Below are 144,179 nucleotides of genomic sequence, written 5' to 3' on the forward strand. Positions count from 1 at the left end.
ATCTGAGGTGTCATCGGCCTCCTTTTGTTCCAGTCTCTGACTCCTGGCTGACAGCAGTCAGGAGCCTCACACCTGACGCAAATGCAGCAGAGGGGAAACAAAGGCTCACACCTTGTTAGCACTTCACACGTACTTTAAAGAGGCAGCTCTGAGCCCATAACAAAGGCCGAATCTGAGGGGTCATCAGGCCTCCTTTTGTTCCAGTGTCCTGGCAGGCAGCAGTCAGGAGCCTCACACCTGATGCAAATGCAGCAGAGGGGAGCAAAGGCTCACACCTTGTTAGCACTTCACACGTACATTAAAGAGGCAGCGCTGAGCCCATAACAAAGGCTGAATCTGAGCTGTCATCAGCCTCCTTTTGGTCCAGTCTCCTGGCTGGCAGCAGTCAGAAGCCTCACACCTGATGCAAATGCAGCAGAGGGGAAGCCAAGGTTCACACCTTGTTAGCACTTCCCACGTACTTTAAAGAGGCAGCACTGAGCCCATAATAAAGGCCGAATCTGAGGTGTCATCAGCCTCCTTTTGTTGGAGTCTCCTGGCTGGCAGCAGTCAGGAGCCTCACACCTCATGCAAATGCAGCAGAGGGGAGCCAAGACTCACACCTTGTTAGCTCTTCACACGTACTTTAAAGAGGTAGCGCTAAGCCCATAACAAAGGCTGAATCTGAGGGGTCATCAGCCTCCTTTTGTTGGAGTCTCCTGGCTGGCAGGAGTCAGGAGCCTCACACCTGATGCAAATGCAGCAGAGGGGAGCAAAGGCTCACACCTTGTTAGCTCTTCACACATACTTTAAAGAGGCAGCGCTGAGCCCATAACAAAGGCTGAATCTGAGGAGTCATCGGCCTCCATTTGTTCCAGTGTCCTGGCTGGCAGCAGTCAGGAGCCTCACACCTGATGCAAATGCAGCAGAGGGGAGCAAAGGCTCACACCTTGTTAGCTCTTAACGCGTACTTTAAAGAGGCAGCGCTGAGCCCATAACAAAGGCTGAATCTGAGGGGTCATCAGCCTCCTTTTGTTCCAGTGTCCTGGCTGGCAGCAGTCAGGAGCCTCACACCTGATGCAAATGCAGCAGAGGGGAGCAAAGGCTCACACCTTGTTAGCACTTCACACGTACATTGAGAGGCAGCGCTGAGCCCATAACAAAGGCCGCATCTGAGGTGTCATCAGCCTCCTTTTGTTGGAGTCTCCTGGCTGGCAGCGGTCAGGAGCCTCACACCTGATGCAAATGCAGCAGAAGGGAGCAAAGGCTCACACCTTGTTAGCACTTCACACTTACTTTAAAGAGGCAGCGTTGAGCCCATAACAAAGGCCGAATCTGAGGTGTCATCAGCCTCCTTTTGGTCCAGTCTCCTGGCTGGCAGCAGTCAGGAGCCTCACACCTGATACAAATGAAGCAGGGGGGAAGCCAAGGCTCACACCTTGTTAGCACGTCACACGTACTTTAAAGAGGCAGCGCTGAGCCCATAACAAAGGCTGAATCTGAGGTGTCATCGGCCTCCTTTTGTTCCAGTCTCCTGGCTGGCAGCAGTCAGGAGCCTCACACCTGATGCAAATGCAGCAGAGGGGAGCAAAGGCTCACACCTTGTTAGCACTTCACACTTACTTTAAAGAGGCAGCGCTGAGCCCATAACAAAGGCTGAATCTGAGGTGTCATCAGCCTCCTTTTGTTCCAGTGTCCTGGCTGGCAGCAGTCAGGAGCCTCACACCTGATGCAAATGCAGCAGAGGGGAAGCCAAGGCTCACACCTTGTTAGCACTTCCCACGTACTTTAAAGAGGCAGCGCTGAGCCCATAACAAAGGCTGAATCTGAGGTGTCATCGGCCTCCTTTTGTTCCAGTCTCTGACTCCTGGCTGACAGCAGTCAGGAGCCTCACACCTGACGCAAATGCAGCAGAGGGGAAACAAAGGCTCACACCTTGTTAGCACTTCACACGTACTTTAAAGAGGCAGCTCTGAGCCCATAACAAAGGCCGAATCTGAGGGGTCATCAGGCCTCCTTTTGTTCCAGTGTCCTGGCAGGCAGCAGTCAGGAGCCTCACACCTGATGCAAATGCAGCAGAGGGGAGCAAAGGCTCACACCTTGTTAGCACTTCACACGTACATTAAGAGGCAGCGCTGAGCCCATAACAAAGGCCGAATCTGAGGTGTCATCAGCCTCCTTTTGTTGGAGTCTCCTGGCTGGCAGCGGTCAGGAGCTTCACACCTGATGCAAATGCAGCAGAAGGGAGCAAAGGCTCACACCTTGTTAGCACTTCACACTTACTTTAAAGAGGGAGCGCTGAGCCCATAACAAAGGCCGAATCTGAGGTGTCATCAGCCTCCTTTTGTTGGAGTCTCCTGGCTGCCAGCAGTCAGGAGCCTCACACCTGATACAAATGAAGCAGGGGGCAAGCCAAGGCTCACACCTTGTTAGCACTTCACACGTACTTTAAAGAGGCAGCGCTGAGCCCATAACAAAGGCTGAATCTGAGGTGTCATCGGCCTCCTTTTGTTCCAGTCTCCTGGCTGGCAGCAGTCAGGAGCCTCACACCTGATGCAAATGCAGCAGAGGGGAAACAAAGGCTCACACCTTGTTAGCACTTCACACGTACTTTAAAGAGGTAGCTCTGAGCCCATAACAAAGGCCGAATCTGAGGGGTCATCAGGCCTCCATTTGTTCCAGTGTCCTGGCAGGCAGCAGTCAGGAGCCTCACACCTGATGCAAATGCAGCAGAGGGGAGCAAAGGCTCACACCTTGTTAGCTCTTCACACGTACTTTAAAGAGGCAGCGCTGAGCCCATAACAAAGGCTAAATCTGAGGTGTCATCAGACTCCTTTTGTTGGAGTCTCCTGGCTGGCAGCAGTCAGGAGCCTCACATCTGATGCAAATGCAGCAGAGGGGAAGTCAAGGTTCACACTTTGTTAGCACTTCACACATACTTTAAAGAGGCAGCGCTAAGCCCATAACAAAGGCTAAATCTGAGGTGTCATCAGCCTCCTTTTGTTGGAGTCTCCTGGTTGGCAGCAGTCAGGAGCCTCACATCTGATGCAAATGCAGCAGAGGGGAAGTCAAGGTTCACACTTTGTTAGCACTTCCCACGTACTTTAAAGAGGCAGCGCTGAGCCCATAACAAAGGCTGAATCTGAGGTGTCATCGGCCTCCTTTTGTTCCAGTCTCTGACTCCTGGCTGGCAGCAGTCAGGAGCCTCACATCTGATGCAAATGCAGCAGAGGGGAAGTCAAGGCTCACACCTTGTTAGCACTTCACACTTACTTTAAAGAGGCAGCGCTGAGCCCATAACAAAGGCTGAATCTGAGGTGTCATCGGCCTCCTTTTGTTCCAGTGTCCTGGCAGGCAGCAGTCAGGAGCCTCACACCTGATGCAGATGCAGCAGAGGGGAGCAAAGGCTCACACCTTGTTAGCTCTTCACACGTACTTTAAAGAGGCAGCGCTGAGCCCATAACAAAGACTGAATCTGAGGTGTCATCAGCCTCCTTTTGTTCGAGTGTCCTGGCTGGCAGCAGTCACGAGCCTCACACCTGATGCAAATGCAGCAGAGGGGAAACAAAGGCTCACACCTTGTTAGCTCTTCACACATACTTTAAAGAGGCAGCACTGAGCCCATAACAAAGGCTGAATCTGAGCTGTCATCAGCCTCCTTTTGGTCCAGTCTCCTGGCTGGCAGCAGTCAGAAGCCTCACACCTGATGCAAGTGCAGCAGAGGGGAAGCCAAGGTTCACACCTTGTTAGCACTTCCCACGTACTTTAAAGAGGCAGCGCTGAGCCCATAACAAAGGCTGAATCTGAGGTGTCATCGGTCTCCTTTTGTTCCAGTCTCTGACTCCTGGCTGGCAGCAGTCAGGAGCCTCACACCTGATGCAAATGCAGCAGAAGGGAGCAAAGGCTCACACCTTGTTAGCACTTCACACTTACTTTAAAGAGGCAGCGCTTAGCCCATAACAAAGGCCGAATCTGAGGTGTCATCAGCCTCCTTTTGGTCCAGTCTTCTGGCTGGCAGCAGTCAGGAGCCACACACCTGATACAAATGAAGCAGGGGGGAAGCCAAGGCTCACACCTTGTTAGCACTTCACACGTACTTTAAAGAGGCAGCGCTGAGCCCATAACAAAGGCTGAATCTGAGGTGTCATCGGCCTCCTTTTGTTCCAGTCTCCTGGCTGGCAGCAGTCAGGAGCCTCACACCTGATGCAAATGCAGCAGAGGGGAGCAAAGGCTCACACCTTGTTAGCACTTCACACTTACTTTAAAGAGGCAGCGCTTAGCCCATAACAAAGGCTGAATCTGAGGTGTCATCAGCCTCCTTTTGTTCCAGTGTCCTGGCTGGCAGCAGTCAGGATCCTCACACCTGATGCAAATGCAGCAGAGGGGAAGCCAAGGCTCACACCTTGTTAGCACTTCCCACGTACTTTAAAGAGGCAGCGCTGAGCCCATAACAAAGGCTGAATCTGAGGTGTCATCGGCCTCCTTTTGTTCCAGTCTCTGACTCCTGGCTGGCAGCAGTCAGGAGCCTCACACCTGATGCAAATGCAGCAGAGGGGAAACAAAGGCTCACACCTTGTTAGCACTTCACACGTACTTTAAAGAGGCAGCTCTGAGCCCATAACAAAGGCCGAATCTGAGGTGTCATCAGCCTCCTTTTGGTCCAGTCTCCTGGCTGGCAGCAGTCAGGAGCCTCACACCTGATACAAATGAAGCAGGGAGGAAGCCAAGGCTCACACCTTGTTAGCACTTCACACGTACTTTAAAGAGGCAGCGCTGAGCCCATAACAAAGGCCGAATCTGAGGTGTCATTGGCCTCCTTTTGTTCCAGTGTCCTGGCTGGCAGCAGTCACGGGCCTCACACCTGATGCAAATGCAGCAGAGGGGAAACAAAGGCTCACACCTTGTTAGCTCTTCACACATACTTTAAAGAGGCAGCGTTGAGCCCATAACAAAGGCTGAATCTGAGGTGTCATCGGCCTCCTTTTGTTCCAGTGTCCTGGCTGGCAGCAGTCAGGAGCCTCACACCTGATGCAAATGTAGCAGAGGGGAGCAAAGGCTCACACCTTGTTAGCTCTTAACACGTACTTTAAAGAGGCAGCGCTGAGCCCATAACAAAGGCTGAATCTGAGGGGTCATCAGCCTCCTTTTGTTCCAGTGTCCTGGCTGGCAGCAGTCAGGAGCCTCACACCTGATGCAAATGCAGCAGAGTGGAGCAAAGGCTCACACCTTGTTAGCACTTCACACGTACATTAAGAGGCAGCGCTGAGCCCATAACAAAGGCCGAATCTGAGGTGTCATCAGCCTCCTTTTGTTGGAGTCTCCTGGCTGGCAGCGGTCAGGAGCCTCACACCTGATGCAAATGCAGCAGAAGGGAGCAAAGGCTCACACCTTGTTAGCACTTCACACGTACTTTAAAGAGGCAGCGCTGAGCCCATAACAAAGGCTGAATCTGAGGTGTCATCGGCCTCCTTTTGTTCCAGTCTCTGACTCCTGGCTGGCAGCAGTCAGGAGCCTCACATCTGATGCAAATGCAGCAGAGGGGAAGTCAAGGCTCACACCTTGTTAGCACTTCACACTTACTTTAAAGAGGCAGCGCTGAGCCCATAACAAAGGCTGAATCTGAGGTGTCATCGGCCTCCTTTTGTTCCAGTGTCCTGGCAGGCAGCAGTCAGGAGCCTCACACCTGATGCAGATGCAGCAGAGGGGAGCAAAGGCTCACACCTTGTTAGCTCTTCACACGTACTTTAAAGAGGCAGCGCTGAGCCCATAACAAAGACTGAATCTGAGGTGTCATCAGCCTCCTTTTGTTCCAGTGTCCTGGCTGGCAGCAGTCACGAGCCTCACACCTGATGCAAATGCAGCAGAGGGGAAACAAAGGCTCACACCTTGTTAGCTCTTCACACATACTTTAAAGAGGTAGCGCTGAGCCCATAACAAAGGCTGAATCTGAGCTGTCATCAGCCTCCTTTTGGTCCAGTCTCCTGGCTGGCAGCAGTCAGAAGCCTCACACCTGATGCAAGTGCAGCAGAGGGGAAGCCAAGGTTCACACCTTGTTAGCACTTCCCACGTACTTTAAAGAGGCAGCGCTGAGCCCATAACAAAGGCTGAATCTGAGGTGTCATCGGTCTCCTTTTGTTCCAGTCTCTGCCTCCTGGCTGGCAGCAGTCAGGAGCCTCACACCTGATGCAAATGCAGCAGAGGGGAAGCAAAGGCTCACACCTTGTTAGCACTTCACACTTACTTTAAAGAGGCAGTACTGAGCCCATAACAAAGGCTGAATCTGAGGTGTCATCGGCCTCCTTTTGTTCCAGTGTCCTGGCAGGCAGCAGTCAGGAGCCTCACACCTGATGCAAATGCAGCAGAGGGGAAACAAAGGCTCACACCTTGTTAGCTCTTCACACATACTTTAAAGAGGCAGCGCTGAGCCCATAACAAAGGCTGAATCTGAGCTGTCATCAGCCTCCTTTTGGTCCAGTCTCCTGGCTGGCAGCAGTCAGAAGCCTCACACCTGATGCAAATGCAGCAGAGGGGAAACAAAGGCTCACACCTTGTTAGCACTTCACACGTACTTTAAAGAGGCAGCTCTGAGCCCATAACAAAGGCCGAATCTGAGGTGTCATCAGCCTCCTTTTGGTCCAGTCTCCTGGCTGGCAGCAGTCAGGAGCCTCACACCTGATACAAATGAAGCAGGGAGGAAGCCAAGGCTCACACCTTGTTAGCACTTCACACGTACTTTAAAGAGGCAGCGCTGAGCCCATAACAAAGGCCGAATCTGAGGTGTCATTGGCCTCCTTTTGTTCCAGTCTCTGACTCCTGGCTGGCAGCAGTCAGGAGCCTCACATCTGATGCAAATGCAGCAGAGGGGAAGTCAAGGCTCACACCTTGTTAGCACTTCACACTTACTTTAAAGAGGCAGCGCTGAGCCCATAACAAAGGCTGAATCTGAGGTGTCATCGGCCTCCTTTTGTTCCAGTGTCCTGGCTGGCAGCAGTCAGGAGCCTCACACCTGATGCAAATGTAGCAGAGGGGAGCAAAGGCTCACACCTTGTTAGCTCTTAACACGTACTTTAAAGAGGCAGCGCTGAGCCCATAACAAAGGCTGAATCTGAGGGGTCATCAGCCTCCTTTTGTTCCAGTGTCCTGGCTGGCAGCAGTCAGGAGCCTCACACCTGATGCAAATGCAGCAGAGTGGAGCAAAGGCTCACACCTTGTTAGCACTTCACACGTACATTAAGAGGCAGCGTTGAGCCCATAACAAAGGCCGAATCTGAGGTGTCATCAGCCTCCTTTTGTTGGAGTCTCCTGGCTGGCAGCGGTCAGGAGCCTCACACCTGATGCAAATGCAGCAGAAGGGAGCAAAGGCTCACACCTTGTTAGCACTTCACACGTACTTTAAAGAGGCAGCGCTGAGCCCATAACAAAGGCTGAATCTGAGGTGTCATCGGCCTCCTTTTGTTCCAGTCTCTGACTCCTAGCTGGCAGCAGTCAGGAGCCTCACATCTGATGCAAATGCAGCAGAGGGGAAGTCAAGGCTCACACCTTGTTAGCACTTCACACTTACTTTAAAGAGGCAGCGCTGAGCCCATAACAAAGGCTGAATCTGAGGTGTCATCGGCCTCCTTTTGTTCCAGTGTCCTGGCAGGCAGCAGTCAGGAGCCTCACACCTGATGCAGATGCAGCAGAGGGGAGCAAAGGCTCACACCTTGTTAGCTCTTCACACGTACTTTAAAGAGGCAGCGCTGAGCCCATAACAAAGACTGAATCTGAGGTGTCATCAGCCTCCTTTTGTTCCAGTGTCCTGGCTGGCAGCAGTCACGAGCCTCACACCTGATGCAAATGCAGCAGAGGGGAGCAAAGGCTCACACCTTGTTAGCTCTTAACACGTACTTTAAAGAGGCAGCGCTGAGCCCATAACAAAGGCTGAATCTGAGGGGTCATCAGCCTCCTTTTGTTCCAGTGTCCTGGCTGGCAGCAGTCAGGAGCCTCACACCTGATGCAAATGCAGCAGAGTGGAGCAAAGGCTCACACCTTGTTAGCACTTCACACGTACATTAAGAGGCAGCGCTGAGCCCATAACAAAGGCCGAATCTGAGGTGTCATCAGCCTCCTTTTGTTGGAGTCTCCTGGCTGGCAGCGGTCAGGAGCCTCACACCTGATGCAAATGCAGCAGAAGAGAGCAAAGGCTCACACCTTGTTAGCACTTCACACGTACTTTAAAGAGGCAGCGCTGAGCCCATAACAAAGGCTGAATCTGCGCTGTCATCGGCCTCCTTTTGTTCCAGTCTCTGACTCCTGGCTGGCAGCAGTCAGGAGCCTCACATCTGATGCAAATGCAGCAGAGGGGAAGTCAAGGCTCACACCTTGTTAGCACTTCACACTTACTTTAAAGAGGCAGCGCTGAGCCCATAACAAAGGCTGAATCTGAGGTGTCATCGGCCTCCTTTTGTTCCAGTGTCCTGGCAGGCAGCAGTCAGGAGCCTCACACCTGATGCAGATGCAGCAGAGGGGAGCAAAGGCTCACACCTTGTTAGCTCTTCACACGTACTTTAAAGAGGCAGCGCTGAGCCCATAACAAAGACTGAATCTGAGGTGTCATCAGCCTCCTTTTGTTCCAGTGTCCTGGCTGGCAGCAGTCACGAGCCTCACACCTGATGCAAATGCAGCAGAGGGGAAACAAAGACTCACACCTTGTTAGCTCTTCACACATACTTTAAAGAGGTAGCGCTGAGCCCATAACAAAGGCTGAATCTGAGCTGTCATCAGCCTCCTTTTGGTCCAGTCTCCTGGCTGGCAGCAGTCAGAAGCCTCACACCTGATGCAAGTGCAGCAGAGGGGAAGCCAAGGTTCACACCTTGTTAGCACTTCCCACGTACTTTAAAGAGGCAGCGCTGAGCCCATAACAAAGGCTGAATCTGAGGTGTCATCGGTCTCCTTTTGTTCCAGTCTCTGCCTCCTGGCTGGCAGCAGTCAGGAGCCTCACACCTGATGCAAATGCAGCAGAGGGGAAGCAAAGGCTCACACCTTGTTAGCACTTCACACTTACTTTAAAGAGGCAGTACTGAGCCCATAACAAAGGCTGAATCTGAGGTGTCATCGGCCTCCTTTTGTTCCAGTGTCCTGGCAGGCAGCAGTCAGGAGCCTCACACCTGATGCAAATGCAGCAGAGGGGAAACAAAGGCTCACACCTTGTTAGCTCTTCACACATACTTTAAAGAGGCAGCGCTGAGCCCATAACAAAGGCTGAATCTGAGCTGTCATCAGCCTCCTTTTGGTCCAGTCTCCTGGCTGGCAGCAGTCAGAAGCCTCACACCTGATGCAAATGCAGCAGAGGGGAAGCCAAGGTTCACACCTTGTTAGCACTTCCCACGTACTTTAAAGAGGCAGCGCTGAGCCCATAACAAAGGCCGAATCTGAGGTGTCATCAGCCTCCTTTTGTTGGAGTCTCCTGGCTGGCAGCAGTCAGGAGCCTCACACCTCATGCAAATGCAGCAGAGGGAAGCAAAGACTCACACCTTGTTAGCTCTTCACACGTACTTTAAAGAGGTAGCGCTAAGCCCATTACAAAGGCTGAATCTGAGGTGTCATCAGCCTCCTTTTGTTGGAGTCTCCTGGCTGGCAGCGGTCAGGAGCCTCACACCTGATGCAAATGCAGCAGAAGGGAGCAAAGGCTCACACCTTGTTAGCACTTCACACTTACTTTAAAGAGGAAGCGCTGAGCCCATAACAAAGGCCGAATCTGAGGTGTCATCAGCCTCCTTTTGGTCCAGTCTCCTGGCTGGCAGCAGTCAGGAGCCTCACACCTGATACAAATGAAGCAGGGGGGAAGCCAAGGCTCACACCTTGTTAGCACTTCACACGTACTTTAAAGAGGCAGCGCTGAGCCCATAACAAAGGCTGAATCTGAGGTGTCATCGGCCTCCTTTTGTTCCAGTCTCCTGGCTGGCAGCAGTCAGGAGCCTCACACCTGATGCAAATGCAGCAGAGGGGAGCAAAGGCTCACACCGTGTTAGCACTTCACACTTACTTTAAAGAGGCAGCGCTGAGCCCATAACAAAGGCTGAATCTGAGGTGTCATCAGCCTCCTTTTGTTCCAGTGTCCTGGCTGGCAGCAGTCAGGAGCCTCACACCTGATGCAAATGCAGCAGAGGGGAAGCCAAGGTTCACACCTTGTTAGCACTTCACACGTACTTTAAAGAGGCAGCGCTGAGCCCATAACAAAGGCTGAATCTGAGGTGTCATCGGCCTCCTTTTGTTCCAGTGTCCTGGCTGGCAGCAGTCAGGATCCTCACACCTGATGCAAATGCAGCAGAGGGGAAGCCAAGGCTCACACCTTGTTAGCACTTCCCACGTACTTTAAAGAGGCAGCGCTGAGCCCATAACAAAGGCTGAATCTGAGGTGTCATCGGCCTCCTTTTGTTCCAGTCTCTGACTCCTGGCTGGCAGCAGTCAGGAGCCTCACACCTGATGCAAATGCAGCAGAGGGGAAACAAAGGCTCACACCTTGTTAGCACTTCACACGTACTTTAAAGAGGCAGCTCTGAGCCCATAACAAAGGCCGAATCTGAGGTGTCATCAGCCTCCTTTTGGTCCAGTCTCCTGGCTGGCAGCAGTCAGGAGCCTCACACCTGATACAAATGAAGCAGGGAGGAAGCCAAGGCTCACACCTTGTTAGCACTTCACACGTACTTTAAAGAGGCAGCGCTGAGCCCATAACAAAGGCCGAATCTGAGGTGTCATTGGCCTCCTTTTGTTCCAGTGTCCTGGCTGGCAGCAGTCACGGGCCTCACACCTGATGCAAATGCAGCAGAGGGGAAACAAAGGCTCACACCTTGTTAGCTCTTCACACATACTTTAAAGAGGCAGCGCTGAGCCCATAACAAAGGCTGAATCTGAGGGGTCATCAGCCTCCTTTTGTTCCAGTGTCCTGGCTGGCAGCAGTCAGGAGCCTCACACCTGATGCAAATGCAGCAGAGTGGAGCAAAGGCTCACACCTTGTTAGCACTTCACACGTACATTAAGAGGCAGCGCTGAGCCCATAACAAAGGCCGAATCTGAGGTGTCATCAGCCTCCTTTTGTTGGAGTCTCCTGGCTGGCAGCGGTCAGGAGCCTCACACCTGATGCAAATGCAGCAGAAGGGAGCAAAGGCTCACACCTTGTTAGCACTTCACACGTACTTTAAAGAGGCAGCGCTGAGCCCATAACAAAGGCTGAATCTGAGGTGTCATCGGCCTCCTTTTGTTCCAGTCTCTGACTCCTGGCTGGCAGCAGTCAGGAGCCTCACATCTGATGCAAATGCAGCAGAGGGGAAGTCAAGGCTCACACCTTGTTAGCACTTCACACTTACTTTAAAGAGGCAGCGCTGAGCCCATAACAAAGGCTGAATCTGAGGTGTCATCGGCCTCCTTTTGTTCCAGTGTCCTGGCAGGCAGCAGTCAGGAGCCTCACACCTGATGCAGATGCAGCAGAGGGGAGCAAAGGCTCACACCTTGTTAGCTCTTCACACGTACTTTAAAGAGGCAGCGCTGAGCCCATAACAAAGACTGAATCTGAGGTGTCATCAGCCTCCTTTTGTTCCAGTGTCCTGGCTGGCAGCAGTCACGAGCCTCACACCTGATGCAAATGCAGCAGAGGGGAGCAAAGGCTCACACCTTGTTAGCTCTTAACACGTACTTTAAAGAGGCAGCGCTGAGCCCATAACAAAGGCTGAATCTGAGGGGTCATCAGCCTCCTTTTGTTCCAGTGTCCTGGCTGGCAGCAGTCAGGAGCCTCACACCTGATGCAAATGCAGCAGAGTGGAGCAAAGGCTCACACCTTGTTAGCACTTCACACGTACATTAAGAGGCAGCGCTGAGCCCATAACAAAGGCCGAATCTGAGGTGTCATCAGCCTCCTTTTGTTGGAGTCTCCTGGCTGGCAGCGGTCAGGAGCCTCACACCTGATGCAAATGCAGCAGAAGGGAGCAAAGGCTCACACCTTGTTAGCACTTCACACGTACTTTAAAGAGGCAGCGCTGAGCCCATAACAAAGGCTGAATCTGAGGTGTCATCGGCCTCCTTTTGTTCCAGTCTCTGACTCCTGGCTGGCAGCAGTCAGGAGCCTCACATCTGATGCAAATGCAGCAGAGGGGAAGTCAAGGCTCACACCTTGTTAGCACTTCACACTTACTTTAAAGAGGCAGCGCTGAGCCCATAACAAAGGCTGAATCTGAGGTGTCATCGGCCTCCTTTTGTTCCAGTGTCCTGGCAGGCAGCAGTCAGGAGCCTCACACCTGATGCAGATGCAGCAGAGGGGAGCAAAGGCTCACACCTTGTTAGCTCTTCACACGTACTTTAAAGAGGCAGCGCTGAGCCCATAACAAAGACTGAATCTGAGGTGTCATCAGCCTCCTTTTGTTCCAGTGTCCTGGCTGGCAGCAGTCACGAGCCTCACACCTGATGCAAATGCAGCAGAGGGGAAACAAAGGCTCACACCTTGTTAGCTCTTCACACATACTTTAAAGAGGTAGCGCTGAGCCCATAACAAAGGCTGAATCTGAGCTGTCATCAGCCTCCTTTTGGTCCAGTCTCCTGGCTGGCAGCAGTCAGAAGCCTCACACCTGATGCAAGTGCAGCAGAGGGGAAGCCAAGGTTCACACCTTGTTAGCACTTCCCACGTACTTTAAAGAGGCAGCGCTGAGCCCATAACAAAGGCTGAATATGAGGTGTCATCGGTCTCCTTTTGTTCCAGTCTCTGACTCCTGGCTGGCAGCAGTCAGGAGCCTCACACCTGATGCAAATGCAGCAGAGGGGAAGCAAAGGCTCACACCTTGTTAGCACTTCACACTTACTTTAAAGAGGCAGTACTGAGCCCATAACAAAGGCTGAATCTGAGGTGTCATCGGCCTCCTTTTGTTCCAGTGTCCTGGCAGGCAGCAGTCAGGAGCCTCACACCTGATGCAAATGCAGCAGAGGGGAAACAAAGGCTCACACCTTGTTAGCTCTTCACACATACTTTAAAGAGGCAGCGCTGAGCCCATAACAAAGGCTGAATCTGAGCTGTCATCAGCCTCCTTTTGGTCCAGTCTCCTGGCTGGCAGCAGTCAGAAGCCTCACACCTGATGCAAATGCAGCAGAGGGGAAGCCAAGGTTCACACCTTGTTAGCACTTCCCACGTACTTTAAAGAGGCAGCACTGAGCCCATAATAAAGGCCGAATCTGAGGTGTCATCAGCCTCCTTTTGTTGGAGTCTCATGGCTGGCAGCAGTCAGGAGCCTCACACCTCATGCAAATGTAGCAGAGGGGAGCCAAGACTCACACCTTGTTAGCTCTTCACACGTACTTTAAAGAGGCAGCGTTGAGCCCATAACAAAGGCCGAATCTGAGGTGTCATCAGCCTCCTTTTGGTCCAGTCTCCTGGCTGGCAGCAGTCAGGAGCCTCACACCTGATACAAATGAAGCAGGGGGGAAGCCAAGGCTCACACCTTGTTAGCACTTCACACGTACTTTAAAGAGGCAGCGCTGAGCCCATAACAAAGGCTGAATCTGAGGTGTCATCGGCCTCCTTTTGTTCCAGTCTCCTGGCTGGCAGCAGTCAGGAGCCTCACACCTGATGCAAATGCAGCAGAGGGGAGCAGAGGCTCACACCTTGTTAGCACTTCACACTTACTTTAAAGAGGCAGCGCTGAGCCCATAACAAAGGCTGAATCTGAGGTGTCATCAGCCTCCTTTTGTTCCAGTGTCCTGGCTGGCAGCAGTCAGGAGCCTCACACCTGATGCAAATGCAGCAGAGGGGAAGCCAAGGCTCACACCTTGTTAGCACTTCCCACGTACTTTAAAGAGGCAGCGCTGAGCCCATAACAAAGGCTGAATCTGAGGTGTCATCGGCCTCCTTTTGTTCCAGTCTCTGACTCCTGGCTGACAGCAGTCAGGAGCCTCACACCTGACGCAAATGCAGCAGAGGGGAAACAAAGGCTCACACCTTGTTAGCACTTCACACGTACTTTAAAGAGGCAGCTCTGAGCCCATAACAAAGGCCGAATCTGAGGGGTCATCAGGCCTCCTTTTGTTCCAGTGTCCTGGCAGGCAGCAGTCAGGAGCCTCACACCTGATGCAAATGCAGCAGAGGGGAGCAAAGGCTCACACCTTGTTAGCACTTCACACGTACATTAAAGAGGCAGCGCTGAGCCCATAACAAAGGCTGAATCTGAGCTGTCATCAGCCTCCTTTTGGTCCAGTCTCCTGGCTGGCAGCAGTCAGAAGCCTCACACCTGATGCAAATGCAGCAGAGGGGAAGCCAAGGTTCACACCTTGTTAGCACTTCCCACGTACTTTAAAGAGGCAGCACTGAGCCCATAATAAAGGCCGAATCTGAGGTGTCATCAGCCTCCTTTTGTTGGAGTCTCCTGGCTGGCAGCAGTCAGGAGCCTCACACCTCATGCAAATGCAGCAGAGGGGAGCCAAGACTCACACCTTGTTAGCTCTTCACACGTACTTTAAAGAGGTAGCGCTAAGCCCATAACAAAGGCTGAATCTGAGGGGTCATCAGCCTCCTTTTGTTGGAGTCTCCTGGCTGGCAGGAGTCAGGAGCCTCACACCTGATGCAAATGCAGCAGAGGGGAGCAAAGGCTCACACCTTGTTAGCTCTTCACACATACTTTAAAGAGGCAGCGCTGAGCCCATAACAAAGGCTGAATCTGAGGAGTCATCGGCCTCCATTTGTTCCAGTGTCCTGGCTGGCAGCAGTCAGGAGCCTCACACCTGATGCAAATGCAGCAGAGGGGAGCAAAGGCTCACACCTTGTTAGCTCTTAACGCGTACTTTAAAGAGGCAGCGCTGAGCCCATAACAAAGGCTGAATCTGAGGGGTCATCAGCCTCCTTTTGTTCCAGTGTCCTGGCTGGCAGCAGTCAGGAGCCTCACACCTGATGCAAATGCAGCAGAGGGGAGCAAAGGCTCACACCTTGTTAGCACTTCACACGTACATTGAGAGGCAGCGCTGAGCCCATAACAAAGGCCGCATCTGAGGTGTCATCAGCCTCCTTTTGTTGGAGTCTCCTGGCTGGCAGCGGTCAGGAGCCTCACACCTGATGCAAATGCAGCAGAAGGGAGCAAAGGCTCACACCTTGTTAGCACTTCACACTTACTTTAAAGAGGCAGCGTTGAGCCCATAACAAAGGCCGAATCTGAGGTGTCATCAGCCTCCTTTTGGTCCAGTCTCCTGGCTGGCAGCAGTCAGGAGCCTCACACCTGATACAAATGAAGCAGGGGGGAAGCCAAGGCTCACACCTTGTTAGCACGTCACACGTACTTTAAAGAGGCAGCGCTGAGCCCATAACAAAGGCTGAATCTGAGGTGTCATCGGCCTCCTTTTGTTCCAGTCTCCTGGCTGGCAGCAGTCAGGAGCCTCACACCTGATGCAAATGCAGCAGAGGGGAGCAAAGGCTCACACCTTGTTAGCACTTCACACTTACTTTAAAGAGGCAGCGCTGAGCCCATAACAAAGGCTGAATCTGAGGTGTCATCAGCCTCCTTTTGTTCCAGTGTCCTGGCTGGCAGCAGTCAGGAGCCTCACACCTGATGCAAATGCAGCAGAGGGGAAGCCAAGGCTCACACCTTGTTAGCACTTCCCACGTACTTTAAAGAGGCAGCGCTGAGCCCATAACAAAGGCTGAATCTGAGGTGTCATCGGCCTCCTTTTGTTCCAGTCTCTGACTCCTGGCTGACAGCAGTCAGGAGCCTCACACCTGACGCAAATGCAGCAGAGGGGAAACAAAGGCTCACACCTTGTTAGCACTTCACACGTACTTTAAAGAGGCAGCTCTGAGCCCATAACAAAGGCCGAATCTGAGGGGTCATCAGGCCTCCTTTTGTTCCAGTGTCCTGGCAGGCAGCAGTCAGGAGCCTCACACCTGATGCAAATGCAGCAGAGGGGAGCAAAGGCTCACACCTTGTTAGCACTTCACACGTACATTAAGAGGCAGCGCTGAGCCCATAACAAAGGCCGAATCTGAGGTGTCATCAGCCTCCTTTTGTTGGAGTCTCCTGGCTGGCAGCGGTCAGGAGCTTCACACCTGATGCAAATGCAGCAGAAGGGAGCAAAGGCTCACACCTTGTTAGCACTTCACACTTACTTTAAAGAGGGAGCGCTGAGCCCATAACAAAGGCCGAATCTGAGGTGTCATCAGCCTCCTTTTGTTGGAGTCTCCTGGCTGCCAGCAGTCAGGAGCCTCACACCTGATACAAATGAAGCAGGGGGCAAGCCAAGGCTCACACCTTGTTAGCACTTCACACGTACTTTAAAGAGGCAGCGCTGAGCCCATAACAAAGGCTGAATCTGAGGTGTCATCGGCCTCCTTTTGTTCCAGTCTCCTGGCTGGCAGCAGTCAGGAGCCTCACACCTGATGCAAATGCAGCAGAGGGGAAACAAAGGCTCACACCTTGTTAGCACTTCACACGTACTTTAAAGAGGTAGCTCTGAGCCCATAACAAAGGCCGAATCTGAGGGGTCATCAGGCCTCCATTTGTTCCAGTGTCCTGGCAGGCAGCAGTCAGGAGCCTCACACCTGATGCAAATGCAGCAGAGGGGAGCAAAGGCTCACACCTTGTTAGCTCTTCACACGTACTTTAAAGAGGCAGCGCTGAGCCCATAACAAAGGCTAAATCTGAGGTGTCATCAGACTCCTTTTGTTGGAGTCTCCTGGCTGGCAGCAGTCAGGAGCCTCACATCTGATGCAAATGCAGCAGAGGGGAAGTCAAGGTTCACACTTTGTTAGCACTTCACACATACTTTAAAGAGGCAGCGCTAAGCCCATAACAAAGGCTAAATCTGAGGTGTCATCAGCCTCCTTTTGTTGGAGTCTCCTGGTTGGCAGCAGTCAGGAGCCTCACATCTGATGCAAATGCAGCAGAGGGGAAGTCAAGGTTCACACTTTGTTAGCACTTCCCACGTACTTTAAAGAGGCAGCGCTGAGCCCATAACAAAGGCTGAATCTGAGGTGTCATCGGCCTCCTTTTGTTCCAGTCTCTGACTCCTGGCTGGCAGCAGTCAGGAGCCTCACATCTGATGCAAATGCAGCAGAGGGGAAGTCAAGGCTCACACCTTGTTAGCACTTCACACTTACTTTAAAGAGGCAGCGCTGAGCCCATAACAAAGGCTGAATCTGAGGTGTCATCGGCCTCCTTTTGTTCCAGTGTCCTGGCAGGCAGCAGTCAGGAGCCTCACACCTGATGCAGATGCAGCAGAGGGGAGCAAAGGCTCACACCTTGTTAGCTCTTCACACGTACTTTAAAGAGGCAGCGCTGAGCCCATAACAAAGACTGAATCTGAGGTGTCATCAGCCTCCTTTTGTTCGAGTGTCCTGGCTGGCAGCAGTCACGAGCCTCACACCTGATGCAAATGCAGCAGAGGGGAAACAAAGGCTCACACCTTGTTAGCTCTTCACACATACTTTAAAGAGGCAGCACTGAGCCCATAACAAAGGCTGAATCTGAGCTGTCATCAGCCTCCTTTTGGTCCAGTCTCCTGGCTGGCAGCAGTCAGAAGCCTCACACCTGATGCAAGTGCAGCAGAGGGGAAGCCAAGGTTCACACCTTGTTAGCACTTCCCACGTACTTTAAAGAGGCAGCGCTGAGCCCATAACAAAGGCTGAATCTGAGGTGTCATCGGTCTCCTTTTGTTCCAGTCTCTGACTCCTGGCTGGCAGCAGTCAGGAGCCTCACACCTGATGCAAATGCAGCAGAAGGGAGCAAAGGCTCACACCTTGTTAGCACTTCACACTTACTTTAAAGAGGCAGCGCTTAGCCCATAACAAAGGCCGAATCTGAGGTGTCATCAGCCTCCTTTTGGTCCAGTCTTCTGGCTGGCAGCAGTCAGGAGCCACACACCTGATACAAATGAAGCAGGGGGGAAGCCAAGGCTCACACCTTGTTAGCACTTCACACGTACTTTAAAGAGGCAGCGCTGAGCCCATAACAAAGGCTGAATCTGAGGTGTCATCGGCCTCCTTTTGTTCCAGTCTCCTGGCTGGCAGCAGTCAGGAGCCTCACACCTGATGCAAATGCAGCAGAGGGGAGCAAAGGCTCACACCTTGTTAGCACTTCACACTTACTTTAAAGAGGCAGCGCTTAGCCCATAACAAAGGCTGAATCTGAGGTGTCATCAGCCTCCTTTTGTTCCAGTGTCCTGGCTGGCAGCAGTCAGGATCCTCACACCTGATGCAAATGCAGCAGAGGGGAAGCCAAGGCTCACACCTTGTTAGCACTTCCCACGTACTTTAAAGAGGCAGCGCTGAGCCCATAACAAAGGCTGAATCTGAGGTGTCATCGGCCTCCTTTTGTTCCAGTCTCTGACTCCTGGCTGGCAGCAGTCAGGAGCCTCACACCTGATGCAAATGCAGCAGAGGGGAAACAAAGGCTCACACCTTGTTAGCACTTCACACGTACTTTAAAGAGGCAGCTCTGAGCCCATAACAAAGGCCGAATCTGAGGTGTCATCAGCCTCCTTTTGGTCCAGTCTCCTGGCTGGCAGCAGTCAGGAGCCTCACACCTGATACAAATGAAGCAGGGAGGAAGCCAAGGCTCACACCTTGTTAGCACTTCACACGTACTTTAAAGAGGCAGCGCTGAGCCCATAACAAAGGCCGAATCTGAGGTGTCATTGGCCTCCTTTTGTTCCAGTGTCCTGGCTGGCAGCAGTCACGGGCCTCACACCTGATGCAAATGCAGCAGAGGGGAAACAAAGGCTCACACCTTGTTAGCTCTTCACACATACTTTAAAGAGGCAGCGTTGAGCCCATAACAAAGGCTGAATCTGAGGTGTCATCGGCCTCCTTTTGTTCCAGTGTCCTGGCTGGCAGCAGTCAGGAGCCTCACACCTGATGCAAATGTAGCAGAGGGGAGCAAAGGCTCACACCTTGTTAGCTCTTAACACGTACTTTAAAGAGGCAGCGCTGAGCCCATAACAAAGGCTGAATCTGAGGGGTCATCAGCCTCCTTTTGTTCCAGTGTCCTGGCTGGCAGCAGTCAGGAGCCTCACACCTGATGCAAATGCAGCAGAGTGGAGCAAAGGCTCACACCTTGTTAGCACTTCACACGTACATTAAGAGGCAGCGCTGAGCCCATAACAAAGGCCGAATCTGAGGTGTCATCAGCCTCCTTTTGTTGGAGTCTCCTGGCTGGCAGCGGTCAGGAGCCTCACACCTGATGCAAATGCAGCAGAAGGGAGCAAAGGCTCACACCTTGTTAGCACTTCACACGTACTTTAAAGAGGCAGCGCTGAGCCCATAACAAAGGCTGAATCTGAGGTGTCATCGGCCTCCTTTTGTTCCAGTCTCTGACTCCTGGCTGGCAGCAGTCAGGAGCCTCACATCTGATGCAAATGCAGCAGAGGGGAAGTCAAGGCTCACACCTTGTTAGCACTTCACACTTACTTTAAAGAGGCAGCGCTGAGCCCATAACAAAGGCTGAATCTGAGGTGTCATCGGCCTCCTTTTGTTCCAGTGTCCTGGCAGGCAGCAGTCAGGAGCCTCACACCTGATGCAGATGCAGCAGAGGGGAGCAAAGGCTCACACCTTGTTAGCTCTTCACACGTACTTTAAAGAGGCAGCGCTGAGCCCATAACAAAGACTGAATCTGAGGTGTCATCAGCCTCCTTTTGTTCCAGTGTCCTGGCTGGCAGCAGTCACGAGCCTCACACCTGATGCAAATGCAGCAGAGGGGAAACAAAGGCTCACACCTTGTTAGCTCTTCACACATACTTTAAAGAGGTAGCGCTGAGCCCATAACAAAGGCTGAATCTGAGCTGTCATCAGCCTCCTTTTGGTCCAGTCTCCTGGCTGGCAGCAGTCAGAAGCCTCACACCTGATGCAAGTGCAGCAGAGGGGAAGCCAAGGTTCACACCTTGTTAGCACTTCCCACGTACTTTAAAGAGGCAGCGCTGAGCCCATAACAAAGGCTGAATCTGAGGTGTCATCGGTCTCCTTTTGTTCCAGTCTCTGCCTCCTGGCTGGCAGCAGTCAGGAGCCTCACACCTGATGCAAATGCAGCAGAGGGGAAGCAAAGGCTCACACCTTGTTAGCACTTCACACTTACTTTAAAGAGGCAGTACTGAGCCCATAACAAAGGCTGAATCTGAGGTGTCATCGGCCTCCTTTTGTTCCAGTGTCCTGGCAGGCAGCAGTCAGGAGCCTCACACCTGATGCAAATGCAGCAGAGGGGAAACAAAGGCTCACACCTTGTTAGCTCTTCACACATACTTTAAAGAGGCAGCGCTGAGCCCATAACAAAGGCTGAATCTGAGCTGTCATCAGCCTCCTTTTGGTCCAGTCTCCTGGCTGGCAGCAGTCAGAAGCCTCACACCTGATGCAAATGCAGCAGAGGGGAAACAAAGGCTCACACCTTGTTAGCACTTCACACGTACTTTAAAGAGGCAGCTCTGAGCCCATAACAAAGGCCGAATCTGAGGTGTCATCAGCCTCCTTTTGGTCCAGTCTCCTGGCTGGCAGCAGTCAGGAGCCTCACACCTGATACAAATGAAGCAGGGAGGAAGCCAAGGCTCACACCTTGTTAGCACTTCACACGTACTTTAAAGAGGCAGCGCTGAGCCCATAACAAAGGCCGAATCTGAGGTGTCATTGGCCTCCTTTTGTTCCAGTCTCTGACTCCTGGCTGGCAGCAGTCAGGAGCCTCACATCTGATGCAAATGCAGCAGAGGGGAAGTCAAGGCTCACACCTTGTTAGCACTTCACACTTACTTTAAAGAGGCAGCGCTGAGCCCATAACAAAGGCTGAATCTGAGGTGTCATCGGCCTCCTTTTGTTCCAGTGTCCTGGCTGGCAGCAGTCAGGAGCCTCACACCTGATGCAAATGTAGCAGAGGGGAGCAAAGGCTCACACCTTGTTAGCTCTTAACACGTACTTTAAAGAGGCAGCGCTGAGCCCATAACAAAGGCTGAATCTGAGGGGTCATCAGCCTCCTTTTGTTCCAGTGTCCTGGCTGGCAGCAGTCAGGAGCCTCACACCTGATGCAAATGCAGCAGAGTGGAGCAAAGGCTCACACCTTGTTAGCACTTCACACGTACATTAAGAGGCAGCGTTGAGCCCATAACAAAGGCCGAATCTGAGGTGTCATCAGCCTCCTTTTGTTGGAGTCTCCTGGCTGGCAGCGGTCAGGAGCCTCACACCTGATGCAAATGCAGCAGAAGGGAGCAAAGGCTCACACCTTGTTAGCACTTCACACGTACTTTAAAGAGGCAGCGCTGAGCCCATAACAAAGGCTGAATCTGAGGTGTCATCGGCCTCCTTTTGTTCCAGTCTCTGACTCCTAGCTGGCAGCAGTCAGGAGCCTCACATCTGATGCAAATGCAGCAGAGGGGAAGTCAAGGCTCACACCTTGTTAGCACTTCACACTTACTTTAAAGAGGCAGCGCTGAGCCCATAACAAAGGCTGAATCTGAGGTGTCATCGGCCTCCTTTTGTTCCAGTGTCCTGGCAGGCAGCAGTCAGGAGCCTCACACCTGATGCAGATGCAGCAGAGGGGAGCAAAGGCTCACACCTTGTTAGCTCTTCACACGTACTTTAAAGAGGCAGCGCTGAGCCCATAACAAAGACTGAATCTGAGGTGTCATCAGCCTCCTTTTGTTCCAGTGTCCTGGCTGGCAGCAGTCACGAGCCTCACACCTGATGCAAATGCAGCAGAGGGGAGCAAAGGCTCACACCTTGTTAGCTCTTAACACGTACTTTAAAGAGGCAGCGCTGAGCCCATAACAAAGGCTGAATCTGAGGGGTCATCAGCCTCCTTTTGTTCCAGTGTCCTGGCTGGCAGCAGTCAGGAGCCTCACACCTGATGCAAATGCAGCAGAGTGGAGCAAAGGCTCACACCTTGTTAGCACTTCACACGTACATTAAGAGGCAGCGCTGAGCCCATAACAAAGGCCGAATCTGAGGTGTCATCAGCCTCCTTTTGTTGGAGTCTCCTGGCTGGCAGCGGTCAGGAGCCTCACACCTGATGCAAATGCAGCAGAAGAGAGCAAAGGCTCACACCTTGTTAGCACTTCACACGTACTTTAAAGAGGCAGCGCTGAGCCCATAACAAAGGCTGAATCTGCGCTGTCATCGGCCTCCTTTTGTTCCAGTCTCTGACTCCTGGCTGGCAGCAGTCAGGAGCCTCACATCTGATGCAAATGCAGCAGAGGGGAAGTCAAGGCTCACACCTTGTTAGCACTTCACACTTACTTTAAAGAGGCAGCGCTGAGCCCATAACAAAGGCTGAATCTGAGGTGTCATCGGCCTCCTTTTGTTCCAGTGTCCTGGCAGGCAGCAGTCAGGAGCCTCACACCTGATGCAGATGCAGCAGAGGGGAGCAAAGGCTCACACCTTGTTAGCTCTTCACACGTACTTTAAAGAGGCAGCGCTGAGCCCATAACAAAGACTGAATCTGAGGTGTCATCAGCCTCCTTTTGTTCCAGTGTCCTGGCTGGCAGCAGTCACGAGCCTCACACCTGATGCAAATGCAGCAGAGGGGAAACAAAGACTCACACCTTGTTAGCTCTTCACACATACTTTAAAGAGGTAGCGCTGAGCCCATAACAAAGGCTGAATCTGAGCTGTCATCAGCCTCCTTTTGGTCCAGTCTCCTGGCTGGCAGCAGTCAGAAGCCTCACACCTGATGCAAGTGCAGCAGAGGGGAAGCCAAGGTTCACACCTTGTTAGCACTTCCCACGTACTTTAAAGAGGCAGCGCTGAGCCCATAACAAAGGCTGAATCTGAGGTGTCATCGGTCTCCTTTTGTTCCAGTCTCTGCCTCCTGGCTGGCAGCAGTCAGGAGCCTCACACCTGATGCAAATGCAGCAGAGGGGAAGCAAAGGCTCACACCTTGTTAGCACTTCACACTTACTTTAAAGAGGCAGTACTGAGCCCATAACAAAGGCTGAATCTGAGGTGTCATCGGCCTCCTTTTGTTCCAGTGTCCTGGCAGGCAGCAGTCAGGAGCCTCACACCTGATGCAAATGCAGCAGAGGGGAAACAAAGGCTCACACCTTGTTAGCTCTTCACACATACTTTAAAGAGGCAGCGCTGAGCCCATAACAAAGGCTGAATCTGAGCTGTCATCAGCCTCCTTTTGGTCCAGTCTCCTGGCTGGCAGCAGTCAGAAGCCTCACACCTGATGCAAATGCAGCAGAGGGGAAGCCAAGGTTCACACCTTGTTAGCACTTCCCACGTACTTTAAAGAGGCAGCGCTGAGCCCATAACAAAGGCCGAATCTGAGGTGTCATCAGCCTCCTTTTGTTGGAGTCTCCTGGCTGGCAGCAGTCAGGAGCCTCACACCTCATGCAAATGCAGCAGAGGGAAGCAAAGACTCACACCTTGTTAGCTCTTCACACGTACTTTAAAGAGGTAGCGCTAAGCCCATTACAAAGGCTGAATCTGAGGTGTCATCAGCCTCCTTTTGTTGGAGTCTCCTGGCTGGCAGCGGTCAGGAGCCTCACACCTGATGCAAATGCAGCAGAAGGGAGCAAAGGCTCACACCTTGTTAGCACTTCACACTTACTTTAAAGAGGAAGCGCTGAGCCCATAACAAAGGCCGAATCTGAGGTGTCATCAGCCTCCTTTTGGTCCAGTCTCCTGGCTGGCAGCAGTCAGGAGCCTCACACCTGATACAAATGAAGCAGGGGGGAAGCCAAGGCTCACACCTTGTTAGCACTTCACACGTACTTTAAAGAGGCAGCGCTGAGCCCATAACAAAGGCTGAATCTGAGGTGTCATCGGCCTCCTTTTGTTCCAGTCTCCTGGCTGGCAGCAGTCAGGAGCCTCACACCTGATGCAAATGCAGCAGAGGGGAGCAAAGGCTCACACCGTGTTAGCACTTCACACTTACTTTAAAGAGGCAGCGCTGAGCCCATAACAAAGGCTGAATCTGAGGTGTCATCAGCCTCCTTTTGTTCCAGTGTCCTGGCTGGCAGCAGTCAGGAGCCTCACACCTGATGCAAATGCAGCAGAGGGGAAGCCAAGGTTCACACCTTGTTAGCACTTCACACGTACTTTAAAGAGGCAGCGCTGAGCCCATAACAAAGGCTGAATCTGAGGTGTCATCGGCCTCCTTTTGTTCCAGTGTCCTGGCTGGCAGCAGTCAGGATCCTCACACCTGATGCAAATGCAGCAGAGGGGAAGCCAAGGCTCACACCTTGTTAGCACTTCCCACGTACTTTAAAGAGGCAGCGCTGAGCCCATAACAAAGGCTGAATCTGAGGTGTCATCGGCCTCCTTTTGTTCCAGTCTCTGACTCCTGGCTGGCAGCAGTCAGGAGCCTCACACCTGATGCAAATGCAGCAGAGGGGAAACAAAGGCTCACACCTTGTTAGCACTTCACACGTACTTTAAAGAGGCAGCTCTGAGCCCATAACAAAGGCCGAATCTGAGGTGTCATCAGCCTCCTTTTGGTCCAGTCTCCTGGCTGGCAGCAGTCAGGAGCCTCACACCTGATACAAATGAAGCAGGGAGGAAGCCAAGGCTCACACCTTGTTAGCACTTCACACGTACTTTAAAGAGGCAGCGCTGAGCCCATAACAAAGGCCGAATCTGAGGTGTCATTGGCCTCCTTTTGTTCCAGTGTCCTGGCTGGCAGCAGTCACGGGCCTCACACCTGATGCAAATGCAGCAGAGGGGAAACAAAGGCTCACACCTTGTTAGCTCTTCACACATACTTTAAAGAGGCAGCGCTGAGCCCATAACAAAGGCTGAATCTGAGGGGTCATCAGCCTCCTTTTGTTCCAGTGTCCTGGCTGGCAGCAGTCAGGAGCCTCACACCTGATGCAAATGCAGCAGAGTGGAGCAAAGGCTCACACCTTGTTAGCACTTCACACGTACATTAAGAGGCAGCGCTGAGCCCATAACAAAGGCCGAATCTGAGGTGTCATCAGCCTCCTTTTGTTGGAGTCTCCTGGCTGGCAGCGGTCAGGAGCCTCACACCTGATGCAAATGCAGCAGAAGGGAGCAAAGGCTCACACCTTGTTAGCACTTCACACGTACTTTAAAGAGGCAGCGCTGAGCCCATAACAAAGGCTGAATCTGAGGTGTCATCGGCCTCCTTTTGTTCCAGTCTCTGACTCCTGGCTGGCAGCAGTCAGGAGCCTCACATCTGATGCAAATGCAGCAGAGGGGAAGTCAAGGCTCACACCTTGTTAGCACTTCACACTTACTTTAAAGAGGCAGCGCTGAGCCCATAACAAAGGCTGAATCTGAGGTGTCATCGGCCTCCTTTTGTTCCAGTGTCCTGGCAGGCAGCAGTCAGGAGCCTCACACCTGATGCAGATGCAGCAGAGGGGAGCAAAGGCTCACACCTTGTTAGCTCTTCACACGTACTTTAAAGAGGCAGCGCTGAGCCCATAACAAAGACTGAATCTGAGGTGTCATCAGCCTCCTTTTGTTCCAGTGTCCTGGCTGGCAGCAGTCACGAGCCTCACACCTGATGCAAATGCAGCAGAGGGGAGCAAAGGCTCACACCTTGTTAGCTCTTAACACGTACTTTAAAGAGGCAGCGCTGAGCCCATAACAAAGGCTGAATCTGAGGGGTCATCAGCCTCCTTTTGTTCCAGTGTCCTGGCTGGCAGCAGTCAGGAGCCTCACACCTGATGCAAATGCAGCAGAGTGGAGCAAAGGCTCACACCTTGTTAGCACTTCACACGTACATTAAGAGGCAGCGCTGAGCCCATAACAAAGGCCGAATCTGAGGTGTCATCAGCCTCCTTTTGTTGGAGTCTCCTGGCTGGCAGCGGTCAGGAGCCTCACACCTGATGCAAATGCAGCAGAAGGGAGCAAAGGCTCACACCTTGTTAGCACTTCACACGTACTTTAAAGAGGCAGCGCTGAGCCCATAACAAAGGCTGAATCTGAGGTGTCATCGGCCTCCTTTTGTTCCAGTCTCTGACTCCTGGCTGGCAGCAGTCAGGAGCCTCACATCTGATGCAAATGCAGCAGAGGGGAAGTCAAGGCTCACACCTTGTTAGCACTTCACACTTACTTTAAAGAGGCAGCGCTGAGCCCATAACAAAGGCTGAATCTGAGGTGTCATCGGCCTCCTTTTGTTCCAGTGTCCTGGCAGGCAGCAGTCAGGAGCCTCACACCTGATGCAGATGCAGCAGAGGGGAGCAAAGGCTCACACCTTGTTAGCTCTTCACACGTACTTTAAAGAGGCAGCGCTGAGCCCATAACAAAGACTGAATCTGAGGTGTCATCAGCCTCCTTTTGTTCCAGTGTCCTGGCTGGCAGCAGTCACGAGCCTCACACCTGATGCAAATGCAGCAGAGGGGAAACAAAGGCTCACACCTTGTTAGCTCTTCACACATACTTTAAAGAGGTAGCGCTGAGCCCATAACAAAGGCTGAATCTGAGCTGTCATCAGCCTCCTTTTGGTCCAGTCTCCTGGCTGGCAGCAGTCAGAAGCCTCACACCTGATGCAAGTGCAGCAGAGGGGAAGCCAAGGTTCACACCTTGTTAGCACTTCCCACGTACTTTAAAGAGGCAGCGCTGAGCCCATAACAAAGGCTGAATATGAGGTGTCATCGGTCTCCTTTTGTTCCAGTCTCTGACTCCTGGCTGGCAGCAGTCAGGAGCCTCACACCTGATGCAAATGCAGCAGAGGGGAAGCAAAGGCTCACACCTTGTTAGCACTTCACACTTACTTTAAAGAGGCAGTACTGAGCCCATAACAAAGGCTGAATCTGAGGTGTCATCGGCCTCCTTTTGTTCCAGTGTCCTGGCAGGCAGCAGTCAGGAGCCTCACACCTGATGCAAATGCAGCAGAGGGGAAACAAAGGCTCACACCTTGTTAGCTCTTCACACATACTTTAAAGAGGCAGCGCTGAGCCCATAACAAAGGCTGAATCTGAGCTGTCATCAGCCTCCTTTTGGTCCAGTCTCCTGGCTGGCAGCAGTCAGAAGCCTCACACCTGATGCAAATGCAGCAGAGGGGAAGCCAAGGTTCACACCTTGTTAGCACTTCCCACGTACTTTAAAGAGGCAGCGCTGAGCCCATAACAAAGACCGAATCTGAGGTGTCATCAGCCTCCTTTTGTTGGAGTCTCCTGGCTGGCAGCAGTCAGGAGCCTCACACCTCATGCAAATGCAGCAGAGGGGAGCAAAGACTCACACCTTGTTAGCTCTTCACACGTACTTTAAAGAGGTAGCGCTAAGCCCATTACAAAGGCTGAATCTGAGGTGTCATCAGCCTCCTTTTGTTGGAGTCTCCTGGCTGGCAGCGGTCAGGAGCCTCACACCTGATGCAAATGCAGCAGAAGGGAGCAAAGGCTCACACCTTGTTAGCACTTCACACTTACTTTAAAGAGGAAGCGCTGAGCCCATAACAAAGGCCGAATCTGAGGTGTCATCAGCCTCCTTTTGGTCCAGTCTCCTGGCTGGCAGCAGTCAGGAGCCTCACACCTGATACAAATGAAGCAGGGGGGAAGCCAAGGCTCACACCTTGTTAGCACTTCACACGTACTTTAAAGAGGCAGCGCTGAGCCCATAACAAAGGCTGAATCTGAGGTGTCATCGGCCTCCTTTTGTTCCAGTCTCCTGGCTGGCAGCAGTCAGGAGCCTCACACCTGATGCAAATGCAGCAGAGGGGAGCAAAGGCTCACACCTTGTTAGCACTTCACACTTACTTTAAAGAGGCAGCGCTGAGCCCATAACAAAGGCTGAATCTGAGGTGTCATCAGCCTCCTTTTGTTCCAGTGTCCTGGCTGGCAGCAGTCAGGAGCCTCACACCTGATGCAAATGCAGCAGAGGGGAAGCCAAGGTTCACACCTTGTTAGCACTTCCCACGTACTTTAAAGAGGCAGCGCTGAGCCCATAACAAAGGCTGAATCGGAGGTGTCATCGGCCTCCTTTTGTTCCAGTCTCTGACTCCTAGCTGGCAGCAGTCAGGAGCCTCACACCTGCTGCAAATGCAGCAGAGGGGAAACAAAGGCTCACACGTTGTTAGCACTTCACACGTACTTTAAAGAGGCAGCTCTGAGCCCATAACAAAGGCCGAATCTGAGGGGTCATCAGGCCTCCTTTCGTTCCAGTGTCCTGGCAGGCAGCAGTCAGGAGCCTCACACCTGATGCAAATGCAGCAGAGGGGAGCAAAGGCTCACACCTTGTTAGCTCTTCACACGTACTTTAAAGACGCAGCGCTGAGCCCATAACAAAGGCTAAATCTGAGGTGTCATCAGACTCCTTTTGTTGGAGTCTCCTGGCTGGCAGCAGTCAGGAGCCTCACATCTGATGCAAATGCAGCAGAGGGGAAGTCAAGGTTCACACTTTGTTAGCACTTCACACATACTTTAAAGAGGCAGCGCTAAGCCCATAACAAAGGCTAAATCTGAGGTGTCATCAGCCTCCTTTTGTTGGAGTCTCCTGGCTGGCAGCAGTCAGGAGCCTCACATCTGATGCAAATGCAGCAGAGGGGAAGTCAAGGCTCACACCTTGTTAGCACTTCACACTTACTTTAAAGAGGCAGCGCTGAGCCCATAACAAAGGCTGAATCTGAGGTGTCATCGGCCTCCTTTTGTTCCAGTGTCCTGGCAGGCAGCAGTCAGGAGCCTCACACCTGATGCAGATGCAGCAGAGGGGAGCAAAGGCTCACACCTTGTTAGCTCTTCACACATACTTTAAAGAGGCAGCGCTAAGCCCATAACAAAGGCTGAATCTGAGGTGTCATCAGCCTCCTTTTGTTCCAGTGTCCTGGCTGGCAGCAGTCACGAGCCTCACACCTGATGCAAATGCAGCAGAGGGGAAACAAAGGCTCACACCTTGTTAGCTCTTCACACATACTTTAAAGAGGCAGCGCTAAGCCCATAACAAAGGCTGAATCTGAGCTGTCATCAGCCTCCTTTTGGTCCAGTCTCATGGCTGGCAGCAGTCAGAAGCCTCACACCTGATGCAAATGCAGCAGAGGGGAAGCCAAGGTTCACACCTTGTTAGCACTTCCCACGTACTTTAAAGAGGCAGCGCTGAGCCCATAACAAAGGCTGAATCTGAGGTGTCATCGGTCTCCTTTTGTTCCAGTCTCTGACTCCTGGCTGGCAGCAGTCAGGAGCCTCACACCTGATGCAAATGCAGCAGAGGGGAAGCAAAGGCTCACACCTTGTTAGCACTTCACACTTACTTTAAAGAGGCAGCGCTGAGCCCATAACAAAGGCTGAATCTGAGGTGTCATCGGCCTCCTTTTGTTCCAGTGTCCTGGCAGGCAGCAGTCAGGAGCCTCACACCTGATGCAAATGCAGCAGAGGGGAAACAAAGGCTCACACCTTGTTAGCTCTTCACACATACTTTAAAGAGGCAGCGCTGAGCCCATAACAAAGGCTGAATCTGAGCTGTCATCAGCCTCCTTTTGGTCCAGTCTCCTGGCTGGCAGCAGTCAGAAGCCTCACACCTGATGCAAATGCAGCAGAGGGGAAGCCAAGGTTCACACCTTGTTAGCACTTCCCACGTACTTTAAAGAGGCAGCACTGAGCCCATAATAAAGGCCGAATCTGAGGTGTCATCAGCCTCCTTTTGTTGGAGTCTCCTGGCTGGCAGCAGTCAGGAGCCTCACACCTCATGCAAATGCAGCAGAGGGGAGCCAAGACTCACACCTTGTTAGCTCTTCACACGTACTTTAAAGAGGTAGCGCTAAGCCCATAACAAAGGCTGAATCTGAGGGGTCATCAGCCTCCTTTTGTTGGAGTCTCCTGGCTGGCAGGAGTCAGGAGCCTCACACCTGATGCAAATGCAGCAGAGGGGAGCAAAGGCTCACACCTTGTTAGCTCTTAACGCGTACTTTAAAGAGGCAGCGCTGAGCCCATAACAAAGGCTGAATCTGAGGGGTCATCAGCCTCCTTTTGTTCCAGTGTCCTGGCTGGCAGCAGTCAGGAGCCTCACACCTGATGCAAATGCAGCAGAGGGGAGCAAAGGCTCACACCTTGTTAGCACTTCACACGTACATTGAGAGGCAGCGCTGAGCCCATAACAAAGGCCGAATCTGAGGTGTCATCAGCCTCCTTTTGTTGGAGTCTCCTGGCTGGCAGCGGTCAGGAGCCTCACACCTGATGCAAATGCAGCAGAAGGGAGCAAAGGCTCACACCTTGTTAGCACTTCACACTTACTTTAAAGAGGCAGCGTTGAGCCCATAACAAAGGCCGAATCTGAGGTGTCATCAGCCTCCTTTTGGTCCAGTCTCCTGGCTGGCAGCAGTCAGGAGCCTCACACCTGATACAAATGAAGCAGGGGGGAAGCCAAGGCTCACACCTTGTTAGCACTTCACACGTACTTTAAAGAGGCAGCGCTGAGCCCATAACAAAGGCTGAATCTGAGGTGTCATCGGCCTCCTTTTGTTCCAGTCTCCTGGCTGGCAGCAGTCAGGAGCCTCACACCTGATGCAAATGCAGCAGAGGGGAGCAAAGGCTCACACCTTGTTAGCACTTCACACTTACTTTAAAGAGGCAGCGCTGAGCCCATAACAAAGGCTGAATCTGAGGTGTCATCAGCCTCCTTTTGTTCCAGTGTCCTGGCTGGCAGCAGTCAGGAGCCTCACACCTGATGCAAATGCAGCAGAGGGGAAGCCAAGGCTCACACCTTGTTAGCACTTCCCACGTACTTTAAAGAGGCAGCGCTGAGCCCATAACAAAGGCTGAATCTGAGGTGTCATCGGCCTCCTTTTGTTCCAGTCTCTGACTCCTGGCTGACAGCAGTCAGGAGCCTCACACCTGACGCAAATGCAGCAGAGGGGAAACAAAGGCTCACACCTTGTTAGCACTTCACACGTACTTTAAAGAGGCAGCTCTGAGCCCATAACAAAGGCCGAATCTGAGGGGTCATCAGGCCTCCTTTTGTTCCAGTGTCCTGGCAGGCAGCAGTCAGGAGCCTCACACCTGATGCAAATGCAGCAGAGGGGAGCAAAGGCTCACACCTTGTTAGCACTTCACACGTACATTAAAGAGGCAGCGCTGAGCCCATAACAAAGGCTGAATCTGAGCTGTCATCAGCCTCCTTTTGGTCCAGTCTCCTGGCTGGCAGCAGTCAGAAGCCTCACACCTGATGCAAATGCAGCAGAGGGGAAGCCAAGGTTCACACCTTGTTAGCACTTCCCACGTACTTTAAAGAGGCAGCACTGAGCCCATAATAAAGGCCGAATCTGAGGTGTCATCAGCCTCCTTTTGTTGGAGTCTCCTGGCTGGCAGCAGTCAGGAGCCTCACACCTCATGCAAATGCAGCAGAGGGGAGCCAAGACTCACACCTTGTTAGCTCTTCACACGTACTTTAAAGAGGTAGCGCTAAGCCCATAACAAAGGCTGAATCTGAGGGGTCATCAGCCTCCTTTTGTTGGAGTCTCCTGGCTGGCAGGAGTCAGGAGCCTCACACCTGATGCAAATGCAGCAGAGGGGAGCAAAGGCTCACACCTTGTTAGCTCTTCACACATACTTAAAGAGGCAGCGCTGAGCCCATAACAAAGGCTGAATCTGAGGTGTCATCGGCCTCCATTTGTTCCAGTGTCCTGGCTGGCAGCAGTCAGGAGCCTCACACCTGATGCAAATGCAGCAGAGGGGAGCAAAGGCTCACACCTTGTTAGCTCTTAACGCGTACTTTAAAGAGGCAGCGCTGAGCCCATAACAAAGGCTGAATCTGAGGGGTCATCAGCCTCCTTTTGTTCCAGTGTCCTGGCTGGCAGCAGTCAGGAGCCTCACACCTGATGCAAATGCAGCAGAGGGGAGCAAAGGCTCACACCTTGTTAGCACTTCACACGTACATTGAGAGGCAGCGCTGAGCCCATAACAAAGGCCGCATCTGAGGTGTCATCAGCCTCCTTTTGTTGGAGTCTCCTGGCTGGCAGCGGTCAGGAGCCTCACACCTGATGCAAATGCAGCAGAAGGGAGCAAAGGCTCACACCTTGTTAGCACTTCACACTTACTTTAAAGAGGCAGCGTTGAGCCCATAACAAAGGCCGAATCTGAGGTGTCATCAGCCTCCTTTTGGTCCAGTCTCCTGGCTGGCAGCAGTCAGGAGCCTCACACCTGATACAAATGAAGCAGGGGGGAAGCCAAGGCTCACACCTTGTTAGCACTTCACACGTACTTTAAAGAGGCAGCGCTGAGCCCATAACAAAGGCTGAATCTGAGGTGTCATCGGCCTCCTTTTGTTCCAGTCTCCTGGCTGGCAGCAGTCAGGAGCCTCACACCTGATGCAAATGCAGCAGAGGGGAGCAAAGGCTCACACCTTGTTAGCACTTCACACTTACTTTAAAGAGGCAGCGCTGAGCCCATAACAAAGGCTGAATCTGAGGTGTCATCAGCCTCCTTTTGTTCCAGTGTCCTGGCTGGCAGCAGTCAGGAGCCTCACACCTGATGCAAATGCAGCAGAGGGGAAGCCAAGGCTCACACCTTGTTAGCACTTCCCACGTACTTTAAAGAGGCAGCGCTGAGCCCATAACAAAGGCTGAATCTGAGGTGTCATCGGCCTCCTTTTGTTCCAGTCTCTGACTCCTGGCTGACAGCAGTCAGGAGCCTCACACCTGACGCAAATGCAGCAGAGGGGAAACAAAGGCTCACACCTTGTTAGCACTTCACACGTACTTTAAAGAGGCAGCTCTGAGCCCATAACAAAGGCCGAATCTGAGGGGTCATCAGGCCTCCCGTTTGTTCCAGTGTCCTGGCAGGCAGCAGTCAGGAGCCTCACACCTGATGCAAATGCAGCAGAGGGGAGCAAAGGCTCACACCTTGTTAGCACTTCACACGTACATTAAGAGGCAGCGCTGAGCCCATAACAAAGGCCGAATCTGAGGTGTCATCAGCCTCCTTTTGTTGGAGTCTCCTGGCTGGCAGCGGTCAGGAGCTTCACACCTGATGCAAATGCAGCAGAAGGGAGCAAAGGCTCACACCTTGTTAGCACTTCACACTTACTTTAAAGAGGGAGCGCTGAGCCCATAACAAAGGCCGAATCTGAGGTGTCATCAGCCTCCTTTTGTTGGAGTCTCCTGGCTGGCAGCAGTCAGGAGCCTCACACCTGATACAAATGAAGCAGGGGGCAAGCCAAGGCTCACACCTTGTTAGCACTTCACACGTACTTTAAAGAGGCAGCGCTGAGCCCATAACAAAGGCTGAATCTGAGGTGTCATCGGCCTCCTTTTGTTCCAGTCTCCTGGCTGGCAGCAGTCAGGAGCCTCACACCTGATGCAAATGCAGCAGAGGGGAGCAAAGGCTCACACCTTGTTAGCACTTCACACTTACTTTAAAGAGGCAGCTCTGAGCCCATAACAAAGGCTGAATCTGAGGTGTCATCAGCCTCCTTTTGTTCCAGTGTCCTGGCTGGCAGCAGTCAGGAGCCTCACACCTGATGCAAATGCAGCAGAGGGGAAGCCAAGGTTCACACCTTGTTAGCACTTCCCACGTTCTTTAAAGAGGCAGCGCTGAGCCCATAACAAAGGCTGAATCTGAGGTGTCATCGGCCTCCTTTTGATCCAGTCTCTGACTCCTGGCTGGCAGCAGTCAGGAGCCTCACACCTGATGCAAATGCAGCAGAGGGGAAACAAAGGCTCACACCTTGTTAGCACTTCACACGTACTTTAAAGAGGTAGCTCTGAGCCCATAACAAAGGCCGAATCTGAGGGGTCATCAGGCCTCCATTTGTTCCAGTGTCCTGGCAGGCAGCAGTCAGGAGCCTCACACCTGATGCAAATGCAGCAGAGGGGAGCAAAGGCTCACACCTTGTTAGCTCTTCACACGTACTTTAAAGAGGCAGCGCTGAGCCCATAACAAAGGCTAAATCTGAGGTGTCATCAGACTCCTTTTGTTGGAGTCTCCTGGCTGGCAGCAGTCAGGAGCCTCACATCTGATGCAAATGCAGCAGAGGGGAAGTCAAGGTTCACACTTTGTTAGCACTTCACACATACTTTAAAGAGGCAGCGCTAAGCCCATAACAAAGGCTAAATCTGAGGTGTCATCAGCCTCCTTTTGTTGGAGTCTCCTGGCTGGCAGCGGTCAGGAGCCTCACACCTGATGCAAATGCAGCAGAAGGGAGCAAAGGCTCACACCTTGTTAGCACTTCCCACGTACTTTAAAGAGGCAGCGCTGAGCCCATAACAAAGGCCGAATCTGAGGTGTCATCAGCCTCCTTTTGTTGGAGTCTCCTGGCTGGCAGCAGTCAGGAGCCTCACACCTCATGCAAATGCAGCAGAGGGGAGCAAAGACTCACACCTTGTTAGCTCTTCACACGTACTTTAAAGAGGTAGCGCTAAGCCCATTACAAAGGCTGAATCTGAGGTGTCATCAGCCTCCTTTTGTTGGAGTCTCCTGGCTGGCAGCGGTCAGGAGCCTCACACCTGATGCAAATGCAGCAGAAGGGAGCAAAGGCTCACACCTTGTTAGCACTTCACACTTACTTTAAAGAGGAAGCGCTGAGCCCATAACAAAGGCCGAATCTGAGGTGTCATCAGCCTCCTTTTGGTCCAGTCTCCTGGCTGGCAGCAGTCAGGAGCCTCACACCTGATACAAATGAAGCAGGGGGGAAGCCAAGGCTCACACCTTGTTAGCACTTCACACGTACTTTAAAGAGGCAGCGCTGAGCCCATAACAAAGGCTGAATCTGAGGTGTCATCGGCCTCCTTTTGTTCCAGTCTCCTGGCTGGCAGCAGTCAGGAGCCTCACACCTGATGCAAATGCAGCAGAGGGGAGCAAAGGCTCACACCTTGTTAGCACTTCACACTTACTTTAAAGAGGCAGCGCTGAGCCCATAACAAAGGCTGAATCTGAGGTGTCATCAGCCTCCTTTTGTTCCAGTGTCCTGGCTGGCAGCAGTCAGGAGCCTCACACCTGATGCAAATGCAGCAGAGGGGAAGCCAAGGTTCACACCTTGTTAGCACTTCCCACGTACTTTAAAGAGGCAGCGCTGAGCCCATAACAAAGGCTGAATCTGAGGTGTCATCGGCCTCCTTTTGTTCCAGTCTCTGACTCCTAGCTGGCAGCAGTCAGGAGCCTCACACCTGCTGCAAATGCAGCAGAGGGGAAACAAAGGCTCACACCTTGTTAGCTCTTCACACGTACTTTAAAGAGGTAGCGTTAAGCCCATAACAAAGGCTGAATCTGAGGGGTCATCAGCCTCCTTTTGTTGGAGTCTCCTGGCTGGCAGGAGTCAGGAGCCTCACACCTGATGCAAATGCAGCAGAGGGGAGCAAAGGCTCACACCTTGTTAGCTCTTCACACATACTTTAAAGAGGCAGCGCTGAGCCCATAACAAAGGCCGAATCTGAGGTGTCATCGGCCTCCTTTTGTTGGAGTCTCCTGGCTGGCAGCAGTCAGGAGCCTCACACCTCATGCAAATGCAGCAGAGGGGAGCAAAGACTCACACCTTGTTAGCTCTTCACACGTACTTTAAAGAGGTAGCGCTAAGCCCATAACAAAGGCTGAATCTGAGGGGTCATCAGCCTCCTTTTGTTGGAGTGTCCTGGCTGGCAGCAGTCACGGGCCTCACACCTGATGCAAATGCAGCAGAGGGGAAACAAAGGCTCACACCTTGTTAGCTCTTCACACATACTTTAAAGAGGCAGCGCTGAGCCCATAACAAAGGCTGAATCTGAGGTGTCATCGGCCTCCTTTTGTTCTAGTGTCCTGGCTGGCAGCAGTCAGGAGCCTCACACCTGATGCAAATGCAGCAGAGGGGAGCAAAGGCTCACACCTTGTTAGCTCTTAACACGTACTTTAAAGAGGCAGCGCTGAGCCCATAACAAAGGCTGAATCTGAGGGGTCATCAGCCTCCTTTTGTTCCAGTGTCCTGGCTGGCAGCAGTCAGGAGCCTCACACCTGATGCAAATGCAGCAGAGGGGAGCAAAGGCTCACACCTTGTTAGCACTTCACACGTACATTAAGAGGCAGCGCTGAGCCCATAACAAAGGCCGAATCTGAGGTGTCATCAGCCTCCTTTTGTTGGAGTCTCCTGGCTGGCAGCGGTCAGGAGCCTCACACCTGATGCAAATGCAGCAGAAGGGAGCAAAGGCTCACACCTTGTTAGCACTTCACACTTACTTTAAAGAGGCAGCGCTGAGCCCATAACAAAGGCCGAATCTGAGGTGTCATCAGCCTCCTTTTGGTCCAGTCTCCTGGCTGGCAGCAGTCAGGAGCCTCACACCTGATACAAATGAAGCAGGGGGGAATCCAAGGCTCACACCTTGTTAGCACTTCACACGTACTTTAAAGAGGCAGCGCTGAGCCCATAACAAAGGCTGAATCTGAGGTGTCATCGGCCTCCTTTTGTTCCAGTCTCCTGGCTGGCAGCAGTCAGGAGCCTCACACCTGATGCAAATGCAGCAGAGGGGAGCAAAGGCTCACACCTTGTTAGCACTTCACACTTACTTTAAAGAGGCAGCGCTGAGCCCATAACAAAGGCTGAATCTGAGGTGTCATCAGCCTCCTTTTATTCCAGTCTCTGACTCCTGGCTGGCAGCAGTCAGGAGCCTCACACCTCATGCAAATGCAGCAGAGGGGAAACAAAGGCTCACACCTTGTTAGCACTTCACACGTACTTTAAAGAGGCAGCGCTGAGCCCATAACAAAGGCTAAATCTGAGGTGTCATCAGACTCCTTTTGTTGGAGTCTCCTGGCTGGCAGCAGTCAGGAGCCTCACATCTGATGCAAATGCAGCAGAGGGGAAGTCAAGGTTCACACTTTGTTAGCACTTCACACATACTTTAAAGAGGCAACGCTAAGCCCATAACAAAGGCTAAATCTGAGGTGTCATCAGCCTCCTTTTGTTGGAGTCTCCTGGCTGGCAGCAGTCAGGAGCCTCACATCTGATGCAAATGCAGCAGAGGGGAAGTCAAGGTTCACACTTTGTTAGCACTTCCCACGTACTTTAAAGAGGCAGCGCTGAGCCCATAACAAAGGCTGAATCTGAGATGTCATCGGCCTCCTTTTGTTCCAGTCTCTGACTCCTGGCTGGCAGCAGTCAGGAGCCTCACATCTGATGCAAATGCAGCAGAGGGGAAGTCAAGGCTCACACCTTGTTAGCACTTCACACTTACTTTAAAGAGGCAGCGCTGAGCCCATAACAAAGGCTGAATCTGAGGTGTCATCGGCCTCCTTTTGTTCCAGTGTCCTGGCAGGCAGCAGTCAGGAGCCTCACACCTGATGCAAATGCAGCAGAGGGGAGCAAAGGCTCACACATTGTTAGCTCTTCACACGTACTTTAAAGAGGCAGCGCTGAGCCCATAACCAAGGCCGAATCTGAGGTGTCATCAGCCTCCTTTTGTTCCAGTGTCCTGGCTGGCAGCAGTCACGAGCCTCACACCTGATGCAAATGCAGCAGAGGGGAAACAAAGGCTCACACCTTGTTAGCTCTTCACACATACTTTAAAGAGGCAGGGCTGAGCCCATAACAAAGGCTGAATCTGAGCTGTCATCGGCCTCCTTTTGGTCCAGTCTCCTGGCTGGCAGCAGTCAGAAGCCTCACACCTGATGCAAATGCAGCAGAGGGGAAGCCAAGGTTCACACCTTGTTAGCACTTCCCACGTACTTTAAAGAGGCAGCGCTGAGCCCATAACAAAGGCCGAATCTGAGGTGTCATCAGCCTCCTTTTGTTGGAGTCTCCTGGCTGGCAGCAGTCAGGAGCCTCACACCTCATGCAAATGCAGCAGAGGGGAGCAAAGACTCACACCTTGTTAGCTCTTCACACATACTTTAAAGAGGTAGCGCTGAGCCCATAACAAAGGCTGAATCTGAGGGGTCATCAGCCTCCTTGTGTTGGAGTCTCCTGGCTGGCAGCAGTCAGGAGCCTCACACCTGATGCAAATGCAGCAGAGGGAATCAAAGACTCACACCTTGTTAGCACTTCACACATACTTTAAAGAGGCAGCGCTGAGCCCATAACAAAGGCTGAATCTGAGGTGTCATCGGCCTCCTTTTGTTCCAGTGTCCTGGCAGGCAGCAGTCAGGAGCCTCACACCTGATGCAAATGCAGCAGAGGGGAAGCCAAGGTTCACACTTTGTTAGCACTTCACACATACTTTAAAGAGGCAGCGCTGAGCCCATAACAAAGACTGAATCTGAGGTGTCATCAGCCTCCTTTTGTTCCAGTGTGCTGGCAGGCAGCAGTCAGGAGCCTCACACCTGATGCAAATGAAGGAGAGGGGAAGCCAAGGCTCACACCTTGTTAGCACTTCACACGCACTTTAAAGAGGCAGCGCTGAGCCCATAACAAAGGCCGAATCTGAGGGGTCATCAGCCTCCTTTTGTTGGAGTGTCCTGGCTGGCAGCAGTCACGGGCCTCACACCTGATGCAAATGCAGCAGAGGGGAAACAAAGGCTCACACCTTGTTAGCTCTTCACACATACTTTAAAGAGGCAGCGCTGAGCCCATAACAAAGGCTGAATCTGAGGTGTCATCGGCCTCCTTTTGTTCTAGTGTCCTGGCTGGCAGCAGTCAGGAGCCTCACACCTGATGCAAATGCAGCAGAGGGGAGCAAAGGCTCACACCTTGTTAGCTCTTAACACGTACTTTAAAGAGGCAGCGCTGAGCCCATAACAAAGGCTGAATCTGAGGGGTCATCAGCCTCCTTTTGTTCCAGTGTCCTGGCTGGCAGCAGTCAGGAGCCTCACACCTGATGCAAATGCAGCAGAGGGGAGCAAAGGCTCACACCTTGTTAGCACTTCACACGTACATTAAGAGGCAGCGCTGAGCCCATAACAAAGGCCGAATCTGAGGTGTCATCAGCCTCCTTTTGTTGGAGTCTCCTGGCTGGCAGCGGTCAGGAGCCTCACACCTGATGCAAATGCAGCAGAAGGGAGCAAAGGCTCACACCTTGTTAGCACTTCACACTTACTTTAAAGAGGCAGCGCTGAGCCCATAACAAAGGCCGAATCTGAGGTGTCATCAGCCTCCTTTTGGTCCAGTCTCCTGGCTGGCAGCAGTCAGGAGCCTCACACCTGATACAAATGAAGCAGGGGGGAAGCCAAGGCTCACACCTTGTTAGCACTTCACACGTACTTTAAAGAGGCAGCGCTGAGCCCATAACAAAGGCTGAATCTGAGGTGTCATCGGCCTCCTTTTGTTCCAGTCTCCTGGCTGGCAGCAGTCAGGAGCCTCACACCTGATGCAAATGCAGCAGAGGGGAGCAAAGGCTCACACCTTGTTAGCACTTCACACTTACTTTAAAGAGGCAGCGCTGAGCCCATAACAAAGGCTGAATCTGAGGTGTCATCAGCCTCCTTTTGTTCCAGTCTCTGACTCCTGGCTGGCAGCAGTCAGGAGCCTCACACCTCATGCAAATGCAGCAGAGGGGAAACAAAGGCTCACACCTTGTTAGCACTTCACACGTACTTTAAAGAGGCAGCGCTGAGCCCATAACAAAGGCTAAATCTGAGGTGTCATCAGACTCCTTTTGTTGGAGTCTCCTGGCTGGCAGCAGTCAGGAGCCTCACATCTGATGCAAATGCAGCAGAGGGGAAGTCAAGGTTCACACTTTGTTAGCACTTCACACATACTTTAAAGAGGCAACGCTAAGCCCATAACAAAGGCTAAATCTGAGGTGTCATCAGCCTCCTTTTGTTGGAGTCTCCTGGCTGGCAGCAGTCAGGAGCCTCACATCTGATGCAAATGCAGCAGAGGGGAAGTCAAGGTTCACACTTTGTTAGCACTTCCCACGTACTTTAAAGAGGCAGCGCTGAGCCCATAACAAAGGCTGAATCTGAGATGTCATCGGCCTCCTTTTGTTCCAGTCTCTGACTCCTGGCTGGCAGCAGTCAGGAGCCTCACATCTGATGCAAATGCAGCAGAGGGGAAGTCAAGGCTCACACCTTGTTAGCACTTCACACTTACTTTAAAGAGGCAGCGCTGAGCCCATAACAAAGGCTGAATCTGAGGTGTCATCGGCCTCCTTTTGTTCCAGTGTCCTGGCAGGCAGCAGTCAGGAGCCTCACACCTGATGCAAATGCAGCAGAGGGGAGCAAAGGCTCACACATTGTTAGCTCTTCACACGTACTTTAAAGAGGCAGCGCTGAGCCCATAACCAAGGCCGAATCTGAGGTGTCATCAGCCTCCTTTTGTTCCAGTGTCCTGGCTGGCAGCAGTCACGAGCCTCACACCTGATGCAAATGCAGCAGAGGGGAAACAAAGGCTCACACCTTGTTAGCTCTTCACACATACTTTAAAGAGGCAGGGCTGAGCCCATAACAAAGGCTGAATCTGAGCTGTCATCGGCCTCCTTTTGGTCCAGTCTCCTGGCTGGCAGCAGTCAGAAGCCTCACACCTGATGCAAATGCAGCAGAGGGGAAGCCAAGGTTCACACCTTGTTAGCACTTCCCACGTACTTTAAAGAGGCAGCGCTGAGCCCATAACAAAGGCCGAATCTGAGGTGTCATCAGCCTCCTTTTGTTGGAGTCTCCTGGCTGGCAGCAGTCAGGAGCCTCACACCTCATGCAAATGCAGCAGAGGGGAGCAAAGACTCACACCTTGTTAGCTCTTCACACGTACTTTAAAGAGGTAGCGCTGAGCCCATAACAAAGGCTGAATCTGAGGGGTCATCAGCCTCCTTGTGTTGGAGTCTCCTGGCTGGCAGCAGTCAGGAGCCTCACACCTGATGCAAATGCAGCAGAGGGAATCAAAGACTCACACCTTGTTAGCACTTCACACATACTTTAAAGAGGCAGCGCTGAGCCCATAACAAAGGCTGAATCTGAGGTGTCATCGGCCTCCTTTTGTTCCAGTGTCCTGGCAGGCAGCAGTCAGGAGCCTCACACCTGATGCAAATGCAGCAGAGGGGAAGCCAAGGTTCACACTTTGTTAGCACTTCACACATACTTTAAAGAGGCAGCGCTGAGCCCATAACAAAGACTGAATCTGAGGTGTCATCAGCCTCCTTTTGTTCCAGTGTGCTGGCAGGCAGCAGTCAGGAGCCTCACACCTGATGCAAATGAAGGAGAGGGGAAGCCAAGGCTCACACCTTGTTAGCACTTCACACGCACTTTAAAGAGGCAGCGCTGAGCCCATAACAAAGGCCGAATCTGAGGTGTCATCAGCCTCCTTTTGTTGGAGTCTCCTGGCTGGCAGCAGTCAGGAGCCTCACACCTGATGCAAATGCAGCAGAGGTAATCAAAGACTCACACCTTGTTAGCACTTCACACGCACTTTAAAGAGGCAGCTGTCACATTGTTCAGTCCCTGATTAGGAGATATGAATGGCCTGTAACAATGTCAGATGCGTTGGTCTTTCCCTGTATTGACACAAAATAAATGTCATTTATATAGCGCTTACTACCCCCGAGGAGGCGTTGAAATAATTTAAGTGCCACTATTTGGTCATGTAAAGCTCGATGGGTAGAGGACGTTTACGCTGCTTCCTATAGTGTTCGGTTGTGCTGGGTGAAGAGCGGGCACCGACTCTAGAAAGGGCCTGTGCCCTGCTCCTCTGTGTGGGTGTGCAGGGCAGGCAGGGGCCTCTGCACCCGGGCACACGGCTTTCAGTTTCCTATACAGGGGCGTCGGTGTGATACGCACTGAGACAGCCACGTCTGCAGGCGCGTTTCGGACTCAATGACAGATCAAACAAGGACGGGACGGAAATAACCCACACGAACCACACGATTGGTCAAGTTACGAGATGAGGATGAGTATTAAAAAGGAAGTTGGAAGCAAATGTGGTATATATCCTAAAGGAAAGATTAGCCTTCCAAAAGCACTAAACAACACCATGCAGTGTGCTTGGGGAGAATGCCTATAGGATCACACACACGCAGGCACGCGCGCACACACGCGCACACACACCTAGGAAATGATTGCGGTGATTACAGATTTGCAACACACTTTTCCTCGTGCTAATTAGCCTCATTGATTGTATATCAGAATACAGAGCACAAATAAATGGTGTTACAAAAAAATCATGGCAAGAATGTCGATCACCAAAACATTCGGAAGGTAAGTACACATAAGTTAGGGTAGATTCACCACTCGTAAATCCCCATCAATCTACTTCAAAAATATAGAATTACATTGTTGTAAAAAGTTGTAAATGTATACTTACCTAAATATATATTCACTTTTGTTCCTCGGGAGTGAATTTCCACTTTTGAATGACTGGATGCTGCATCTGAAGAGTGTCGATAATAAACCGGCATTAACATGACGTGTTAAGAGGGCGCGGGCAGTTACACACTCTTCAGGGCGCCCATTCTTATTCCAAAAGGTCTGCTCACTCATCCATACATCCTTGTTGAATACATTGATTAATGGCAACATACATTGCTCACCTCATTAGAAATCGCAGGTGCGCGCTTTGAAGCGCTGTAGACAAACACGCTATTCAAAGAAGAGACTCCTTCTAAAAACTCAAGTATTAGGGTGCATTTTCACACTTCCAACTCCTCCTATCTCCCCAAACAAAATACATGAAATCACACCAACTGCCCTCTGCAGCCGTCTGCACATTTAATGTGCCCACCAGTAGTCCAGTGTTAAGACAGTTTTATTGCACAATTAAAGTACAAGAAGGCACAACAAAACAGTGAAAAATATAAAACAACAAGCACAGTACAACACAACAGAAGCACATTGAAACAATGCAGCACAAAAACACTCGAGCACAAAAAATCAATAGAACTCATCACCACCGAAACAATATGCCACACAGCAAATCCGCACACATGTTCATACCACACATGACCACCTCCAGCTGCTCTCCTAATACAGCGCGTGCCACACAGCAAATGCGCACACATGTTCATACCGCACACGACCACCTCCAGCTGCTCTCTTAATGCATCGCTAGAGGAGTTTGATCCGAACATACATTAACTTTTACGGACAGTGTGAAGCATTCCCTAGTAAACCTGGCTACACCAGGAGGCGGAGGAACCCAAACTCAGTCCATCTCTGCCAGAAGCGCCTAGAGCTGCCCCGCTTCTGGCGGTGGCACGCTCACAGGAGAGCTTTGCTTGCAGGAGTTCCCCCACTCCTAGCCATAGTAACCCACGTCCTGTCCATCTCTGCCAGAAGCGCCTAGAGCTGCCCCGACCTCTTCTGGCGGTGGCACGCTCACAGGAGAGCTTTGCTTGCAGGAGTTCCCCCACTCCTAGCCATAGTAACCCACGTCCTGTCCATCTCTGCCAGAAGCGCCTAGAGCTGCCCCGACCTCTTCTGGCGGTGGCACGCTCACAGGAGAGCTTTGCTTGCAGGAGTCCCTCCACTCCTAGCCATAGTAACACACATTCTGTCCATCTCTGCCAGTAGCGCCTAGAGCTGTCCCGCTTCTGGCGGTGGCACGCGCACAGGAGAGCTTTGCTTGCAGGAGTTCCCCCACTCCTAGCCATAGTAACCCACGTCCTGTCCATCTCTGCCAGAAGCGCCTAGAGCTGCCCCGACCTCTTCTGGCGGTGGCACGCTCACAGGAGAGCTTTGCTTGCAGAAGTTCCCCCACTCCTAGCCATAGTAACCCACGTCCTGTCCATCTCTGCCAGAAGCGCCTAGAGCTGCCCCGACCTCTTCTGGCGGTGGCACGCTCACAGGAGAGCTTTGCTTGCAGAAGTTCCCCCACTCCTAGCCATAGTAACCCACGTCCTGTCCATCTCTGCCAGAAGCGCCTAGAGTTGCCCCGACCTCTTCTGGCGGTGGCACGCTCACAGGAGAGCTTTGCTTGCAGGAGTTCCCCCACTCCTAGCCATAGTAACACGCATTCTGTCCATCTCTGCCAGTAGCGCCTAGAGCTGCCCCGCTTCTGGCGGTGGCACGCGCACAGGAGAGCTTTGCTTGCAGGAGTTCCCCCACTCCTAGCCATAGTAACCCACGTCCTGTCCATCTCTGCCAGAAGCGCCTAGAGCTGCCCCGACCTCTTCTGGCGGTGGCACGCTCACAGGAGAGCTTTGCTTGCAGGAGTTCCCCCACTCCTAGCCATAGTAACCCACGTCCTGTCCATCTCTGCCAGAAGCGCCTAGAGCTGCCCCGACCTCTTCTGGCGGTGGCACGCTCACAGGAGAGCTTTGCTTGCAGAAGTTCCCCCACTCCTAGCCATAGTAACCCACGTCCTGTCCATCTCTGCCAGAAGCGCCTAGAGCTGCCCCGACCTCTTCTGGCGGTGGCACGCTCACAGGAGAGCTTTGCTTGCAGGAGTTCCCCCACTCCTAGCCATAGTAACACGCATTCTGTCCATCTCTGCCAGTAGCGCCTAGAGCTGCCCCGCTTCTGGCGGTGGCACGCGCACAGGAGAGCTTTGCTTGCAGGAGTTCCCCCACTCCTAGCCATAGTAACCCACGTCCTGTCCATCTCTGCCAGAAGCGCCTAGAGCTGCCCCGACCTCTTCTGGCGGTGGCACGCTCACAGGAGAGCTTTGCTTGCAGGAGTTCCCCCACTCCTAGCCATAGTAACCCACGTCCTGTCCATCTCTGCCAGAAGCGCCTAGAGCTGCCCTGCTTCTGGCGGTGGCACGCTCACAGGAGAGCTTTGCTTGCAGGAGTTCCCCCACTCCTAGCCATAGTAACACACGTCCTGTCCATCTCTGCCAGAAGCGCCTAGAGCTGCCCCGACCTCTTCTGGTGGTGGCACGCTCACAGGGAGAGCTTTGCTTGCAGGAGTTCCCTCCACTCCTAGCCATAGTAACACACGTCCTGTCCATCTCTGCCAGAAGCGCCTAGAGCTGCCCCGACCTCTTCTGGCGGTGGCACGCTCATAGGAGAGCTTTGCTTGCAGAAGTTCCCCCACTCCTAGCCATAGTAACCCACGTCCTGTCCATCTCTGCCAGAAGCGCCTAGAGCTGCCCCGACCTCTTCTGGCGGTGGCACGCTCACAGGAGAGCTTTGCTTGCAGGAGTTCCCCCACTCCTAGCCATAGTAACACACATTCTGTCCATCTCTGCCAGTAGCGCCTAGAGCTGCCCCGCTTCTGGCGGTGGCACGCGCACAGGAGAGCTTTGCTTGCAGGAGTTCCCCCACTCCTAGCCATAGTAACCCACGTCCTGTCCATCTCTGCCAGAAGCGCCTAGAGCTGCCCCCACCTTTTCTGGCGGTGGCACGCTCACAGGAGAGCTTTGCTTGCAGGAGTTCCCCCACTCCTAGCCATAGTAACCCACGTCCTGTCCATCTCTGCCAGAAGCGCCTAGAGCTGCCCCGCTTCTGGCGGTGGCACGCGCACAGGAGAGCTTTGCTTGCAGGAGTTCCCCCACTCCTAGCCATAGTAACCCACGTCCTGTCCATCTCTGCCAGAAGCGCCTAGAGCTGCCCCGACCTCTTCTGGCGGTGGCACGCTCACAGGAGAGCTTTGCTTGCAGAAGTTCCCCCACTCCTAGCCATAGTAACCCACGTCCTGTCCATCTCTGCCAGAAGCGCCTAGAGCTGCCCCGACCTCTTCTGGCGGTGGCACGCTCACAGGAGAGCTTTGCTTGCAGAAGTTCCCCCACTCCTAGCCATAGTAACCCACGTCCTGTCCATCTCTGCCAGAAGCGCCTAGAGTTGCCCCGACCTCTTCTGGCGGTGGCACGCTCACAGGAGAGCTTTGCTTGCAGGAGTTCCCCCACTCCTAGCCATAGTAACACGCATTCTGTCCATCTCTGCCAGTAGCGCCTAGAGCTGCCCCGCTTCTGGCGGTGGCACGCGCACAGGAGAGCTTTGCTTGCAGGAGTTCCCCCACTCCTAGCCATAGTAACCCACGTCCTGTCCATCTCTGCCAGAAGCGCCTAGAGCTGCCCCGACCTCTTCTGGCGGTGGCACGCTCACAGGAGAGCTTTGCTTGCAGGAGTTCCCCCACTCCTAGCCATAGTAACCCACGTCCTGTCCATCTCTGCCAGAAGCGCCTAGAGCTGCCCCGACCTCTTCTGGCGGTGGCACGCTCACAGGAGAGCTTTGCTTGCAGAAGTTCCCCCACTCCTAGCCATAGTAACCCACGTCCTGTCCATCTCTGCCAGAAGCGCCTAGAGCTGCCCCGACCTCTTCTGGCGGTGGCACGCTCACAGGAGAGCTTTGCTTGCAGGAGTTCCCCCACTCCTAGCCATAGTAACACGCATTCTGTCCATCTCTGCCAGTAGCGCCTAGAGCTGCCCCGCTTCTGGCGGTGGCACGCGCACAGGAGAGCTTTGCTTGCAGGAGTTCCCCCACTCCTAGCCATAGTAACCCACGTCCTGTCCATCTCTGCCAGAAGCGCCTAGAGCTGCCCCGACCTCTTCTGGCGGTGGCACGCTCACAGGAGAGCTTTGCTTGCAGGAGTTCCCCCACTCCTAGCCATAGTAACCCACGTCCTGTCCATCTCTGCCAGAAGCGCCTAGAGCTGCCCTGCTTCTGGCGGTGGCACGCTCACAGGAGAGCTTTGCTTGCAGGAGTTCCCCCACTCCTAGCCATAGTAACACACGTCCTGTCCATCTCTGCCAGAAGCGCCTAGAGCTGCCCCGACCTCTTCTGGTGGTGGCACGCTCACAGGGAGAGCTTTGCTTGCAGGAGTTCCCTCCACTCCTAGCCATAGTAACACACGTCCTGTCCATCTCTGCCAGAAGCGCCTAGAGCTGCCCCGACCTCTTCTGGCGGTGGCACGCTCATAGGAGAGCTTTGCTTGCAGAAGTTCCCCCACTCCTAGCCATAGTAACCCACGTCCTGTCCATCTCTGCCAGAAGCGCCTAGAGCTGCCCCGACCTCTTCTGGCGGTGGCACGCTCACAGGAGAGCTTTGCTTGCAGGAGTTCCCCCACTCCTAGCCATAGTAACACACATTCTGTCCATCTCTGCCAGTAGCGCCTAGAGCTGCCCCGCTTCTGGCGGTGGCACGCGCACAGGAGAGCTTTGCTTGCAGGAGTTCCCCCACTCCTAGCCATAGTAACCCACGTCCTGTCCATCTCTGCCAGAAGCGCCTAGAGCTGCCCCCACCTCTTCTGGCGGTGGCACGCTCACAGGAGAGCTTTGCTTGCAGGAGTTCCCCCACTCCTAGCCATAGTAACCCACGTCCTGTCCATCTCTGCCAGAAGCGCCTAGAGCTGCCCCGCTTCTGGCGGTGGCACGCTCACAGGAGAGCTTTGCTTGCAGGAGTTCCCCCACTCCTAGCCATAGTAACCCACGTCCTGTCCATCTCTGCCAGAAGCGCCTAGAGCTGCCCCGCTTCTGGCGGTGGGACGCTCACAGGAGAGCTTTGCTTGCAGGAGTTCCCCCACTCCTAGCCATAGTAACCCACGTCCTGTCCATCTCTGCCAGAAGCGCCTAGAGCTGCCCCGACCTCTTCTGGCGGTGGCACGCTCACAGGAGAGCTTTGCTTGCAGGAGTCCCTCCACTCCTAGCCATAGTAACCCACGTCCTGTCCATCTCTGCCAGAAGCGCCTAGAGCTGCCCCGCTTCTGGCGGTGGCACGCTCACAGGAGAGCTTTGCTTGCAGGAGTCCCTCTACTCCTAGCCATAGTAACCCACGTCCTGTCCATCTCTGCCAGAAGCGCCTAGAGCTGCCCCGCTTCTGGCGGTGGCACGCTCACAGGAGAGCTTTGCTTGCAGGAGTCCCTCCACTCCTAGCCATAGTAACACACACAGAAGGGAACGCTAATGACTGCTCTGGTGTATTTCAGCAGAGAAAAGAAGGAGCTGCCTGTGACCACAAATTGGAACCGTTCTGAAAGTCACTTGGAATCAAATGTTTTAAATATCTGTTCGCAACACATTACACGACGCATATTATCACGGTGCATAACTCACACGTTTCTACATTTCATTTGAGCAAGCACGGGACCGGGGACTTGAGAGGGTCGAGGTGGGGGGGGGGGGGGGGATGTTTATGAAGGAATGCGATGCGACTTGCTGTGCATTACAAGGGTGTTGAAAGTCACCACATGATTCTGTACCATCTATCGCTGTCCGTGACCTGCAGTATTGTATAACTCACGTAGGATAGGCATAATCAAAACCCATAGGCCAGTACATAACTCACGCACATGCGCAGTTTAACATGACACATCAGTGCTCCGTCCGATTGTGCCCTCGATACCACCAGCGTCCTTCCCCGGACTCGTACTTACTGCTCGAGTGACCATACCTGCCTTGCTAGTATTTGTTGTGAGAGCGCACAATGTACAGGACACTCCGATGAGAAAGCGTGTAATCCGCAGTGCTAATGGGCACAGCTCAGCCTGGGCCTCAATTATATAGACGTAAAATGGTGGCCCGAGGGAAAGCTGAACATTCTGGAGGAAACCTCCTGGGCCCTGTTGTGGTGAGGTTTATTCACAGGAGAGCCACCCTGCACATGTCCCTTCCAGAGACAGGGTCATTTCTCTATGCTCGTTTGGCGTTTCTGTATTTCCTCATTATGTGTTATAGAACATTGAAAAGAGTAAAAAGAAGTGTTAGTCCCTAAAAGTGAGTGCCGGTGGACCCCACCCGCCGCCACCGGCTCAGATTGAGCACAGCTCCTTGTAGCCGCAGAAAGAACAGTGCCTGTATATATTTCTATATATATGTATGTGTCTATTTGTGCAAAGAGATACGTGTCACCCAAACAAGGATCTCCTGCATCCATAGGTGAGAAATAAACTACCTTACATGGAGAGTGGCATACTGACAGCAAAATACTATAAAAGCAGAAAACCAGAACACAGACCATAAACATTCACTGTCCCAGAATCTCTGCACTTTACTAGATGAATGCAGTGAAGGAACACAGGTAGATATCGAAAAATGCCAGAGGGGGCACAGGTAGACATTGATACTCTTTCTACAAATATTTATATATTTTATATATAAATCAAATAAGTAGCACTCTCCTAGCCTGGTTTTCTGATTTATTATACAATAAGTTGTCAATCTCATAGTAAATACAAGAATATGCTGTTTTACATTTTGATTGAGTATAATTTTCTGGAATTGCCTCTTGAAAACGTGTACTTTGCATTGGCTTTATCTTACAGATTCCACATGCTCACAAAACCTTGTCCTGATGAAGATCTCAATTTTCTGAGATCGAAACGCCATCGACCTCTTGTACAACAACAAACTCTGTTATTGTTTAAAATTTGTCTTCAGGAGTTTTTGCTCATGTTGTCAATGTGATTTTTGTTTTAAACATTTCCTTCACTCACCACATCAAGCTCCTTTTCCCTTTTTTGTGAGCACTGGATCTATAATCCAACTGTTTTGAAAATATTGATATTGATAAATAAATTAACTATAATGGCTACTTGTATCTCCTCCGGCATTTTTCAATAACTACCTGTGTTCCTTCACAGCATTTATCTACTAAAGAGCCCTATGCCATAGGCTAATTGATTCATACTCTCTTTAGTTAATAGTAGGATCTTTATTACGACCCATTGGCCTTACATGAACTATTGTTGTTTTCACAATATCATTTATCACCACAGGTTCAAATATTGGGGCACCCTTGATTTGTAATACATATTTTCTCAATGAAGCAGAAATTGATGCTGATACTTTGTTGATTGTGCAACTATGGCGGGGAGTCCTGTCACTGATTAGCACAGTGTTAAAGATGGTGATTTTGTAGAAGACAGTTTGGTTTGAGGTGAAGAAGAGCCTTTGTGCAAAGTGATGCTTAGATTGAGTGAAATGTCATTGACCTTCTGACTCTCTGCTCTTAATTGTCAGTAAAGGAGGGGATGTGCTTTGCAAAGATCCAGTCATCAGTGTTGTGTGGATGCCCATTTGGTTTTTCAGGGCAGTGTTGTAAATGTTAGGGAGTGTACTGACATCTATTGTTGGTAGGCAGGTGAGATAAAGGTTGATAAATTCTCCTTGGGAGGAGGCCAAACAGAAGTCTTTGATAGAATGGAATTTTTCTTTTCTCATTTAGGTTGTCCTCAAATTACCGGAGCAGACACTAGTCTGGGTAGGGAAGCGGGCATGGTCCTGCCGCTAACTATTTCCTATTTGTGGAATTTCCTGTTTGCTTAACTGTCTCCCGCAGGCAAGAGACTCGATACTCCCATCATGTACTCAATCTTAGTAATACACCAGTAGTATTTTTGGTGGGTGAAAAAGAGATGTTGGTATCGGAGTAGCCTCAAGCCATAGCTATGAGCATGCCACTATGGATGACGATCCCTCTCTTTTAAGGGAGGGGCGTTTGTAGGAGACCAACCACTCAGCCAACCCTCAAGTGCCTAGGAAAAAGAGAGGATGATCTGTGTTCTTATAATCTAGCTTTCAAGCTGTTCATTGGACATCTGCTAAAGACTGAAAGTCATCTATGCCTGCCGCTCTTCTTCTTTACTGGAAAGTGGGATTAAGACCAGGGATAGGGAGGCTGGTTACTGACTGAAGGGAGATGTGTTTTGTTTGGGGCATCATTTGGGGAACTAAAGCTATCTATGAATGCTTCTCTATCTCCTACAAGCTTCAGCATCCACTATTATATTCAGGGGTTTTGCCAATTCTGGCTAGAAAGAGAAACAGGGACAAATCTACTTCTTTTTCAACCTGAAGATTGGACTCTGGGGATAGACATGGTTAATGGATCTGGAGGAAGAGGAAAAGGCTTCCTGCCTGGCATCCTTGTGCTTGTCTTCCTCTAACTTTTTTCTTTAGACCTCTTGTTTTTGCTGGTTTCATTTTTTCTGGCCTTAGTTCTCTGCACACGTTACAACTGCTAACTAGTGCTTAAGTGTTTGTGCTCTTTCCTTAAAAACTGTTAGATTGGCTTAAAACTAACTGACTGAGTTAATTATGTTTAAATCCCTAGTAAAGTGGCACTATGGGTACCCAGGGCCTGGGAACTAAATGCTACTAGTGGTCTGGAGCAAAAGGAACATTTGATGGAAGGAATGCCGAACAATGTTAACATTCACCCCCAGTCACAAAGATCTGGGTTTAATCCATTGTTCTTTTGCTCACCACTCCACCCCCGTTTGGCACCCAGCCATATGCAAATCAGTCTTGACCCTGTGCCTCATGGGAAGAGAATAGCCTGAACTGCAAAGCCAGGTCCTCCATGGACAGGAAATCAGCATCCTGGAACAGGTTTCAGGGAATCAGCCTTCATCAGTCTAGCTTGAATCCAGTGGTGCAGTGATCACGGGACCCATGTCTGGACATATCCCCCCACTTAGGGCAACAAAAGCAAAGGAACAAATGATTGATGGAATGCTGATCAATGCAAACATTCACCCCAGTCACAAAAATCTGGGTTTAATCCGTTGTTCTTTTGCTCACCACACCACCCCAGTTTGGACCCAGCCATATGCAAATCAGTCTTGACCCTGTGCCTCATGGGAGCAGTCCAGCTGGAACTGCCAAGCCAGATTGTCTCTGGACTGGAAACATGCATCATGGGACGCATTTCAGGGCATCACCCCTCATCAGCCAGGCTAGCTTGAATCCAGTAGCGTAGTGAGCACAGGACCCACATCTGGACATACACTCCCCACTTAGAGTGACAGAAACAAAAGCAAAAGATGATGGACAGAATGCTGAACAATGCAAACATTCTCCTCAGTCTCAAAGATCTGTTTATGATCACAGGGAGGGCCCAAGCCGTCCATTTGGCCAATTTCACCGCAGACTTTCGCAAGGTGGAGTGCGGAGTCCCTCAAGGCTCATCACTTTCCCCACTTCTATTTAATTTATACATTTATCCCCTCATTTTTTCGTTACAGCAGATGGAGGTCACGGTGTTTAACTACGCCGATGATCTTCAGCTAATCTTTAATCTCTCTAACTCCCCCTCATCTGCTTCCAATGTTCAGACTGTAATGACATTCATTCAGGACTGGATGAACTGCAACCACCTCAAACTCAATCCGGACAAGACTGAGCTAGTCCTGACCGGAGGTGGTTGCAGTCCATGGACCTCCGCCCACTGGCCCTTGTCACTTGGTGCTCCCCCTCTTCCTGTCTCTAAGGTCAAAACTCTTGGGATTTTTCTTAACACACAACTTTCTATCCACTCACATGTGGGTTCAGTGGTTTCTGCTTGTTTCTTTTCGTTGCCGGCTGCCTCCGCTGCGGGGATTGTTTTTGCCTGGTTTTGTCTATTATTTGTGCCTGTATTTGTTTAACTTCATTTTTCCCTTGTTTTGTCGAATATTTGTGCCTGTTTAGCTTAATTTCTTTTGCCCGTGTTTTAGCTCTCCTTCCCCGTGTCCGCCTACCCCGCCGCCCTCCGCCCTCCCTTCCCGCCACCGCCGCTTGTCCCCGCCCCTTTTTTCTCTTCTGTAACCCTCCCCGCTCCCGCCTCCCAGCTGCTCCGCCCACCCGCGCACTTCGCCTTAAATGGCGACCGTGCGACGCAGGTGAGTGTGACCCACTTGTGGGACACCCCCGCGCCGCACGGCCACCAGCTGCTGCGTGTGCCCCTTGCCTGCCCCTGCCTCGCTGCTGTCTCGTTAGCCGGTTGCCGGCTGCCTCCGCTGCGGGGATTGTTTTTGCCTGGTTTTGTCTATTATTTGTGCCTGTATTTGTTTAACTTCATTTTTCCCTTGTTTTGTCGAATATTTGTGCCTGTTTAGCTTAATTCTTTTGCCCGTGTTTTAGCTCTCCTTCCCCGTGTCCGCCTACCCCGCCGCCCTCCGCCCTCCCTTCCCGCCACCGCCGCTTGTCCCCGCCCCTTTTTTCTCTTCTGTAACCCTCCCCGCTCCCGCCTCCCAGCTGCTCCGCCCACCCGCGCACTTCGCCTTAAATGGCGACCGTGCGAACGCGCAGCGGTCACGCGCAGCGGGCGCGCCGATTGCGCACCGAAGGTGCGCCAAAGGTAAGCCCGTCTGCGCCCGTCAGCGACCGGATCGCGACCAGTGCCAGGACCCCTGGACCTCGAAGACCCCGACCGACCCGCCTGACGTACTCCGCCGCCACCCTCACCGCTCTCAACACCGGCCGACTCCCAGAATGCCATCAAGCCACTCCACGACTTACCCACGGACCCTTCAGCTGCCACGCCTGCAAGTTCACCTGCATCCGGACCAGCCTCGCACCAGCACCCGCCAAGACGAACACCAGCAGCACCCACCTCAAGTGCATCCTGCTCAACACCCGCTCCGTCCACAGACACGCCATCGAACTCTGGAACCTCCTAGACGCCACAGCCCCTGACGTTGCCTTCCTCACGGAGACCTGGATGAACGCCTCTTCAGCTCCCGACATCGCCATCGCTATCCCAGAGGGCTACAAGATCGTCCGGAGGGACCGAAACGCCAACCAGATGGGAGGAGGCATCGCCATCATCCACAGGAACACCATCCGTCTCACGACCAGCACCGACAACACCCTGACCAGCGCCGAACACCTGCATTTCCAGATCCACACCAACCCGAACACCACCCTCAGAGGCACCCTGATCTACCGACCCCCTGGACCACGCACACAATTCAGCGAGGACATCGCCGACTTCGTCAGCCCGCATGCCCTCCCCTCCGCTGACTACATCCTCCTGGGAGACCTCAACTTCCATCTGGAGAACAACAACGACCGCAACACCAGCACCCTGCTCGACAACCTCGCCAACCTGGGACTCAAGCAACTGGTGTCCACCCCCACCCACCTCGCCGGACACACACTCGACGCAGTCTTCTCTTCCAGCACAGACATCGACTTCAGCCACGCCACTGAGCTTCAATGGACGGACCACAGCTGCGTCCACTTCACCTTCAAGAGAACGACGACCCACCACCACCAGCAACAGGCCGCCCGCAGAAGCTGGAACAAGATCACAGCAGACCAGCTCGCCACCTCCCTGAGCCAGCACCCTCCTGCCAGCTCAGTGAACCCCAGCCAGGCCGCCGTCAACCTCACGAAATGGATCAGCAACTGCGCGGACGAACTCGCCCCACTGAGGACCCCGCCTAGCAGACCCGGCAGCAAGAAGGCCCCATGGTTCACCGATGAACTCAAGAGCTCCAAGAAGAACTGCCGAGCCCTCGAGAAAGTCTGGAGAAGGGAACCGACACCGGACAACAGGACCTCCTTCAAACTTGCCACCCGGAAACACCACCAGCTGATCCGCGCCACCAAGAAAACAGCATTCAAGGACCGGCTGGACAACAACGCACACAACTGCAAGGAACTCTTCAACATCGTGAAAGAGCTTTCCAACCCCAGCGCAGGAAACAACGACATCACCCCATCGCAAGACCTCTGCAACTCCCTCGCTTCATACTTCCACAACAAGATCGCGGACATACACAACAGCTTCAACAACCAACCAACGCACACCATGACCGAACAACCACCCCCCACCACCACCCTCCACGCCTGGACCCCGATCAGCACCGAAGACACCATCCGCACGATGAACTCCATCCACTCCGGATCACCGACCGACCCCTGCCCCCACCACGTCTTCAACAAGGCCGACGCCGTCATCGCACCCCACCTGCGAGACATCATCAACACATCCTTCGACACCGCCACCTTCCCTGAGAGCTGGAAGCACGCCGAACTCAGCGCTCTACTCAAGAAACCCACAGCGGACCCCACCGAACTCAAGAACTACCGCCCCATCTCGCTCCTCCCGTTTCCAGCCAAAGTCATCGAGAAGACCGTCAACAAGCAGATGGCCGCCTTCCTCGAGACGAACGGATCCCTCGACCCCTCACAGTCCGGCTTCCGAGCCAACCACAGCACCGAGACCGCCCTCATCGCCGCCACCGATGACATCCGAGCCCTGATGGACAATGGAGAAACAGCTGCCCTCATCCTCCTAGACCTCTCCGCGGCATTCGACACGATCTGCCACCGCACCCTAGTACGGCGCCTCAGCAACATCGGAATCCAGGACAAGGCGCTGGAATGGATCATCTCCTTCCTCGACGGAAGAACACAGAGAGTCCGCCTACCACCGTACAAGTCAGAGGCCTCCGAAGTCATCTGCGGCGTCCCCCAAGGATCATCTCTGAGCCCCACCCTCTTCAACGTCTACATGAGCCCCCTTGCGGCCATCGTACGCAAACACAACCTCAGCATAATCTCCTACGCCGACGACACCCAGCTGATCCTCTCCCTGACCAACGACCCCGCCGCCGCCAGAGCCAACCTGCACGAAGGGATGAAAGAGGTAGCCGAGTGGATGACGACCAGCCGCCTGAAACTGAACTCGGACAAGACGGAGGTCCTCATCCTGGGCTCCTCACCCTCCGCCTGGGACGACTCCTGGTGGCCTCCCGCCCTGGGCACCGCACCCAAACCGACAGACCATGCACGAAACCTGGGCTTCATCCTGGACTCCTCCCTCTCCATGACCAGGCAAGTCAACAACGTCTCCTCGGCGTGCTTCAACATCCTACGCATGCTACGGAAGATCTTCTGGTGGATCCCCACCGAGACCAGGAAGACCGTCACCCAGGCCCTCGTCACCAGCCGACTGGACTACGGCAACGCCCTCTATGCCGGTACCACCGCCAAGCTCCAGAAGAGACTCCAGCGGATCCAGAACGCCTCAGCCAGACTCATCCTCGACATCCCACGAACCAGCCACATCTCCGGACATCTGAGAGACCTTCACTGGCTCCCCATCAACAAAAGAATCACCTTCCGCCTCCTCACCCACGCACACAAAGCCCTACACGACCAAGGCCCGAGCTACCTCAACAGCCGAGTCAACTTCTACGCTCCCAAACGCCACCTCCGATCAGCCAACCACGCCCTCGCCGCCGTCCCCCGCATCCGAAGAGCGACTACAGGAGGAAGGTCCTTCTCCTACCTGGCCGCCAAGACCTGGAACTCCCTCCCGACCGACCTGCGCCTGACCCAAGACCACCTCTCCTTCAGGAAGAAGCTGAAAACCTGGCTGTTCGAGCAGTAGCGGCACCCCCCCCCCCCCCCCCCCAGCGCCTTGAGACCCTACGGGTATGTAGCGCGCTTTATAAGTGTCACTGATTGATTGATTGATCACTGATTGATAAGACTAATTAGGAAAGTATCCCGCTTTTTTTCCCTTCCTGCTTTAAAAATTATTGTGCTGGCCATGGTACTGTCGAGAGTTGATTATGGTAACATCATTTACAATGGAGCTCCAGCATACGCGTTCCATCGCTTGCAGCTCATTCAGAATCAAGCGGCTCGTTTGATCTATGGCTTACCCAAATACCATCGTGCCACTCCCCTGCTTAAAGCTTTGCATTGGCTCCCGGTGAGGGAGCGTGCCCTTTTTAAACTGGGTTGCCTCACTTTTCAGGCTAGATCAGGTACAGCCCCCGAGTTCATTTGCGCCGCCATAAAACCGTACCTCCCAGGTCGTGAACTCCGCTCTGCCCATAGGGCTTTTCTGACCATTCCTCGTTTCAAGAAAAAGAAATCTGGCGGAGCGAAATTTGCTGTTCTCGCCCCGCTTTTCTGGAATTCTCTCCCTCCTGCCCTCCGAACTTCTCCTTCATATACACAGTTTCGGAAAGATCTTAAAACCCTGTTATTTGAGCAAGCTTACACTGTCTAGTACTACTGCCGACCGCTACTGCATCACTTAAAGCGCCATGAAACCGCATGGTATACGTGCGCTCAATAAATGTTTTTAAATTCAAATTCAAATTATTCTTTTGCTCACCACGCCACCCCAGTTTGGAACCAGCCATATGCAAATCAGTCTTGGCCCTGTGCCTCATGGGAACATTCCAGGCGAACTGCCAAGCCAGGTCCTCCCTGGATCAGAAACAATCATTATGGGACCGGTTTTAGGGCATCAGCCCTCATCAGCCAAGCTAGCTTGAATCCAGTAGCACAGTGAGCATGGGGCCCACGTCTGGGCATACCCTTCCCACTCAGGGCGACAAAAGCAAAAGGAGAAAATGATGGACGGCATGCGGAAAAATGCAAAAATTCACCCCTAATCACAAAGATCTGGGTATAATCCATCATTATTTTGCTCACCATGCCACCCCAGTTTGGACCCAGACATATGCAAATCAGTCTTGACCCTGTGCCTCATGGGAACAGTCCAGCCCAAACTGCCAAGCGAGGTCCTCCCTGGACTGGAAACAAGCAGCCCGGGACAGGTTTCGTGGCACCACCCCTCATCAGACAGGCTAGCTTGAATCCAGTGGCGCAGTGAGTCGAGTACCCACGTCTGGGCATACCCTTTCCACTTAGAGCGACAAAAGCACAAGGAACAAATGATGGAGGGAATGCTGAACAATGCAAACATTCACCCCCAGTCACAAAGATCTGGTTTAGTGCGCCTGAAGCACTGAATGTCTCACCCACTTAAGTAGCACTTTAACATGTCTTATGCCTGTCACTTCAGCTTGTGTGTGTGCATTTTTTAAAACTTTCATTTTGCCTGGCAAAGTAGACCTTTTGCCAAGCCCAAACCTTCCTTTTTAGTGCACAAAAGCCACCCTTAAGGTAGGCGCTGGGCAGCCTGGAGGGCAAAGTTGTATGTACTTAAAATGTAGGACATTTACTTTTATTTTTTACATGTGCTGGTAGTGGACAACTCTTACAGTCATTTTTCACTACTCCAATGCCTACCTCACTTATAGGCATTTCATAAAAGTAATTTCTGAATGGGACCAGGTATTTAGTTCGTGCTTGGTGTCTCTGGAATTGTAACGAAAAATTATAACTTATGCTAAAGTCATATATTTGGTTACAAATTTGAGAATGCTACTTCTAGAATGTTGACATTTTGTTCTTTAGCCATTTGATGCCTGCAGCCTATCTCTTTGTTACATGACTCGGTGTAGTTGACAGTTGGGATTTGTGTATTCCTCCTTGACAGCCACACACAATGGGAAGTGTGGGTGTGACTAGATAGGTCATTACTGGCAGGATGTGAGGGAGGAGCTTGGCCCAGCCCAACTTACACTTGAATAAGCCTTGTCCTGTCCCCCCACAAAGAGCTGCATTCCCCCTGTAGTTAGTCTGGAGCCAAAAGGGCAGGGCACCTGTACACTTCAAAGGCATGCCTCTAGAAGCTTCACCCAACTTCAAAGGCACAACTGGGTATTTATACTGGACTGCAGAAAAAAAGGGACTTTCACTCTGCAGGACTGCTGATCGGAAGGACTGCTGCTCTGCTGTGGTGACCTGCTGCCTCTTCCTTCTTGCCTGGGTGAGAAGGACTGGACCTCAATCTCTTGAATCCAGAACCCAGAATGACTCCAAGGGCTAGCTGGCTGGCATCGTGATCTGAAGCATCGGGGACACAACAAGGTTCCAACAACCTTGCACCTGCACCTGAACTCTGCAATCTGTGAATCTACTCTGACAAGTGGACCCTTGGAATTGGGCTTAAGGTGGATCCTGTGCTGCATGGCGCAAACCTAAGCAGAACCAATGCATTGCCGCTGCTGCATGAATTGGACCTGCCAAAAAGACACGCATCACCTCTACAGTTTCTTCAGAACTGCCCGTGCGCAATGCATCCTGGGCACAGGCCCTTACATCTCTTGTCGACAGCAGACTCGATTATTGACTCTGCATCACAGCCTCGAAGCTCTGAAAAACCGACACATCACCCCTACTGCACATCACACCCTCGATGATGGACTTTGCACCCCAAGCCCCATCAACGGGATCCTTGACGACAATGCAGGCCCTCGCATGGCAGCCTTGCAACATCTTAGAACCATCGCATCGCTTCGGCTGCACAACGCAAACCTTCAACGCGGATCCTCTCAACACTCCGCAAACCAGGATTTAAGGTACTCTGTTCAGCAGGCCTAACTAGGTCCCTTTAGTGGGCCATCCCTGAATCACAGTCGGCCTGTACTTGTGACTTTGTCCTGGTCCAGCACGACCAGATATCCATGGTAAGCTCTTTGAGCTTTTGGCCCTATTTTCACTAATACATTTAAAATTGCATATCTCCGAATCTACTGATCAGATTTTTGTTGTTTTGGTCTTGTTTGATTAAATAAAAATAAGTCTATATTTCTAACTTGGTGTGGGATCCTTTCTGCATGATGTTTTTCACTACATTACTGTTGGAAGCTGGAGTCCCAGTCACGCCCCACTGTCACCAGGTGCGTGACCCGGGACTCCCAACTCAACGTTAGGCCAAGTAAGGACACCGTTTGAGATAGCCCTGCTCACCCCCTTAGTAACTTCGAACGAGCAGTCAGGCCTATCTCCAAGGCACGAGTGTACAGTATGTGCAACCACGCCCACAGCCACCCACTGATGACACCACAAATGGACTCCACACAAGTTTGATAAAACAAGTATAAACTTTATTTAAAAAGATATTCGATCGGACCACACGATACAAAAGCCAACATATAATAAAGCGTAATATTCATTCTGGCTGGTTGGTAGGTTCAAATCCCAACCACCGCTTTCACAATGCTTGCTGGTCGTAATGCTAGAATCACACACGTTGCAGTGAACAAACAATAGTGCTCTGCGCAACAATACACTTCTGTGCTGGGCAAAAGAGAAATAATACCATGCGTAACGATACACCCCAGTACCTTGCAAGAAGAGAAATAATGCAATGCGTACCGCTACAATCATGTACTGCGCAATGAAGGAATAATGCAATGCGTCACACCCCAATCACGTACTTTGAAATGAAGAAATAATGCAATGCGCACCGCTACAATCATGTACTTTGCAATGAAGGAATAATGCAATGAGGGCCACTAAAATCCTATACTTTGCAAGGGAGAAATAATGCAATGCGTACCGCTACAATCATGTACTGCGCAATGAAGGAATAATGCAATGCGTCACACCTCAATCACGTACTTTGAAATGAAGAAATAATGCAATGCGCACCGCTACAATCATGTACTTTGCAATGAAGGAATAATGCAATGAGGGCCACTAAAATCCTATACTTTGCAAGGGAGAAATAATGCAATGCGTAGCGCTACAATCGTGTACTTCGTTATGCAGAAATAATGTCAGGCATCATAAGACAGTTCGGCAGTTCGTTAGCAGCAATATTTGGCAATGTGTATTACGACAGTCAGCCTCTTCGATAACAGTTGCCCCCCACATGTATCAACAATGACATACAGCACCGCTTCTCACTTGGGCCCCAGTACTGCCACTCCTTTGGTCAGTACGGGCCACAATCTGAGCCAAAGCAAAGGCTCACGTCATCAGGAGGACTGAGAGGCCGAGAGAGTGTCCCTCCGAGCCTGCACCCTGCCCAGGCAATGATCCACGTTACCTGGGGGCGCGACCGCACTCTCCTCTCTTCCCTTCGCAAAATGGGCCTTCCATGTAGAACTTTCTCAATGGGCCTCAGTGGTTCGGCCTGGCAGCTCAGCTCCTACGGGGCTGCCGGTCTGGGCCGCGTCTGTTAGGTAGGTCTCAGGTGGCCGCAGGCACACGTACCCTATGCCTCTGAGATTGCATTTACTCCGGGTGCACGTTCCCCACAGCATCCTCCAGGTCTCCTCTGGCATGAAGCCACACATACAGAGCTGATGAGTCTTCCCTTCGACTCCGAGTGCACACTCACCAGGCACTCCTTCTTGCAGTCTCAGTTGGCACCAAGACACGCACACCACACTGCAGAGACTCACTTTCTTCCGGTGCACGCGATGATCAGTCGATCACCTCCACGGTCCCAGGTTGCACTAAAGCACGCACACTGCTTCACTGAGACTTACTCCAACTCCTGGTGCCCCGATATCTAGGCACTCTTCACCAATGCCTTCGGCCGAACCTAGACATGCTCGCCGTGTCTGAGCATCACTTCTCCTCCAGTGCACTCGATGACCAGGCGCTCCTCACCAACGCCTCCTGTGCACCCCGACATGCACCCTGCGCATCCGAGACTCACTCCACTTCCGATGCACACATCGACCAGGCGCTGCTCACCAATGCCTTCTGTGCACCACGACACGCACCCTGCATGTCCGAGACTCCCATCACCTCCGATTCACACGCTGACCAGGCCATCTTCACCAACGCCTGCGGTGCACCACGACACGCACCCTGTGTTGCCGAGTCTCACGTCACCTCCGATGCACACATGGACCAGGCGCTCTTCACTAGCGCCTGCGGTGCACCATGACATGCACCCTGCACGTCCGATAATCACTTTACCTTTGGTGCACACGTTGACCAGGCGCTCTTCACTAACACCTCCTGTGCATCACGACTTGCACCCAGCGTATCCGAGTCTCACTTCTCCTTGGTGTGTCCAAGATCACAGGGCACACCTTCTGAGGGTCTCAAGCTGCCACCACATGTGCTCACCACATTGCATGAAACGTCTCTGGAAACTTTAATGTTCCTTTGTTTCCAAACAGGGAGCCAGCTCACCTCGGGCCCTTGGGGTTACAAGACACAGCACAAAGCACAGTCTTCTTCAAGCAGGGGGATCCAGGCGCCCAAAGCACAGTCCCAACAGCCTCTTCCTTGGTTAAAACAGCAAACTGCAGACCAGCCCCAGATCACGAAGCAAGAGTTGGTCCTTCCCAGCAGTCTCTTCAGTTGTTCCTTCCTTAGCAGAGGTTTCTCTTGACCACAAAAGGGGCCCAAGCCTTTTCAGTCTCATTCCATTTCTATTCCCTCATGCAGGGGCCTCAGCTCTCATAGTTATACCGCTAAATGTCTTTGAAGTTCGTTGTGCTCAGGGGTCCCTGACACCAGCTTAAATCAGTTCTGGGTGTCTCCCTCCCAGTGTCATATTTCTCCCTTTGATACTGGGGGTCTGGATCCTTAATCACTCAGTTGGAGATGGGCCAATTGTTTTATAGCCACAACCCAGGCCTCTTCACCTCCTGGGGTTTCTCCTGTGCTCCCTCTCCAGATGCAGGTCAGCCTGGTGCCATCTCAGCCGTCCCTTCTTAGATCCAGACAGTCAATCCACATACAGCAGAGAACATATGATAATGACGATCGTCTTTCTTACATCCATCTAAGGAAAATCTACCTCTCCAACATTAAATCCGCTAAAAAAATCTTCTACGTCAACGCCATTAATGAAGCTAGTCAGAAACAAAAAACATTATTCTCAATAGTAAAATCGTTCACCCAGCCCAAAGCACTTCAACCTGAAATCCCCCCATCCCAAGACTTTTGCGACAAAATATCAGACTACTTTGACGAAAAGATCGCCTCCATTCAAAGTAAATTCCCCCCCTTCACAAACGTCTCAAGGGGTTCCTATTCCCGATCAACTAGAATCCCTAGCTGGTAGCCTTAAGAAGTTCACCCCTGTCACTTTAGCTCAAACCAGAGAAGTTATTCTAGCGTGCAAGTCTGGCTCTCCTTCCGACCCCTGTCCTCCCAAAATCCTCCACCAACTCATAGATGTGGTGAACCCAATCATCAACGACATAGTTAACTCGTCGCTTCGCTCCGGATCGGTCCCTCGCCTATGGAAAAAGGGTACAGTCAAACCTCTCATGAAGAAGGCTAACAAATCCCCGTCGGACCCGACCAATCTCCGCCCGATCACACTCCTCCCGGCTCTGGGAAAAATAACCGAACAGATGGTCTACAGAGAACTCAAACGTTATCTGGAAGATCATAATATACTTCACCCGCAACAATCTGGTTTCTGTCCCAAACGCTCGACCGAAACAGCTCTGATTGAATTGTCAGATACAATAAAGACGCTGCAAGACCAGAGGAAGAAAGCTATTCTCATACTTCTCGACCTCACTGCGGCGTTCGACACCATATCCCACCCCATCTTGATCAGCAGATTGACAGACATAGGGATTTCGGACATAGCCCTATCTTGGATAAAATCATTCCTTACCGACAGGTCCCAAACTGTCGTTCTTGGCCCTTTCCACTCCAATGAGAAGAAGGTCTCCTCCGGAGTACCTCAGGGGTCCATCCTGAGTCCCCTTCTTTTTAATATTTACCTCATCCCACTCCTATCCCTGATTGAATCATTCGGCATACCGGTAACATCGTATGCCGATGATACGCAGCTCATCGTACCTCTAGAGGCTAACTCAACCAAAGCCGAGTTCAACCTCAAAAACTGTTTGACAGCAGTCTTCCACTGGATGGACACTAACCATCTCAGATGCAACTCGAGCAAAATGGAGATACTCCCTATCGGAAAGAACATCTCCTTCTGCCCAGCCCTCTGGTGGCCGGATGACTCAGTTGCCCCTCCCCAGACCGTAACAACAGCTAGGAACCTCGGTGTCCTATTCGACTCTGATTTATCATTCGACCAGCACGCCAGGAATATTGCCGGCAGATGCTTTGGAATAATAAAATCGCTAAGAAAGTTCTTTGACTTTCTTCCACTTGACGCCAGGAAAACAGTAACAGTAGCCCTCATAATCTCACGCCTAGATTACTGTAACGGCCTCTTGGCGGGGACAAAAAAGTCCACACTGACCAAACTTCAAAGTGTTCTTCACACGGCTGCCCGACTGGTCCTAAAACTGCCCCGAAAATCATCTATCTCCGCAGCTCTAAGATCCCTACATTGGCTCCCCCTCCACAAAAGAATACTTTTTAAAATACTGATTATCGCCTTTCGGGCGTTTAATAAAACTGGTCCAAAATATCTCACCAGACGCTTCCCCCACTACAATCCGAGCCGATCTCTCCGATCTGCCCAGGACAACCTCATGCTCCCCGCTAGGTACAACTTGAAGACGAAAGGTGGAAAAACTTTAAGTTTCCTGGCCATTAAAGCCTGGAACAACATGCCCAAAAATCAAACAAACTCTTGAAAAACCTTTCAGAAAACTTCTAAAGACCTGGATTTTTAACCTTCCCGACGATTTCACCAAAGCTGCCATTTAACCTCCTACTGCTACCTCGACTGGGCCTTCAGGAATTTCAGCGCCATGATGCTCCCTCCGGAGCGAACGCTGCGCTTTAGAAATACCCCCTCAAAATATCAAACACAGAAATGCCTAAAGCACAAAACTCAGCCACTTCCAAAAGAGTGGTTTCTGAACACACAGTGACAAAATCATTTTCAAAGAAAGATGCGTTATGACACTGTGAGTTCATACATACTAAACATCACCTCTCCATTTTAATCTGATGGGAAACTAGGCTAACAAACACAATACCCAACCTCCCCATTCTGTCCTATGGGCCGAATGGCCTTTCACCAGTGAAAAACGAAATGGAGTGTTTTTCACTGTCAGTACATAACACACACCTCAGTAGATGTCCTGCCTTTTACCTACACTGCACCCTGCCCAGGGGTTACCCAGCCCAGGACCTACCACAGGGGTGCCCACTGTGTATGCAAAAGGGAAAGTAAGGCCTGACAAGTGGTTGCACTTGTCAGAACAACATGCTAACTTAGCAAACTGCGGGCAGGCCCTTCACTGCAGGCCTGAGTTCCCTTCTACGCGCACCTTTGCATTACTAGCCCTAGCACACACAGTGCACATCACTAGGGACTTTACCAGTAAGGCAACATACTAATCATGGCCAACCAATTACCATTACACTTTACACAGGGAACTCTTGTACTTTGTCACGGATCAGCAGTGGCAAAGTAAACAAAGCATCTAAAAGCAAAGGAGGTAGAGTCAAAATGTCAGGGGTAATTGCGATTCTCCTATTACCATGACTAGGGAATCTGGATTTTATTAAAGACACGGAGGCTAAGATTATGCATATTTCTTTTAATGCAGTCCCAAGCACCCGCATACATCATAATGCAAAAAGGTTCCAGAATAGAACATTAAGAACATATAAAAGGCATAAGCCCATAACAATCTGCCTCTTTTAAATGTGGTGTAAAATAGGATAAGTCCTGTAAAATTTTAAGAGTCCAAACATTTCTTTAAACCATCACGAAACGAAGGAAAAGGAAGAACGATGATTGATCTGAAGGTCAAAATCGTGAAGTTATGAGAGATTATCTGAAAAAAAGAGAAAGATATAAGTAGTTCAAGAAGAAAAAACTCTAAAATAAGGTTGTAAACAATGTAACTGTAATTAAACGAAGGTATAATAAACAAGAATTGGCGTAGCCAATAGGTCTCGCCTTTGGGACATTGTAAGTAAAAAAAAAAAATGAAGTATAAGACTTCACGTTTACATTTACTTCGTATTTAGGATGCAGTAAATGTAAATATGAAGTCTTACACTTCAGTTTTTTTGGATGGCAGCGACAGCCCTCTGCATGGAATAACAGCAGTGACAGCTGAAAAGAAGTTACCGGAACTGTAGGGTGAGTTACTTCTTCTATTTAAGCAGCAGGACATACGGACATACAAAGTGCCGGCTCCCTCCTTCTATCTCTGCCAACTGTCACCTCCTGGCTTCTCGAACTCCACTAGAACCTCCACATGGAGATTCCACGTGGAACTCTACGACTAGAACCTAACACATCTTTCCTCTTTACAGCTAAAAACAAGTTACATACATCTATGTTTCCATAAAACAAAATAACAATCCAAACTCTAACATATCAAATTGTTCATTAATACATTTCATAATCACGAAATTTGCTAGGCAATTTTGTTGACCTGGACGAACGCTCACGAAGGTGGGGATCTAGGCATGTACTGGTTTGGCCAGAGTTAGTAACAGGCCAATTGATAAGGGATGAACTGCGGTGGTTAGCAACAGAAATCTTGCCCTTAATCCACCACCTTCCATCTTCCAATTGTACCGCACTTTTATTTGTTCTCACCACAAGTTGAGGCTGAGAAAACTTAGATGAACCTTTAGGTAAAATTCTGGAACATTTAACACCATCCTGGCTTCTCGAACTCCACTAGAACCTCCACATGGAGATTCCACGCGGAACTCTACGACTAGAACCTAACACAATTCCCAGATTACCTTGGTCTTTCCAACTCAAAAGACATGTGTCATCCTTAGCAACATACACAATTGTACTAGCGTTATTACCCTTAAAATATAAGTTAGCATCAAATTCACCTATAACATTTATGTTCTTACCACGATACGCTATAGGTTTTACTAACAAATGTCTTAAAACATGGCCTTTAGCTTCGAACAATTCTTCCCATATTTTGACTGAAATTAAAGTAAATGGAGATCCAGAATCAGCCAGTACTTTGATGTTAACACCATTTACAGTTAGCGTACATATGGGTCGTTTAATCTCTGACTCAATTATAGCAATGACATCAGCATTTTGGGTATCAAACAGTGCACAAATCTGTTCTTCTTCACTAGAAGATGATGTGTCCGAGGATTGCTCAATATTCATAACTTTTTGTGTGGGATAATGGCAGAAACAGGATCCCATCAGGGAAATCAGCAGAGACTGCCCACTGGGGCAACGACCGGGACAACCAAGACATCATGTGGAGGACTAATGGAGACCAGCCATTGAGAGGGGCAAACAGTGACAAAAATAGCCCCTCGCCCGGGGCATTCACAGAGACAGTAGCAAAGAGCGCGCTCTGCAGGGGACAGCATGAGAGACCGCCTGAGTCGCTCCCCAGGAAAGCCTGCCTTTGAGAGAGACATGCAACATCAGAGACCGCTTTAAACGCTCCCCAGGAGACGTGCTTCCTTTGAGAACACGCAGTGACAGAGACTGCCCTCCGCGGGGAGCAAGGGCGGTCCACGGGCCTCGCTTCTACACGGCTTGACATTTCAAGCCTGACAGGACGCTTCGCCTTTTAACAGGAAGTAATTCATACCCAGATATTACGAATAATAATTGGCTTTTAAAAAAAATTCTAGCTCATAAATATTCATCCCCTTTCGCCCTACAAATCTATTATTGTTTTAACGACAATGGGATACTGTAGCTTGCATTAAGAGTGCATCATTTTTCATTTAATGTAATTTATAATGTATATAATGAAGGCTAATAAAGTCAGAATATGAGGCTTGATGGCGCTGGAGAGGATCTTGTTTACTTCTCTGTAGGTTGCCGCAAAGGCAGGCGACATGCATTTGTTTTTAAATAATTCAGTTTGTACGCGCTTTCCATTTAGAGGGCCGATTCCAAGGGGACGAGCCGTCTCAGCCGAGTGTTTTCCTCGTCAGGCGTATGACGCCAGGTGAGGTCGGGGTAGGGAGCTGAATACTCAGCAGCCTCAGCTGTTGAAGTACTGGGTATTTTAGACCCAGCGGTGCAGGGGCACACACCCTATGACTTCTGGGTTCACCCTGTTCCAGACCTACAGAAACACAGAGTCTTCTGGGTGAAGTCAAAGAATCGTTTATTGGCTGCAGACCAATTACAGGTATCCTAGAAGTACAACAGCGTGTATGTTCTCAGGAGACTGCCGAAAATCATAGAAACGGACTTCATCTTAAATAGGCCTTTTCTGGCCTCAAGCATACATTCCTAGGTTTTATGATACGGCCATATACAAGTGTACATTTCAAAAGAAAAGGCAGAGTCATGATGACCATCCCACATTCCAGTTCGGCCAGCCCACAATGATTTACACAGTAAGGTTCAGATCCCACATCGGATGTAAACAGACCCCCCAATAAACATGAGCATCTCCTGTTTTGGGAAACAAGTCATAAAGCAGGAACAGCCAGGTGTGAAAGAGATTAGCCAGGGGCTTGTGTAGAATGAAAGGGTTTTATGACGGGTCAAGCCCTGATGCTAATCACAGGTGGACGGAGGAAGGGGAGTTCGTGAGACCAGTTTGACCCGGGGCAGCAGAGCCAGCTGCCCAGGTCACAGAGAAGTCAGAGGAGAAGCCCATGTACTGTGAGGCCCGTATTTGCTCCATTATAGCCTATGTGAGGGCAATGACAAGATGGCCACTGCTTCCAAAATGGAACCCGCGTAGTGAAGCAGAATAACGTGTACACAGTGCATTCATAGCTAGAACGATATGTAAAGCACTCGTACATGCCGCATTTACCATTTGCGGTTTGCTAATACCAAGATAGACAGGGGTAGGGCCCTGTCCCCTACGCGGTTACGGAGATTAAAGTACGACAGACCCTCCTTTTGCCCTTACATAGGCAATCACTATACTCATCTTAATCCGAGTCTAGGTCAATGTTCACGAAGTCATGGAGATGTTGCTGTAGCATCATCCTATTACTTAGCTCGTCCCTCGATACAGGTTTCCTTACACATAAGGTAGCACAGAGGCCACATATCGCAGGAGCACACTGTATGCACAGACAGAACAGGAAAAGAATGGCTAAGATCATTCCAATGACCATTAGAACTTTCCAACCCCAGGCAGATATCAGTTCCCAGAACCACCCCACCAGTGACCAATCTCCTTTATCCACGTGTATGGATTCAGATATTTTATGGAGTTTGGAGATGGCCTGATACACTGTTGGAGCGTTATCTGGTATGAAAATGCAGCAACTAGATTGGATAACCTTGCATACCCCACCGCGGTCTGCAAGAATAACGTCTAGAACCATGCGGTTCTGCAAAGTCATAAGGCGATCCGCTTGGAGCTCAGCTGTCAGATTACCAAGGGCACCAGCCGTTACATTGACAGTGGATTCAACCACACGCGTCAGCTGTCTCAGGTTCCTACTATTGACCATAGGTCCCCAAAACGGCAGGAAACCCAAGAAGAAGTCTCCTGCTTCCTGACCGGCAGAATCCTCCTTACTAATCACGCCTCTCACAACTCTGGTCTTGTGATAGTCGGAGGCGGCAGTAAATGTAGTCGGTAGCAGATTCGCAATATAACATGTGCCCGAGAAATCAGGGGGCAACCATGTATATGCTCGGTCATTACAGATGAAATATGTACCCTTGGCAGTCAAACGCAGGGGAAAACTGTGACGGGAAAGTGTACGTTTCAGTACAGTCACTTCTTCCCAGTTGAGCTCTAGGATTCTGACCATTACCCTGTAAGCAGAACCGGCCCATGTGGGGTACGACCCAGATTGGAGATGAGATTTTTCGCTGTCTTTCACCCAGACTAATACTATACCCCGTCGCGTTCCATCCTACATAAGGTCTCAGCTCTTCTTTGGGAATGGATGAGTATGCATCAATATCCCTACTCATATCGGCAACTCCTTTCATCAAAGCCTTATTATTGGTGATAGGTCTGATGGAACGCGGTTGGCGAGGGGAGTACGTATCTAGGGCATAGAGAAACATGGTCTGGAATGCCCATGACGATCCATTGTAACTATATGGCAGCACCAAATAAGGAATACCCTTGTTAATGGTATGTGGCATCAACCCACACACCCAACAATTGGTCGTATTCATTACTAGTTGGTGCTGGTGCAAGAGTTGGATAAATGAGTTATTTACAAACTCTGATCGTCTGGTCTGTTCGTGCTCAGGCAAAGGGTGAAAAGAGTGAGAGGAGGCAGTAGAAAGAGGTATAGGCTGTTCAGTGGGTGCAATGGGCTTTTGAGCGGAGAAAAACACAAATCCTACAATAAACATCATGATACTACACAGTGTAAAAAGGCACAGAAATACAAAACATTTACTTTTTACAATTCTACACATCCTGGCTTTAAAGTTCATTTCCTCAATCGGTCTCTCCATCTTAAAAAACTCCATCCTCTACTCGGGCCGCTCGCGGCGGATGAGTTTCTTCTGCTAAGGAGTACGCCTGTCAGTCCAGGGAAACGCCCTAGACCAACCAGAACCGTTGACCTAACGTCTTCGGCCTGTACCCCAAAGTCTTGGCACCGCGACCCTGCGGCAGAACCCGGATGGTGGTTCGAAAAACAAAAATCAAGAAAGTCCTTCAGATGGGAGAGCAAAAATGTCAAAAAGGAAATAGTAAGGAAATCTTTATTTGTCCATGGGCCTTGGTCTCAAATTATAGCGGAGACGGCCAGGTGCTGTTTGGTCTTGGAACAAAAGTTCAGGCTCTGTGGTGTCCAGTCGATTTGACAGTGGCACAGCTTCTTGCAGAATATTGTCACTCTCTTGGTCTGAAACTGTGCCTCTTAGGCGTGCGTCACTGAATGGTACAAAACGAGGTACAGTGTCTGTCTCGGAGTCGACGATACCCTCCTTGACCCACTGGTCATATGGCAGAGGCAAGGGGACTACTTTACAGTGGGTGCCATGGATCCAGTGCTTCCTCCCCTTTACTCGTACCGCTGATCTCGTTGAGAGAAGCACAAGATGAGGGCCGATCCAGCGAGGCTCGTCGTTGCTCTTGCGCTGGAAATTTCGGATCAGGACCCACGAGCCAGGGTTGATAGGGTGTCCAGGAGGTTCAGAAGCTTGGGGAAGAGTATCATGTACCTGTTGGTGCAAAACACGCAGTTTAACAGTCAAATCATACAGGTAATCGAGCAGTACTGGATGCTTAATCTCACTAAACTTCGTAGGCCTCGGTACACCCCATACGTTGGCCGGGCGGCCAAAAACGACCTCGTAAGGACTAAGTCCCACTCGTGAGTGTATGGTCATTCTGGTGGACAGGAGTGCTAAAGGCAGAGCGTCAGGCCATTTAAGACCGGTGCTCGCCTGAATTTTGGCCAGCTTGAGCTTTAAGGCTCCATTGTAGCGTTCTACTAGTCCAGCTGATTGGGGGTGATTTGCAGCGTGGAACTTCTGCTTTATCCCTAGCCCTTCACATACATTCTTCATCACTTTACCCACAAACTCACTTCCATTATCACACCACACCATTCTTGGCATTCCAAACCTAGGGAAAAATTCCTTCACAAGGGCTTTGGCTGTGGATAGGGCAGTGTTATCTTTCAGAGGATAAGCCTCTATCCATTTTGAGAAAGCACAAACAACCACCAGTACATATTTCAGGTTGTTGCATCTTTCCATGTGAATAAAGTCCAGCTGCAAAACTTCGAATGGACATGATGGGGGTGCAAAGTGACCGGCTGGAGTTGGGGTTCCCCCACCAGGGTTGTACTTCAAGCATACCATGCAATTCTTGACCACATTCTCTGCACACTTGGGAATCCCAGCATTCTGCCATACTGGAGCCAACAACTTACAAATTCCTTTCGTACTGATATGTGCCATTCCATGTGCCATAGTAACCACTGGAAGCACATATGCGTCAGGCAACAACCATCGCCTATGTTCTGTCAGATCAATCCAACAACCATTCTCATCCAACTTACCCATACTTTCTCTCCACTTGCTTAACTCTTTCTCTGTGGCTTCAGCTTGAAGTGACTTCACACTCTCTATTGTGTTCTCACACATTCCAACATCATCAACCCATCTTGCGGGGCCTGCAACATACATTCTAGTCTTCACATTCTGTGCTGTTTCTTTCGCGATCTCATCAGCAAACGCATTCCCACGTCCAACATCATCTGTGACTTTCCTGTGCGCACTGCATTTCATGATCGCAACTTGCAACGGTAGGGTCAGTGACTCAAGGAGATCATTCACCAACTTGCCATTCTGAATTTTAGCTCCATGCGACGTCAGGAACCCACGCTCCTTCCTCAGTCGCCCAAAATTATGAGCCACGCCAAAGGCGTACTGGCTATCTGTGTATATATTCACTCTCATTCCTTCAGACAACACGCATGCTCTTGTGAGGGCGATTAATTCTGCTGCTTGGGCTGAATTATGTGGCACTCGTGCAGTTTCCACGACCGTGTGTAAAGTCGTGATAGCATATGCAGCAGTCGTGTCACCATTAGGGAGCTTAAAACACGAACCATCCACCCATAAAGTACCATCACACTCAGTCAGGGGAGTATCTCTCAGATCTACTCTCCCTTTCGTCTCTTCTTCTGTTCTGAACAGACAGTCATGTTGCTCAATCTCATCTGAGTCTGCTGGAATTGGCAACAACGTAGCTGGATTCAGCGTATTGCATCTCTTTATGTGTATGTGATTTGCTAACAGTGTGAGCTCATAGCCTGATAATCGCGCACTAGTCAAGTGTTGTGTCTTGGTTCTGTTTAATAATGTGTCTACAGCATGTGGAACCATAACGATCAATGTGTTGTCCATTACCAGACCAGCAGATTGTCGGATAGACATTGCTGCAGCAGCTGTCGCTCTTAGACAGCTTGGCAATGCCCTCGCTACAGGATCCAAGGTTGATGAAAAATATGCGCATGGGCGCGGTCTGTCGCCAAAAGGCTGTGTTAACACTGATAACGCACATCCATCCTTCTCGTGAACATACAATGTAAAAGGTTTGCTGTAGTCAGGAGTGCCCAACACAGGTGCTCGCCCTAAGTGGGATGGGTATTCCCAGACGTGGGACCCGTGCTCACTACGCCACTGGAGTCAAGCTATCCTGGCTGATGACGGCTGATAGCCAGAAACCGGTCCTAGGATGCTTGATTCCGGTCCAGGGAAGACATGGCTTGGCAGTTCGGGCTGGACTGTTCCCATGAGGCACAGGGTCAAGACTGATTTGCATATGGCCATGTCTAAACTGGGGTGGTGTAGTGGGCAAAAGAACGATGGATTTAACCCAGATCTCTTGACTGGGGGAGAATGTCTGCATTGTCAGCATTCCGTCCATCATTTGTTTGTTGTAACGCTTTTCGCCCTAAGTGGGATGGGTATTCCCAGACGTGGGACCCGTGCTCACTACGTCACTGGAGTCAAGCTATCCTGGCTGATGACGGCTGATAGCCAGAAACCGGTCCTAGGATGCTTGATTCCGGTCCAGGGAAGACATGGCTTGGCAGTTCGGGCTGGACTGTTCCCATGAGGCACAGGGTCAAGACTGATTTGCATATGGCCATGTCTAAACTGGGGTGGTGTAGTGGGCAAAAGAACGATGGATTTAACCCAGACCTCTTGACTGGGGGAGAATGTCTGCATTGTCAGAATTCCGTCCATCATTTGTTTGTTGTAACGCTTTTCGCCCTAAGTGGGATGGGTATTCCCAGACGTGGGACCCGTGCTCACTACGCCACTGGAGTCAAGCTATCCTGGCTGATGACGGCTGATAGCCAGAAACCGGTCCTAGGATGCTTGATTCCGGTCCAGGGAAGACATGGCTTGGCAGTTCGGGCTGGACTGTTCCCATGAGGCACAGGGTCAAGACTGATTTGCATATGGCCATGTCTAAACTGGGGTGGTGTAGTGGGCAAAAGAACGATGGATTTAACCCAGATCTCTTGACTGGGGGAGAATGTCTGCATTGTCAGCATTCCGTCCATCATTTGTTTGTTGTAACGCTTTTCGCCCTAAGTGGGATGGGTATTCCCAGACGTGGGACCCGTGCTCACTACGCCACTGGAGTCAAGCTATCCTGGCTGATGACGGCTGATAGCCAGAAACCGGTCCTAGGATGCTTGATTCCGGTCCAGGGAAGACATGGCTTGGCAGTTCGGGCTGGACTGTTCCCATGAGGCACAGGGTCAAGACTGATTTGCATATGGCCATGTCTAAACTGGGGTGGTGTAGTGGGCAAAAGAACGATGGATTTAACCCAGATCTCTTGACTGGGGGAGAATGTCTGCATTGTCAGCATTCCGTCCATCATTTGTTTGTTGTAACGCTTTTCGCCCTAAGTGGGATGGGTATTCCCAGACGTGGGACCCGTGCTCACTACGCCACTGGAGTCAAGCTATCCTGGCTGATGACGGCTGATAGCCAGAAACCGGTCCTAGGATGCTTGATTCCGGTCCAGGGAAGACATGGCTTGGCAGTTCGGGCTGGACTGTTCCCATGAGGCACAGGGTCAAGACTGATTTGCATATGGCCATGTCTAAACTGGGGTGGTGTAGTGGGCAAAAGAACGATGGATTTAACCCAGATCTCTTGACTGGGGGAGAATGTCTGCATTGTCAGCATTCCGTCCATCATTTGTTTGTTGTAACGCTTTTCGCCCTAAGTGGGATGGGTATTCCCAGACGTGGGACCCGTGCTCACTACGCCACTGGAGTCAAGCTATCCTGGCTGATGACGGCTGATAGCCAGAAACCGGTCCTAGGATGCTTGATTCCGGTCCAGGGAAGACATGGCTTGGCAGTTCGGGCTGGACTGTTCCCATGAGGCACAGGGTCAAGACTGATTTGCATATGGCCATGTCTAAACTGGGGTGGTGTAGTGGGCAAAAGAACGATGGATTTAACCCAGATCTCTTGACTGGGGGAGAATGTCTGCATTGTCAGCATTCCGTCCATCAGTTGTTTGTTGTAACGCTTTTCGCCCTAAGTGGGATGGGTATTCCCAGACGTGGGACCCGTGCTCACTACGCCACTGGAGTCAAGCTATCCTGGCTGATGACGGCTGATAGCCAGAAACCGGTCCTAGGATGCTTGATTCCGGTCCAGGGAAGACATGGCTTGGCAGTTCGGGCTGGACTGTTCCCATGAGGCACAGGGTCAAGACTGATTTGCATATGGCCATGTCTAAACTGGGGTGGTGTAGTGGGCAAAAGAACGATGGATTTAACCCAGATCTCTTGACTGGGGGAGAATGTCTGCATTGTCAGCATTCCGTCCATCATTTGTTTGTTGTAACGCTTTTCGCCCTAAGTGGGATGGGTATTCCCAGACGTGGGACCCGTGCTCACTACGCCACTGGAGTCAAGCTATCCTGGCTGATGACGGCTGATAGCCAGAAACCGGTCCTAGGATGCTTGATTCCGGTCCAGGGAAGACATGGCTTGGCAGTTCGGGCTGGACTGTTCCCATGAGGCACAGGGTCAAGACTGATTTGCATATGGCCATGTCTAAACTGGGGTGGTGTAGTGGGCAAAAGAACGATGGATTTAACCCAGATCTCTTGACTGGGGGAGAATGTCTGCATTGTCAGCATTCCGTCCATCATTTGTTTGTTGTAACGCTTTTCGCCCTAAGTGGGATGGGTATTCCCAGACGTGGGACCCGTGCTCACTACGCCACTGGAGTCAAGCTATCCTGGCTGATGACGGCTGATAGCCAGAAACCGGTCCTAGGATGCTTGATTCCGGTCCAGGGAAGACATGGCTTGGCAGTTCGGGCTGGACTGTTCCCATGAGGCACAGGGTCAAGACTGATTTGCATATGGCCATGTCTAAACTGGGGTGGTGTAGTGGGCAAAAGAACGATGGATTTAACCCAGATCTCTTGACTGGGGGAGAATGTCTGCATTGTCAGCATTCCGTCCATCAGTTGTTTGTTGTAACGCTTTTCGCCCTAAGTGGGATGGGTATTCCCAGACGTGGGACCCGTGCTCACTACGCCACTGGAGTCAAGCTATCCTGGCTGATGACGGCTGATAGCCAGAAACCGGTCCTAGGATGCTTGATTCCGGTCCAGGGAAGACATGGCTTGGCAGTTCGGGCTGGACTGTTCCCATGAGGCACAGGGTCAAGACTGATTTGCATATGGCCATGTCTAAACTGGGGTGGTGTAGTGGGCAAAAGAACGATGGATTTAACCCAGATCTCTTGACTGGGGGAGAATGTCTGCATTGTCAGCATTCCGTCCATCATTTGTTTGTTGTAACGCTTTTCGCCCTAAGTGGGATGGGTATTCCCAGACGTGGGACCCGTGCTCACTACGCCACTGGAGTCAAGCTATCCTGGCTGATGACGGCTGATAGCCAGAAACCGGTCCTAGGATGCTTGATTCCGGTCCAGGGAAGACATGGCTTGGCAGTTCGGGCTGGACTGTTCCCATGAGGCACAGGGTCAAGACTGATTTGCATATAGCCATGTCTAAACTGGGGTGGTGTAGTGGGCAAAAGAACAATGGATTTAACCCAGATCTCTTGACTGGGGGAGAATGGCTGCATTGTCAGCATTCCGTCCATCTTTTGTTTGTTGTAACGCTTTTCGCCCTAAGTGGGATGGGTATTCCCAGACGTGGGACCCGTGCTCACTACGCCACTGGAGTCAAGCTATCCTGGCTGATGACGGCTGATAGCCAGAAACCGGTCCTAGGATGCTTGATTCCGGTCCAGGGAAGACATGGCTTGGCAGTTCGGGCTGGACTGTTCCCATGAGGCACAGGGTCAAGACTGATTTGCATATGGCCATGTCTAAACTGGGGTGGTGTAGTGGGCAAAAGAATGATGGATTTAACCCAGATCTCTTGACTGGGGGAGAATGTCTGCATTGTCAGCATTCCGTCCATCATTTGTTTGTTGTAACGCTTTTCGCCCTAAGTGGGATGGGTATTCCCAGACGTGGGACCCGTGCTCACTACGCCACTGGAGTCAAGCTATCCTGGCTGATGACGGCTGATAGCCAGAAACCGGTCCTAGGATGCTTGATTCCGGTCCAGGGAAGACATGGCTTGGCAGTTCGGGCTGGACTGTTCCCATGAGGCACAGGGTCAAGACTGATTTGCATATGGCCATGTCTAAACTGGGGTGGTGTAGTGGGCAAAAGAACGATAGATTTAACCCAGATCTCTTGACTGGGGGAGAATGTCTGCATTGTCAGCATTCCGTCCATCATTTGTTTGTTGTAACACAGGTGCTGAACACAATGCATTGCGCAATTCCAAAAAACTTTTCTGGCACTCTTCAGACCATGGGATAGGATTCGGTGTGTCTTTGCATGTTAATTCTAATAAAGGTTTTGCCAGCAAGGAAAAACTTGGTATCAAATGCCTACAGTATGAAGTGATGCCCAAGAAAGCACGTACTTCTCTCTGTGTTTTTGGCACACTCAACTGTGCAATGGCTTGAATTCTTTCCGGGGTCAGTTTCCTTCCCTCCTTCGATAAGAGATGACCTAAGTAGGTCACTTCTTGTCGACAATATTGCAGCTTAGAGAGAGACACTTTGTGATGGAAAGCGGATAAATGGCGCAACAGTGACAATGTGGCTTCTTTACAGATCTTCTCAGTATCCGCGGCAATTAGTAAATCGTCCACGTATTGAATCAGAATAGCGCCACTAGGTAAAACAAGTGCATCAAGCTGTGCTTTTAAAGCTTGACTGTATATTGATGGACTCTCACAGTAGCCCTGGGGAGCGCGTTTGAAGCGGAAGCTTCGGCCTCCCAGACTAAAGCCAAAAATGTCTCTGCTCTCTTCTGCAATTGGGATGCTAAAGAAAGCATTCTTTAAATCTATCACTGAAAACCATGCAGCAGAGGCTGGAATCATCGTTAACAAGGCAGTTATATCAGGGACAACCGGAAACTGTGGCACAACAATCTTATTAACCTCTCTAAGATCAATCACAAATCTGTAAACAGGTGGCTGTGAAGGGTCCGTTCGTTTTAAGACAGGTAAAATCGGACTATTGCAAACGTTGCCTCTTGTCTCTTCAATCACACCCTTATTAATCAAGTCGCCGACAATATCTAACAATGCTTTCTTGCCTTCATTAGAGATCTTGTACTGGGGAATATGTGGCAGTCTGACATTAGCCTTTAAAGTCACCACGTATGGCGGTATCTCCAAGAGGCCCACATCATTGGGACCAGTAGCCCAAAGGGCATCCGGAAGGGATGACAATTCAGGTGGCATTGTATTTTTAGACAAGTACATTGGGGAAATCACTTTCTTGCCTAATGTAAGTTGTACTCCTGAAGGAGAACAATACAATGTAGTGTGCAATCTTTTCAACAAATCTAATCCCAACAAATTCTCACCACAACCTGTTGTTAGGATCAGGGGCGCTTTCAGCTCGCAAGGCCCAACAGAAAGTGACATGGGACTAGAAATCGGGTTCCCAACTGGGGCGCCAGAAAAACCTACTGAAACATTTATATCGCCAGACAAAGGTGCGCCAGGGAGTTTTGAATGCATGATTGAACTCTTTGCAGCACCAGTGTCTAGCAGAAAAGGCTCCGTTACATTTGCTGTAGTCACCTCAACATACGGTCCGCTCTGATCCACTGGCACTGAAACAACTCCCTCTCTCTGCCTACGGCTGTCCTAGTAATCATTATTTTCTGCATCGCCGTCCTCTGCATAATAATCATTATTATAATACTGGGCCGTATTACTAGTCGCGTTAGCTTGCTGGTCAAAGCTATTAATGGTATTTTGAGGCGGCAGAGGACGCACGTTCTGGGGAGCATTTCCACGCCCTCTGCCTCTAGGAGCTTGCTGACCACCCCTACCTCTTGCGCCATACGCATTACCATTCCGCTGCATTAATTTAGGGCAACTATATTTATAATGACCTTCCTCTTTGCAGTATGAACATTGGTTGGGACCTACAGGGACACGTGGTTGATAATACCCGTTCATTTGCTGATTGTTCTGAAACTGTTGGGGTTGGTGATAGACACCTTGGGGTTGCCTATAATTATTCTGACCTCCACGTGGCGGGTAAGCCTGCTGTAAAAGGACCTTTGTCTTTAGTTCCTTCGTTTTCTTTTCTGTCCTATCTTTCTCGTCTTTATCTCTATTTTCATAATACTGTGCAGTAGCCAGTATTTGCGCTGAAGAGGAAACAGCCCAAGAACTCTCTGAATCTTTCAACTTCTTACACAGGTCAGGAAGTAAATTCTGCACAAACTTATCCACAAATAACCGTTGGCCACCCTCAGTACTCATATCCTGCCCACTGTGGTCAATAAACGTTTCTTCAAACCTAGTGAAAAAGTCTGACACTGTCTCATCTTTCTTTTGCTTGCATGCAGATAACTTGTCCCAATTTACGCGCATCGCAGGCATTAGTGTCTTCATATACGTGATGATTCTACCAGGCAGTTCAGCTACTAAAGGTTCTGGTTTCGCGCCACCAGTTTGTCTAGCATCAGCAGCAATAATGTTAGCCCATGTATCCCCTAGTTCTGCATCGTGATCTGCATTACGAATTGATCCCCATAGGGGCTGTGGAACAACATTACCAAACAACATGTCTATGTCGGCCAGATTCATAACGCATGACCCTGCCGTCTGTGACAACTCTTTATAATAACCTGCTGGGTTTTTACGGGGATCAGGTAAGGACTGCTTAAGCGCTAACACCTCAGAGCGCTTCCATGGAACATGTACCCAAACACGCTGGAAATGCGCTGGCACAGCAGCGATACCGGCACCGGCATCAGCTGCAACTGCTTCCTTCCATACCGGGGGAACTTCTCTCATGGGGTATTGTCGCGCTTTTACCTTTTTCCCCACAAGGACATCTTGTTCAAACAATGACTGTTGACAATCATCATTCCTGAAAGACAATACAACCGCAACTGCTTTATCTACCTCGCGATCCACAATTGTACCAGTTCCAAAATCAAACCTCACTCTACACAACTCCTGCGGGCTCGGGTTTTTACCACTATCCTCCAATTCTTCACAGAGAATTTCGCACATTTTCTCAAACACATATCTCTGTTTTGGGGCATCCCACTGATGGAAAACGCTGACAACTGATTCCACATGATACAGTGAAGGGAAAACAATCCGTCTACGCGCCATGCTGTCTATTACCTTTTTCTCATCGGGGTTAGGCAATTGGCTACGCAATTGCTTACGCTGTAAACCAGGAGTCGCACCAGATGACTCAAAGAGAGGCGACATTAATGTAGTAACCACATTAGCTAAGCGCTGTCGCGCTGAAGGAGAAGCTGAGGCGAAAACAGGGGGAAAAACAGAGGGGAGAAAAGAGGATGTAGAAACAGGTACTGGAGTGGTGCAAAGAAGAGTGTCAGGGGAGGCAGCTGCTGAATTAGGCAAAGTCGCAGGAGGTGCGGGGGCAGTTGGAAGCACAACTGGCAGCCCTTGAGAGGGTTGCGCTACAGGGATAGGAGCCGGCTGCAAAGCGGCTGGCGGTTGCGGTAAGGCTTGCAGTATATTAACTAGAGGTGGCATATTCACAAGCTGGGGAGGCGCCGTGGCATTTTGAGCATACGGGGGTGGCGAACTCAACAAATGCGACATCAGGGGATCTTTCTCCTTTTCTTCTAACTCATTCTGCTTAGAGTGTGGTAAAGCTGGGTAACATTTGTCGATCCCTAACTTGCGCTGCCTGTGCAATTGCTCACTCATCTGCTCCTCCTCATTGTCTTTAAATTGTACAGCTGCTTGCATTACTGTCATACCTCTCTCTCTTTTATTCTTTTTCGCTAGCTTAATTTCCTTCTGTTTGGCTTCCTTTCGCCATAAGCGGAAAGAGTCAAACATCGCCGGCCGGGCTTTCTTCTTAAACAATTTAATTTCCAAATTATCTAAAATATCGGTATCGAAACTACCATTTTGGGGCCATTTTAAAACACCGTCTTTCCTAGTGTAGTGGATCCATACTCATTATATGCAATGGGGCCTACGCCATGTTTTACATAGAGCTCATAAGTTGGAGTTCCAACCGGAGGAACCGTGCATGATTCCTCCAGCTGGAAATCTTTTCCACAACCCAAACAGAATAATCTACCAAATATTCCAGAACCAGGCATTCTACGCTCACTAGTCTAGATCCAAACGTCAAAGGATTATCGATTACGATAGTCTCGTGAATACACGAGTCCTCTGGCTTTGGCGTTTGCAAACTCCAAATCCCAAATTACCAAATCAAAGCTAACGATCCCGAGGGATACCAAAACAAATGGGAGACGCTCCACTTATACTTAACTGAATATTGCTGATCGATGGCGTCACCAGAAGACTCTCTCGATTGTTTCGCTCTCTCAAACTCGTCAAGGGTCCAAAACAGGTCGATTAATCAGGGCAGCAGTCCTTCGTAGCCGTCGGGACGCGGAGAACCTCGCAGAAAAGACTTTCGGACCACGTCGACATGCAGGGGTCGATGAAGTGGCGGCCTTCCTCCAGAATTTCCACACGAAGCTCCTCACGAACCTCTGGCTTGGACTGGTACCGCTGTAATCGTCCCGAGTTGGGCGCCAAACTGAAGTACTGGGTATTTTAGACCCAGCGGTGCAGGGGCACACACCCTATGACTTCTGGGTTCACCCTGTTCCAGACCTACAGAAACACAGAGTCTTCTGGGTGAAGTCAAAGAATCGTTTATTGGCTGCAGACCAATTACAGGTATCCTAGAAGTACAACAGCGTGTATGTTCTCAGGAGACTGCCGAAAATCATAGAAACGGACTTCATCTTAAATAGGCCTTTTCTGGCCTCAAGCATACATTCCTAGGTTTTATGATACGGCCATATACAAGTGTACATTTCAAAAGAAAAGGCAGAGTCATGATGACCATCCCACATTCCAGTTCGGCCAGCCCACAATGATTTACACAGTAAGGTTCAGATCCCACATCGGATGTAAACAGACCCCCCAATAAACATGAGCATCTCCTGTTTTGGGAAACAAGTCATAAAGCAGGAACAGCCAGGTGTGAAAGAGATTAGCCAGGGGCTTGTGTAGAATGAAAGGGTTTTATGACGGGTCAAGCCCTGATGCTAATCACAGGTGGACGGAGGAAGGGGAGCTCGTGAGACCAGTTTGACCCGGGGCAGCAGAGCCAGCTGCCCAGGTCACAGAGAAGTCAGAGGAGAAGCCCATGTACTGTGAGGCCCGTATTTGCTCCATTATAGCCTATGTGAGGGCAATGACAAGATGGCCACTGCTTCCAAAATGGAACCCGCGTAGTGAAGCAGAATAACGTGTACACAGTGCATTCATAGCTAGAACGATATGTAAAGCACTCGTACATGCCGCATTTACCATTTGCGGTTTGCTAATACCAAGATAGACAGGGGTAGGGCCCTGTCCCCTACGCGGTTACGGAGATTAAAGTACGACACTGTGGGTGGTGGGAGACGGTCTTGGTCAACCCCCTCAGTCCCGACTGCTTGGCCAAAGCTGTATGAGGCGCATAGCACTGAAGAGTAGGTCTGCCTTCCGGGTGTTCTCTATCAGCTCGCCTATGCTGCCTTTTGAAAATGAAGTGAAAAATATTGAAATGAAATCACTTGGAAATAGTTCACTTTCACACCAGCATCTTTGTGTCTACAAATATGAACGCAAAGCTCTGACTGACCCAGCTGCGTTCTTTCTACGGTTTCACTGTTTATCAGTTCGCTCCTAAGTATCGCGATATGTTCCTCGCTAACTTGCGAGGTTTATAAGGGGAAGAGGGAGATACAGCGCTTTCAGGCTGTAGCTTCTAAAGAAGTATTCATAATGAACAAGAAAAACAAACGCGCGCGCCTTGCGCTTATGGAGGAGGCAGCAGGGGGGAGGGGAGACAGGAGGGGGCCTGTGCCTGTTTCCCTTGCGGGAGCGAGCAGGGGCACTATATGTTTGCAAGTTAATCACAAACATATGGTGTCAAAGCTCGCTCCCGCAAGGGAATTCACAACGTGCACGCATTGCCATTGAAAGCAATGCGTGCACGTTTTTGGCTGAAAAGGCGAATCGATTGCTAAAGGTCTTTTTCCTAAGCAGCGCATGCGCGCTGCGTAGGCGAGACCTAAAAACATTCATTTATAAAATGAGAAAACTTCAAGTAAACCAAGGATAAAATAACAATAGGTACATCAGTCATGTTAGAATAAATATACTGTGAGCTTTAATTATCCAAGTGAAAGGGTGGGTGGGATAATGTTAGCCTCCGTGTCTTTAATGAAATCCAGATTCTCTAGTCATGGTAATAGGAGAATCGCAATTTCATTACAAGACCGGAGGCTACCATTATGCATGTTGGTAGCTTTGTAAGACTACATCAGACATATGAACAATTGGTTTACAATAATGCTGTGCGAAAGTCCTAGCATTAGACCAGTCAGCAGCTTTAACCCCTTCGCTGCCAGGCCTTTTCCCCCTCCTGTGCCAGGCCTTTTTTTGGCTATTTGGGGTAGTGCGCGCTTAGGCCCCTGTAACTTTTTGACCGCATTAGGTAGCCACGCCAAATTTGCGTCCTTTTCTTCCAACATCATGGGGATTCTAAAGGTACTCAGGGTTTGTGGATTCCCCTGGAGGGGTCACAGAAAAGAGCCAAAATACAACAAAATTTTGGGTTTTTTTGGAAAAATTGGAAAAACGGGCTGCAAATGAAAGCATCTGGGTTTTTCCCTGCAAATGTTATCAAAAAAGGGTTTGTGGGGTTGAAATCACCATTTTCCCAGCTTTTTGGGGATACTTGACTTTTGTCAGAAACCCAACATTTTTTACACAGTTTTGGCATTTTTCTGGGACATAGCCTATTTTTGCAATTTTTTGTGCTTTTGACCTCCTTCCAGTTAGTGGCAGAAATGGGTACTAAAGCACTAGTGGATCCTGGAAAGCTATACATTTTCGAAAAGAAGACAACATTCTGAATTCAGCAAGGGGTCATTTGTGTAGATCCATGAAGGTTTTTTTATAGAAACAAACAGTTAAATGTAGGATAAATTGAAATTTAGTTGAAAAAAACAGCCTTTTGTGTCAACGTTTTCACCTGTAACTTCTTCTAATTATGACAGCTCTTTGAAAGCAATATACCGTTGCATCCGCTGGACACTACTGGTTGTGGGGATATATAGGACTTGTAGGTTCACCAAGAACCCGACGAACCCAGAGCCAAAAACTGAGTAGTAACTTGCAATGGTTTTTTATTATGTACTGGGTATATAGTAATTATTCTGTAAAAAAGTGTACATGGAAAAATCGGTATGAAAGACACCTATGTATTTCTGAAATGGGAACAAAATATAGAGTTTAGAAACAGTAGATATTTGCACATTTCTGAAATTGGGAATACTCATACTAGCATGAGAATTATCAGTCATTTTTTAGAATGACTTCTTTTTTGCACAATATCTTTCATTTGGAAAGCAGAAATGCATGGAAAGTCAATAGATAATAACAGTTCCTTTACAAATCTGAATTACCCTAAGTCTCCCGATAAAAATGGTACCTCACTTGTGTGGGTAGGCATAGTGCCCACGACAGGAAACGGCGCAAAACGCAACGTGGTCACACCACATTTTCATAATGCAAAATTACCCTTTTTATGCAAAGTGCCTAGCTCTAGTTTTTGAACCTTAGCTCTGCAGGCACCTTGGGAAATCTAGCAAACCTATACATTTTTGAAAACTAGACACCCAGGGGAATCCAGGATGGGGTGACTTGACTGCCTCCCACCAGGGTCTGTTACCCAGAATCCCTTGCAAACCTAAACAATTGTAAAAAAAAACACATTTTCCACACATTTCTGTCGTGGAAAGTTCCGGAATCTGCGTGGATCCACAAATTTCTACCCACCCCGCGTTCCCCAAAGTCTTATGAGAAAAACGGTACCTCACTTGTGTGGGTCAGCCTAGTGCCCGCGACAGGAAACGGCGCAAAACGCAACCTGGTCACACCTCAATTTAGCAGTGAAAAATGACCCTTTTTTTGAAAAATGACTAGCTGTAGTTTTTGAACCCTAGCTCTGCGGGCACCTTGGGAAACCTAGCAAACCTATACATTTTTTAAAACTAGACACCCAGGGGAATCCAGGATGGGGTGACTTGACTGCCTCCCACCAGGGTCTGTTACCCAGAATCCCTTGCAAACCTAAAAAATTGTCAAAAAAAACACATTTTCCCCACATTTCTGTCGTGGAAAGTTCCGGAATCTGCGTGGATCCACAAATTTCCACCCACCCCGCGTTCCCCAAAGTCTTACGAGAACAACGGTTCCTCACTTGTGTGGGTCGGCCTAGTGCCCGCGACAGGAAACGGCGCAAAACGCAACCTGGTCACACCTCAATTTCGCAGTGAAAAATGACCCTTTTTTGGAAAAATGACTAGCTGTAGTTTTTGAACCCTAGCTCTGCGGGCACCTTGGGAAACCTAGCAAACCTATACATTTTTGAAAACTAGACACCCAGGGGAATCCAGGATGGGGTGACTTGACTGCCTCCCACCAGGGTCTGTTACCCAGAATCCCTTGCAAACCTAAAAAATTGTCAAAAAAAACACATTTTCCCCACATTTCTGTCGTGGAAAGTTCCGGAATCTGCGTGGGTCCACAAATTTCCACCCACCCCGCGTTCCCCAAAGTCTTACGAGAAAAACGGTACCTCACTTGTGTGGGTCGGCCTAGTGCCCGCGGCAGGAAACGGCGCAAAACGCAACCTGGTCACACCTCAATTTCGCAGAGAAAAATGTCCCTTTTTTGGAAAAATGACTAGCTGTAGTTTTTGAACCCTAGCTCTGCGGGCACCTTGGGAAACCTAGCAAACCTATACATTTTTGAAAACTAGACACCCAGGGGAATCCAGGATGGGGTGACTTGACTGCCTCCCACCAGGGTCTGTTACCCAGAATCCCTTGCAAATCTAAAAAAGTGTAAAAAAAAACACATTTTCCCCACATTTCTGTCGTGGAAAGTTCCGGAATCTGCGTGGATCCACAAAGTTCCACCCACCCCGCGTTTCCCAAAGTCTTACGAGAAAAACGGTACCTCACTTGTGTGGGTCGGCCTAGTGCCCGCGACAGGAAACGGCGCAAAACGCAACCTGGTCACACCTCAATTTCGCAGTGAAAAATGACCCTTTTTTGGAAAAATGACTAGCTGTAGTTTTTGAACCCTAGGTCTGCGGGCACCTTGGGAAACCTAGCAAACCTATACATTTTTGAAAACTAGACACCTAGGGGAATCCAGGATGGGGTGACTTGACTGCCTCCCACCAGGGTCTGTTACGCAGAATCCCTTGCAAACCTAAAAAATTGTCAAAAAAAACACATTTTCCCTACATTTCTGTCGTGGAAAGTTCCGGAATCTGCGTGGATCCACAAATTTCCACCCCCCCCGCGTCCCCCAAAGTCTTACGAGAAAAACGGTACCTCACTTGTGTGGGTCGGCCTAGTGCCCGCGACAGGAAACGGCGCAAACCGCAACCTGGTCACACCTCAATTTCGCAGTGAAAAATGACCCTTTTTTGGAAAAATGACTAGCTGTAGTTTTTGAACCCTAGCTCTGCGGGCACCTTGGGAAACCTAGCAAACCTATACATATTTGAAAACTAGACACCCAGGGGAATCCAGGATGGGGTGACTTGACTGCCTCCCACCAGGGTCTGTTACCCAGAATCCCTTGCAAACCTAAAAAATTGTCAAAAAAACCACATTTTCCCCACATTTCTGTTGTGGAAAGATCCGGAATCTGCGTGGGTCCACAAATTTCCACCCACCCCCGTTCCCCAAAGTCTTACAAGAAAAACGGTACCTCACTTGTGTGGGTCGGCCTAGTGCCCGTGACAGGAAACGGCGCAAAACGCAACCTGGTCACACCTCAATTTCGCAGTGAAAAATGTCCCTTTTTTGGAAAAATGACTAGCTGTAGTTTTTGAACCCTAGCTCTGCGGGCACCTTGGGAAACCTAGCAAACCTTTTTTGTGTGGGAAAGTTTTGGCATCACCGGGCTCACTCAAATTTCACACCTCCCAGCGTTCCCCTGGGTCTCCCGGTAAAAATGGTGCCTCACTTGTGTGGGAGGCCCAAGTACCCGCGACAGGCAAGGGCCCAAAACGTAGTGATGCGACATCAACATTGCCTATCTCAAAACCACCTGGTTTTGCAAGGGGGGTCTCTTGGGTTTTTGGCCCGGGGCACGGCGGCCATCTAGGGAAACCTACCAAACCCATACATTTCTGAAAACTAGTCACCCGGGGGCTTCCAGGGAGGTATGGCTTGCGCGGATCCCCCAACGTTTCCTTACCCAGAATCCCCTGCAAACCTCAATTTTAGCTGAAAAAAATCACTTTTTTCACACTTTTTTGTGTGGGAAAGTTGTGGCATCACCGGGCTCACTCAAATTTCACACCTCCCAGCGTTCCCCTGGGTCTCCCGGTAAAAATGGTGCCTCACTTGTGTGGGAGGCCCAAGTACCCGCGACAGGCAAGGGCCCAAAACGTAGTGATGCGACATCAACATTGCCTATCTCAAAACCACCTGGTTTTGCAAGGGGGGTCTCTTGGGCTTTTGGCCCGGGGCACGGCGGCCATCTAGGGAAACCTACCAAACCCATACATTTCTGAAAACTAGACACCTGAGGGCTTCCAGGGAGGTATGGCTTGCGTGGATCCCCCAACGTTTCCTTACCCAGAATCCCCTGCAAACCTCAATTTTAGCTGAAAAAATCACTTTTTTCACACTTTTTTGTGTGGGAAAGTTGTGGCATCACCGGGCTCAATCAAATTTCACACCTCCCAGCGTTCCCCTGGGTCTCCCGGTAAAAATGGTGCCTCACTTGTGTGGGAGGCCCAAGTACCCGCGACAGGCAAGGGCCCAAAACGTAGTGATGCGACATCAACATTGCCTATCTCAAAACCACCTTCTTTTGCAAGGGGGGTCTCTTGGGTTTTTGGCCCGGGGCACGGCGGCCATCTAGGGAAACCTACCAAACCCATACATTTCTGAAAACTAGACACCCGAGGGCTTCTAGGGAGGTATGGCTTGCGTGGATCCCCCAACGTTTCCTTACCCAGAATCCCCTGCAAACCTCAATTTTAGCTGAAAAAATCACTTTTTTCTCACTTTTTTGTGTGGGAAAGTTGTGGCATCACTGGGCTCACTCAAATTTCACACCTCCCAGCGTTCTCCTGGGTCTCCCGGTAAAAATGGTGCCTCACTTGTGTGGGAGGCCCAAGTACCCGCGACAGGCAAGGGCCCAAAACGTAGTGATGCGACATCAACATTGCCTATCTCAAAACCACCTGGTTTTGCAAGGGGGGTCTCTTGGGTTTTTGGCCCGGGGCACGGCGGCCATCTAGGGAAACCTACCAAACCCATACATTTCTGAAAACTAGACACCCGGGGGCTTCCAGGGAGGTATGGCTTGCGTGGATCCCCCAACGTTTCCTTACCCAGAATCCCCTGCAAACCTCAATTTTAGCTGGAAAAATCACTTTTTTCACACTTTTTTGTGTGGGAAAGTTGTGGCATCACCGGGCTCACTCAAATTTCACACCTCCCAGCGTTCCCCTGGGTCTCCCGGTAAAAATGGTGCCTCACTTGTGTGGGAGGCCCAAGTACCCGCGACAGGCAAGGGCCCAAAACGTAGTGATGCGACATCAACATTGCCTATCTCAAAACCACCTGGTTTTGCAAGGGGGGTCTCTTGGGTTTTTGGCCCGGGGCACGGCGGCCATCTAGGGAAACCTACCAAACCCATACATTTCTGAAAACTAGACACCCGGGGGCTTCCAGGGAGGTATGGCTTGCGTGGATCCCCCAACGTTTCCTTACCCAGAATCCCCTGCAAACCTCAATTTTAGCTGAAAAAATCACTTTTTTCACACTTTTGTGTGTGGGAAAGTTGTGGCATCACCGGGCTCACTCAAATTTCACACCTCCCAGCGTTCCCCTGGGTCTCCCGGTAAAAATGGTGCCTCACTTGTGTGGGAGGCCCAAGTACCCGCGACAGGCAAGGGCCCAAAACGTAGTGATGCGACATCAACATTGCCTATCTCAAAACCACCTGGTTTTGCAAGGGGGGTCTCTTGGGTTTTTGGCCTGGGGCACGGCGGCCTTCTAGGGAAACCTACCAAACCCATACATTTCTGAAAACTAGACACCCGGGGGCTTCCAGGGAGGTATGGCTTGCGCGGATCCCCCAACGTTTCCTTACCCAGAATCCCCTGCAAACCTCAATTTTAGCTGAAAAAATCACTTTTTCACACTTTTTTGTGTGGGAAAGTTGTGGCATCACTGGGCTCACTCAAATCTCACACCTCCCAGCGTTCCCCTGGGTCTCCCGGTAAAAATGGTGCCTCACTTGTGTGGGAGGCCCAAGTACCCGCGACAGGCAATGTCGTACTTTGGTATTTGGGACCCCGTAGGAGACAGGGCCCTACCCCTGTTTATTCATGTATTAGCAAACCGCGATTGGTCAATGCGGTATGTACAAGCGCTTTGCATAACGTCCCATTGCCAAATGCACTATGTATACGTTATTATACATTGACTCCGTGGGTTCCATCTTGGAGCGGTGGCCATCTTGTCATTGCCCTCACATAGACAAACACATTATAAGCAAGTACGGGCCTTTAGAATACATGTACTTTCTGCTTGACTTCTCCATGACCTGGGCAGCTGGTCTCCGCTGCCCCAGGTCAGTCCGGTCTCAGGAGCTCCCCTTCCTCCGGCCACCTGTGATTAGCATCAGGGCTTGACACACCATAAAGTCCTTTCATCGCACACAAGCCTCCGGCTAATCACTTTTGCACCTGCTTGTTCCTGCTTTATGGCCTGTTTCTCAAAACAGGAGATGCTCATGTTTATTGGGGTCAGATGTGGGATCTGAGCCTTGCTGGGTAAATAATTGCGGGCTGGCTGAACTGAAATGTGAGATTGCAATCATGACTCTGCTTGTTCTTTGAAGTAAAATATGTGAATGACCAACTGCAAGAGAAGGGCGGTGTTGCCCAGATTCTGTATAAAAAAGGAAACTGGTTTCTGTTCTGCAGACTGCCTCATTCAGTTGCTAAGGCTTCTGTGCGACGTAGTCTCACTCATTTGAGTTTAATAAAGATGTCTTTTCATATTTCAGCTTCTGTTGCCAAGTTCTTTGTGATATTATCAAGATATGCAGAATTTTATAATACCACATCAGGAAGTACTCGAAGTCATAGGGCGCTACCCCTAGCACCTCTGGAGTCTTAAAAATTGGAGTACTTCAGTTTGGCGCCCAACGTTTGGCATCATCAGAGAAGTGACTTTCTGTGGGAGTGATCTGGTCAGGAGACTGAAATCTACTGGAAGGACAGAACGGGATTCTACCAAGAAGGTACTCTGTGCACAGGGATTCTGGAGATTCTTTGATTATGTAGTCCGGTATATTTCTGCTCTTCCTGATTTTGATCCTCCACATGATGTCACTCAAAAGGTGAGAAAAAGAACCCTTTTGGCGTGAGTATTATAAAAGACGTTTGGGCATGTAGAACTTGACAATTAGAATTTGGATAACCTTTTGATTATTAAGAATAAGAATTAAGTATAAGTGGGTCGCTCCCAGTCCTTTGGTTCTTTGGGTCTTTAATTTGGTTATCGCAATTACCAAAGCCGAGGGGTTGGTTTCTTGGTTTCTGATTTGGTCATTGCAATTACCAAAACCGAGGGTCTCGCATATTTGCGAGTTTATTGGTAGAGATAAACCCTTGAAGTTTGGAGCTAGATTAGTGAGCTATAAGATGCCTGATCTTAGCAAATTTGGAAATGTAGCTTTTGGTTTGTATAAGTTTGGATATGCGAATTGCAATTTGTGTAGGCAGGTAATGAGGAGATATTTCTCCATTTGGTTTTGATTATACTACTTGCGTTTTCCGCAATATTTTTGGCATGCCTGTTTGTAAGCTCACATGGAAAAATGTGTTGCTTTTTGTTTTGAAAGGTACCATAGTGTGGGAAATATCTAAATAGGTTAGATTTAAAAACATATTTCTTCCTTGGTGATTTTGCATCCCCAGGGAATTAAAATATGACATAATACAAAACAAGGATCCTTCGTTCTGCTCAGTTTCACGAATGAAGATATGCACAACGATTTTGTGTGGTGTTCTGCTAGGCAGAGCTAGTGAATTGAGCGCATTCACTACTTCTTGGACATGCATCTGTCTGTGGGGCTGTTCATGCAGCCTTTTGGAACACTATTGAAAAGCGTTGCTTGTAAATATGACCTACAACAGTATTTGCAAATGGTTTGTTTCAAGTATAGTCTGTGAGCTGTTCTTTCTTTCTGTCATGCGTACTGATTTGTAAGTCAACTGTGTGTTTAAATGTCTGTGTTTTTTTTATCATTAGTGCAACTTCTGTAAGTAAATTGCGACGGCGCTATTTATGAAAAATGGCTAAAGCGCGCTGTATTGCCTGTTTAACCCCTCTCTGTTTATGTCTGAAATGAGCTCAATATGTGTTTGTGGGTCTTCTGATGTTTCCAGTCTGTTAAGTAGTTTGCTGGTTAATTAATATCAAGTAGAAACTTAAAACAAAAATCCAGAAATGAACAATGTGATATGCTACAATAGCTATGTGTTGCTCTTTAATTTATAGAATGAGCAATTGTGCACATATACAAAACTGCCGTTAAATGCTTAAAGGATAAAATTAGAAACACATTCGATAGATATAAATCAGGCCCCAAAAACGAAATTATTTATTTTTGCAAAAGTAAATAAATTTACAGCATTTTCCTTAGATGCATTATATTAGGTGTTCACAGGCAAACTTTTCAGCTGCAGTATATTTGATAGAAATTTTCATTCAGCCAGCACCTTCCCAGTTGAACACGGGTGAAATTTGGCAGAACCGTTTTTTAAATGAAAGTGGCACAAAAATGTGACGCGTTTCAAATTGGGCTTATGCGCTTAGGCTTGTGAGTTAAATGTGTCCAAAATTATAGGCAAGGGATGCAGCTTGTTTTTTATACATGGGATTATCACAAAAACGAATAATTGGGATTTTTTAAAAGAAAATTATTAATCATGGGAAAAATTATTTTAAAAAATAAGTGCTTTTCAAAATCGTTTTTTGATATTTATAAAGCTTAATACTCATACTATGACCTCCTAGCATTAAAATTTGATTTAAGTTGTGTTGCATCACTAAAATGACAAGCATTCGCTCGTACAATTTTCCCTTGGCGCAGGCGCAAACAAGCTCATTTTTATACAGTATAAGTTATTATTTCCAATGCCTGACTCATGGGTTATGTAATAGACATTCTGGTAATGCATATTATGCAAGAAAATTGTAGGATATTCATTTTTTAATGCTTAGAATTTCAAAGTCGAATTTGGGTAAAAAGACTGCTTCAATTGCATTTTCTTTCATCCAGAGTACTGTTTGAAGTGTCCCAGGCTTCAGTAAATGCATACGTTTAGGTTTTGATATATATTTACAGGTTGTGCCTTCTTATGATTCAATGAGTCAATGTGCCAGTACAAAGGCTTGTTTCAATATCAGGGTTGAAGGTTCTAACTTTAGCTGTGTCTGTCACGATACTACTGAACACGCTATGAAAAACAAGACCTTTTTAAAAACTTGGGGAAATTAAATAAAATATGGTGTCGCAACCCGCAACTATTTGATGTTAATAAAAAACGGCCTTAATGGAGTTAGCACCCACATAGAGAAAGAGAAATGGAGAATTGTTTTTTGATGAAGGAAAAAGAGGATGTTTGTGAGCAGGTACGTGATGAAGTCAGTAATGATAGAGGGGTGGAGAAATGTAGAACTACGGTTATAGGAACTGGGTAATACGTAGGAAGGAGAAGAACAATTGGGAAAATACAATGCCGTGGAGGGAAGAGAGATGATGAAGGGGGGTAATAAAGACATGAAGAGTAGCGTGAGGAAGGTTGTATTGACGAAGGGAATGAAAAGGAATGTGGTACCGGTTTGAGTAAGTAGGAGGGGAAAGATGAGATTGCAGGTTCTAGCAGTAGGGGTGAAAATATTGTAATTACCTGGCGGGAGGCACTGAGTTTCATATGCTAATATGAAAGGGGACGAACAGAGCTTGAATAAAGGCAAATGACTAAATGATGAAGAAAATATCAAAACTCATTGTGAATGCAATTCACTTAAGGTTGATGAAATGTATACCATTGCATAGGATTGCAACAAGCATTTATTCTAAAAACTGGTATGTGTGTTATTAAATTTTGTGAATTATTTACAGTACATGTAGTTTAACAATCTGGGAATAGGGATCATTTTTTAGCGCCTAAAAAGGAGAAATTATTTTTCAACATAGAGCGAATTATTGCAAGTTAGGAGGGATTAGGAAGGCCTTCTGGCTTTGACGAATTCAGAGTGTCAGAAGCTGGGGGATGGGAGACCTGCAGAGGCTGGCTTGGTCACACTGCCGAGATGCTATCTTTCCCGTAAACAATGGAGTTGACATTTATGACCTTGTAAATTAGGGCCTTGCCTCTGTGGAATGCAGAATGACCTTGCTACACGGGCCTCTAAAGGTGGGGTTTCTGGTTTCTCCATAGCATCACTAAAACTAAAGAACTTAATTCCACCGGGAAAATATAGCAAAGGGGTTTTCTTTGAAAGTCCAAACATCATGTTAAATGCTTTGCTGATACATTGGTGCTCTAAAAAAGAAAATAGAATGATGCCTGCTATAGTTGCTCTTCTTTAACAGAAAACGAAGTGTTGCATTAAGTCTTAGACAGACAAAAAGATTCTAAAATGTTTTTTTAAGGCTACATGCCTAAATGTGAACGAATTGCTATCATGAATTGTTCTTGCTGGTCCTGTATGTTAGAAGAGAAACAGTAGAGTTATGTTTGACAGCAGATTTCCATTGCCTGGTGATCTACTGTCAAAAAGGAGGGTAAGTATTTTAAACCTGACAAATTAAACAGGCCCAAATATTGGGTTTTGGGCTGCAGTTTTACAGTGCATAAAGTACATGACATGGTGTTGTGTGTCACCGCTTATTACATATGCTATTGTTTTGTCTATGCTTTTTGTGCTTGATATACAGCAAGTATATCTGATGGCTTGATGTTTTGTGCGTTTTTATTATTTTTTGCATGTTTTCGTTGTTTTTGTTGCTGCTTTTTATACTATTACAAGTTTACCTGTGTTGTGAAGGGGGTGGTCATGACGATGCCCATCGCTACGCAACAGTTGGTTGAACTTGTTCTGGTTACTAAATTCCACAGCTAATGATATTTCATGCTGTGAACATGAGAGGCAACACTTCACCAGTGCATGTCTAAATTGGCTATAATGGTATTACAGAAAACTAAAAGAGATCTATAGGATCAAAGTGTGTCACCTGTCACCTGTCACGTTATACTGCCCTTCCCTTAAAGGAACAGGCAGCCCTACATTTATGTATCCTTGATTGGACCTAAGGATGAAATTATAGATCTGTGACTCAAGGTGGCTTAATTTCTATATTACATTAGGTAATGGTGTCCTGTCTCCTAAGTAGCATATGGCCTTTGCTTCTTAAAAGGAAACTAGGTTTTCATTTTTCCCTGCAGAAGGAACTGGAACATTAGCTAAGATTACCGTATATGGTGTAGTCGCCAGCGGTAGAGTTAAAACGTATGTGACTTTGGCCTTTTGTGTGTCACCCGTACTCTTGGTGATGTCACATGCCTGACTACCACCCAAGTAAATTCTTGTCCTTCCTATGGATTTTTATTTTTTATTGCTTTTGTTTCTTCCCTGCCCAATTTCGCATTATGCTTAGTGATTAGGGATTTTAGTTGTGTCCTGGTTCCAATTCCCTTTTCCGTATTCCTTTCATCAGTCAACCCATTTATTATTGTAGGTGTATTGTTCAGGTACATACTTCCAGACAGCAGTGATGCACCAAGAACCCCCATATTATGTACAATTCCCTTTTGTATGACCAGACTGGTTTCCAAGAATTTTCCTTAGGCCTGCTGCAATGTTTTCCAGCCTGACTGTCAGGATAGCGATAGACTGGCTAACTGACTCAATATTATAGTAAGACAAGTTTTCCATACCAATAGGAGATATCTTACGTTTACCCTTTTGAACATGACGAATTTTCAATGTCTATTTTTAATGTAGCTTTTACCCTTTTGTTCCTGCTGCTTTAATTTTCGGTGGGATCAGAAGTTTCTAATCATGCAAATATCAGGACCCTCTAGTTCTTGTCTTTTGTTTTTATATCTGACTATTAGCCTGTGTATTGCCTAGTGCACCTGATGTGAAAGGTTTCCACATGCCTATGATAATCTGTATCATGTGATTTCTCTATTGAAATGTCCTAGATAAGGAATTTAGAAACACTTATATGTAATCATTCAAAAAAAAAAATGTGTTTGCCCTATTAGACAATGCCACCATATGTGAAGACATCCATTTTAGATAGAATTCTCGTGTAGTTATCTACCCTTAGATGATGGAGGCTCTCACACGGAAACCCAATTGAAAAGCTTAGAGGCACTGTTTTGCCTACTGCCTTTTTTATTTGTATTGCTTCCTGAGAAAGACAGTGTATTCTGGACCAAAATTGTCCGATGGCATGTGGCCACTCCCTTGAAGGACCGCAGGCCACCTGTTTACAGTCCCCTTGTTATACAACGAACTGTTTAAAGCATCGCACTTGCTTCATCAGAAGGCGTTCAACATCAGAAAGGAAGAAGGAGCTGGTTTTGCCAAGAACCAGAATTTCAGTACAAAAGAGCGCCTGTCATGTGCTGGTAACCTCTGACAGTGTGCAGTCCCTTGAGCCCCTTGGCCTGAGTTTTTGGCCACACACACGCCCTCTTTTCCTTTGCCCCAATGGAAGTGCAATGCACCGGTGGATCCAAGACTGACAGAAGGCACTACATTCCAGTGCCCATAGAAGAGCAGCCTGAGCGTCCTCTGACACTGAATGACGAGTGTTGGAGTCTGAGAATGGTCCCGAATCTGCACGAGATGACCTGTGCCTTTGATCAATGGAGAGCACACTACCTGTAGTGCCTGCCGCAAAGGAAAGATACTGGCGCACTGCCTTAAAACATTGAGACTCTCGAGTGAGCTGTGAGGGCACTCCAACTAAGCAGTACTTTCTTTTCTCATGTGAGGCTTGAATGAAGAGGCCCATGCAAAAGAAAACAACAGAAGAAGATTTGATGGACAATAGAAGCCTGCCAGTGAGGCTTTTTGAACGGACTCTGGGCATAGGTGGTTTCACGAGAGGTTTCCGTGTGATTGTATAGACTAGGTGTTAGAAGACTGTTTGTTTTGCTGGCATTGTCTAGTATAAGCAGAATAAAATCCATTTTCTGTGGACAGGTGCCCCCTTTTCACCTCAGAGCATTGATGAGGGTCACCACTGTTTCACCTGAACATAAAAAAAATGTATAGGAGCCCTAAAATGTTACTAAATATTTCATTTGTAATAGTGGTCGCTACTTTCTCCCATTGTCTATATATATTCTTAATAACGTGTTTTCTAGTGGGTTTTAAACATGACGTTGTCATTTATGGGTGGGATTGTTTTTCTCTACCCAATTGACTTCTGCACCCGCTTCCCAACTTATGTCTTTTTTCCACTACTGTTTCTTTGCACTCTTTTCACCCTTTTCCTGAACATGAGCAGGTTAAAAGATTAGAATTCGTAAGCAATTCTTCTATACAGCTCCTGCATCGACACTAGTTAGTAGTGAACATCACTAATTGTTGGGGGTGTGATCTTATGCCACCTAGATAGAGGTATTCCTTATTTTGTCCTGCCATATGTGGCCTTTGTGCTTCTTCGTGTTCAAGGAGACCTGTCCAGAGAGAGAGTCCAAGTACTAGGATTTTGCTCCATCAGCAACATCTTGATGATCTGGTGAATATAGACCTGGACTAAGATCAGTATGAGTATAGTGATTGCCTATGTAAGGGCAAAAGGAGGGTCTGTCGTACTTTGGTATTTGGGACCCCGTAGGAGACAGGGCCCTACCCCTGTTTATTCATGTATTAGCAAACCGCGATTGGCCAATGCGGTATGTACAAGCGCTTTGCATAACGTCCCATTGCCAAATGCACTATGTATACGTTATTATACATTGACTCCGTGGGTTCCATCTTGGAGCGGTGGCCATCTTGTCATTGCCCTCACATAGACAAACACATTATAAGCAAGTACGGGCCTTTAGAATACATGTACTTTCTGCTTGACTTCTCCATGACCTGGGCAGCTGGTCTCCGCTGCCCCAGGTCAGTCCGGTCTCACGAGCTCCCCTTCCTCCGTCCACCTGTGATTAGCATCAGGGCTTGACACACCATAAAGTCCTTTCATCGCACACAAGCCTCCGGCTAATCACTTTTGCACCTGCTTGTTCCTGCTTTATGGCCTGTTTCTCAAAACAGGAGATGCTCATGTTTATTGGGGTCAGATGTGGGATCTGAGCCTTGCTGGGTAAATAATTGCGGGCTGGCTGAACTGAAATGTGAGATTGCAATCATGACTCTGCTTGTTCTTTGAAGTAAAATATGTGAATGACCAACTGCAAGAGAAGGGCGGTGTTGCCCAGATTCTGTATAAAAAAGGAAACTGATTTCTGTTCTGCAGACTGCCTCATTCATTTGCTAAGGCTTCTGTGCGACGTAGTCTCACTCATTTGAGTTTAATAAAGATGTCTTTTCATATTTCAGCTTCTGTTGCCAAGTTCTTTGTGATATTATCAAGATATGCAGAATTTTATAATACCATATCAGGAAGTACTCAAAGTCATAGGGCGCTACCCCTAGCACCTCTGGAGTCTCAAAAATTGGAGTACTTCAGCAAGGGCCCAAAATGTAGTGATGCGACATCAACATTGCCTATCTCAAAACCAACTGGTTTTGCAAGGGGGGTCTCTTGGGTTTTTGGCCCGGAGCACGGCGGCCTTCTAGGGAAATCTACCAAACCCATACATTTCTGAAAACTAGACACCCGGGGGCTTCCAGGGAGGTATGGCTTGCGCGGATCCCCCAACGTTTCCTTACCCAGAATCCCCTGCAAACCTCAATTTTAGCAGAAAAAATCACTTTTTTCACACTTTTTTGTGTGGGAAAGTTGTGGCATCACCGGGCTCACTCAAATTTCACACCTCCCAGCGTTTCCCTGGGTCTCCCGGTAAAAATGGTGCCTCACTTGTGTGGGAGGCCCAAGTACCCGCGACAGGCAAGGGCCCGAAACGTAGTGATGCGACATCAACATTGCCTATCCCAAATGTCGCATCACTACGTTTTGGGCCCTTGCCTGTCGCGGGTACTTGGGCCTCCCACACAAGTGAGGCACCATTTTTACCGGGAGACCCAGGGGAACGCTGGGAGGTGTGAAATTTGAGTGAGCCCGGTGATGCCACAACTTTCCCACACAAAAAAGTGTGAAAAAAGTGATTTTTTCAGCTAAAATTGAGGTTTGCAGGGGATTCTGGGTAAGGAAACGTTGGGGGATCTGCGCAAGCCATACCTCCCTGGAAGCCCCCGGGTGTCTAGTTTTCAGAAATGTATGGGTTTGGTAGGTTTCCGTAGATGGCCGCCGTGCCCCGGGCCAAAAACCCAAGAGACCCCCCTTGCAAAACCAGGTGGTTTTGAGATAGGCAATGTTGATGTCGCATCACTACGTTTTGGGCCCTTGCCTGTCGCGGGTACTTGGGCCTCCCACACAAGTGAGGCACCATTTTTACTGGGAGACCCAGGGGAACGCTGGGAGGTGTGAAATTTGAGTGAGCCCGGTGATGCCACAACTTTCCCACACAAAAAAGTGTGAAAAAAGTGATTTTTTCAGCTAAAATTGAGGTTTGCAGGGGATTCTGGGTAAGGAAACGTTGGGGGATCCGCGCAAGCCATACCTCCCTGGAAGCCCCCGGGTGTCTAGTTTTCAGAAATGTATGGGTTTGGTAGGTTTCCCTAGATGGCCGCCGTGCCCCGGGCCAAAAACCCAAGAGACCCCCCTTGCAAAACCAGGTGGTTTTGAGATAGGCAATGTTGATGTCGCATCACTACGTTTTGGGCCCTTGCCTGTCGCGGGTACTTGGGCCTCCCACACAAGTGAGGCACCATTTTTACCGGGAGACCCAGGGGAACGCTGGGAGGTGTGAAATTTGAGTGAGCCCGGTGATGCCACAACTTTCCCACACAAAAAAGTGTTAAAAAAGTGATTTTTTTCAGCTAAAATTGAGGTTTGCAGGGGATTCTGGGTAAGGAAACGTTGGGGGATCTGCGCAAGCCATACCTCCCTGGAAGCCCCTGGGTGTCTAGTTTTCAGAAATGTATGGGTTTGGTAGGTTTCCCTAGATGGCCGCCGTGCCCCGGGCCAAAAACCCAAGAGACCCCCCTTGCAAAACCAGGTGGTTTTGAGATAGGCAATGTTGATGTCGCATCACTACGTTTTGGGCCCTTGCCTGTCGCGGGTACTTGGGCTTCCCACACAAGTGAGGCACAATTTTTACCGGGAGACCCAGGGGAACGCTGGGAGGTGGGAAATTTGAGTGAGCCCGGTGATGCCACAACTTTCCCACACCAAAAAGTGTGAAAAAAAGTGATTTTTTCAGCTAAAATTGAGGTTTGCAGGGGATTCTGGGAAAGGAAACGTTGGGGGATCCGCGCAAGCCATACCTCCCTGGAAGCCCCTGGGTGTCTAGTTTTCAGAAATGTATGGGTTTGGTAGGTTTCCCTAGATGGCCGCCGTGCCCCGGGCCAAAAACCCAAGAGACCCCCCTTGCAAAACCAGGTGGTTTTGAGATAGGCAATGTTGATGTCGCATCACTACGTTTTGGGCCCTTGCCTGTCGCGGGTACTTGGGCCTCCCACACAAGTGAGGCACCATTTTTACCGGGAGACCCAGGGGAACGCTGGGAGGTGTGAAATTTGAGTGAGCCCGCTGATGCCACAACTTTCCCACACAAAAAAGTGTGAAAAAAGTGATTTTTTCAGCTAAAATTGAGGTTTGCAGGGGATTCTGGGTAAGGAAACGTTGGGGGATCCGCGCAAGCCATACCTCCCTGGAAGCCCCCGGGTGTCTAGTTTTCAGAAATGTATGGGTTTGGTAGGTTTCCCTAGATGGCCGCCGTGCCCCGGGCCAAAAACCCAAGAGACCCCCCTTGCAAAACCAGGTGGTTTTGAGATAGGCAATGTTGATGTCGCATCACTACGTTTTGGGCCCTTGCCTGTCGCGGGTACTTGGGCCTCCCACACAAGTGAGGCACCATTTTTACCGGGAGACCCAGGGGAACGCTGGGAGGTGTGAAATTTGAGTGAGCCCGGTGATGCCACAACTTTCCCACACAAAAAAGTGTGAAAAAAGTGATTTTTTCAGCTAAAATTGAGGTTTGCAGGGGATTCTGGGTAAGGAAACGTTGGGGGATCCGTGCAAGCCATACCTCCCTGGAAGTCCCCGAGTGTCTAGTTTTCAGAAATGTATGGGTTTGGTAGGTTTCCCTAGATGGCCACCGTGCCCCAGGCCAAAAGCCCAAGAGACCCCCCTTGCAAAACCAGGTGGTTTTGAGATAGGCAATGTTGATGTCGCATCACTACGTTTTGGGCCCTTGCCTGTCGCGGGTACTTGGGCCTCCCACACAAGTGAGGCACCATTTTTACCGGGAGACCCAGGGGAACGCTGGGAGGTGTGAAATTTGCGTGAGCCCGGTGATGCCACAACTTTCCCACACAAAAAAGTGTGAAAAAAAAGATTTTTTCAGCTAAAATTGAGGTTTGCAGGGGATTCTGGGTAAGGAAACGTTGGGGGGGGGGGGGATCCACGCAAGCCATACCTCCCTGGAAGACCCCGGGTGTCTAGTTTTCAGAAATGTATTGGTTTGGTAGGTTTCGCTAGATGGCCGCCGTGCCCCGGGCCAAAAACCCAAGAGACCCCCCTTGCAAAACCAGGTGGTTTTGAGATAGGCAATGTTGATGTCGCATCACTACGTTTTGGGCCCTTGCCTGTCGCGGGTACTTGGGCCTCCCACACAAGTGAGGCACCATTTTTACCGGGAGACCCAGGGGAATGCTGGGAGGTGTGAAATTTGAGTGAGCCCGGTGATGCCACAACTTTCCCACACAAAAAAGTGTGAAAAAAGTGATTTTTTCAGTTAAAATTGAGGTTTGCAGGGGATTCTGGGTAAGGAAACGTTGGGGGATCCATGCAAGCCATACCTCCCTGGAAGCCCCCGGGTGTCTAGTTTTCAGAAATGTATAGGTTTGGTAGGTTTCCCTAGATGGCCGCCGTGCCCCGGGCCAAAAACCCAAGAGACCCCCCTTGCAAAACCAGGTGGTTTTGAGATAGGCAATGTTGATGTTGCATCACTACGTCTTGGGCCCTTGCCTGTCGCGGGTACTTGGGCCTCCCACACAAGTGAGGCACCATTTTTACCGGGAGACCCAGGGGAACGCTGGGAGGTGGGAAATTTGAGTGAGCCCGGTGATGCCACAAGTTTCCCACACAAAAAAGTGTGAAAAAGTGATTTTTTCAGCTAAAATTGAGGTTTGCGGGGGATTCTGGGTAAGGAAACGTTGGGGGATCCACGCAAGCCAAACCTCCCTGGAAGCCCCCGAGTGTCTAGTTTTCAGAAATGTATGGGTTTGGTAGGTTTGCCTAGCTGGCCACCGAGCACAGGCCAAAAAGACAGTTGACCCCCTTGCAAAACCAGAACGTTTTGACATTGTTTCTACAACGAGAGAATTTCGGCACAATATTGCATGGACAATGTGACAGATATTTGGAGGTTTGCAGGACATTGAGGATAAAAAACCTTTTTGTAATTCACAAGAGAGACATCACCATGAACTCCCATGGGTTTACGACAATATCTACAGTTGGTGGGTTATTTTTACATGGAACATACACCTTGGCAGAGAAACTAAAAAGACAAAGAATCCTGCACAGCCACCTATTCCTCAAACGCACACACATACTGGTTGGATTTGGCACGAGGGCGAGTGATGGTTCAGTATATTAAATTTTATTAACAAGAGATTTCACAAAAATGAAATGCACTGTCAATAATTCAATGGAGAACAAACTGAACCAATGACTCGCAGCTCGTGAGCTGTAAAGCCACGGCAAGGCACCAACCGCTTTACAGGCCATTCACACATCTTTCATACGTGATACACACAAGACCATTCGCACCATCAGGCACAAAAACAACACATTACAAAATTCACAAAAGGGACAAGGTACACCCTGCTTCAGAAAGGCAAATATTACTGCACAGCCATCTAATCCTCAAGCACACACACATACTGGTTGGATTTGGCACGAGGGTGAGTGATGGTTCAGAATATACAATTGTATTAGCAAGTGATTTCACAAAAATGAAATGCACTGTTAATAATTAAAAGGGCGAGAAACTGAACCATTGACTCACAGCTCGTGAGCTGTAAAGCCACGACAAGGCACCAACCTCTTTACAGGCCATTCATACACCTTTCATACGCGTGAGACATACAAAACCATTCACACCGCCAGCCGCGGGCCCATCACATAACAAAACTCACACCAGCACACAGCGCCATTCAAGGGCCCATCACTTTCACACGCCCACATTCCTGACGCAGCAACTACACAAGCAGATGGATTGCGTGGAGTGGCACTCAGCTAGCAGTGTGTGTAGTGACCAGCAGCAAGTCACTACTCACACACAGCCAGCCGAGCGCCAGTCCACGCACACCGCTAGCCGAGCACCAGTCCACGCACACCGCTAGCTAAACACCAGTCCACGCACACCGCTAGCCAAGCGCCAGTCCAGGCACACCACCAGCCAATCGCCAGTCCACGCACACCGCCAGCCAAGCACCAGTCCACGCACACCGCCAGCCAAGCACCAGTCCACACACACCGCCAGCCAAGCACCAGTCCACGCACACCGCCAGCCAAGCACCAGTCCACGCACACCACCAGCCAAGCACCAGTCCATGCACACCGCCAGCCAAGCACCAGTCCACGCACACCGCCAGCCAAGCACCAGTCCACGCACACCACCAGCCAAGCACCAGTCCATGCACACCGCCAGCCAAGCACCAGTCCACGCACACCGCCAGCCAAGCACCAGTCCACGCACACCACCAGCCAAGCACCAGTCCATGCACACCGCCAGCCAAGCACCAGTCCACGCACACCGCCAGCCAAGCACCAGTCCACGCACACCGCCAGAAGGGCACCAGTCCACGCACACCACCAGCCAAGCACCAGTCCATGCACACCGCCAGCCAAGCACCACTCCACGTACACCGCCAAAGAAGTGCCAGTCCACACACACTGCCAACACATTTAGGATTTTTTTAGACAAAAATAGAAACACAAACAAATCACAAATAGATACAAATCTACAAACACAAAATCAGAAACTAAACACATTGCACTAAAGGCAACCTTGAAACAGAATCAAATTTTTCAAAGAATACAAACCAATCAGTTAACTTTACCACTCATGAATGCTCCCAAAAATTCTTTTGCGTATGGTACGCTCTAAAACAAGCAGAGACACACAGCCCAGGTTTAGATGGACAGTCGGGGCAATACATACGAATCTCCTTCCGCGTACCTCTTCGCCAACAGACTCTGCATCTCCTAGTGGGAAAATCTTTTGCCGGTGTGGGAGGGATGAAATCAGGAAAGTGGCGATCTTTCAATCGAACCACATCCTCCACTACTCCAAATCTAGGAACACTTGCCTGTTCCACAACAACAAGGCTAGCTATCACAGAGTGCTGAAACTGAAGAAATGTCAACTTTGACGCAGGAGAACACTCCTTGAACACAATAAAAGCATTGAACATTGCTAATTCGAAGAAATGGATGGCCAACTTCTTATACCAAACATAAGCCTTACGAATAGCAGAGTAAGGTTCCAACCTCTGATCTACTCTGTCAACACCACCCATGTGCTTATTGTAGTCTAGAATGCACACAGGTTTGCGCACTTCAGCAACCTGACCCCAAACAGTCACAGGGGAAGTACTCTCATCATGGATGGTAGTCAGCATGTACACATCCCTCCTGTCCACAAATTTTACAGCTAGTAGTTCATCACTACGCAAGGAACTGCACTGCCCCCTCTGAAGTTTTTTGCAAACAAGCTCTTTCGGATAAGCTTTACGGTTAGAGCGGATTGTGCCACATGCAAAAGTGTCCACTTTATACAATTCCTTAAATAATTGCACAGCAGTATAGAAGTTATCAAGGTACAAATGGTGGCCTCTGTTAAACAGTCTCCTAGCAAGATCCCACACAATTTTCTCTGCAACTCCAAAAGTGGACGGACAACCTGGGGGGTCAATAGCAGAATCTTTACCAGTGTACACACGAAAATTAAAAACATATCCTGTCCTACTCTCAGACAACATATACAGCTTAATTCCATAGCGTGCCCTCTTGCTAGGGATGTACTGCCTAAAAACCAAACGGCCTTTGAACAAGACCAAAGACTCATCAATAAATATTTCTTTCCCTGGAGTATAGATCTCAGAAAATCGATCCACAAAGTGATCAAGAACGGGCCGAATCTTAAAAAGACGGTCACAGTCAGGGTGATCTCGTGGCAACGCCATAGAATTATCAACAAAATGCAGCATACGTAGCAAAAGTAAATACCGATTACGAGTCATAACTGCAGGAAATATGGCAGTTGCCAACAAGGGGCTAGTAGACCAATATGAAGCCAAGGTTGGCTTCCTTACCACACCCATCAATAAAGTCAAACCCAAAAACTTCTTAATCTCTTCCAGATATGTGGGAGTCCACCGGGTAGCTCTAGACTGGGGCCTAAGTTTGTCGCTGTTGTTCCTCAAAAACTGTTCAGCATACAAATTCGTCTGCTCAACAATCTCACCCAAAAATACATCATCCATAAACAACTGAAAAAACTGTATAGGCAAAAAGTTTTCACAATTCACTGTACACCCTGCATCACCGCTAAAGGCAGGCAACACCGGCTGCACCATGTTTGGATCAACCCAAAGTCCAGCACTTCCAGTAGGAAGCCTAGCAGCCTCAGACTGCAATCCAGATGCCTCTTGCACCATCGGCACAGCAGTTTCCTCCTCTAAGACAGGCACTTCATCCGCACTGAGAGTTGCTTCATCCACACCAAGAGTACCTTCATCTGCACTGAGAGTACCTTCATCATCCGATGATTCCATGTTGAGTGAAAACTCACTGCCAGAATCTTCCCCTCCCTCCTCTCCCTCAGACGCACTGTCAGTCTCATAATCATGCTCAGAGGAAGATTCAAGAAGCATACCGACCACCTGTTGAGCAGTCATTCTACGGCTAGCCATATTGCTTACTAATAAAGGTAACTTGTCAAACAAGTCAACAACAACAAACTCTTTGTAAAATAAGTAATAAACAAAAAGCACCTTTATCAAAAACTCAAATATACTCCAAAACAATACCACTCACTTGCCAGAGGCAGCTAAACTACTCACCACCACCAACTCTGTACAGACACAGTATGGATCAACAATATCCCACTAAAAAAGAAATAGAAAAGCAATTATACATAAGACTATGCAAAACACATCGCAAAGAATTTCATGCTCAAACCACTAACTAAATATGCCGCCATTATGACATCACTTACAAAAAAATTCATTCAGACATTATATTATTACTCATTTGGTGTAAATACAACAACAAAAAATTTCTTACCAACACAATGCAACTACACAAAACTGCAGAACAGCCACCGTCCAAAAGCTTTAGACTAGAATAAAAAGAAGAAAAAAAACTTTATTGTAACATATGCATATAATGCTCTAGACCATCACGTACTGCGCAAAATGTATTGCTTGACCCTCCCACTTTCAAAAAGGAAAGATCGATGGCCCAATCCTTTACAAGCAACGCGGCGAGAATCTGGAACTGAGCCTCAGCTCCGGACCACCCCCTCCCTCTCCCAGTCCTTCAAAACTAACCTCAAAGTTCTCCTCCTGCAAAGACACTTCCAAACTTTTTTTTTTTTTTTAAAAAACCTTTATTCGTATAATTCAGATACACAGCTATTCAGCCGACAACCCGGAGGTTCGGCAGCTCGTCAATCGACACGTGCAGTCATCTATAGCTCTCATGCAGGATAAAAACAAAGGTTCCAATTTTGAAAATGAACACAACAAGCAAGGCAATATACATCATAAGTTCGCGTCAGTTCCCAGCGAGGGGGCGGCCCCATTTCCAACATCAGATCAAGCCACAGATTGAAAGGAGGAGGGAGAAGCAGAGGCGCTAACATTCTAACGGAGGTGCATCAGAAAGACCCAAGTCGGAAGTGAGGCTAGGGGGAAAGTTGCTCCTCTAGTGGTTCAGTGGCAGGAGGCAAACATATGTACCCCCTATACTGGTTCCAACCTCCCCATACCTTATGCCATTTCTTGGGCCTCCCCCGCGCACTATACACCGTTTTCTCCCGGAACATGCACCAGTCCATGTTGTCCTTCCACGCATCCAGGGTGGGCGGGCTAGGGGATCCCCACAATCTTGCAATATCTTGCTTAGCCACCATATTACCTAGGGTCACCAATTGAGTCTGCGCCGCGTCGTAGTCTGTAGGACCCCACACATTCAAAAGACAGCGCCGCGCCTCTGGGTGCAATACAATACCCGTGACCTCCTGCATCACAACATGAATCCGCTTCCATAGTTCTGCAATCACACCGCACTCCCATATAATGTGCAGAAAGGTGCCCACCGTCCCACAGCCCCTCTTACACAGCCCATCCTCGGAGAAACCCATATGGATCAGTCGGGGCCCAGTGACATAGACTCTGTGGAGTATCTTAAGCTGGACTAGCCGCAACCTGGCGGGGATTGCGACCTCCTTAGGAGAGGAGACAGCGTACTGCCAATCCTCATCGTCCAGCTCAAGGCCGTCTCTAGTCCACTGGTCCCGCACCCCCAGGAGGAGATCGGTCCGAACGTTCACAAGCTTTTTGTAGATTAGGGAGATTGTGCTCTCCGGCATATGGCCGTCCAGGATCCGGTCCTCCAATGGAGAGGACTCAAGCACCTTTTCCCCCTCAACGAGGACCGACTGCAGCGCATGGCGCACCTGCGCATACCGGAAGTATTCCGTGCCCTCAAGCGCATATTCCGTCCGCAGCTCGTCAAACGACTTAATCCGCCCCTTGGTCAGCATGTCCCCCACCCTGGAGATGCCAATCAGATCCCATTTGTCGAATCCCTTAGAGTGCCAGAGTTTCCCCAGCATGTCCGAGTCATACAACGGAGTGGCGAGGGTGAGCCTATCCTTACATCCCAGGGAGTTCGTGACTGTCTTCCACACGTGCACCGCCACCCCGGTCGGCCCCGTCAGGGACCCAGCCGGGGGCCTCGAATAAAGTGCTCTATAGTAGCCACCACCCCGCAGCAACCACCGGTCCATAGCAAAGCCAGGGCTAAGCGCCGGACCGTAGACACCATGATTGATCGCGCTCAGTTGGGAGGCCCAATAGTATCTTCGGATGTCGGGAAGCGCGATACCCCCGTCGTACCAAGGGAGAGTTAATTTTGCTATCGCCATACGCGGGCGGCCGTCCCACAGCAGCGAACGCTGTAGACTCTCAACCTCCCGAAAGTAGCTGGCCGGAACCAGCTCCTGGGTGTTCTGCAGGGCATAGAGAAAACGGGGAAGAGACATCATTTTGAATAGCACCGCACGGCCAAGGAGGGAAAGCGGCAGCCGCCGCCAGCCCGCCACGTCCCGCCGCAGGCGCGCCAACGGAGGGAGCAGGTTCCTCTCATACCGTACCGTTGGGTCGGCAGAGATATAAATCCCAAGATACAGGAAACCCTCCCGGGCGATCTGGATCGGGCAATTCCGCGGGGGAACCGGGACGTCTCCACACAGGGCATACAGATATGACTTACCCCAGTTAATGGTTAGCCCCGAATTCCTCCCGAAGGAAGTCAATATGTCGCAGACAACTATAAGGGACTTCCGGGGTGAAGTGAGATAGAGCAGAATATCGTCGGCATAGAGGGAAATGCGGTCTTCGTGATCAGGGGACCATCGAATCCCCCTCACATCTGGGTGCCATCGTATCCAGGCCGCCAGCGGCTCAAGGGCGAGAGCGAACAACAGCGGCGATAGAGGACAACCCTGCCTGGTACCCCTCCCCAGGTCGAAGGGACGGGACGCCCTACCGTTAACTGCGACTTTGGCGAGAGGTCCTTCGTATAATAGCCTTACCCAGCCCACAAATCCGGGCCCGAAGCCAAATTTCGCAAGCGTAGCCCACAGGTATGCCCACTCTACCGTGTCGAATGCCATCGTTGCGTCGAGCGCAGCCACCATGGCCGGCTCCTGCATCGTCCCCACCCTTGCGATCACTCCGTGGATGCGCCTAAGATTCAACGCGGTATTACGATGTGGGATGAAGCCAGATTGGTCAGGGTGGATCAGATCACCGACCACCCTGACCAGCCGGTTTGCGAGGATTTTGGCAAGGATCTTCGGCTCAGCATTAAGGAGCGAGATCGGCCTGTATGAGCTGCACCGGTTCCTGGGCTTGCCATCTTTATGGATGACCACGATCGTTGCCAGGCGCTGGTCAAGCGGGAGGCAGCCCGTCTCCCGCGCCTCCACAAACATAGCCCGCAAATGCGGAGCGATCTTGTCCGGTCGGAGTTTGTAAAGCTCAATTGGCAGGCCGTTCGGACCCGAGGCCTTGCCCGGACGCAAAGAACGGATAGCCCCCGCAATCTCGTCGACTGTGATGTCGCCATCAAGATCGTCTCTGTCCATGTCGGAGAGGCAAGGCAGGGCAAGATCGCGCAGGAGCTCACATGAATCCTCCACTGGCCTGTCCGACACGGAGGTATAGACCGTGTGGAAGTAATCCGCAAAGCACTGGACTATGCCATCCGGCTCCGTGACCATGACGCCATCCTCCGTCACAAGGTCCGGCACAACACGATTGACCCGCTCCTTTTTATCCAGCCACGCGATCAACTTCCCGGCCTTGTCCCCGACGTCGTACAGACGGCCCCGCTGTTCCCTACTCAGGGCTTTGGCCGCATCCGTCACGAGGGCCCTGTACTCCGATTGTTTAAGGCTCAACTTGTGCAGCGCCTCTGCCGTGCCCTCCCCCTCCAGAGCCAACTCTAGATCCGCGATCTCCGCCTCAAGCCGGGCGACCTCCGCGTCTCTCCGACGCTTGGCTGCTGTTATCAAGGAGAGGGCCTCACCCCTAATCACTGTTTTGAACGCTTCCCACAAGGACACCGCCGACGTGACCGAGCCGAGGTTTTCTTGAAAGTAACGGTCTACCGCCTTCAGTACCGCACTACGAGTCACAGGGTCCCTGAAATACCACGGGTTAATTGGGGCCACCCTACCACCCACTCCTCTGCCAACATCCATACAGATCCACACCGGAGAATGGTCGGAAATACCTCGTGCCATGTGCCTGGCCTCAGAGACAAAGGAGGCGTGCGCAGCTAGGGTAAGGACATAATCAATTCTGGAGAGACTGCCATGCGCCCCTGAGTGGAAAGTATATTGTCGTTGTGTGGGATGCAACAGTCTCCAACAATCAACCAGCCCAAGGGTATCTATAAAATCAGGAAGCCACTTCTGAGCCCCCCCCGAACTCCTCTGCGGGTGTCTGTCGAGCAGGCCAGAGCCAACCGCATTGAAGTCGCCACCCACCACCAACATTCCCTCTGGGAGATCCAACAATGTCCTCTCTAAGTCCGCTAGTGTAGAGGGCTGCAGTGCAGGGGGGACATAAACCGACACCAGGACCAGCGTCCTGCCCTCCCACCGCCCCGCTACTGCCGCGAAGCGGCCCCTGTCATCAACAGTAGTGGAGTCAACCTCGAATGGCAGTGAGGACCTGACTAGTATTCCCGCCCCTCTAGAACCCGAGGAAAACCCGGAATGTGCAACAAATTTATAGCCTTTACGATTGAGTGCATAGCACGTGTTACCAATCAAGTGCGTCTCTTGCAATAAGACAATATCAGGGGTACATCGCTTCAGAAATTGCAGGACAATCCCACACTTAATACGATCCCCCAAGCCATTTACATTCCAACTGAGTATTTTTAGGCCCCTACCCCCCATCCCAACATGTAAGGAGACCACCACCCCCCGCGTGGAACCAGATCCGAGTCACAGAAGCTTGCATCTTTACGCCTTGCATAACCAAAAACAACAACAACCCCAACAACAACCCCCATCCACCCCCCACCCTGCACCCCTGCGTAAGCTCTAAAGTGCCCCCCAACTTGCAGTGTGCCTGTCGCCCCTTATAACAACTAATCTATGAAAAGAACCCCAGAGGAGGAAAAAGCTCCCATACTGCCCCCGCTACCCCCCGGATTATCAACCTCCCGGTGGAACCGGAGACCTAGTACTTAAGTCCTGGCTCAGTGTTCATCCCCACCACCGTCTGCGCCACCGGAGCGTTCCACGCCAGTCCGTCCTTGGGGCAATGTGTCCAGCCAGTCTCCGACCATGTCAGGTGACTCAAAAAAGAAAGTCCGCTCTTCGAACACCACCCGCAACCTGGCCGGGAAGAGCATGGCATATTTTAGTCCCATCTCACGTAGTCTTCTCTTGACCGCCAGGAAGCCTTGCCGTTGCTTCTGCACCATCTGGGTAAAGTCCGGATAGAAACTTACAGTAGTGTTCTGGAATGGCAGCGGGCCGGCCACCCGCGATGCTTGCAGAATGGCATCTCGGTCCCTGAAGTTAAAAATCCTGGCGACAATCGGCCTCGGAGGGGCCCCCACCTTGGGCCTCCCGCCAGGAACTCTATGGGCCCGTTCGACAGTAAAGAACTTACTGAGGCCTTTGGGCGCCAGATGGTTCACCACCAGGTCCTCCACGAACAGGTCCACCGACTGCTCCTCCGAATTTTCCGGGACCCCAATGATGCGCACGTTTTTGCGCCTTGCACGGCCTTCGAACTCTTCCAACCGTCGGGCAAAGTGATCATTTGCCGTCCGCAGGGTACGGACTTCCTGCTGAAGGCCGGAGACGTCGCCCAGGAGGCCGGCAGTCTTGAGGTCCAAGGACTGGACCCGCTCATTAGTTTTCCCCAGGTCTGCCCGAACCAGATTGACGTCAATCGATATGGCATCCACTTTATGTGCCAGGGTCTCAAATTGTTGCCCAATCGAGGACTTCATCCCTTCGATGGCCCCCATGATATCTTGCAGGGTTAGTTCTGTGGAGGGAGGTGTCGCGTCCTTCGAGGCCTCCAGTATCGGGCCCGACCCGCTCGGAGACCCCTTCTGATGGGCATAACGGTCCATGTTGTTAGTCTGGGTGTAGCTGCCCCGCCTGGTACTCTTGGGCTTCTGTTTTTCGGCGTCCGATTTGGTCGACATCGCAATCTGCCGTGTAGACAATCTCCTTGCCCATACAGAGTAAACAACCCTGCAACCAGTGGCTGGCACTACGCACGCCCCGTCCCGGGCACTGTGGAGACTGGAAGGCGAAAGTGAAAGTGAAAGTGAAAACACCTTCCCTCCGCCAACTCTTCCCCAGCCCGGCCGCTGTTGTTCAATTAGTGCACGGGCACTGTGCCAACGCAAGTCCCGGGCACCGTGCGGGGAGTAGGCCACAAACTTCCAGGCAGTACAACTTCGGTCTCCGGTGGGCGATTTCGATCCGGACAACGGCTCTCGCCTCAGCAACAGCTCCCCTCCAATATTCCGGGCATCAAAAGCAGGATAATAGACAGGATAGCTGCCGGAGGGAGCGAGGGTCCCGGGAGCTCTAGGCTCACGCGGCCATCTTGATCACGCGCTAAGCTCCTCCTCGACACTTCCAAACTTAGTTCACACCCTCTCTATTGTGTGAAGGAAGTCTCATTTATTGCACTTTTATACCTCTACTTGTACTTTGTACTCTTTTGCAAGTTGACACCACTACAGTACACCTGCTTGTGCTAAGACATCAAGCCTTCTAAGGTCTAGTAGGGCCTTCTACGGTGTAGCATGGGAATGTGCTCCCTCAGTACAGTGGTGTGGTGGACTGGTCATGAATGCTGAACCCGGTTCCCCATTTCCAAATTCAACAGCTCCGGCCATAGTGCCACATCCCCACTGAACGCCATACTTGCCCACTGAGAGAAACTCGCACTGCCTTCAGCTATAACCTAATTGTGCCCGCTATAAACACTTGGATGTGGCTCAATTCAAATTATGCACTTGATAAGAGTAATACGCTGCCTAAAAAAAACAAAACACTCCTAGGGAATGCAAAGCATGTGAAATGTAAGCAGAAACAACATGGTTACCTAAACGATCTCTCACTAACTATTCAGAAATCAGCGAGTGGTTTCACCGGAAAAGTTATGGACATGACTAGAGGGACCTGAAGGGAACCGTTTCACTGTCCATTGCTTACATCCTTACAAAACATAAGCAGTATGGTAGACCACATCCATAAACACAGAACCATGGTGCACATTGTGTTTTCCAATTCACCCATCAACCAGGTATTGCAGTACCTCCAGAAATAGTACACTCTCCCACCCTGGAAACAACAATGCTGTTCAAAGGAAGACGAGAAAACGAAAGTAGCAATACACTGGCAAACTCTGATGCTGGTGTACTTGGATGCAAATGAAATCAATCTGGCCACTTTGCAACCCCTCTGTCTTACTTTATTTCGCCCCCCCTGGGAACAACAATGCTGTTCAAAGTTAGATGAGAAAACGAAAGAAGCACTTCACTGGCAAACTCTGATGCTGGTGTACTTGGATGGAAATAAAAACAATCTGGCCACTTGGCAACCCCTCTGTCTTACTTTATTTCGCCCCCCCCTGGGAACAACAATACTGTTCAAAGGAAGACGAGAAAACGAAAGTAGCAATACACTGGCAAACTCTGATGCTGGTGTACTTGGATGCAAATAAAATCAATCTGGCCACTTTGCAACCCCTCTGTCTTACTTTCTTTCGCCCCCCCTTGGTACAACAATGCTGTTCAAAGTTAGACGAGAAAACGAAAGTAGAACTTCACTGGCAAACTCTGATGCTGGTGTACTTGGATGCTAATAAAATCAATCTGGCCACTTTGCAACCCCTCTGTCTTACTTTATTTCGCCCCCCCTGGGAACAACAATACTGTTCAAAGGAAGACAAGAAAACGAAAGAAGCACTTCACTGGCAAACTCTGATGCTGGTGTACTTGGATGCAAATAAAATCAATCTGGCCACTTTGCAACCCCTCTGTCTTACTTTATTTTGCCCCCCCCCCCTGGGAACAACAATGCTGCTCAAAGTTAGACGAGAAAACGAAAGTCGCACTGCACTGGCAAACTCTGATGCTGGTGTACTTGGATTCAAATAAAATCAATCTGGCCACTTTGCAACCCCTCTGTCTTACTTTATTTAGCCCCCCCTGGGAACAACAATACTGTTCAAAGGAAGACGAGAAAACGAAAGTAGCACTTCACTGGCAAACTCTGATGCTGGTGTACTTGGAAGCAAATAAAATCAATCTGGCCACTTTGCAACCCCTCTGTCTTACTTTATTTCGCCCCCCCTGGGAACAACAATGCTGTTCAAAGTTAGACGAGTAAACGAAAGTAGCACTTCACTGGCAAACTCTGATGCTGGTGTACTTGGAAGCAAATAAAATCAATCTGGCCACTTTGCAACCCCTCTGTCTCACTTTATTTCACCCCCCTGGGAACAACAATGCTCTTCAACGTTACACGAGTAAACGAAAGTAGCACTTCACTGGCAAACTCTGTGATGCTGGTGTATTTGCATACTAAAAAAAAAAAACAGGGCACTTTGCAACCCCTCTGACTTATTTTGTTTCACCCCCCTACCAGCACCCACCGATCACAAGATGTAAAAGAAATCAATCTGGCCACTTTGCAATCCCTCTGTCTAACTTTATTTTGCCCCCGGGGAACAACAATGCTGTTCAAAGGAAGACCAGAAAACGAAAGTAGCACTACACTGGAAAACCATGTGATGCTGGTGTATTTGGATGCACATAAAATCAATCTGGCCACTTTGCAACCCCAAAGGCTTACTTTATTTCGACCCCCACCCCCATCCCACGCTAGCAGCACCCCTCACACAGAAAACGACAGAAAAACGAAAACGAGCGTTTATTTTTTTGATCCATTTCACATAAAATCACCTGCACTTGGACGATCCAAGCGCAGGAACAAAGCGGAGTCTAGATAAAAACATTTCCACCCCCCCAACATTGTGCCCCCACCCTACCTAACTCACCGATGCAATAATACCCCCTCCCCAGCCCCAAAACTGACCTTTACTCTCCGACGCGCAGGAAGCAAACGGCTTCCTGCGTCTCGGAGAGCAAAGGGTAAGCCTCCGGTGACGTCAGCGCGGCTCGCGCGCTGACGTCATTGATGACGCGGACGGGGGGGGGGCGGGGGGAGGCAGGGGAAGGTCTTCCCCTGCCTCCCCAGTAAAAAAAAGACAAATCGAGGAATCACGGGGGGAGCGCCAGCGCTTCCCCCAAGGGTGGGTCCCATGACGAGATGGTCTCGTCATGGGCACAGCGCGACTGTGCTCCATGACGAGACCATCTCGTCATGGGCACAGAAGGGGTTAAGAATATCATCCAACTAACCACCAGACCAGAAGGATTTACTGGCCATAGCACCTCTAATCGAATGAGCTTGGAACATCTTTAAGTCAATACCTGTTAAATTCATAACACTTTTAACCCATCTAGCAATAAAAGCAGAGGCTGTAGCTTTGTGAGGTTTAACTAAGGAGATAAGTAACTGATTCACACCTTGAGGTCAAAGAGCATTCATTCTGCAGTCATACTCTTTCATACAGTCTACTACACAAAGTGTTTTGCATAGATCAAAACGTGGATAGAAGATTGAATCAAACATGGTCTTGGTTCTACTAAACAATTCGAAATTGACTCCAAACATGTTGTAGGATCTATTGGTAATTTCAAGAGCTTTAACATCAGAGACCCTACGACAAGATACTAGGCATAGCAGTGTAGCGAGCTTGATAGATAGGTTTTTCCTATTCAAGAGAGTATTATCAGGCCAGTTAGTGAAAAGATCAAGAATTAACTTAACATCCCAGAGAGACTGATATCTTGGTTTAGGAGGTCACCTGAGTCTAATAATTTTGAGGACTCTACAAATTATGGCGTTCTTACCTACCATTTTACCATTGACAAGAGCATGTCCTGCAGAAATAGCCGATCTATAACAATTGATAGACCTATAGCTAAGACCGCTTTCGAATTGTTCAACAAGGAAGTTAACTATGTCAATGATAGGTGCTTCCACGGAATCCAGATTCCTTTCCACGCACCAACGAAACCAGAATTTCCATGTGTTGTTATACCGGTAGTTTGTACCTGGGGCTCAAGACTCTGTGAGGAGAGTTGCAGCTGTTGACGAAAGTGCTGAGAGATCATTGGATCTCCTGACACTCTCCAGGCAAGAAGGTTCAAAATCCCTGTTTGAACTAGGGGGTGACTTTGTCCGTGTACGTCTGTAAGAAGGTCCACTCGGGATGGAATTAAGAAGGGAAGGTCGCAAGCCAGCTCCAGGGTAGTGGAAAACCAAGCCTGGGATGGCCAGAAGGGATTTACTAGGAAATTTGAATATCGTTGTTGTCTCACCTTCTGAAGGACTCTCTGGATCATGGCAAATGGGGGAAAGGCGTATGCGTTAGTCCCCTTCCAGCATTGAAGAAAAGCGTTCACTGCTAGAGCAGCCGGGTCGGGCATCCAGCTGTAATAATTCTCCAATTGGAATGTTAATCTGCTCGCAAAGAGATCTATTTCCAGAGGACCCCATATTTTGTTGGGAGACTTGAAAACGGAGACGTTGAGCTTCCAATCGCTGTGGTCCAAAAGAAACCCTGAGTTCCAATCTCCACATTTGTTTGTTTTCCCTGGAAGATATTCGCTTTTAGGGAGATCTTGTGTTCCACACAGAACATCCAAAGTTTCTTGGCTAAATTCGAGAGGTCTGCAGATTTGGTACCCCCCAGGCGATTTATATAGGCAACCGCGGACATGTTGTCCATCTTTAGAATGACTGATCTGCCCTGAAGAGAATTTCTGAAACTCATTAACTTGTATAGACCGGCAGCCAGATCTAGGTAGATTATATGGTGAGAGGATTCCTCTTTTGACCAAACACCGCCTGTGTTCTGATCGAGGAGACAGGCTCCCCAGCCATCCAGCCATGAAGGCTCGCATCTGATTCTAAGACAAACTCTGGTGCTGAGCCAAAAATTGCTTTGCCATTCCAAGCATCCAAGTTCTGTAGCCACTAGGTCAGTTCTAATGTGGCTTCCTGGTCTAGGGAAATGTGATCCCCGTACCAGAGGCCCGATCTTAGAGCTCTGGCTTTTACCCGTTGAAGAGCTCGATAGTTTAGGGGGCCCAGAAAGATAGCTTGAATAGAGGAGGAAAGGAGACCCAGTAGCTTGGCTAGTTCCCTCAAGGATAAATTCTCTTGTTTCATGTCGTATCTCTTATGTCTTTCGTGTCTTATCTCTTTCCTGATCTTGGTTTTTTTCTTTAATGGGAGTAAAAGAAGGCATTTCATGGTATCTACGGTGAAACCCAAGAATTCCAGGGTTCTGGCAGGAGACAATATCGATTTCTCTCTGTTTACAATGAACCCCAGACTTTCTAAAAGATCTATTACGGTCTTCAGGTCTTGAATGATTTGAGAATGGTCCTGGGACTTAATGAGGATGTCGTCTAGGTATATGATTAGACGAATGCCCTTTTCTCCTAAGGAAGAGGCGATTGATCTCATCACTTTCGTGAAACACCATGGGGCGGAGGACAGGCTGAAAGGGAGTGCTTGGAATTGGAAAAGGTGTTTTTTCCATATAAATTGAAGGAACGGTTAGTGGCCCTTGGCCATAGGGATAGTAAAGTATGTGTCTTTTAGGTCTAATTTGACTAGCCAGTCCCCCTCTAATATTAAGTCTCTCAGGAGATGTATGCCTTCCATCTTGGAATGTCTGTAAACAAGATATTTGTTGAGTTCCCTTAAGGTTATAACTGGTCTCCAGCCATTGTCCTTTTTCTCGATGAGGAAGAGTGTACTTATGTTAGAAATGGGGGTCTCTAGTTTGCAATGGCTGGCCACTGTCCAAGTAGGGACCCTTCTTCCTAAGTCAGAGTAGGCAGCCTACACCCTTTGATAACCCCTGCTCAATTTGTGGTAACGTAGCACAAGCAGCTAGGCTTATCTCAGAGGCAGTGTGTGAAGCATTTATGACCATACACAGTAATACAAAGAAGAACACTACAAATGGACACCACTCAAGGAGTTATAAAAAAATAGGTATTTTTATATAGACTTAATCACAAGACCAATAACAGTAAAAATCCACAATACTAAGAAAATAGGGTTACTTTAAAAATGCTGCAAAAATAGTTCAAGGTGCACAAAATGATGTTCAGTTCAATGCAGTGGTCTCTGCGACCCTTTTACTCACAAGGAATCTGGATTCTGTAGCAAAGCAACAAAAAGGTCGCTAAGGAGTTGTAGCGATAAATTTCCTCACGCTAACCAGCGATGTGTTGAATCCTTACTGCAAGGGAGGATGATGCGCTGGGTTGCGGGCAGGAGAAAGCGACAACTTCTTCACGCTAAGCCGGTGATGCGATAAAATCCTTGCCGCTAAGGGAGGATGATGCACTGAGCCTGTTGCGTATGCGATCTTGCTGCGATAGAAGAAAATGGCGCTCCGCGAGAAAGCGACGATCCTGATGCGATGCGGGGAAAATGGCGAACGCTCGGCGTCCGCGCTGCGATGAGCTTGGTGCGATGATTCTGGGTTAGCGAGCGCTTTGGGGCACGCCAACAAACAATGCGACAATCCTTGGGTTAGCGAGTGTTTTCGGACCCGCTGACAGGCTCTGCGATGATCTTTGGGATCTCGGGTGTTTTGGGACCCGCTGGCAGGCTCTGCGATGATCTTCGAGATAGCGGGCATTTTCAGGTCCGCAGACAGGTGATGCAACGATCTTCGGGATAGCGGGCTTTTTCAGGCCCGCTGACGGGTGATGCGATAATCTGCGGGGTTAGCGAGCGCTTTCAGGCCCGCTGACAGGTGATGCGACGATCTCCGGTAGTGAGCGCTCGGCGGCAGCAGAGCGACGATTTTTCTCACGCTCACCAGCTGCAGCGGCTCGCTAACGGGGGTTAGCGATGATTTTCAGCCCTCTTTTCTCAGCAGTAGAACTAGAGGCCCTGGAACTCACAGGAGCCTCACCTGCAGATAGAGATCCTTGCTGGGAGGACACCGGAGGCTGGTGGTGGAGTCTGGTGTGCCTGAGACTCCTGCAGGAGGCTAGCTCTCTTCTAGCCCTTGGGTGATTGCTGTAGCCACAAAATAAAAGTTCCTTCAAAGTCCTTTTCCTCTTCTTCCAAGTCCAGTGGTAACCACTGCAGGCCAGTCCCAGAAACAGCACACAAGCACAAGGACAGTCCTTCTCCTGCAGATTCCTGTAGTTACAAGGACAGAGGTTCTTCTTGTTGTCCAGGAGCAATGCAAATTGTAGGGGTTGGGGCACAAATATTTATACCCCAAAGCCTTTGTTCTTAGGAACCACAAGTCTCTGAACCCAGCCAGAACCAGTTCTGCCCAGCCCTGGAGCACTTTGTTTACCAGGCTGCATCCTTCCCTTCAGAAAGAGGGGGTCTGCCTTCAGACGCACAGTGGGAGGTGGAGCCAGCATTCACCTTGCCAGGCACAGCCCTATTCAAGTGCAGGAGCTACCCCTCCCCTTACTCCAAGGCAGATCACTCTATTCAACCTAGGTCTGACTCAGCCTGCCCTGTCACTCCAAAACCAGACAGCCAATACACATAATAGCAGAGCACACTGGAAGGCTTAGGCAAGAAAGTACCTATACTCTAAAAGTGGTAGTTTCAAACACAGAATATAAAAATAACCTTCACTAAAAGATGTATTTTAATATTCTGAGCTCAGGCATACTAAATTTGTTTTTCTACCATGTTCTGGGGGTCAGTTAGGACTATAGAATGTAATAGCCAAAACCTCCCATTCTGGCCTATGGAGAACAGGTAGCCTTTCAGTAGTGAAAAACGAAATTGGGTGTAATTCACTACTAGGACATGTTACACACATCAGAGTATGTCCTACCTTACACATACAATGCACCCTATCCTAAGGGTGGCTTACAGGATGCCAAGGGAAGGTTCAGGGGCTGGGAAGTGGGTGCACTTCACAGCCAAGATGGCAGTTCTGGACTGCACGCAGACACTGCAGTGGCAGGTCTGAGACACACTTTACAAGCTGCTTCTGTGGGTGGCACAAACCAGTGCTGCAGGCCCACCAGCAGCATTCGGTTTACCAGCCCTGGGCTCACACGGGCCACGCTACTAGGGACTAACAGATAAACCAAATAAGCCAATCATGGATGTACCAATTCACATGTCATCTTTACAAAAGGAGCATTTGCGCTGTGGCACTGAATGGCAGTGGCACAGCGCCCAGAGCATCTATAACCAGCAAAAACAGAGGAGACACAGGGGAAATGGAAGGGAGACTCGCGCCAATGGTGCCAGGTCTAACAACTTATAAATCTTAACATCTCCAGAGGGAGTTCTATTATTGCACCTTTCTGAAGCATAGAGGATATCTCCTCCTCTTTTCATTTTTCCTGATCTAGAGTGAGAGTGATGTCTCTGGGGAAAAAAGATTGAGTAGGAATTTCTATAAAATCTATCATAAACCCCTTCACCGAGTTTAGTACCCATGGGTCTTGAGTAATCAATTTCCAATTCTGATAGAAGAATTTGAGTCTGCCTACCACCTTTGGAGAAAAAGAAGGGAAAGGAAGAAGAGTTGTTGTACTCACTTTGAGAGTTGTTGTTGCTGGGGGTTCCTCATGATCTGAACCCTCTGGAGTGAGTGCCTCTTCCTCTTTGTGGGTGAAATTGAGGGGTATTCGAGGGTTGGTAACCCCTTCCATAGCCTCTGGATCTTGAATAGGGCCTATGGTTGAAGCGGCTGGAAGAGAGTCCCCTTCTTTCGGCCCGGCCAAAAATGTTAGTGTTAAAAACTCTCTTCATATTTTGATGGGCCTTATCCAAGGCCGTAAAGGTAGAAACGTATTTACCTAGAGATTTAATGAGGTCCTCCCCAAAAAGTAATCCCTTGGGGTTCAGGGAGGGTTCTTTGTCCGCCATGTCACTCAATTTAGGACTAATCTTTGTGAGAACCACTCTTCTCCTTTCGGAGTTGATGCTGGTGTTGGTGTTGCCCAGTAAAATTAAGGCTCTTTGGCTCCAACCTCGAATGACTTCCATATCCAGGGGTGTGACCTTGATGTGGCTCTCCTCGGCTGTATCACTGATCCTGGCCAGAGGACCCAAGATGTCAAGGAGGCGATCTTGACATCCCTTGAGGGATTTTTCATTCCCTTTTCTCGGATCCCTCCCAAGTTAAAAAAGAGATATTCAATTAGCTCAGGGTCAAGGTTGGGAGTTTTGCAGGTCTTGTCCTCTATGGAAGGCCTAGATCATTTGCTCTGAGTAGATTACGTGTATGTCTTTCCAAAGGGTTCCTAAGTCATTTTTTTATGAATTTGCCCACATGTTCTTGAGGGTACCATTCAGAGCTTCTAGGGTGCTTTATTTTAAGAGGAGAAAACATTTTCTAGCCTAAAGGGTTTACAATATTGTCTTACGATGAGGAGGGGAGTTCGTCCTCCAACGGTTGAGTGTAAAACTCTTGGTCATCCTCGTCTAAATCCAAGACATATTTGTCAAAAAGTTCAGAGGCGTCATCCTCTAGAAGGTCATCATCTTCCAAGTGGTAATTAGTGTGAGAAGGTGGCCTGATATATGCTGTCCACTAGTTCTAGTGGGCACCTTGTATAAGTCCAAACAACCTCTTATGGTGATAGGTTAAAGACAACCTTTATTGAAAGCTATCCTAGTGGTAGCTATGGAGAGCAGCCTTCAGGCCAAGTCTTGAAGGAATGTAAAGCAGCTTGTTTTACCAGTCTATAATCTCTTGGATGATCAAATGAAAAGACAACCACACCAGGTATATATTTAAAATATATGTATTTAGGTTAACACACACCCCTCTAGTCTCTTTATGAGACTGGAGTTCGAAGTACTTAGTTTACAAGATAGCAATCATCAGTAATAGCACAAATACACGTTTGGGCCCTAGTGGTGTACCAAACCATATACCAAAAAAGTGGTATAAGAACCACGACTGGGATAGACACTAGGCCTATAGCCTGTAGAATCACTGGGACCCCAAGGAACCACCCAAGGTAGTGACACAGGGGACCCACAGGGACTGTATGCAGTGTGAAAACACAACCGCGGGTTCCCGTTATCTTCTATGGGCAATGTCGCGGTTGGAAATTAAAGATTAGGGACACTTCTAATCGAGTCAGGACCAAACACTCTTGGACTTAGGAAGTTCTAGGGCTAGCACCCACGAGAGTACCGGAGTACTCGAGTTACCTCACCCAGAGAAGCCGGGTGCATAGGTGTCTTTTGGTGTCGGGTCACGTCGTCGATTTCAATGGGAGCCTGCAAGGAACTGCTGCTGCCGTGAAGAGGAGAAGTGTCTGGAGAGATACAAGCCTGTATCTGGGATGTAAGGCACCTGAAAGCAGAGGGGACAGAGTCTGGGTCACTTACAAGTGACCGAGGGCAGGATGGACCAATGCCCAAAGATGTTGGGTGCTTCAGGTGAGTTGATGGGTGTCTTGACTCTTCAGCCACGAGGTCCAGGAGGTGTCGACGAAGTCTACGAGCCGGATTCGAGCTGTCCCACAAAGTCTGTCGAGTGCTGCGGTGTCGGTGACCAGAACGGACCCAACAAGCCTTGGCAACGGCAAGTCACTGGAATTTAGAGAAAGGACTGCGATGCAGACCAGCAAGGTCTTAGGGACTCACCCTGCAAGGGTAAGTCAAGGCAGGTCTGGAGCAACAAGGTAAGCCCAAGTAGAAAAGGAGCTGCCGTTGTGGGGACCTGCTAGCCAACAGACTAGTGATCGCGAAGGAGCCTCAAGCGGTCGCACTTGAAGCTGGCCCACGGGTCACTCGTGGAGTGGAGGCCAACTATCTTCGGTGCAGGAGGTGCTCAAGGCTGGGGCTACTCGGAGCCCAAAGCACAACTTCGAGGACGTCCAGAAAGATAGTGTTGCTTCAAAAGATCACGGTGTCCAGGGGTCACGGTTCCCGTCACCCACGATAGCCACGGGCCTCAGCTTTGCTGTGGACTCAGGATAGCTTTAGAGAAGTCTGATGCAGACTGGTCAGTTGCTTCTTTGGTGCCTGCCAAGCAAGGGAGTCACTTCTAGACCCCAAGGGAGATTTCTTCAGTCTTCAAGTTAAAGTAGAACATCGAAGGTCCAGGATATATTTTGCAGAGTGTCATCCAGGGTAATCTAAAGTCCTCGGGACTGGATTCCTATACTTATAGTAAGTTTAGGGGATGCACTAACTCTAAGGCCCCACCTTTGGGTGGGCTTGGAAAGAGGGGTGGTTACACCCATTTCCTTTGTTTAGTTTCGCGCCAGAGCAGGGGCAAGTAGCCCCTGCAACCGGTTTGAACTGGACTATGCACAGGGACACCAAGTGTGCCCCCAGTGCAGGACTTCAAAGCACCAGAGAGTGCTCCCGCCCAGCCCCAATACACATCTGCCTGTCTGGGGAGGTGGTTACACCTCCCTGCGACAGGAAACCTATTGTCCAGGCCTCCCCTGCCAGAGTTTCGGTCAGCAGCAGGAGGCCAGACCAGTGTAGTGGCAGAGGCATCCATTTTGTGATGCCAGGGTTCAGGATAGTCCTACCGGGTTTAACCAGTGTGAACATGTCTCTCCCTCTAGAAGGATGGAATGCTACCCCCACCGCCAGAATTGGCGGGGGGGGGGGGGGTAGTATTCCAAATCGTTTGACACTAAACTCGACTTGTTTCGATGCAGCCATTCCAAAGTTAGCATTTACCGCAAGGTTATAATGCACTTAAGAGTATATGGTATGGCTGTATCATAGAACAGCCATAAGGAAGTATTTCCGAAAGCTGCAGAGGGGTTCAGCTCATGCTTGGGCACCCTCTCACACAAAACCAAGCACTCTGCCTTCAGGATTGTCAAGGCCTGCCATAGGAGTGGCTTATAGGTTTATATGGGTCCGTATAGGGTAGTGATATAGGTAGCCTATACCATAGTAAGGGGTGCAAGCACACCCTTACCCAGGTTGCAGTAGCAGAGCCGTGGTGTCATTTTGGAGTGCTTCCCAGGAGTGGCATAATATATGCTGCAGCCCCTGGTAGGCCTCAGAGGTACCTATGCCCTAGGTACATAGTATACCATATACTATGGGCTTATAAGGCACTCCAGTATCCAATTAGATATGTACCTAATGTACATGCAAACTATTTTAGAGAGGAAGTAGCTAGGCTGTGGTCCTGATTAGCACTAAGGTCGAAAAACAGTGAAACACCAGCAAAAAGTGGGGGTACCCATGTGAAGCAGATCCTACTCTCCTACACAACCCCCCCAAATGCAGGGACATTAAACTAATCTTGACCAGTTGAGTCTTCATGTTCTAAGTGGAAATACCTAGAGAGTCCATCTGCATTGGCATCGATACTCCCAGGTCCATGTTCCACTGTAAAGTCCATCACCTGTAGGGAAATGGACCACCTAAGCAGTTTTGGGTTTTCACCCTTCATTCGTTTTAGCCGTAAGAGGGACTTATGGTCTGTCTGAACAAGGAAGTGAGTACCAAACAAGTATAGCCTCAACTTCTTCAGAGCCCAAACCACAGCAAAGGCCTCCCTCTCAATGGCTGACCAAAGTTTCTCTCTAGGGGTCAGCCTTCTGCTTATGAAAACTACTGGCTGATCCTGACCTTCTTCATTCAATTGTGACAGTACAGCCCCAACCCCCAATTCAGATGCATCAGTTTGAACAATTATCTTCTTGGAGTAGTCAGGACTCTGCAGAATGGGAGCAGTGCACATGGCCTGCTTCATGTCATCAAATGCCTTTTGACAGCTAGCCGTCCACTGAACCTTTTTGGGCATTTTCTTAGAAGTTAAGTAATTCAAGGGTGTCACTATTGATCCATACCCTTTGACAAATCTCCTATAGCACCCAGTCAGGCCTAAGAAGGCTCTCACCTGAGTCTGGGTAGTTGGAGCAACCCAGTCCATGATGGTCTGGATTTGGCTCTGCAATGGTTGAACCTGGCCTCCACCTAGATTGATTTGCATATGACCATGTCTGAACTGGGGTGGTGTGGTGAGCAAAATAACGATGGATTAAACCCAGATCTGTGACTGGGGGTGAGTGTTTTGCCACTGTGCAACATTCCATCCATCATCTTGTGTGTTTTGCGGCCCAGGTACACAACCTAACTCTGCCCTATCTGGCACTTAGTAGCCTTGATAGTTAGGCCTGCTTTTTGCAGGGCCTCCAAAACATTCCTTAGGTGGACCAGGTGATCCTCCCAGGTGGAGCTAAAGACAGCAATATCATCTAGATATGCTGCACTAATGGCTTCCAGACTTGTGAAAACTGTATTCACCAACCTTTGTAAACTGGCAGGTGCAATCTTCAAACCAAAGGGCATTACCACAAATTGATAGTGCCCACTAGGGGTAGAAAATGCTGTCATTGGCTTTGCATCATCAGCTAGTCTGATCTGCCAGTAGCCAGCTGTCAAGTCAAATGTGCTAAGGTACTTGGCTGAGGCCAAAGTATCTATAAGCTCATCTGCCCTTGGTATTGAATGGGCATCAGTCCTGGTGACTGCATTGAGACCCCTGTAGTCCACGCAAAACCTCATCTCTCTTTTTCCACCACTGGTCTGAGGTTTTGGCACAAGGACCACTGGACTAGCCCAAGGGCTATCTGAGGGTTCAATGACACCTAAATCCAACATTTTCTAGACTTCTGTCCTGATACAGTCCCTGACATGGTCAGTGTTAGACTTGGGGGTCTCTGGTTGGCGCAAGGTTGCCCTTGTGTCAAGCAGGAACCCTCTCCTCTACGTCAGGGCGCAGGATAACCCCTTGTGAATGACCCTTGCTCACCCTCTAGGTGCGTGGCGTGAGCAGCCAAGGCGATTCCTCAGGCGTTGTTGGTTAAGCACTTACAATCACACACACAGTAAATACATCAATCCCCCCAGAAACGGACACCAGACTTGGATATGTAGAAAAATACGCTTCTTTATGTAAAAATAGGTATATATATCTCAGCAGACTTATCACAAGACCAATAACGTTTTCGCTATGCCACCAGGGTGTAAAGCAGGCAAAATGTTCTTTGTTCGTAGCTTCAAATGGATACTTTGTAGTCTCTTGCAAATGTTACTTGTGGTTCCAGTACTTACAGAGGTCGGCTCCTGCGAACGGGGAAATAAGGCGTTGCGGGCCCCGAGCCCGATACTGGAACTTCTTTCGTGACGTGGAGAGTCGGCACAGGTCGGTGCGACTCTCAGCTTGGGAAGTGGTCTTGGGTCCTCGATCAGCGGGTGTGGGCAGGTAGGCAGGCGCGGCCAGCGACCCTCAGCACGGCGGTGCAGGGGGGTCTCCACAGCGGGGGCAGCGCGGCCTGAGATGTCCGGGGATAGCGAAGCGGGGTCACAGGGCACGGTCAGTGCAGCTGGATGACCCGGCGTAGATCACAGTCGTCGGACGGTTTCCGGCCGGAGGGGTGATAGCGCATTCAGCGCGCTCCAGTGGCAGGCGGTGACAGGGGTGCAGGCAACCTAGCCCGGGGACAGAGAGCGGCTCCGGACGGAGCGAGGCTCTCACGGGGTTGAGGCAGGCAAGCTCCTGAGTGTCACGGCCCTAGGAGGGGCGATGAGGGGCGCAGTCTCTTTCCAGCGGGATGCACACACGGCTCGAATCGGAGGACGAGCAAAAGCACAGAGAACCCACTGGTCCTGGGGTTCAGTTCAGGGGGCAAGCTCAGATCAAGCCCTTGGAGAATGTTTAAAGCACAAAGTAGCAAAGTCTTTTCAGTAGTCTCTTCCTCTCCTTTCTCAGCAAGGCAAGCAGCAGGCCAGCTCCTCCGGCGTCTTCTTCTCCTTCTAGTCGGGCAGAGGTTCTTTGTGGTAAAACAGGATTCTGATTTCTTAGGAGCCAGGCTCCTACTTTTATACCGTGATTCTTTTGTTCTTTAGCGCCAGGGGGCCTGGGCCTGGCTCAGTCCAGTTCTGGAGCACTTTGTTATGGTGACTCTGCTCTTTCCTTTCAGCAGCAGGGCAGAGACATCAGCCGCTCCACAGGGGGCGGCGCCGGCTTTGTGGTGGCAGAGCACAGGCCTATTCAAGAGTCAAGGTGTACTCCTCCCACCCATCCTGGTGTCATCTCTCTACCCACCACCTGGCAGCCAACCTGTCTCTGGGGATTCCCCAACCCTGCTCCTTACTGTTGCTAGGCAGAACACACACACACAGCAGAGGCGGACTGAAATGGCCAGGTCAGTAAATACTAACTTTCTAAAAGTAGTATTTACAAACCCAGGATATTAAAATAAACTTGACTACAAGAAGTATTTTATTATTCTGAGTTCAGGCATACTAAACTTGACATTCTACCATGCTCTCTGAGTCCACTGGGGTCACAGCGTGTAGTGACTCCAGCAGCCCATTCTGGCCTATGGAGAGCAGGTAGCCTTCAATAGTGAAAAACGAAAATGGCTGTAATTCACTACTAAGACATGCCACACACATCAGGGCATGTCCTACCTTATGCCTACAATGCACCCTGCCCTTGGGCCTACCAGAGGGGTGGCTAATATGTAGGTAAGGGAAGGTTTAGGGACTGGCAAGTGGGGGCACTTGCGCAGTCAGCGCGACGGTCCCAGACCGCGCACAGGGTCTGCGGTGGCAGACCCTAGACACATTTTACAAGGCCGCTTTCTGTGGGTGGCGCAACCAGCGCTGCAAGCCCACCAGCAGCATTGGCATTCACAAGCCCTGGCACCCCTGGTGCACTTTACTGGGGACTGACAGTGAATCCAATAAACCAATCATGAACATCAATTACAGGTACACTTTACCTAGGGAGCACTTGCACTGCGGCACGGATTAGCCGTGGCGCAGTGCCCTGAGCGGACAACACCAGCAAAACAATCGAGGCACACCATCAAAAAGTGGAAGGGAAACTCACGCCAAGGTGCCAGGTCTAACACGTGTCCCCTCCAGCTGAAATGTGGGGAGAACTACCCTTGCCCAGGGGGTTCCTCGTCACTAAGGCGGAAATACCTGGACAGACCGTCAGCGTTGGCGTGATCTGTACCAGGACGGTGTTCCACCGTAAAGTCCATACCCTGTAGGGAGATGGACCACCTCAACAGCTTCGGGTTCTCACCCCTCATTTGCATCAACCATCTGAGGGGCCTGTGGTCCGTCTGAACCCGGAAGTGAGACCCAAACAAGTAGGGTCTTAGCTTCTTCAGCGCCCAGACCACAGCAAATGCTTCTCGCTCAATTGCACTCCACCTACTTTCCCGTGGAAGTAACCTCCTACTGATGAAGGCTACGGGTTGGTCCCAGCCCTCCTCAGTCATCTGTGAGAGAACAGCCCCTACACCATGCTCTGAAGCGTCTGTCTGCACTAGGAATTCCTTGGAGAAGTCAGGGGCCAAGAGCACGGGCGCCGTGCACATGGCAGTCTTCAGGGTGTCGAAAGCTTTCTGACAGGTGTCAGTCCAGATCACGTTCCTGGGCTGCTTCTTGGAAGTCAGCTCTGTCAAGGGGGCAACGATCGTTCCATAGCCCTTGACAAACCTCCTGTAGTACCCAGTGAGCCCCAGGAAGGCCCTCACTGCGGTCTGCGTCTTGGGGGGTTCCCAAGCCAGGATGGTCTCAATTTTGGGTTGCAAGGGTGCCACCATGCCACTCCCCACTTGGTGTCCCAAGTACACCACGGAACCCTGCCCGATCTGGCACTTGCTTGCCTTGATCGTGAGGCCTGCTCGGCGCAGAGCCATCAACACTTCCCAGAGGTGGCGCAGGTGTTCGGGCCAGGTGGCACTGAACACTGCGATGTCATCCAGGTAGGCGGCACTGAACGCATCCAGCCCAACCAGTACCTGGTTGACCAACCTCTGAAAGGTGGCAGGGGCATTCTTCATTCCAAATGGCATGACTCAGAACTGGAAGTGCCCATCTGGTGTAGAGAATGCTGACCTCTCTTTGGCCCCATCGGTCAAGGCGATCTGCCAGTACCCAGACGTTAAATCAAACGTGCTGAGGAACCGGGCAGCCCCCAGCCGATCAATGAGCTCATCAGCTCTGGGGATGGGGTGCGCGTCAGTCTTCGTTACTGAATTGAGTCCTCTGTAGTCCACACAGAACCGGAGTTCAGGTGTGGCTCCCGGCGCAGCAGCTTTGGGGACCAAGACCACGGGGCTGAACCAAGGACTGCTGGAGGACTCAACCACCCCTAGCGCAAGCATCTTGGAGACCTCCTCCTTGATGCAAGCTCTGACCCTGTCAGTTACCCTGTAAGCCTTGTGCTTCACAGGTAAGCTGTCTCCTGTGTCCACATCATGGACGCACCAATCTGTGACACCAGGAACCAGGGAGAACCTATCGGAAAACTGCCCCAGCAAGTGGCGGCAATCTTCCTGTTGTTCGGGCGTCAGGGTGGGTGAGAGGTTAACTCCATCCACTGACCCATCTTTCTCAGAGGCTACCAAGAGGTCAGGAAGAGGCTCGGTCTCCTCTTCCATTCCATCATCAGTGGCCAGCAGCATGCCCACTTCGGTCCTCTCTAAGTGGGGCTTAAGGCGGTTAACATGTAGGACCCTCAAAGGGTTCCTGTGAGACTGCATGTCCACCAAGTAGGTGATAGGACTTTTGCGCTCCACAACCTCAAATGGACCGGTCCACTTATCCTGAAGTGCACAAGGCTCCACTGGGGCCAAGACCCACACCTTTTGTCCAGGTTGAAGCTCTACCAGAGTGGCATTCTGGTCGTACCACCGCTTCATCTCCTCCTGGCTGGCTTCCAGATTTGCCTCAGCAAGTTGCCTGAAACGCCTAGTCTGGTTTCGGAAGGCCAGCATGTAACTGTATACATTCTGGGGAGGTTTCCTGGGAGATTGCTCCCAGCCTTCCTTTACCAAACTCAGAGGTCCTCTTACCGGGTGACCATACAGAAGCTCAAAGGGGCTGAACCCTAGAGACTTCTGTGGCACCTCTCGGTAAGCGAAGAGCAGGCATGGCAAGAGGACGTCCCACTTACGCCTCATTGGACCGTCCAGGCCCATGATCATGCCTTTGAGGGTTCGGTTGAATCTCTCAACCAACCCATTTCCTTGGGGGTGGTAAGGAGTGGTGAACTTGTAAGTTACCCCACACTCCTTCCACAGGGATTTCATATATGTGGATATGAAATTGGTCCCCCTGTCGCTCACCACCTCTAGAGGGAATCCCACTCGGGAGAAAATTCCCATCAGTGCTCGTCCCACCACGGGGGCCGTCACTGTCCTCAGAGGGATGGCTTCAGGGTACCGGGTGGCATGGTCCACCAAGACCAGGATGAACCTGTTGCCCAGGGCTGTCTTGGGGTCCAGAGTAACCCTGGGCGTAGTTCGCGTAGTCGCGCTTCGCGAAGCTTCGCGAAGATGTCATTGCACTACGCGACCTTCGCGAAGCTTCGCGAGCTTGCGTAGTTGCTTGTGGCAACCTGTTCGCGATGGCTTTTTCTTGTTCGCGAGCGCGGTAAGCATGTTCGGGGAACTGTTTGCATGCTCGGGGGATATATCTCGCGATCTTACCCATGCGGTCGCCAATGGGCGCGGCCATCTTGTTTTTCTATAGTCCCGCCCGCTCGCGATGCCTTATTTCCTGTTCCGGGTCGCGGATAGCGTGTTCGCGATGTGCATTGACGCGTTCGGGAGCGCATTTTACTTGTTCGCGATAAATTGTACATGTTCGCGAGAAATATCGCGCGAACTTACCCACGCGGTCGCGAATGGGCGCGGCCATCTTGTTTTTCACTCTATGCCATGTTTCTGGGCCTACTTTTGTATCCTCCCTTTATCTCAGCAATCCTTTGTCTTTAAAGCCTTTTTCCTGACTTTTTTTAGTTATTATCTATCTCTCTGTTTGCCTCAGTTTATATTTTGCATTTTATTTCTACTTTTACTGTGTTTTTGTTACTTTTATAAAGTTCTTTCTATCTTCTTCCCCCTAACTTTTTTTCCCCTTCGGACTTTTCTTTTCCGCCTCCCACCCACCCCAGAACCATGGCCAAGGGCACACCAAGTCCCAAGGGCAAGGGACCTGCAGGCGCAGAGAAGCGCCGCCTGCCTTGCGGCAGAATGCGTCCTGCAGGGGTGCAGGCCCGGCAACTGTTTGGGGAGGAGGAGGTGGCGGCTCTTGTTTTTTTCATCCAGCGCCTCCTCCCCTTGACCTTGGCAGCAGGCGGCAGGCCCGGCTCCGGGTACGCTACCCAGGAGCGGCACCGTTGGTGGGCGAAGGTGTGCCGGGCCGTGTTCCGGTGCACTGGGATCCGGCGCACCCACAACCAGCTAGCTCACCGGTGGTCCGACATCCTGGACCGGGAGCAGGACCTGTTGGACCTGCTAGGTGTCGAGGTCATCGGGCTTGGTGAGTAACTGATTGTGTATATTAAATTAGATGAACAACAAGATTACTGCTGCGTGCCAAGCGTTGCTGGTATTACGTTCCAAAAAGCAAAATGTTCTTTGATTTAAGGACCCAGGTGCACGGTGGTACTCTTACTTGTTTGCAACGTAGTTTGCGCTAGCTTGTGCTGATGCTGATTATGTAAGAGTTTACTTTACAGAACTGAAGTTAGGTAATGCGATTTGCTAGAGAGACTCTAGTCCTTCCATTGTCCTACTGTGAAATAGTGGTGGATGGATATTGGATACTAGGTTTAGTTTGTTAGTAGTAGTTACTAATTGTTTTATGCGGTCTGCGTGACGCATCCTCTGTCACTGAGTGCTGCTTACCCCAGTCCTCCGTCGAACCTTTTGTACTTTGTTTAGTGAGTGGTAGGCTTAGCATGGTCAGTCAGTAGCAGAACTAGATCAGCATTATGCAACCAACCCACAATTTGTTGTATGTATGCACTAATGTATGCAACTATGCATGTGTCCTCCATCTCATCATCTATGCATTTGATGGCTGAAAAAAATTGAAGTGCAGACTTAGTGAACAATTGGCCCGTCTTGAATAGGTGGTGTAGGTCAGGTGGTACTTACTAGGCTTTGTTAGTATTTGGAATCAGAATGATCAAGGAACACTGGAGTGTTCATAAATAAGTAGACGATCCGTAAATGCACTAGGAAGCAGCCAGTAGTCGATCCATCTGATTAGATAGGTCAATTTTATTGCACTTGTTGTTTCCTAAAATGTTCTTTGACTTATTGTTTTTCCAAATGATTTATTATTTTTCTCACAGCACTCCTTAATGTTGGTCTCTTTCTTTATTATATTTTACATGATCATCAGCACCACCCAGGGGCAAGAAGACGGGGTCGGAGTCGGCGGGGGAACCCCAGGACCTCTCCTCTACTGAGGCTCCTGCAGCTGGCCCCAGTAAGTCCTCCATTGGTTAGATTGACATTTATATTTCCCTAAATGTTATGTTACTGCATCTTTTTTTTCCCAAACTCTAAATTATGGTTCCACTTTCTGAATCTCTTTTTTACAAAAGCTTACTTCATTGACCTTGACTATCTGTTTACTAATTCTGTTTATCCCTGCCTCGAAGTTGCTTCTAACTCCCTCTGCTATGACTCTCTGTACTACTACTACTATTACTATTATTACTCTGTGTGTAGCGAAGCTTGCACAGTTGCCCACTCTTTAATAGAAGGTTTTCTTTGCAACAATAAAACTCTGATTGACCAATAGCTCTAGCCACTGGGTCCTGTCCTTTGGGTTGTCCTCTTCAAGTCTTCTCAATGTTGAGGCTTTGACAATTACCACAAACAAAATGCCCAACCAGATATTTGACTAGTATTTTTGATCGGATAGTACATGATACTACTATTGTCTAGGATTCTGCAGACTGCAGAGCCACATACAGAACTATGCACAACAAAATAGGATGGTGCTGATGGGAGGTTGGATCTTACTGATCACACCTCAGTCCGAAAAACCCAGGATCCCCTAACAGACTAGCTATAGTGTCTCACATTAGGGTCCCACTCCCGACCCCCCCACGAAGACGATACACAATGTTGATGATGACGGAGACAGAGACAATCCAGAACATAATAACAAACACCATTTTGCTCACACACTTGTGTAAGTCCACTCCACCACACCAAATACCACAGAGTCTATGTGTAAGTTCAAAAGGTTTATTTGAAACAAGTATCAAACTCTGTACATCGTTAATATGAAATTTAATTTACGACAGCCATAGTCAATAAGCCAGCAAAAAGCCTAACATTAAAACAGTAAACATTTACAAGTGCATGATTGACAACAAGAACAAGAGCCAAGATCTTTATAATTCTGGAAGATCCCTCACCGTAGAACGTAGAAATACTGGTTACATCATCTTGCATCCACTATGCTCTGTAAATCTCTGGTTTGTAGAAGGGAATCTTTCGCCTATGATATATGAGAAAAACGCTGCGAGTTAGCCGTTAGATAGTATACTGGTGAATGATGCTAGCATTTTGCAGTCATGCCAAAAAGTGTAACATGTATGTGTGATGGCTAAGCAATATAAACTAAACAAAGTCAATATGTTGTTTTTTTTTCGACCTCTTCACTTGTACGCAACAGTCAAGCGGCCTTAAAGGCATCTACTGCACATGTCAATACGCTGGCAGGTATAATATGCACCAAAAGAGTAGTAGTCGACATGATGAATGTAAAAGGGTTACTCATGGCTCAGGCTAACTTTCAAAAGAGTAGAGTAGGACTAGATGACCCTAGGAAGTGGAACCATATCCTACTAGTGTCTGTCTACTGACTGTACTTACTGTCTAGTGCTGATGTATGTTGCATCGCATTAACTTTTTGTTCAATGTTCCAAGTGAACACTTAAAATAGGGGGAGGTTTACAGGCATCTAAAAAAATTTTGATGCTTTTTTCTAGGCACACTACCATCCACCAGTGCCGTCGGGGCCAGCGATGCGGCCATTCCGGAGGGGGCAGGCGAACTGGCGGCACCTGCAGGAGACACAGGGCCCAGGGGGGATCCAGCAGCAGTGGCCGGCGGCGGTAAGTTATATTCATTACTTCTTGACATTACAGCTAGATGGAACTGTGTTCACTATTTCACTGTACTGTGCGACATTATACAACGGTTGAAGAAGACACCCTTTACGTAGCATTACCAGCGTGAGTAGAGTAACAAATGGCCTCTTCTATTTGACTCCAAAATCAGCTGTGAATGTTTTATGGAGAAGACAAACTCAGATCAGATGACCTTCATGGATGTGTTGAACATAGAGGGAAAGCACTAAGGGTGGAAGGACGGGCGAGATAAACAATATGACTGACCGGCAGAGAAGGATATGTTGTTGGAAGCATGTATAGGAGTCTGATAGTAATAAGATCAGATGCATGGGTTGTTGAAGGATGGGTGGAAGGTGAAAGAATGCCTGCCTGGGTGGGCGACACAGTATGGGTGGATAGTACTAGATAGCAAGAATCAGCGGTGTTTTTGGTTCAAACTCAAAGCCAAGGCAAGGAAGGAAGGAGCAGAAGCATGGGTGTTTGTTGGTGAAACCAACTAAGGTTTGTTAAGAGATATATACAAAAGGATAGACGTTTACTTTAATGGATGTATGCCTGGATGTACTATCACCAAGAGACAGTATAGGTGGAAAGTGTCACTGGAGATTCTTACTTTGAAGAAAATGTAACAGAAACTGCGCGACAGTAGCAAAGCCTAGAGGAATCAAGGTAGTATTATGAGCATACAGTACACTTGCAGTAGTTTGCAAGCACGTCATATATTATCAAGCGGAAACCCCTTCCTCCCACTCTGGGGACCACTCCCTACCTATTATTATTAATGTATTTTCGATTGGGGCAGCCAGCCTGCAAAGGGTGGCCTATCTGTTGTTTAATGTTTATGTATATTGGTTACACAAGCAATGAAAGCAAAGTACCCTCTGCAGTAGCGGTTGGTGGTGGGATTGTTGGCGGGCGGCGACATGGGGAGGGGACGGGTGGGTGGCACTGGCGAGTAAACTGTGTATTACTGTTACGGCTAAATACAGGTAATCAACATAAAAATAAATAAAACTATTTTCAAGGTGCGCACTGCACCGCCGAATGCGATGCAGTGTGTGCTACTGTGTGCGGCAATGTTTTATTTTTATGTATTCTTTAATTACCTGTGAATGTCCTTAATCCATCGTTTACTATCCCCACCCTGCACCTTCCCACGTCACCGACCGGCAGCACTCCCACCACCGACCGCTACCGACCTGATGTCGTATATCGTATTAGCACTAGCAGCATCTATAATATGAATATAAGCAATGATCGTTGGATCCGATAAATAAATAATCAGCCTTTTTGTAGTACCCATGGTAGGGTGTAAGTGAAATTGTGCATGCCATTTGCCCTCATGTAACAGAGTATGACCAGTGCCAACGGCCGTAAGGCGTCAGACAAAAAGATGAGCTTCCCCACCTGCAGACAGTAGTAGTAAATAAAAGTAACGTGAGTCTGCATCATCATGTGGCTCATATCTGTTTCTCTTGGGTGCAAGCTTAGCTGATGGACCTGGCATGCCGCCTACAACAAGGTTATGTAATTGGGCTAAACTACAGATAAGAACAGCACGACTGGTGTACCGCAGTACATACATAGTACGATTATATTTATAAATAATGTCTGAAACGGTCACAAATGTTAGAGTCCAAGGAAGTAGGATTAGAGATACTTACCCCAGCACCAAATCCCAAATGTTATGAACTGTGCTTGCTAGTGATACTGTGACACTATGTGTTGAATGATTTTAGTGTTCCTGTTTTGCTAAAAGTATTGGCTCCAACATGTTCTTTTTCTTTTTTGATATAGATGATACTCCTTCCAATAAACCATCAAGGAAGGAGTTGGCCGCTAGGGCCCGGCGCCGGAAACTGGAGGCCATCTGCGAGCATTATCGCCGGCTGGTGGCTCAGGAGGAGGAGGAGGAGGAGGCGGCTGAAGCTGCAGCCTCCTCCAATGCCCCGGGCCCCAGTCAGGCCCGGCCTCCACTTTCACGGCGCCGTGGTCCGGCATTTGCCCGCCGCCGCGCCTCGATTTCCAGCACTGCTGCCCCCCACCCTGGAAGCAACTTTAGGGCATTTCGCCGCCAGCTGTTCCGCCGGATGGCCCGCTGGGAGGAGAACATGGAGGAGCGGGTCAAGATCCTGGTGGACAAACACCTTAAGGCCCGCCGACAATAGAGGACCTCGTCGTTTGCCCCTTTTTTAATTCCTTTTGTTGGTGGGTGGGTTTGTGGGCGTTGGGGATTTCAACGGACATTGGGACTTTGGACTTTCGTTTCGTTGGGGTTAGGGAGGGGGGTGGGTTAGGTCAGAGCGGGTTAGTTTATTTTTGTTAGGGGATATTAAAAATATACTTACTATTTATTTATATGATGTTAATGTTTTTTGTGGTGGGTTACAGTTTTCCGAATTCAATGTAAGTTACATGGTTGTTTACTTTGTTTCCGTGCTGCTGCATGCCCACAGCCAGTGTTTGATTTAAAAGATCTGCCGATTTTGTAACACACAAACCGATAGATGCAGTACCCCTCACTGAGTTATTTTTAATTGTCATAGTACTGTCAGTCTCTCCTCCTAGTCCATACCTCCCACCAAACTTATCTTACCTGTGATTGATGATGAAGTTCGGCACACTGATGGCTGCATGGTTGGTTTCCCAAATTGACGGAGTAGATGTCATTATAGTGGTGGTAGTAGTAGACACTGGCAATAGCGTTTGAAAAAAGAAAGAGAAAGTCACTTGACTGAGACTCAGGGAGGAGGAGTGGAACAGAACACAAAGTAAACTACAGCATGGGTGGTCAAGCAGAAGAAGATCCTTGCCCTGCCTTAGTTGAAATTCAATTAGTGTTGCTTTCACCACATCTGCCCCAGCAAGCGTGTGATCAATTGGTGTACATAGTCATCACATCACACCTCAATATAAATCACACAGCCCGGGGGAAGAGGGTTAGGGATTGATGATTGGATGGGAAGTGGGGTTTTGGGAAAGGTTTGAAAAAGAAAAACAGACAATATGCATGGACACAACAAAAGTAAAACACAATCTTGTAAGACGACCATGATCCATTATCAAAGAAATCAAAGTATGAAGTGAGAGAAAGCAAATGCATGCATGCTGAGGAGGATAACTTGATGGTTAATGAGATAATGAGTTGTACTATAACTACTATGACCCAATGAGACAGTACAGTCAGGGACGAAATTGAAATTTGCCTTGCCTGTCTGACGTCCTCAGAGGTCAGACCGAACCCAATTACCTGCTCTACCGAGCTTACTTTCATTTTTCAAGCTAGCTAAGGAAACTAAAAAAAAGTTGGATCAATTAACAAACAAACCACAACACACAGTCGTAATGATTAAAGAGAAAAAAGCAAGCAAATAAATGTAAAGACGAATGATGATACTAAAGTTACTGTATTATCCTGGTCCAAATGAGGAGTTGCATCATTCTCGTCATTCTTCTTGGTCCTCCCTTTCATGGACACTCCGCACATCAATCTTGGGTATCACTGCCTGCCTGATGCGTATTGGTAAGGTACGTGTGAGTCATTTCTCCCACTGTAGCACAGGGTAAAGGGCCGGCCGGCCTGTAAGTGTAGATGGAAAAACAAACGGGGTATTGAAAAATTACAGCCTTTACAACAATAAACTCAATTACAGTGGAGTGCAAGACAACACTCTGGAGAGAACACTTTCAGACTGAGGCAGCTTGGATAGGCTACATAGTGTGTCTACTCTACAGCAAGCATTAAGGTACAACAACAACGGGACAGGATTCAGGAGCCAGCACAGCCACAGAACAGGAGAACCGCGGCACAGGCCAGGCACCCTACCCCTTACTTACATTTTGAGTTGACCGAGCCAGAGAAATGTCAAATGCACTGCAGCAACCTAGAATTTTCCCAATGAAGTGACTAAATCAATGCGCCACTGTCCGTCATACCACTACACTCTACTCCAGTCCACACCACTACAAGGACATCTAGCCTAGGTCTGCTGTGGTTCTTGTTCAAACTTTTTACCTTTTATGTCAGCCCATGAAAAGCCTGATGCGTATTGGTAAGGTACGTGTGAGTCGTTTCTCCCACTGTAGCACAGGGTAAAGGGCCGGCCGGCCTGTAAGTGTAGATGGAAAAACAAACGGGGTATTGAAAAATTACAGCCTTTACAACAATAAACTCAATTACAGTGGAGTGCAAGACAACACTCTGGAGAGAACACTTTCAGACTGAGGCAGCTTGGATAGGCTACATAGTGTGTCTACTCTACAGCAAGCATTAAGGTACAACAACAACGGGACAGGATTCAGGAGCCAGCACAGCCACAGAACAGGAGAACCGCGGCACAGGCCAGGCACCCTACCCCTTACTTACATTTTGAGTTGACCGAGCCAGAGAAATGTCAAATGCACTGCAGCAACCTAGAATTTTCCCAATGAAGTGACTAAATCAATGCGCCACTGTCCGTCATACCACTACACTCTACTCCAGTCCACACCACTACACGGACATCTAGCCTAGGTCTGCTGTGGTTCTTGTTCAAACTTTTTACCTTTTATGTCAGCCCATGAAACGCCGTTATTCCATAAATTTTCTCCAATCCAACTGACTGTGTGCAAAGATAGTATGCTCAGCATCCTCAATGATGGTGACCGTGTGGTACGTATTCTCCAACACCAACTCAGTCTGTAGTGACTGATTAAGTTTATAATATATTCCATATTACCAAATTGCAACGGATATTGGCCGGCACCTGCAGTGGTAGGAGTACAATGTGGTCATTATTAAACAGCAAGGAAACATTAACTGTCACCACACCTGAGTCACTTGTACTTTGTCGATAAACTAGTATAGTTCTACTTCATGGCATGCACAATTCTTCGTAGTCAGCCAGCATCCAATGCAATGCATGCCACCATCATTCACAATAATCACTCATTACCTGTCTTGGTGTTCTCTTTGGCTGTCTGATCTGATGCCTGCCTAGCCTTCTGCCAGTCAGTGATGAGTTTCTTTCGGATTGGAAACAAAATGGAATATAGGTGGAGTCACGTTTCACTTCTTATGGAGGGACTGTAAGAGGCAACATGTATTGTACTATTCTCCATCTCCATCCAATGTCTGACTTGCTTGAAATGTACTTAGGGAGAGTAAGGAACATGGAGCAGGACCCTGAGGAGTGGAGTGGACAGTTATGCACAGACGTGCAACTCCAATAGGGAAAGAAAAAAAGGAGACTGTTGATGGCTTTGTTGTGAATGTAGATTTTAAACCAGAAAAACAGATACACACAGTCACACACAAATAAAGGAAGGGAGAACAATTTGAAAGCCTAGTTGTCAGGGAAGAGGAGCTCGTCCTCAAACTCTGGTGGTTCGGACAGCAGTACGTCTAACAATCCACTACTTATGTCATCAAAGTCACTCTCCTCTTCCTCCTGTGATTCACGTATTTTGTACTCCGGTGGTATAAAGTGTTGATTCATTTTGATCATGGTTAACCTCTCAACACTTTTGGGCGAGAGACTGGTCCTTTTGACAGTAACAATGGCACCAGCAGCACTGAAAACACGCTCTGAAGAGACACTTGCAACAGGGCAAGCCACATACTTTATCGCCAGCCTGCTGAGCACTGGCCATTGGCTTCTTTTCCCATACCAATACACCAATGGGCTTTGCTCCATGTAGACCTCTGTTGTGTCATCTAGATAGGCCTGAACCATCCGCTCAATGTTCAGGGGTGCTCCGATTTCCTGGGCCTCTTTTGCCTTTGCATCAGTCATTGATGTGCAATACCCTTTCCGTAGAAACCAATCACCTGCCGTTTTTGGAAATGTGCCTGATGATCCTGTTGGTGCTGTTGATGTTATTGCTGCTGGCAGTGTTGACTGCTGGGAGGCAAACACACTGCTCTTGGCTTCTGAAGTAGAACTTCGTTCTGGGTGCCCTGCAGTACTTTTTCTGCCCTGGAGGGGCGGGCCTTTAATGAAGATCCTTTCGTTTTCAAACTCAGTGGCTTCCTCAGCTATCCAAGTTTTGTACTGGGCAACATTCACTTCTGAAAAAGGAATGACTTCATTACTGCGCAGCAATAATTTGTAACGTGGATCCAAAATTGAGGCAGTAATGTAATGTGGATCTGACAGAATGTTATTTTGAAGCCTTGTATTGTGAGATAAGCGAGCGGATAAGGTGTCTGCCAAAGAATGTGCTTCTACTTTGTCATCCACATCTGCGTACATTTCTGCCACATCCTTCAGCTGTTGCTCTAGCATGTACAACAATGGGATAGCTTGGCCCATAGTACAGTCCTCCCGGCTCACTTCACGGGTGAAGACCTCAAAAGGAAGTAGCATCTCTGTCAGGCTTTTGACAAGGTCCCATTGGGTCATCTCAACTCTCATGCCTTTCACTGTAGGATCCCCTGACCTTTTCATGACATAAGCATTAAGTGGTATGTACTGCTCAAACAGACGCTCAAGCATGTAATACGTTGAGTTCCAACGTGTTGGCACCTCTTGGATGAGTGCTTTGACTGGCATTTTATGCTCACGTTGAATCACCCTCAGCTCCTTCCGGGCTTTAAAAGAATGGTTGAAATGTGTGCATATTCTTCTGCAGGTGGTCAGTAAGCTGCTGACTTTGCTTTCATTTTTCAGAAAGTCTTGCACAACAATGTTAATGCAGTGTGCCAAACATGGCACCCTGAAATACCCACCATCTTTCATGGCCCGAACTACATTACTGCCATTGTCCGTGGCAACAAAACCAATGGTAAGACCTCTTGGTCGCAGCCACTCCAACACCTTGCTGTTAAACTCATCCAAAATGTTAGCAGCAGTATGAGATTTCTCCATTGCAAACATGGCTACAGTTGCATGTTTGCGAGTGTCTTTAAAAATCTCAGCGGTGTCAACAACGCCGTCAGATATCTTATCTTTAACACCCGAAAAAGAGACCCAGTGTGCAGTGATGCACATGTAATCAGTGGCTTGGCAACTGGTCCACATGTCTGTTGTCAGGTGTATACTCTGAACAGCACTCTGTTTTAAGGCTTTTCCAAGCAATTCCAGCACGTCGTGATGTAGTGCTGGAACAGCAACTCTTGCAAAATAGTAGCGGCTGGGAACTTTCCATTTTGGGCAGATGGTGGTCACAAACTCAAGAAAACCCACCCCTTCAACAAAAGAAAAAGGGAGAAGGTCCAGTGCTAACATTTTTGCCAGCTTAGCATTGTACAAACGTGCTATTGGGTGATTGCGTTCGTACTGCCCCTCCGGCCTACTAAACATGCTAAGAATGGTAGGCTGCATGGTATTCCTTCCTGTGGTCGACGTCGCACTTTTTGGCCCAGCAGTACTCCTTGGTGTCTCAGGCTGGCTCTTACTCTTGTGCCAATGAGATGTGGCTGAGGATGTGGGCGTTACCACTGCAGTGCTGGGGTCAGGGCTACTTTGTGTACCACTAGCACAGAGAATGTCTCCCTCTTCTTCCTGTTCCACCGTGAGCGGACATTCTACTCGTTTATGCCCAACAGCAATGGTTCCAGTTTTGATGAGCCTAAGGTGCTCCTCCCACTGGATTGCGTGGTGTTTTTTCAGATGGGTCATTTGGCCTCCGGTACCATAGTTTGTACCAAGCTTTCCACGGCTAACAGAGGAATGACAAACGGAGCATACAGCAATGTTCTCCTCCTTTGGGCTAACCGTAAAGTAGTCCCACACTGGGGAGCTTAACTTTTGTCTCCTGCTGGAGGTGCCACTCCCACTTCCAATGCCGGATGAACTGGAGGGTGTGTGTTGATTTTGACTCTGTGCAGGACCACTACCTACTTCTGCTGAGGTGGTGCTTGTTGTGCTGGATGAAGGACGCTGCCGGCCCTTTGCTAATGTAAATATGGAAGCTGGAGGTCGTGTTGGTGTTACCTGTGTTGGAGGTATGCGTGCTACATCCCTCGCATCCATTTTGGATAATGTAAAAATGTTGCTCTCCATCTCCTCAGGCCCGGGAGTGATGTTTGTGATGACTGGCTCATCATCATCATCAACCTGCTCTTCTACATCAACATCCATAAGTGTAAGGCTTTCTGGAACCTTCCTTTTGCCATGCCTGCTCTTGTGATGTGTTTCCCTCTCAGACTCTGTTTGTGGCTTCCAAGTGACATCTAGATCATCAGAAGGGGGGCTTGGTGAAGAACTTGATGTACTAACCCTCCTTTTCCTTGCTGGGGATTTAAAAGCCAATGCAACTTCTAAAGGAGTGGCTTCCTCTTCTTCCTCTGCATGAGGCTCAATTTCCTGAACTGCCCCTACTTCAGGAGGAACAGCTACTATTGCGGGCGGTAGCTGCGGCTGTTGACCACTTATCTGCTGTGTTGATGATGTTCCCTCCTGCGTTGATTGTGTACTACTTTGAGATAGCGATAAGTTTAGTTCAGGCTCAGCATCACTGCTTTCTACCATAAGGCTGGCTACCTCTTCCACACTCATCTGCTTGGGCATGGGTTGGTGGGTTGGGCCCACTGATGTGGAGGTGCTGCCCCCAGCTTGCCCCCCCGACACCGCTGCTGCAGGCCTCATTTTTGGTGAACCAAAAAAGGTTTTGGGAGGCACACCAGACTTAAGTGACACTTCCTTCTTCTTCTGTTCCTTCTTCTTCATGGCAACTTTCTTGGTACCGGAGGACCTGCTACCTGCTTTCTTTGGGGGCATCTTCAACAGATGTCAAAACAGCACTCAGTTGCACAAGTTGCAGAGATGCCTGGTCAGGTCACTGACACGTCACGTTGTGTACACTACAGCAGCAGGACGTCGGTCTGGCACTACAACAGTGGATGATGATGACACACCTCTGTCTTTTGTGCACCTAAAAGCAAAAAAGCCAGAAGAACATCAGTCAAAAGATCCATAATATAATATATAATTTATTAGTGTCTCGTGGGTGGTCATCACAATTATTAAATTTCATGCAGTCAGTGAACAACATCAACAGTATAGCCAGCCATTAAGAGACTGACAAGGCCAGGGATCCTGTTGTATTTGTACTGTGTAGTGTACACTTAGGAAGAAGAATAGCAAGGAAAAAAAAAACGCCGTGATGATTGCTGAGTTGTACCCCTGGGCCTACTGTACGACTAGGCCACAAGTTTGGACGCCTATGGCAAAGGCACAATGCATGCCTTCCTAAAATGGCCGCCACACACATGCCCAGCCCCCCCACCACAATAACACACAAAAAGTGATTGGAAAGGACAGGAAGAGGAAGTTGTAGTGTCTGTGGAACTTAATCCCTCTCATAAAAATGTTTTCCAGACAAAGAACAGCTTCTCCCTGCTCCAAACCTACAGCTCAATGACAGCCTGAGGAGTTTTTTGTGCAGAAATGCACAAAAAAGCGTTTTCGAGAAGGGTCTATGTTGCTCGCGAGATATTGTTTGCCAGATTGCAAAAGCTGCGTGTTCGGGATCGCGAACTGTACAAAAAGGCTTTCTCGCGTGCGCGAACACGCATATTGCGAGCGCAAAAATGACGAAAACTGTAAGTCCGCGTTGTCGCGCTGTGCAGAGTTACCGAAAGTTCGCGAGCTGAATCCCTTGCCTTAAATGCAGGCCAAAATAGCCCAATTTGTTTAGCACACACCCAAAAAATGCTACTGCACCCCAAACACACCTTTTGCAACAAAATCCAAAGCCATCCATGGAGTAAAGGAAAATCACCAGACAACACCAACTGTACATTTAAAATCACGCACCACAGCTTGGAGGCTGACTACCTCTGGGCCTAGTGGAAGACTACTAGGCCACAAGCTTGGAACCGGATGGCAAAAGCAAGCACACTGCTTGGATGGCTTCACAAAATGGCCGCCACACACCCACAACAACCACAAGAAATGGGAGACAGTCAATGGACGCCTATGGCAAAGGCACAATGCATGCCTTCCTAAAATGGCCGCCACACACATGCCCAGCCCCCCCACCACAATAACACACAAAAAGTGATTGGAAAGTACAGGAAGAGGAAGTTGTAGTGTCTGTGGAACTTAATCCCTCTCATAAAAATGTTTTCCAGACAAATAACAGCTTCTCCCTGCTCCAAACCTACAGCTCAATGACAGCCTGAGGAGTTTTTTGTGCAGAAATGCACAAAAAAGCGTTTTCGAGAAGGGTCTATGTTGCTCGCGAGATATTGTTTGCCAGATTGCAAAAGCTGCGTGTTCGGGATCGCGAACTGTACAAAAAGGCTTTCTCGCGTGCGCGAACACGCATATTGCGAGCGCAAAAATGACGAAAACTGTAAGTCCGCGTTGTCGCGCTGTGCAGAGTTACCGAAAGTTCGCGAGCTGAATCCCTTGCCTTAAATGCAGGCCAAAATAGCCCAATTTGTTTAGCACACACCCAAAAAATGCTATTGCACCCCAAACACACCTTTTGCAACAAAATCCAAAGCCATCCATGGAGTAAAGGAAAATCACCAGACAACACCATCTGTACATTTAAAATCACGCACCACAGCTTGGAGGCTGACTACCTCTGGGCCTAGTGGAAGACTACTAGGCCACAAGCTTGGAACCGGATGGCAAAAGCAAGCACACTGCTTGGATGGCTTCACAAAATGGCCGCCACACACCCACAACAACCACAAGAAATGGGAGACAGTCAATGGACGCCTATGGCAAAGGCACAATGCATGCCTTCCTAAAATGGCCGCCACACACATGCCCAGCCCCCCCACCACAATAACACACAAAAAGTGATTGGAAAGGACAGGAAGAGGAAGTTGTAGTGTCTGTGGAACTTAATCCCTCTCATAAAAATGTTTTCCAGACAAATAACAGCTTCTCCCTGCTCCAAACCTACAGCTCAATGACAGCCTGAGGAGTTTTTTGTGCAGAAATGCACAAAAAAGCGTTTTCGAGAAGGGTCTATGTTGCTCGCGAGATATTGTTTGCCAGATTGCAAAAGCTGCGTGTTCGGGATCGCGAACTGTACAAAAAGGCTTTCTCGCGTGCGCGAACACGCATATTGCGAGCGCAAAAATGACGAAAACTGTAAGTCCGCGTTGTCGCGCTGTGCAGAGTTACCGAAAGTTCGCGAGCTGAATCCCTTGCCTTAAATGCAGGCCAAAATAGCCCAATTTGTTTAGCACACACCCAAAAAATGCTATTGCACCCCAAACACACCTTTTGCAACAAAATCCAAAGCCATCCATGGAGTAAAGGAAAATCACCAGACAACACCAACTGTACATTTAAAATCACGCACCACAGCTTGGAGGCTGACTACCTCTGGGCCTAGTGGAAGACTACTAGGCCACAAGCTTGGAACCGGATGGCAAAAGCAAGCACACTGCTTGGATGGCTTCACAAAATGGCCGCCACACACCCACAACAACCACAAGAAATGGGAGACAGTCAATGGACGCCTATGGCAAAGGCACAATGCATGCCTTCCTAAAATGGCCGTTCGCGAGCTGAATCCCTTGCCTTACATGCAGGCCAAAATAGCCCAATTTGTTTAGCACACACCCAAAAAATGCTATTGCACCCCAAACACACCTTTTGCAACAAAATCCAAAGCCATCCATGGAGTAAAGGAAAATCACCAGACAACACCAACTGTACATTTAAAATCACGCACCACAGCTTGGAGGCTGACTACCTCTGGGCCTAGTGGAAGACTACTAGGCCACAAGCTTGGAACCGGATGGCAAAAGCAAGCACACTGCTTGGATGGCTTCACAAAATGGCCGCCACACACCCACAACAACCACAAGAAATGGGAGACAGTCAATGGACGCCTATGGCAAAGGCACAATGCATGCCTTCCTAAAATGGCCGCCACACACATGCCCAGCCCCCCCACCACAATAACACACAAAAAGTGATTGGAAAGGACAGGAAGAGGAAGTTGTAGTGTCTGTGGAACTTAATCCCTCTCATAAAAATGTTTTCCAGACAAATAACAGCTTCTCCCTGCTCCAAACCTACAGCTCAATGACAGCCTGAGGAGTTTTTTGTGCAGAAATGCACAAAAAAGCGTTTTCGAGAAGGGTCTATGTTGCTCGCGAGATATTGTTTGCCAGATTGCAAAAGCTGCGTGTTCGGGATCGCGAACTGTACAAAAAGGCTTTCTCGCGTGCGCGAACACGCATATTGCGAGCG

Source organism: Triturus cristatus, chromosome 5_1 (assembly GCF_964204655.1).
Source record: "Triturus cristatus chromosome 5_1, aTriCri1.1, whole genome shotgun sequence".
Lineage (NCBI taxonomy): Eukaryota > Metazoa > Chordata > Amphibia > Caudata > Salamandridae > Triturus > Triturus cristatus.